This window comes from Trichosurus vulpecula, chromosome 2, assembly GCF_011100635.1.
Source record: "Trichosurus vulpecula isolate mTriVul1 chromosome 2, mTriVul1.pri, whole genome shotgun sequence".
NCBI lineage: Eukaryota > Metazoa > Chordata > Mammalia > Diprotodontia > Phalangeridae > Trichosurus > Trichosurus vulpecula.
Genome location: NC_050574.1, coordinates 12,144,107 through 12,266,391, shown reverse-complemented (window position 1 = coordinate 12,266,391; position 122,285 = coordinate 12,144,107). Strand labels below are relative to the sequence as shown.

The 122,285-nt window shown below is 39.3% G+C and overlaps 2 protein-coding genes across 4 annotated transcripts; one reads left to right on the top strand and one right to left on the bottom strand.

Moving 5' to 3' along the window:
- Positions 1–14,750: 14,750 nt before the first annotated feature.
- LOC118839279 (homeobox protein MSX-2-like) lies at positions 14,751–77,260 on the bottom strand. The gene is made up of 7 exons (XM_036746729.1): positions 77,177–77,260; positions 54,276–54,395; positions 53,740–53,871; positions 47,414–47,540; positions 46,175–46,270; positions 16,427–16,615; positions 14,751–15,433 (listed from the first exon to the last, which is right to left on the bottom strand). Exons 3-7 carry the CDS (start codon positions 53,770–53,772, stop codon positions 14,997–14,999), a joined length of 882 nt encoding a protein of 293 aa, XP_036602624.1. The 5' UTR covers positions 53,773–53,871; positions 54,276–54,395; positions 77,177–77,260; the 3' UTR covers positions 14,751–14,996.
- A 1,644-nt stretch (positions 77,261–78,904) lies between these two features.
- LOC118839277 (zinc finger protein 420-like) lies at positions 78,905–111,135 on the top strand. 3 transcript variants are annotated; one of them, XM_036746727.1, is made up of 7 exons: positions 79,561–80,612; positions 85,941–86,034; positions 98,400–98,580; positions 99,053–99,208; positions 100,694–100,820; positions 101,845–101,940; positions 107,091–111,135. In XM_036746727.1, exons 4-7 carry the CDS (start codon positions 99,176–99,178, stop codon positions 109,778–109,780), a joined length of 2,946 nt encoding a protein of 981 aa, XP_036602622.1. In that variant the 5' UTR covers positions 79,561–80,612; positions 85,941–86,034; positions 98,400–98,580; positions 99,053–99,175; the 3' UTR covers positions 109,781–111,135. The 3 variants fall into 3 exon arrangements, with proteins under 3 accessions (XP_036602623.1, XP_036602622.1, XP_036602621.1); XM_036746728.1 differs by lacking the exons at positions 79,561–80,612; positions 85,941–86,034 and adding an exon at positions 78,905–78,943 and having other exon boundaries at positions 98,405–98,580; XM_036746726.1 differs by lacking the exon at positions 79,561–80,612 and having other exon boundaries at positions 85,422–86,034.
- Positions 111,136–122,285: the final 11,150 nt, after the last annotated feature.

Sequence of the window (122,285 nt, the reverse complement as noted above, 5' to 3'; positions counted from 1 at the left end):
TTTTTTAAAATTTCAATACTTTCCTTAATTACAATTTATTAATCTCTCCTTGGACTTTCAGGATTTCCACTTTGGCATTTAATTGGAAATTTTAATGTTTGTTTTCTAGGGTTTTTTTTACTTGCACACCTAATTAATTGATCTGCTCTTTCTATCCTTTACTGATATTTACACTTGGAGATATAAATTTTCCTCTAAGTACTGCTTTGGCTCTATCCCATAAATTTTGATGCATTGTCTCATTGTAATTCTCTTTAACAAAATTATTTTTTTGTGATTTATTCTTTGAGCCATTCATTCTTTATTATTAGATAATTAGTTTCCAATTAATCTTTAATCTCTTTCTATAGCCCTTTATTGAATGTAATTTTTGTTACATTATGGCCTGAAAAGAATAGGGAAGAATAGGGAAGTTGGGAAGGAGATTAAGTAAGGGAGTGGAGCATTGACAGAAGGGCAAATTGTGGGAGAAAGTAGGCAGAAAAGTGGGCAGAAAGAAAACACTGGTGAGGAGGGGAAGGATAAAAGGAGAAGGAGGACAAACAAGAGGAAAAATAGGATGGAAGGAAATACATAGTTAGTAATCATAACTGTGGATGTGAATGGGATAAACTCTCCCATAAAATGGAAGTGGATAGCCAAATGGATTTAAAACAAGAATCCTGAATTGTTGTTTACAAGAAACACACTTAAAGCAAAGAGACACACACAGAGTAAAGGAAAGGGGCTGGAGCAGATTCTATTATGCTTCAGCTGAAGTAAAAAACAAAACAAAACAAGGGTAGTGATCATGATCTCAGATAAGACAAAAGCAAAAATAGATCTAATTAAAAGAGACAATGAAGGAAACTGCATCTTGCTAAAAGGTACTATAGATAATGAAGTAACATCAGTACTAAACATATGTACACCAAGTGGTATAGCACACAAATTCTTAAAAAATAACTTAAGTGAGTTATAGGAGGAAATAGACAGCAGAACTGTAGTAGTAGAGGACCCCCAACTGTCCCCTATCAAAACTTGATAAATCCAACTGAAAAATAAACAAGAAAGTGAAGAGGTGAATAGGATTTTATAATCTTTTGAGAAAACTGAATGGGAATAGAAAATAATATACCTTTTTTTCTCAGCAGCACATGGCACCTACACAAAAATTGACCATGCATTAGGGCATAAAAATTTCAAAATCAAATGTAGAAAGGCAGAAATAGTAAATGCATCCTTTTCAGATAATAATGCAATAAAAATTACATTCAAAAAAGTGCAGTGGAAAATAGATTAAAAATTATTTGGAAACTAAGTAATCTAATTCTAAAGAATAAATGGTTCAAAGAACAAATCATAGAAAACAATCAATAATTCATTAAAGAGAATGATAATGAGACAACATACCAAAATCTATGGTATGCAGCCAAATAAGTACTTAGGGAAAATTTTATTTCTCTAAATTCTTACATCAATAAAATAGAGAAAGAGCAGATCAGTGAATTAGGCATGCAACTAAAAAAGTACTCTAGAAAAAGAACAAATTAAAACTCCCCAATTGAGCACCAAATTGGAAATCCTGAAAACTGACCATATTAAAAACAAGACCAACAAAAATCATATAATTATCACAATAGATGCTGGAAAAGTTTTTGACAAACTGTAGCACCCACTCCTCTTAAAACCACTAGAGGGTATAGGAATGAATAGAGCATTCCTAAGCAGTGTCTATCTAAAACCATTAGCAAGCATTATCTGTAATAGGTGTGAGCTGGAAGCCTTCCCAGTACAACAGGGGGTGAAGCAAGGATGTCTATTAGCATCACTATTATTCAGTATTGTACTAGAAATATTAGCTATAGCAGGAAGAAGAAAAAGAGATTGAAGAAATTAGAATAGGCAATGAGGGAAGAAAACCATTGTATGATAGTATACTTAAAAAATCCTAGAGAATCAACTAAAAAACTACTTCAAATTATTGATGACCCATTTGTTATTATTAGATTATTTAGTTTCCAATTAATTTTAATGTCTTTCTATGGCTTTTGATTGAATGTATTTTTTTTGCATTATCATCTGGAGATACATTTAATATTTAATGTTTGTTTTTCTGCATTTGAGTGTGAGGTTTTCTATTGCCATTCAATTTTTTGCCCAGTCTATCATATCTAACTTTGGTGACAAAGAAGATCAAAGCATACAACCAGAAGAAGACAACAGAGTCAAAACCCCTACATTGAAAGCCTCCAAGAAAAATATGAATTGATCTCAGGCCATGGAAGAGCTCAAAAAGGATTTGGAAAATCAAGTAAGTAGAGGAAAAATTGGGAAGAGAGATGAGCATGATGCAAGATAATCATGAAAAATAAGTCAACAGCTTGCTAAAGGAAGGCCCCCCAAAATGCTGAAGAAAATAACACAAAAGAGGTCCAAAAAGCCAGTGAGAAGAAGAATGCCTCAAAAACCAGAACTGGCCAAATGAAAAGGAGGTCCAAAAGCTCTCTGAAGAAAATAATTCCTTAAAAATTAGAATGGAGGAAATGGAAGCTAATGACTTTATGAGAAATCAAAAAATTATAAAACAAAACCAAAAGAATGAAAAAATAGAAGACAATGTGAAATTTCTCTTTGGAAAAAAACCAACTGACCTGGAAAACAGATCCAGGAGAGATAATTTTAAAATTATTGGATTACTTGGAAGCCATGATCAAAAAAAGAGCCTAGACATCATCTTTCAAGAAAATACCAAAGAAAACTGCCCTGATATTCTAGAACCAGAGAGTAAAATAGAAATGGAAAGAAACTACTGATCACCTTCTGAAAGAGATACCTTTTAGTATCCTAGGAATACTCCTAGGAACATTGTAGCCAAATATCAGAGTTCCCAGGTCAAAGAGAAAATATTACAAGGAGCCAGAAAGAAACAATTCAAGTATTGTGGAAACACGATCAGGATAACACAAGATTTAGCAGCTTCTACACTTAGGGATTGGAGGGCTTTGAATATGATATTTCAGAGGTCAAAGGAGCTAGGATTAAAACCAAGAATCACCTACCCAACAAAACTGAGTATAATACTTCAAAGGAAAAAATACAATTTCAATGAAATAGAAGACTTCCAAGCATTCTTCTTGAAAAGACCAGAACTGAATATAAAATCTGACTTTCAAATGAAAGAATCCAGAGACAGGAAAGAGAAACCATAAGGGACTTATTAAAGTTGAACTGTTTATATTCCTACATGGAAAGATGATATTTGTAACTCATAAGACCTTTCTCAGGATTAGGGCAGTTGGAGAGAATACACACACACACACACACACACACACACACACATGCACATATGTATACATACATAAATATATACACCAAGGTGGGGGGGGCACAAGGTAACCTGAATATGAAGGGATGATATCTAAAAAATAAAATTAAGTGTTGAGAGGATTAATAATAATTTATATTTGAAGATCTTTCCCACCCATTAATAGGCCATGTGACCTGCTTTCATCATAGGAAGCCTAAGTCATATGTGGTAGGAAGAGCTTGCTGAGAGGGAAATGAAAGTGTGTCACAGGAAATGCTGAGAGAGCAGTTAGAACAGGGTAAGAGAACAGATGTGCCAGCTGTGCTGTGAGTATGTTTGTTGGTGGCAAGGCCTCAACAGGGGGGCAGATGGCTTTGAGATGAAGTGGTTCTTTGCTGTGATATTGCGTATTGAATTCTTTGCTGCTGTGATGGATTAGGCTTATTGGTTCTGGGATCTGGTACTCTGGTGTCTGAATAAATGGTTACTTCTATCTTCTATATGGAGAGTCTCTTATATTTTGTAATACAGAATCACATAGGCATATTGACAATTATTGTCTATATTGTGATTATTGCTTTGCTAATACATTTGGCAACTAGGAGGATGGGATTGCAAGGTGTAAGATCTTTGTTTCGAGGTAGAAGGGCTTTAGAGGAAGAAATGGTCATTCCAGGATGGGATGAGGTACCTTATTCCTCCCTAGCAAGGGAATGGGCTAGAGGCACAGGACTCTGTGAGGACTGGAAACAGAAGCTACAGAGGGGAGAAGCTAGAGGTTTGGAAAGATATTTGCAAGAAATTAAATTTAAGCCAAGGAGAGAATTGCCAACAGCATTCTCTAGACAAGGTTGGATTTTATTCACAGAGTATTGTATTATGTATGAAAGAATGGACAGATTGTTGAGAGAGAGAACTCAGACAGCTAACTCAAATGAGAATATTTCTTTACCACAGCAAGATGGGGGAATCTCAGGTGGCAAAAGAACAGATTATTGTTCAGGAATTGACTGATTTTGCTGTTCATTTGGCTAGAAGAAAGAGGAAGCCAAGAAGGTAAAAAGCGCATTTGAGTTGAGCCCAGGTTGAGTCTAGCTGCCAGTCTGGTTGCCATAGTGACAGGGGAAGAAAGTCAGGAGAGAACAATGCAGTATTAGGAGCTGAGACATGAAATGACACTTTCTGGCATGATGCTCTTGAGCCAGAGAATGATACAATATCAGACCAGGCTCCTCAGATAGAAGTACAGCCAATATAGTGAAGGAAGGAAGAAATCCAAGAAAATAATAGTTTTCAGAGAGGTTTTGGAAGATTTTACACAGCAGGAAATCACAGATATCTTGAGTAGGTTTACCCAAGGAATGGGAAAATCATTAATATCTTGGATTGTGAGAAGTGGTGATGAAGGGGCTACAGGAGTATCTGTGGATAGTGTGGGCTGTATGAAATTCATAAGCATTAGTCAGAATCCTTTTGTACAACAAGCTTTTATGGATTATCATCTGCAAGGGGGTAACAGGATGATTAGTCTGTTAGCTTTAGCAGCAACAGGATGTTACTGAGAATATCCCACTGATTCTATGCAGCCAAGTGCAGACAGGCCCTGGTATTCACATAGCAGCTATATAAGAAAGTTAAAGGAGAAGGTAATGAAGACTGCTATTATGATGGGAAATGATGCATACTATGATACTCCCTTGGGAGTCTCTTATAGAAATTTAATAGTTAAGATAGCTCCTTCTACTTATAAACACCTAATTCTGACTCTGCTAATTGGTGAAGTAGGGCACCCTCTTTTGGAGGTGCTAGATAAAATTGCACAATTAAGTGACTTAGGAGACTGGAGAAAATATGAATTTCCTAGAGAGAGAAGAGTGAATAGCCAGCAGATGCAAAGTCAAAATAGAGTGACAAGAAAAGAAATGTTAACTGCTCTATTGAGAGCAGGGATAGATTTTGGAATGATAGATGGTATTTGTGTTGCCAATGTGATTAAAGACCTTTCCTGCCCATTCAATAGGCCTCAGGTGGGGCCAGTTAAAGGAGGCCTGATTAAAGGTAGGCCTACACCTTTGTGATGCCAATCAGTGATCAAAGATCTTTCCCACACCATTTTGCTAAGTAGATGCTAAGCCTCAGGCCCACATCCTTTGGTGATTGGGCATGAAGAACTCAGGCCCTAAAAAGACTATATACACCCAGAAAGTAGCCACTGAGAACTGAGAATTTAGAATCCAGCCCAAGGAGGAGAAGTAAGAACTCCGAGGTAACAGAGCTACAGAAAAAGTGTAGAGCAGAGAGTGGAAACCAGGGAGCTTCAGAGACCAAAGAACTGAGTGAGGAGAGAACACAGGCAAGCAGACAGTTAGAATTTGTGAGTGTTTACAAGGAGGCCCCAGCAGGGGGGGAAGGTTACAGGATAACTTGGTTCCTTGCTATGATACTGTGTTATAATTTCCTTGTTGCTACATTGAGGTGGGCTTACTGGTTTTAGAATATAATTACTAGTATATCAAATTGGAATTATGGGTCTTGGGGTTTGATACTCTGGTGTGTAAATAAATGTTATACTTCTTCTGCCTCCTACCTAGAGAGTTTTTCATATTTTGTGATTCCAAACCATACAGGCATGTTCATGGTCATCCTCGAGGTCATGAATCTTGCCTTACTGATACAGTATTCCAACTAATGAGCTATACAAAACCTACAGAGAAAAGGGGCTTGATAGCAGACAGAATAGAGAATAACTGCCCCTACAAATCCTATGGATCTTGAACCCTTGTATGCAAAATGGCTGAGCTCCGGCTCGGATTAAAGGAACATACAGATGGGATTACAGACCCCATATTTATATGACTATATATTGGAAAAATGGATCAAATACTTTAATTAGGGCATTGATGGACACTGGGGCGGAGGCCATCTTGATATATGGAAATCCTGACAGATTTAAGCATGTAACTATTATTACCATCACAGGACTAGGAAGGGCTGAAATATCAGCCAGATTGGACAATTGCCTAAGAAAGAATATATTGTGGTCATTGTATCCATTCCTGAATACATCATTGTAATAGATATATTGAGAGGCATGAGTCTGAATTTACCTGAGGGAAGACACCAATTTGCAGTAAAGAAAATAGGAATTAATACAGTTTTAGTGGAAAAAGTAAAAATGGACCCAATCACTTTACCTGAACCTTCTAAAATGATTAATTTGAAGCAGTATCATGTGCCAGGTGGGCAAGATGAAATTGCTAGTACTATAAAGGAATACGTTGAAGCAGGAGTGTTAGTCCCTACAACCATTCCTTGGAACAACCCTGTCTGGCCAGTCCAAAAGCCAGATGTAACGTGGAAAATGAAATGGGATTATAGACAATTGAACAAAGTAACTCCTCTCTTGTATGCTACTGTTCCAGAAACCATTACTTTAATAGAAAGGATCCAGAAATGTGATGGAACTTGGTATGTAGTTATTGATTTAGCCAATGCTTTCTTTATGATCCCAATAGACTCTAAACAATGGGACCAGTTTGCTTTCACCTGGCAGGGCTGACAGTACACATTTACCCACTTGCGACAAGGATATCTGCATAGCCCGACCATTTGTCATAGGATTGTGGCTGAACATTTGGATGAATTAAAGTTCTCTGGTGTACAGCTTACCCACTACATAGATGATATTATGATACAGGGAAAAATGTAAAATAAGTAGAGAAGAGTTTAATATTTTTAATTGAGCATATGAAAAGCAAAGGATGGGAAATTAACCCTGCCAAGGTTCAAGGGCCAGCAGAAATTGTAAAATTTGGGGGAATACAATGGAATAAAGGATTGTGAGAAATTCTCCCACATGTTCCACAAAAGGTTCAAGATTTCCCTCTCCCTACCAATAAGGAAGAGGCCTAAAAGTTCATAGGACTGTTTGAATATTGGAGACCTCACATTTTGCATTTGGGACAGATTTTGAAACCCTTATATGAAGTTACCAGGAAAAAGTGTGAATTTGATTGGGGACTTGAACAGAGTAAAGCTTTTGAAAAAGCCACAGCTGCTGTACAATCAGCCCTAGAACTATGGCCTATGCAAAATGGCCCAAAAGAATTACAAGTGATTGTACAAGATGACTATGTGAGCTGGAGTTTATGGCAAAAACAACAAAGCTGAAATGTTCCCTTAGGATTTTGGTCTAGGAAACTTCCTTCATTTGGAGTTCAATTATACACCTTTTGAAAAGCAGTTGTTAGCTGCATATTGGGCTTTGGTAGAGACTGAACAACTGACTCTGGGCCATGAAGTAATATTAAGGTCTGGAATCCAGATTATGACCTTGGTAATGAGTACCCCAGCATCTCACAGAATTGGACATGCAGAAGAGGCTAGCATAATCAAATGGAAATGGTATATTCAAAACAGGTCAAAAACAGAGTAATACCAGTCATGGCAGCACATCTGAGAACCACTGCTGTGATCAATTTCAGGGGTCCAATTGCACAGTATAATGAACTCCCTATTTATTCATGTATCTCATAACTTGACATCTTTAAGCAAAGTATATCATTTATCTCATATATCTCATAACATTCTTAAGCAAAGCATATCATTTATCTCATATAATTCATAACATCCTTAAGCAAAGTATATCATTTAACATTCATATATCTCATATCACTTAGTATATCATATGGCACATAGCATATATCATTGCATTCAGTAGCATTTCTCAAAATACTTGTTTACACAAGTGGGGGTCCCGAGCTAAGGTCTTCCTTAGCACAACACATCCTTAAGGGATAGCAGAAAATATCACACTGCTCACCCCTAGGTCACAGTAAGAACAATCTCCTTAATCATTACCAAGCATTCAGGTAAAGTCCTCTTGCATCTTGACTCGAGGTTGACTTCCAAGTCCCATGGCTCTTCCTCTGTAGGCTGACCACTCCTGACTCTTGCCTGGATTCACACATAGGCAGTTCTCCATTCCTGCACCAGGTCTCAGTTCACGGGGACTGCTCCACTCCAAGCCCAATAGCAGGCTCCAGGGGTTCCGGCCCACAGCTTCTGTTTCTTGGAAGATGAAGCTTAACAGGGCAGCAACACACAGCCCCAACTCCACCATCTCAATTCACCTCCAAAGTCCAGATACTCTGTGTTAACAGCTCGGTTCACTTTAACAGCTTTCAAAAGGGGCTTAAACTAAGCCTCCTTCCCATGGGCAGGTCTATGCCCTACAGTTTCACTCACCTTCAAAGTTTAGAGGCTCCTTCAGCAAGTCTCTGCCATCAAAGGTCTCCTCTGCACTCTCAGAGGTCTCCTCTCTGCTCTAGAGGTCTCCTCCCAACTCTTTTAGGTCTCCTGACAGCTCTTTTAGGTTTCCTCTCAGCTCGACACTCACAGCTCATTTTTCTTCATCTCTTCTCTTCATTCTTCTCTCAATGCTGGCAGCTCTCTCTTGATGTCTTCTCTTCAGTGCCCTCTCGATGTCTCCTTCTCGCACACTCTGGGCTCTCCTTATATATACAGTTCTAGCCAGCATCTGATTGGGTAGAACTCGGGTCTCTGATTGGCTGAATTCATGCACATCTGACTGGCTAAAACTCGATGCACATTCAATCCAGCAAAAATCCCACTTTGCTTGCCATTACAAACAGGCAAAAGTGGAGTTTCTGCTCTACATGAATCTATAACAAATATAGACACTGAGGGAAATGATACACCCCCTGAATCAAGGCAACAGTTGGTACAGTCTTTGGTAAAGTGGAATGATAAATATGATGCACTAACTGAAGAACAGAAGAAATATGCGTGGTTTACTGATGAGACAGCAAAATATTTGGGCCATGAAAGACATTGGAAAGCAGTAGCCTATAACCCATGTGCTAAGCGAACTTTGGAAAGTACTGGAATAGGTGGAAGTAGTCAATATGCTGAACTTTATGGCAGTACATCAAACTATCAAAGCAGAACAAGGAGGACAGTGTCATATATATTCATGGGCGGTAGCTACATGAATGCCAATGTGGAAAAATCAGAATTGGGAAATTCATGGTAAACAAGTTTGGGGGAAAGAATTATGGGAAGATATATGGGACATGTCTTTGGTTACTAATTTGTCAGTTTTTCATGTAGACACTCACATGACCCTCACTATGCCAGAATGTGAGTACAATGCACATGCTGATCTACTAACAAAGATTGCTTCTGAACATATTGCCCCTATTCTGACAACTGATGATCTGGTACTAGCAAAATGAGTCCATCAAATGGCCAGCCATTTAATGGTCCAGGCCACACACTGGTGGGTAGAAGATCTCTTATTCATTGTTAAAGCAAGTAGCAGAGGAATATGTCAATTAGAAAAGGAACAAACTGTTCCTAGGGTAGTAGCTGGAGAAATAGCAAGGGGAAAAGTTCCAGCCCAAATGTGGCAGATACATTATATTGGACCACTACCCCAACATAAAGGATGTAAATTTATATATACTTCTGTTGACACCTATTCAGGTATACTAGTGGCTTGTCCTTATAAGACTGTGACTCAGAAAAACACCTGTAAAACTCTAGATATCATAAGTTTATATTATGGAACCCCAATGCAGATTCAGAGTGACAATGGGTCACATTTCAAAGGTAATGAGATGAAGAGATATTGTGTATTGAACAATATAGAGTGGATATAACATATTCCATATTATCCACAAGCATATGAGTTAGTTGAAAGAATGGATTATTGAAAGAACAGCTGAAGCGATTAAGTTCTAATAATTCATATCAACATTGTAAGGATAATTTGTTTACTGCTTTACATAATTTGAATAATAGACCATTAGGAGGAAGTACACCTCTGGCCAGAATAATGACCCCAAATCTGCAAATTAGAAAACAGCAGACATATAAGATCTCAAATATTGAGTATTAGACTGTGAGGTAAGATGTCCCACTACTGTATCCAGGAACAGCTGGTTTGGCAGGATATGATTTACATTGTGTAGAGGACTTTTGTTTGGATAGAAAAAGAATAAGAAAAATCTCTACTCGAATATGTATGAGAATCCCTAAATATCACTTTGGGACAGATATTACCTAAATCAGGATTAGCAGCTCAAGGAATACATGTATTGGCTGGAATGATAGATTCTAATTACAAGGAGAAATTATTGTGACATTCCAGAATTAGTAAGAACCCATACAGTTTTGTGAAAAGGATAGAATGGTTCAATTGATTTTTATTCCTTGTGAAACAATACCCCTTGTGAAAACTGACCCTCCTTCTGAAATAACTATCAGAGGCAATGAAGGGTTTGGCTCTACTAATAGAATAAAATTGGGAGCTAACGTATGAGTAAAACAGAAGCCAGATAATGTTCCAAAGGCTGCTGAAGTTATAGCACATGGAAAAGATAATACTGTACCTGTCATTTACCCAGGAGAAAATGATTATCAAATTGTATCCTTGACTCATGTATTCTATGATGAATGAGGCTATGATTGTTTCCTTTTGGATTTTTGTCTGTTTAATTTATTTGCTATATTTGTTTCCTGCAGCCTTAGTACCCTCTACCTGCAGATGCCTGATCACTTAAGCCAGATGTCACCCTCTGATGTATTTGGATGTCATCCCTAGACCTGTCTATGATTGTGATGTGTCACCCCTGGACCTGACAACCGTGATTTGTCATCCCTGCACCTGACAACTGTGATGTCATCCCTGGACCTGGGGTCAACCAAACTGTGGATCCCAGGTAAAGAACTGACCTCTTGACCTCTTGGGGCAGGGACAGCTCTACATCCAATTTCAGCAGAAAGAAGCTATGGAGAACAAGACTTTCACTCCTTACCCCAAGATTTTGAGCCCTATTCATTCAAGGGGGAATATTGTTTTATATGCTTATTTTGTGTATTGTAAAGTTCTGTTGACAACAGTTTTCCCTAAACTTCTATTGATTGCCCCATTGACTTATGTAATAGATAAGAAAGATCCTGGGGCTGAGTGTAATAACCATTTAGATTTGAAGATCTTTCTCACTCCTTAATAGGCCATGTGACCTGCATACCTGACAGGAAACTTAAGTCACATGTGATGGGGGGAAATTACTGAGAGGAAAATGCAAGTGTGTTATAGGAAATGCTGAGAGAGAGCAGTTACACTGAGGGAGAGAGCAGACATGCCAGCTGTGCTGTGTGTTTGTTGGTGGCAAGGCCCCAACAAGGGGGTGGATGGCTTTGAGATTGAGTGGTTCTCTGTTGTAATATTATGTATTGAATTTTTTGCTGGTGTGATGGATTGGGCTTATTGGTTCTGGGATCTGGTACTCTGGTGTATGAATAAATGGTTTACTTCTTCTCCCTTCTATATGGAGAGTTTCTTGAATTTTGTAATACAGAACCACATAGGCATATTGACAGTTGTCATCTATATTGTGATTATTCCCTTGCAAATACAGAGGAATGTACTGGGAGAAAGAGAAAGGGAAAGGTAGAATGTAGCAAATCATCTCACATAAGAGAGGCAAGAGCCTTTACAATGGAGGGGGAGGTGAGAGGGAGTAAGTGAACCTTACTCTCATTGGATTTGGCTTAAGGAGGGAATAACATACACACTCAATTAGGTATGGAAATCTACCTTATCCTACAGGAAAGCAGAGGGGAAGGGGATAAGAGAGGAGGAATAATAGAAGGGATAGCCGATTGGGAGAAGGAGTAATCAGAAGCAAACACTTGAGGAGAGACAGGTCAAAGGAGAGAATAGAATAAATGGAGGGTGAGACGGGATAGAGAGAAATATAGTTAGTCTTTCACAATATGACTATTATGGAAGTGTTTTACATGACTACACATGTATAGCCTATATTGAATTGCTTGCCTTCTCAATGAGGGTGGGTGGGGAGGGAGGATGGGAGAGAATGTGGAACTCAAAGCCTTAAAAAGGAATGTTAAAAAATTGTTTTTACATGCCACTGGGAAATAAGATATACAGGCAAAGGGATATAGAACTCTATCTTGCCCTACAGGAAAACAGAAGGGAAGGGGATAAGAGAAGGGGAGAGGGTGATGGAAGGGAGGGCAGACTGGAGGAAGAGGTAATCAGAATGTGTGCTGTCCTGGGGTGTGGGGAGGGGAGAGATGGGGAAAAAATTTGGAATTCAAAATCCTGTGGAAGTGAATGTTGAAAACAGAATAACTAAATTTTTTAAAAAGAGAAGGGCTCAGAAAAAATTTTTTTAAAAAAATATTTTATTCTGAACTTGAACAGCAAAAAAGAGCATTTCTACAAAGAAAAACACAAAAAAGAATTCTATATGAAACTGTGAATCTCCACTTGATTACTGCTTTCTTTCTTTAAAAAAAATGAACACACATATACATATATGTAATAAATTTTACATGTTACTTAAAAAAAGAGAAAATCAGATTTTCTGTTTAGCTCTGGTCTTTTCATCAGGAATACTTGAAAGTCCTCTATTTCATTTAATTTCCATTTGTTTTCCCCTAGAAGGATTATACTCAAGTTTGCTTGAGTATATCATATTCCAGGCCCTCTGATCCTTTAATGTAGAAACTGGTAACCCCTGTGTAATCCTGACTGTGGCTCCGAAATCTTTGAATTCTGTCTTTCTGGCTCCTTGAAATATTTTCTCTTTGGAATCTGAGTATAATGTTCCTGGGAGTTTTCATTTTGGGATCTTTCTAAGGAGATGATAGGTGGGATTCTTTCAATTTTTTTTCACCCTCTAGGATATCAAGGCAGTTTTCCATGATTATTTCTTTGAGGATGATATCCAGCATCTTTTTTTGATCCTGGCTTTCAGGTAGTCCAATAATTCCTAAATATTTCCTAGGTGTATTTTCCAAGTCAGTTGTTTTTCCAATGAGATATTTCATATTTTCTTCAATTGTTTCATTCTTTTGATTTTGATTTTTTTCTTGATGTCTTACGGTATCATTAGCTTCCACTTGACTAATTCTATTTTTAAGGAATTATTTTCTTCAGTGAGCTTTTATACCTCCTTTTGCATTTGGCCAATTTTACTTTTTAATGAGGTTTCTTTTTCCTCCAGTGATTTTTTTGTACCTCCAGTTCCATTTGACCAACTGTATTTTTTAAGGAGTTGTTTTCTTCAGTGAATTTTGTACATCTTCCATTTTTTATGATTCTTTTACCAAGTTGCTGATGCTTTTTTCATGATTTTCATGCATCACTCTCATTTATTTCCTCAATTTTCTTCCACCTCTCTTATTTGGTTTTTAAAATCCCCTTTGAGCTCTTCCAGGAGTTGTTTTTGGGTCTGAGACAAATTCACATTTTCCTTTGAGACTTTGCATGTATCTGTCTTGACAATGTTATCCTCTTTAGAATTTGTGTTTTTTATCTTCCCTGACACCATAGTAAAATTTCATTGTCAGGTAATTTTTGTGCTCATTTTTCCAGCCTATTAAAATTGGGCTCTGCTCTTGGGGTGGAGGGATCACTGTCCCAAGCTTCTTACACCAGGGATTTGGGGTCTTGCTGCTGGCCTGTTGCACTGGGAAACAGGGCCATAGGGCCTCATCACTGACCTGCACCAGGCCTTGCTAGCCTGGATACCACCTGCACTGGATTGTGCTCCCTTTTTACCCAAGTGAGATAGGCCTTTCCTGCTGATCTCCTACATTGTGTTGGGCTGAAAAATTGTTTCATTCCTTTCTTTTGTTGGTACTGCTGCTCTGGAATTACTTTTGAGGCATTATCTTATAGTTGTCTGAAGGTGAATTTAGAGAGTTCAGGCAAGTTCCTGCCTTACTCTGCCATTTTGGATCTGTGGACATCTATAGCATTTTAAAAATTAAACTTAGAATATTTTATTGACTGCTTTGTACAGAATAGGAAATTTTATTCCAGTCCATTGGAGGCCACTGTACAAAACTATGTACATTGTCTTTCCATAAACAATTTCCTTAATTCTGATATGCACACAATTTTTAAAAATACATCTTTTAAATATCTATAAGAGGAACTGCCAATCAGATTTCTGACCTCAAATGCAACTCATGTTAATCAAATAAGAAAAAGAAAATCAAAAAGCTTGATAGTTACAAAAGTCTGCTGATATGGACACTGCACTGTGGAGACTGGCAGAGATCTGAATTTACAGTCTTAAGACATCTTACTGACACAGATTTACAGTGAAGAGCAAAACTATGATGACTTCCACAGGCTGTGGCCAGGGCCCTTCCTTCCTTTGTATGAGTCGGGAAGAGGCCCTTAACTGCCTGGTTTTGACTGTGTTCACTCAGATTACTAACCAGCTTTTTATATCTTGGTTCTAGTTTTAGATTGTTTCAGAGGCTGAGGTAAAAAAAAAAAATCCAAGGATATCTCCATAAACTCCTCTGAGTAAGTCCAGGTCAGGAGTCTTCTTCCAGGAACCTAGAACCTTGGATCTAAAGCTTCCCCCCCCCCCCACCCTGATCCATTTCCCCAATATCTAGAGAGATGTCCACACCATACCCAGATAGGACTTTATTCAGCAGACTGATACCAGTCATGGTTTCAATCTCAAATAAGTCATACACAGAACTTTTACCTGTTATAGGGTTATTTCTCTTAGTCACAGATCAAGATATACTGCTTGACACACATCTCTAGCCCCTTCCCAGGCATCCAAATCTCAGGTTTAGGCCTAGGGCTTGTCTTAAGGATTCCGGGCTTGCTGAGGTTTTCAGGTTATATAAGAAGACTAGTGCTCCCTAGGACAGGGGCATAAGTGACTGGGGTTGTTAAAAGCCCTGGCACTGGCTGCAGGGTGCCCTGAGGAAAGGCGCTTGAGGGCCCACACAGAGCAAGTGAACCCTGCAGGTGGGCCCCCGATGGGAAGGGCAGGGCAAGAGAAACCAAAAGAGGCTTGTCTGTTTGCTTCATGTTTTCTAACTTGACTCCCTGCAATAGCTTGGTTTTTGCCCTTCGATTCTGAAACCAATTCTTGACCTGTGTCTCAGTGAGGCTCAGAGAGCTGGAGAACTCTGCTCGCTCGGTCATGGGCAGGTACTGTTTCTGCTGGAATTTCACTTCTAAGGCCAGTCGTTGTGCTGTTGTAAAGGGCACCCAAGGCTTTCTCCTTTTCTTCTGTTTTCGGAGGGGGCAGGGTGAGGGGCTGGGGGTCCCTGTGGGAGAGAGACAAACATACAGAAGCTACTTGGAATCCAATGACTCAGGCTTTAGATCTTCAGATTCTGGGTGACATAGTGCAACTCACAATTCTATCCTCAAGTTTCACTGTTATGACTCTCATTTAGCTGTAGCTGTCACTGGAAGACTTGGCAGGGGAGCAACGCAATTAGGGGCAAAAAGAGATGTCAAGTAGCCTAAGTGGCAAGAGAGAGGGATATGTGAGAAAGAGACAGAGAGACACAGAGAGAGAGACAGAGAGAGACAGAGACATGGAGACAGAGACAGAGAGATAGAGGTAGAGACAGAGAAACAGAGAGACAGACAGGGACACAGAGAGAGAGAAACAGACACAGAAAGACACAGAGACAGAGAGATACAGAGACACACAGAGAGAGGCAGAAACAGAGAAACAGAGAGAGACAGAGAGAGAGAAAGAGAGAGAGAGGTAGATACAGAGAAACAGAGAGATAAACAGGGACAGAGAGAGACAGAAACAGACACAGAAAGACACAGAGACAGAGAGATACAGAGACACACAGAGAGAGGCAGAAACAGAGAGAGGGAGAGAGAGAGAGACAGAGAGAGGCAGACACAAAGACAGAGAAACAGAAACAGAGAGAAAGAAAGAGACAGAGACAGACAGAGACAGAGAAACAGAGAGAGAGAGACTCATTGTCACTTTAAATCTGCATTGGGGTTCCATAATATAGACTTATGATATCTAGAGTTTAACAGGTGTTTTTCTGGGTTGCATTCTTATAAGGACAAGCCAGTAGTACACCTGAATAGGTGTCAACACAAATACATATAAATTTGCAATCTTTATCTTGGGGTAGGGGTCCAATCTATCTGCCAAATCTGGGCTAGAGTTTTTCCCCTTGCTATCTCTCCAGTTATTTCCAGAGGAACAGTTCATTCCTTTTCCAACTGACATACATAACATCCATCTGCTACTTGTCTTAACAATGAATGAGAAATACTAATACCTTGATCTTGTGCACACTGGTGTGTGGCCTGGACCCATAAATAGCTGGCCGTTTGATGGACCTGTTTTGTTAGTACTGGATCATTAGCTGGTGTCAGGGCAGGGACAATATGTTGAGTAGAAGTCTTTGCCAGTCCATCAGCATGTGCATTGTATTCACATTTTGGTGTGGTGAGGGCCATGTGAGCATCTACAGGAAAAACAGACAAATTAGTAACCAAAGACATGTCCCATGTATCTTCCCATAATTCTTTGCCCCAAAATTGTTTGCCACAAATTTCCCAATTTTGATTTTTCCACATAGGCATCCATGTAGCTAACCCACTGGCCACCAATCATGAATCAATGCATATATGACACTGTCCTTCTCCCTCTGTTTTGATAGCTTGAGGTACTGCCATAAGTTTAGCATATAGACTACTTCTACCCATCCCAGTAGTTTCCAAAGTCCTCCTAGTACAAGGATTATAGGCCACTGCTTTCCAGTGTCTTTTGTGGCCCAAATATTTTGCTCTCCCAAATCCATCATATCCCTCATTCCATTTACCAAGGACCGTACCAATTGTTGCTTTGGTTCAGGGAGTATATCGTTTCCTTCAGTATCTATGTTTGCCATAGATTCATATAGAGCAGAAACCCTACTTTTGCCTGTTTTAGATTTATTTTGAATATACCATTTCCATTTAATTATGCTAGCCTCTTCTGCATGTCCAATTCTGAGAGATGCTGGGGTACTCATTACCCAGGTCATAATCGGAATTCCAGGCCTTAATATTACTTCATGGCCCAGAGTCAGTTGTTCAGTCTCTACCAAAGCCCAATATGCAGCTAACAACTGCTTTTCAAAAGGGGTATACTGAACTCCAGATGAAGGGAGTTTCCTAGACCAAAATCCTAAGGGTACATTTCAGCTTGGTTGTTTTTGCCATAAACTCCAGTTTGCATATTCATCCTGCACAGTCACTTGTAATTCCACCCGGTCACTTTGCATAGGCCATAAATCTAGGGCCAATTGTATAGCAGCTGTGGCTTCTTCTAAAGCTTTACTCTGCTCAAGCACCCAATCAAATTCACATTTTTTCCTGGTAACTTTATAGAAGGGTTTCAAAATCTGTACTAGATGTGGAATGTAGTGCCTTCAATATCCAAATAGTCCTATAGACTTTTGGTCCTCTTTCTAATTGGTAGAGATAAGAAAATCCTGAATCTTTTGTTGGGCTTGCGGGAGAATCTCTTACAGCCCCTTATTCCATTGTATACCCAAAAATTTTATGGTTTGAGCTGGTCTTTGAATCCTTGCAGGGTTAATTTCCTACCCTTTGCTTTTCATATGCTCAATTAAAAGTGTCAAACTCTTCTCAACTTCTTTACATTTTTTTCCCTGTAGCATAATATCATCTATGTAGTAGGTAAGCTGTACACCAGGTAGCTCCAAGTCATCCAAATGTTCAGCCACAATCTTATGATAAATCATGGGGCTATGCAGATATACCTGTGGCAGGTGGGTAAAGGTATATTGTCTGCCCTGCCAAGTGAGAGCAAACTGGTCCCACTGTTTAGAATCTATTGAGATAGTAAAGAAAGCATTAGCTAAATCAATAACTGCATACCAAAGCCCATCATATTTCTGGATCCTTTCTATTAAGGTAATGGTGTCTGGAACAGTAGCATACAAGGGAGGAGTCACCTTATTCGACTGTCTATAATCCACCATCATTCTCCATGTCCCATCTGACTTTTGTACTGGCCAAGATTATTCTATCAAGTGTTGTGGGAACTAACTCTCCTGCCTCAACATATTCCTTTGTAGTGTTGGTAATTTCATCTTGCCCACCTGGTACATGATACTGCTTTAAAGTAATTACTTCAGAAGGTTCAGGTAAGGTGACTGTGTCCATTTTTATTTTTCCCACAAAAAATGTATTAATTTCTATCATCCTTACTGCAAATTGGTATCTCCCCTCAGGTAAATTTAGAGTCATACCTCTCAATATTCCAATGATGTATTCAGGAATTGGTACAATTACCAGAGTATATGCTTTCTTAGGCAATTGATCAATTTTCATCATGAGTTTGACTTGTCTGGCTGATATTTCAGCCCCTCCCAATCCTGTCATGGTAATAGGAGTTCCATGTTTAAAGTTATCAGGGTTTCCATATATAAGGGAGGCCTCTGCCCCAGTATCTACTATGCCCTAGTTACAGTATTTGATCCACTCTTCCAATATATGGTTAGATTAATATGGGATCTGTAATCCCATCTCTATATTTCTTTAATCTGATCTGGGGTTTGGCCTATTTCCTATTCTCCCCGAAGGTGTGACAAACTTGGATACAAGGATTCAGGAGAATCTGTAGGGGCAGGTCCTGCTTCCCTGTTCAGTCTAATATTAAGTATCTTTTCTCAGTATATCTTACATACCTCATTAGTTGGAATACCATCTATTCTTCCAAAAACCCTACTCTCAAAAGAGCAATAAACAATTCTTTCCTTATCAATCTATTTTGGCTTTGAATCCACTGGCTATTTACTCTTCTCTCTCAAGGAAATTTATCTTTTCCCCATTCCCCAAGTGCCTTTGATTGAGCCTTGCCTTTGTTTGTAGGAAGGTCCACACCCTTTTGCTAATTAATTAGGTCACAAGAGATGGAAAACCCTGGAGAGTTGTGAGGCCCTCAGGCCCTGAAAAAGGGTATATATACTCTGAGGTTAGCATTTTGTCTGGGGCTCACTCATTGGAACAGTGTTGATGTGGAGACTCTGGGTAGCCGTTAAGGAGACCCCTGGCTTTGAAAACCCAGATGTTGGTGCTTCTCTCTCTGGTAACTATGTATGTGTAGCTTTGGTCAGACAGCTAGAAGCCTGTCTGTTGATTTGTGTTATTTGCTCTGTTTATATTTTCTCTGTTTGTAATTTCTGTTTGTGTTTTCTCTGAAGTTCAGGGTGGTAGCTTTTCCCCCTGAACTAAGTGAATGATATATGTATGTTTAGTTAAAGTAAGATTGTTAGCCCCTTAAAGTTGCTTTCCTTAGAAAAGCAGATCAAAGAAACTGTGCTACTAGCCCTCCTGTGTGCTAGTGTTATTGGTCTTACACAGCCACAGTAGCAGCAAGTAGCATTGCTGTTGCAGAGATACACACAAAGCAAAAATGAAGAGCTGGAGAAGAATTTAACACAGTTCAGATGATATTGAAAAAAAAAGCAGGAATATCAATAAGCAATCAGGATCTGAAAGTTAAAGCTAAAATGGATTTAATTGAAAGAGATAATCAGGGAAACTACAATATGTTAAAAAATGTCATGGATAACTAAACCTACATAGCATCCAGATTTTTTAAGGAAAAGCTAAATGAATTACAGGTGAAAATAGTAAAACTGTAACAGTGGGATATTTCAACCTTTCCCTCTCAGAACTAGATTAACCTAATCAAAAAAATAAGTAAAAAAGAAGTCAAGAAGATGAACAAAATCCTAGATAAGCTAGATATGATAGCTCTCTGAAGAGAACTGAATATGAGTACAAAACTTTACCATATAGTAGGCTATAAAAACTTTACAGTTAAATGCAGAAATATTAAATGCATCTTTTTCAGATCATAATGAGATAAAAATTACATTTAGTAAAGGACCATGGAAACACAGATTAAAAATTAATTGGAGACTAAATAATCTAATCTTAAAGAATGAGTGGGTTAAAGAACAAGTCATAGAAACAAATTATTTTATTAAAGAGAATTATAATAATGAGACAACATATCAAAGTTTATGGGATGCAGCAAAAGTAGTAACCAGAGAAAAATGTATATCTCTAAATGCTTACATCAAAAAAACAGAGAAAGAGTAGATCAATGAAGTGAATATGCAATTTAAAACACTAGAAAAAGAACCAATTAAAAATCCCTAATTTAAATACCAAATTAGAAATCCTGAAAATTAAAGGTGAGATTAATAAAATTGAATGAAAGAAAACCATTGAATTAAGAAATAAAACTAGGAGTTGGTTTTATGGGGAAAAACAAATAAAATAAACCATTTGCTAGTATGATTTTTAAAAAAAGAAAACCAAATCACTAGTATCCAAAATGAAAAGGGTGAATATAGCACTAATGAAGATGAAATTAAAGCAATTATTAGAAGTTATTTTGCCCAATTATATGCCAATAAATTTAACTATTTATGTGAAATGGAAGAATACTTACAAAAACATCAACTGCCTAGAACAGACTAACAGAAGAGGAAGTAGAGTATCTAAATCAACCTGTTTTAGAAAAAGAAATTGAACAGGCCATAAATGAGCTTCCTAAGAAAAAACCATCAAGACCAGATGAAATTACAAGTGAATTCTATCAAACATTTAAAGACCAACTAATTCCAATATTAAATAAATTATTTGGAATAACAGGCAAAGGAGTCCTACCCAACTCCTTCAATGAAACAAATAGGGTACTGATGTCTAAAGCAGAGGGCAAAAACCAAACAAGAAAATTATAGACCAATTTCAGTAATGAATATAGTTGTAAAACTTCTAAATAATAAACTAGCAAGGAGACTACAGCAATATATCAGAAAGTTTATACTTTATGACCACTTGGGACTTATACTAGAAATGCAGGGCTGGTTCAACATTTATTAACATAATTGATGAAATCAATAAGTAACAAGTCACATGGTTATATTAATAGATGCAGAAGATGTTTTTTTGACAAAATACAACACTCATTCCTATTTTTTCTTTTTAACTTATGAAATAAAACAAGCATTTCTATAACACAGTATAATAAAAAGGGTGATTTTACATGAATCACTCATTCCTATTAAAAAGATTTGAAAGTGTATGTATAAATGGAGTTTTCCTTAAAATGATAAGAAGCATCTACCTAAAACCATGAGCAAGAATTATCCCTTAATGAGGATAAACTAGAAGCCTTCCAATAAGATCAGGAGTGAAATGAGGATGCCTGTTATTGCCAGAATTATTCCAAATTGTATTAGAAATACTAGACAACAGTGATGAGAGAAGGAGAAATCAAAGGAATCAGAATTGGCAACGAGGTAATAAACTACCTCTTTTGCAGACAATATGCTGGTATACTTGGAAAATCCTAGAGCTTCAACTAAAAAGCTAGCTTAAACAATAATATTAGCAAAGCAGCAGGACATAAAATAAACTCACATAAATAATCAGCATTTCTATACATCATTAACAAAGCCTTGCAAGAAAAGATAACTCACCAATTTAACTGACAATTCTACCCAAATTAATCTACTTATTCAGTGCTACACTAATTAAATTACAAAAAAAAAATGTATTGAACTAGAAAAAAATGACAAAAATTCATTTGGAAAATCTAAAGGTCAAGAATATCAAAGGAATTAACAAAAAAAAGTAAAGGTAAAAGGTCGAGCAGTGTCAGATCTTAAACTGTATTACAAAGCAGTAATTATCAAAACTATCACTGGATAAGAAATAGAAAGGTAGATCAGTGAAATTGAGTAGATATACAATATATGGTAGTAAATAATAATCTTGTGGTTGATAAATGTAAAGATTTAGGTTTTCAGGACAAGAATTCACTGGTAAAAATTGTTGGGAAAACTGAAAAAGCAGTCTGGCAGAAACTAGGCATACACTGGTATTCTTACACCATTTACCAAGATAAGATCAAAATGGATATATGACCTAGACATAAAGGGAGACATTATAAGTAAATTAGAAGAACATGGAACACATTACCTATCAGATTTATAGATAGGAAAAGAATTTATGAGTAAACAAGAGATAGGGAGCACTGTGCATTATAAAGTGAATAATTTTAATTACACTAAATTAAAAAAGTTTTGTACAAATAAAACCAATGTAGCTAAGCCTAGAAGGAAAGCAGAAAATTGGGGGAAAATTTATGCACAGTTTTTTAGATAAAGGCCTCATATCTCAAATACATAGGGAATTATAAGAACATGAGTCATTCCCCAGCTGATAAATGATCAAAGGATGTAAACAAGCAGCTTTTGGAGAAATAAATCAAAGCCAAATATAGTCATATGAAAAAATGCTCTAAATCATTTTTGATTACAGAAATGTAAATTAAAACAACTTTGAAACAGCACCTTCACACCTATCAGATTGGCTAAAATGATAAAAGGGTAAAATGACAAATGTTGGAGGGGATATGGAAAAAATGGGATGCTAATACACTGTTTATGGAACTGTGAACCAATTCAACCATTCCAGAGAACAATCCAGAATTACACCAAAAGTTATAAAACTGCGTATACCCTTTGACCCAGTAATACCACTATCAAGTCTGTTTCCCAAGGTGATCAGAGTAAAAGGAAAAGAATCTATATGTTCTAAAGTATTAATAGCAGCTTCCTTTGTGGTAGTGAAGAACTAGAAATTGAGAAGTCCATCAATCGGGAAATGGCTGAATAGGTTGTGGCATATGATTGTGATGGAATACTATTGTGTTGTAAGAAATTATTTTAGGCTAATTTTAGGAAAACATAGAAATGTGGTATGTGTGAAATTGATTATCGATTGATTAGTAGTTAAGAATTTTTTTAATCACAGCAATAACCATTAAAACTAATTTCTAAAGGCTTAGATTTAGAACTATTTTGTATAGGCCTCGGTAATATGATACTTGATAGGAAACTATGCATGTCACTTAAGAGAGGGCCTGCCACCTGAAGGAGATAAAGATGAATAAAGGATAATTCAGTCTTGTCCTATGATGCTTTTTCCTAGCACTGGGTTTCTGTAGTACAGGAAGAGTGTGGGGTTGGGGACTTTCCAAGGATGTTGACTAATTGTATCCCTGTTACCATGGGATCTGGAAGACCCCTTTTGCAAATCAGCATAGTTATGGATCAATCACAATTTTAGTTTAGTAGGCACCAGTTGACATTATATAATAGATTTGCATAACCAGACACTATAAAAGGATGCTCTGATTGTATGGGTGGGTCTCTGGCCAATGAGGAACCATTGACCTATATTATTGGGAATCAGGAGCCTTACCAACAAATAGATTCTGCTCAGACTTTCATGCCTCAGTTTTGCAGATTTGTCACAACATACGAAATAATGAAGAGTGAAATGAACAGAACCAAGAAAAATGGATACAGTAACAGCAACATTGTTTAAAAACTAAAGGTGAATGACTAAGCCATTCTGATTTACATGAATATTCAAATGAACTACAAAGGACCTATGAAGAAAGATATGCATATATCCACACACAAATATCTATATCTAGCTACATATACACACATATGCATACATACACACACACACACACACACACACACACACGGGTCAAATGTTGGCTTTCTCTAGTGCAGGGTGGGGAGAAAGTGAAACAGCTTGGAAATCAAATGTAACCATAATAAAATAAATATAAAAGAGAAAGGGATATAAGATGAATAACCTAAAAAAAGGCATCAATGAAACTTATACAAATCACTTACTTAAGTTCCTGGGCAAAGCATTCAATACAAAGGCAGTGAGTTTACAGACAATGGCTGTTTTAAGTTTAGTGTCTGATGGTCAATTCTCTTCAACTCTAACATGGAGAAGAAAATATACAAGGGGTAAGAATTCACACCTGGCTATTTATTCAAGTGGAGATTCCTTTTATTTTCCTAGGAAAAAACAGGCAAGATAGGAGAAGGAAACAAGGGTAAAACTTTGGTTAAGAAGGTGGGACCACGTGGTTAAGATAAGGAATCCACTTTTCAATGTTCCAATTAAAAAAAAAATCAGGTAAAATAAGATGTTAACCAAATAGTGGTATACGATTAAGAACTGGTTCTCTGAAAAGAAAAATGCATGCATAATACACTTTTAAGTGTAATCTACATTATTAACATTTTCTTAAGTCTAGGTGATCAACAAAAGAAAAATCAAGCCCTGGTTTGTTTCTTTTTTAAGGGTCCTCAGATCACATTGCTATGAATTTGGTCTTCCATGGTCAGATTAAGAGGTAAGGTTACACTTCCACCTTTATTCAAGACCTCAGAGAATGACTGGGAGAGGGAGTTGCTCAAGTCCTATTAACAAGCCACCTGAGATGGAGATGTGGATGGGAAAAGGTCTTTCTTCTTCCCTCACCTAACTTTGCTTTCTGGCTCACTGGGGCTGCATTCATGGCTCAGATATCGAAGTAGAAGGAATGGTTTAGATAGACAGGAATCTAGCCCCTCTGACTCATCTGTGCTTCATCAAAAGACTACAGGGTACTGAGTCCAGCAGGAAAGAGGAAAGGGATTTTTCTCTCCTGCCAAGACACTCACCTCCCTGTTTTCTCCCCATTGCTGACATTAACTGGTTCAGGAACTCAGAACAAAATCACCTGTAGCATCTGTAGGAACTACTTCTCCAAATCAGTCACAATTGACAGTGGACACAGCTTTTGCCAAGCATATCTCTCCAGGAGCTGGGAAGTTGGGGCCACACCTTTCTTTTGTCCTGAATGCAGCCAAGTCTCCTAGATCAGAGAATTCCCAGGTCTCAAATGTGCCTCCAAAAGCTGACTGACACTGGCAATCAGCTCAGCTCTGACCATCTGCAGAGTCATGAAGCAAGAGGTCTGTGTTCCATTCACCAGGTCACCAAGCTCTTCTGTGAGGAGGACTAGACTAGTCTCTGTGTGCCCTATTCCCAAGCCCAGCAGCATGGGCTCACTCATTTTTTCCTATAGAAGAGGCTGCTCACAATTAATTACAGGGTGAGTAAAATGGATCAGTGGAAAGCATCAAGACAACATGAGCGGGGCAGGTAGGTGGCGCAGTGAGTACAGCACTAGCCCTGGAGGAAGACCTGAGTTCAAATCCAGCCTCAGACACTTGACACACTTACTAGTTGTGTGACCTTGGGCAAGTCACTTAACCCCAACTGCCCTGCCTTCCCCCCTCCAAAAAAAAAAAAGACAGCATGAGCTTCTTACTAACACAGGCAGCCTTTCCTACAAACACATTAAACGTTTGGCCCCTCCCCTTGAACCACAAACAATGGGAGAAGCATCTTAATGCAGAGGCAGTGCCCTGGGAGTCATGTGATTAGGTTCTGAGTGCTCAGGACCTAAGTTGGAGTTGTTCCGTCATTTTCAGTTGTGCCTGACACTTAATGGCCCCATTTAAAGTTTTCTTGGCAAAGATACTGCAGTAGTTTGCCATTCCCTTCTCTAGCTTATTTTACGGATGAGACAAATATGGTTAAGTGACTCACCCAGGGTCACGTAGCAAGTATCTGAGGCTAGATTTGAATTCAGGAAGATGAATCCTCCTGGTTCCAGGCCTGATGCTATACCCACTATGGCACCAGATGCCCTTAAGCCAGAGTACTTAACTAACACACTGATCTTTTTTGTAACCTCACTATATATAGAAATGATGTGCCTGAACTGAAACAGCCAATCGGCAGAAAATAAATTGATGACCCACTATGTGCCAGACACTGTTCAAAGCCCTGGGATACCAAAAAGAGACAAAAGACAGTCTATTCCCTCAAGCAGCTTACTATCTAATGCAAGAGACAATAAGGGTACAACTATGTACAGACAAGGTATAAACAGGAGAAACAGGAATAAACTCAAAGTGGGAAGGCTCTAGAATTAAGAGGGATTGGAAAAGGTTTCCTGTAGAGTTTGGGATTTTAGTTGCAACTGTGATTAGTGGAATCTGAAATGACTAAGGAAACAAAGGTTTGAACTTCTGAGCATATTGATTTATTAAGCAATGCATGCCAATTACATAACAAATAGGGAAAGGCTTTCTCAGCCTAGCACTGGGTGCCAAATACAGGGGGAGATGGATTTTTTTGTGTGTTTTAAAAACAATTAATTTCTTTTTAAAAAAACAATTAATTAAAAGAAAACAATTAACAGATAACAACCCAGGATGTAGAATTAGGGTAATCCTATTTTTAACTGGAGAAAAGATTAGGGGCTTTCCAAGTTGTGGGGGGGAACAGGTGCAATTCTCTGAAATCACAAAAAGAATTGTCCTGTTCCCTGTAAAAAAAGAAACTGGGAGGTCTTTCTGGGCAAAGAAAACAACCTTTATTAAGAGAAACAAAGGTGGGGTCTACAATCAGCCCAGTTCGGTCTGAAACCCCTAATCTACAAGATTCACAATTATTTATAGATCTCTTGATTCTTGTATCATGCAAATGGGCTAGTTATGTTCTAAATGATCAATGCCCTTTTACTGAAGCAGGCCTTTGGCTCAAGCAGGGCCCTTTTACATCATAAGCTGAGGGTAGCTTAATAAATTTTAATGTAAATGTGATTATTACGATTACACACTTAACACACACTTTTATAAAGATTTAGTCACACTTAAAAGATAAACTAACAGAAGCATTCACCTGGGACTACACTTAGCTTTGGTTACACAGGTTTTTACCCAGGACTATATTTCTTATCCTATCAAAATAATTGTAACTGATAAATGATTAGCAAAGCAAAAACAGCACTAAAGGCATTGATCATTGATCTTTCCTGTTATACTCCCAAGTGTTTGTATTCAATCAAAGGAACAGGGAAACAGTAACCAATTGACCAGTATAGGGCCAGTTTTCAGATAAGACATATGGATTGTTTGAGATGTATAACTGTAGGAAAATACCTTACATCAATCTTTGGATCCAGTTGGACAGCAACTGGACAGCAAAAACTAGGTGTTTAGTTAAGAATCTCTAAGAAACAGTAAGGTGGTACAGCTTTCCAGCCTCACAGCCATGTAGGACTCTAGGTTCAAACAATGCAAATAAAGTTTTCTCATAATTCCCATAATTAAATAAAGAAATTGGATTAGACCCACAATTGAATAGAAAGGAAACTGAGCTAGATCTAGAATTGAATCACAAGATAGAGTCACTGTGGCTCACTCAATTCTCACAATTTCCTCCACTTTGATTCTTAGGGGAGGGGCCAGCCCTCTTCCTCATAAGCCAAATCTATAAGGTTTTTCATCTATTCATAATCAGAATTATGTAAGTCGAGCTATAAATCAAACCACTTAGAGCATTCACAATAGAATAATTTTGAGGGGAGACTTACACATCAACAAGGTAAGCAAGAAAGCTCAGCATAAACACCATGAAATGAAAGACCAATGCAATACAAGGATGATCATCACTCTTAAATAAGAACAAGTCTCCATGTATCCTCATAACTCACTCTCAATGTCCATTTAATCATTTCGTCTTGAGTCCCACATGTCCCATGTAGTCATCTGGTCCTTGGAAAGCTCTTCTCTTGGACATCCTAGAATAGCCATCACTTTCAGGACAGCTCTAAAAAGGGCCCAGCTTCTGTGGTTTCAAATCACTTGTAGAGATTCTTAGATAATTCTGCCAGTAATAAGACTTAATATGATTTAATACAATTGGTTCTCTCAACCCAAAACTTCAGAGAATTTTGGTTTTAACTGTTTTTATCTTTACCTCAACAATTTACCTGCTATGGAAAAAAAAATAATGAGGGTCTAACTTGTAAAATGAACCCTTTTGTCTTTTCAAATCATCAAATTCTTTAAAAATGGGAAATAATATTATTTTCTTTAAATCACCAATGCAATTTAACATGTAGAATTCCTAATCCAATTTTGAGAACTTATTACTAAAACACTCTTAAAATCCGAATTTCTATACTAGAAATATTTGGAAGCCAATCTTATACATACGCATATAGTTCTTACGGAAAACAGTCTAATCCCATTGCTTTCTCAAATTAATTATTTTATTTAATTAGAAAACTTTTACATGACATCTTTGACTTATTTTTCTAATTCCCTCTTCAGCAAAATATTATCCTTATAATTGGACAACAAATACAGAAAAAATTATTAGATTTTTTTTCATTGTTTGTTGTAGTTAGTCAGTCCTGTTTGACTCTTCTAGACCCCATTTAGAGTTTTCTTGGAAAAGATACTGGAGTGGTTTGCCATTTCCTTCTCCAAAACAGGGTTAAGCGACTTGCCCAGGGTCACACAACTAGTCTGTGTCTGAGGCCAGATTTGAACTCAGGAAAATGAGTCTTCCTGATTCCAGGCCAGGCATTCTATTCACTGCTGTTCCCTAAGATTTTTCATACTTGCATTGGCATCAATCCATTAATCAATAGATTTAGTATTATACTGATAAAACTTCTACTGCTCACCTTGCCAGATTATAGAAATTTTCTATGAAAGTAAAAGGACTGACATAGTTATAAAAATGTCAAGACTCATCCCTTTAAGGGCACAGACTAACCTGACATATACCAAAGTAGAGGGAAAAGACTCCCTCAGCTGTGTTTGATTCCAGGCATAGGTCATAGCTGACAGCCAGTCATGTAGTTACAGGGTCTCAAAAGCCAGACTCAAAATTAACCAGGTAGGGAAATTTCCTGTTTAGAAAGGAACTAGCAAAATGTGTAAGTCAAGAGGATCTTTTCTTAGGCCATGCCAAGGTCATCCCGTCAACTTTTCCCAGGGAAAGATATCCACCTGTAGCAGTTCTCATCAAAAGTTTGATGTTCTGTGTGAAAGTCTTTCCACATCGATTATATTCATAAGGTTTCTCTCCAGTGTGGATTCTCTAACGTATCAAAAGATTGGTGTTCTTTGTGAATGCCTTTCTACATTGATTTCATTCATAACTTCTCTGCAGTGTGGATTCTCTGATGTTGAGGAAGACTGAATTGATTTCTGAAAGTCTTTCCACGTTGATTTCATTCATAAGTTTTCTCTGCAGTGTGGACTCTCTGATGTGTAGAAAGACCAGAATTATATCTGAAAGTTTTTCCACATTGATTACATTTATAAGGTTTCTCTCCAGTGTGGATTCTGATTTTGATGAAGACTGAATGTCATTCAGAAAGCCTTTCCATGTTGATTACATTTGTGGAGTCTCTGATGTACAGAAAGAATGGAAATGTGGCTTAAAGTCTTTCCACAGTATTACATTTACAAGGTTTCCCTCCAGTGTGAATTCTCTGACATTGAAGAAAATTAGATTTCTTTTAGAAAGTCTTTCCACATTGATTACATTCAAAAGGTTTCCCTGCAGTTAAATATTACGGTGGTCAATGAGATTTGAGTTATGGCTTAAGGCCTTTCCACCTTTATTCCCTATTTAAACCATTTCTCCAGTATAACTTTTCTGATATCAAATAACATCTAAACTCAACCTGACAGTCAGTTTCTGTCGAATGCTTTGATACATTTGCACTGGGGAAGGCTTCTTATATAACTGAAGAAGCCAGTAAAGCATTTTTTATCTTCACTACACTGAAAAAAGTCATTCTCTGACATAATTTTCTTACATTGAATCAGGGCTAAAAACTGTCTGAAACTGGGGTAGAGCCAAGATGGTGGAGTAAAAGCAGGGACTTGCTTGAGCTCTCCCTCAAACCCCTCCAAATACCTGTAAAAATGACTCTAAACAAATTCTAGAGCTATTGAACTCACAAAATGACAGAGTGAAACAAATCTCCAGCCCAAGACAATCTGGAGGGCCTACAAGAAGGGTCTATTGCACCGGGCTGGGAGTGGAGCGCAGTCTAGCGTGGGCCATGCCAACAGACACTGGGCTGGAGCAGGCCTCAGGGGATTGAATCACTGGCAGCTGTGGCGGTTTCCAGACTTCTCAACCCACAAACACCAAAGATAAAGCAGAAGATCAGTGGGGAAGCTCTGTTGGACCTGGGTAAGTGAAGAACACAGTCTGGCCCCAGCCTCAGGGAAACGGAGGTGGTGGCAGCAGTGGTGGCAGCAGCTGCTTCTGGAGCTCCAGGCCCACAGATGGCGGGGGGATCAAGCAGCTGATCAGAATGGGGAATGCAGGGATCTCTTTGCTGGCACTGAGGCAGGATTCTCTTGTTTTGCCCTGCTTGGATCTGGGTCACAGTCCTGTATGGTGGTCCTGGGGTGATGAGGAGCACTAATGTGGCAGAGCTTGTGGCAACTGTGGAGAAGGAATCCTCCTCATAATTCCAAGGCAGAAAAGAGTGCTTGTGGTCACTCACAGACCAGACCAAAGGCCAGGAGAGGAGTAAACACCTCTCCTTTGATCATACGACCTTAGAAGAACTGAAAATTTACAGGTGCCTAGAAATATCTCTGACCACAGCTGGGCAAGGCCCCTGAACCTTGGGACAGAGCACTCTCCACTCTGGAAGCAGAATTCTACCTTGACAAAGAGCTCAAAAGTCAAGTAATTGGCTGGGAATATGAGCAAACAGCATAAAATAATCAGACTATAGAATCTTACTTTTGTGACAAAGAAGATCAAAACATACAACCAGAAGAAGACAACAAAGTCAAAGCTCCTACATCCAAAGCCTCCAAGAAAAATATGAATTGCTCTCAGGCCATGGAAGAGCTCAAAAAGGAGTTTGAAAAATCAAGTAAGAGATGTAGAGGAAAAATTGGGAAGTGAAATGAGAGTGATGCAAGAAAATCATGAAAAGCAAGTCAACAGCTTTGAAGAGCTTGATGACCTGGTAAATGGAACATAGACTTCTTGCTTCACGACTCTGCAGATGGTGGGAGGTGAGCTGATTGCCAGTGTCAGTCAGTTTTCTGAAGCACATTTGAGTCCTGGGAATTCTCTGATCTAGCAGACTTGGCTGCATTCAGGACAAAAGAAAGGCGTGGCCCCAACTTCCCAGCTCCTGGAGAGACATGCTTGGCAAAAGCTGTGTCCACAGTCAATTGTGACTGGTTTAGAGAAGTAGTTCCTACAGATGCTACAGGTGATTTTGTTCTGAGTTCCTGAACCAGTTTAATGTCAGCAATTTCTCCAAGGGTAGAAAACAGGGAGGTGAGTGTCTTGATAGGAGAGAAAAATCCCTTTCCTCTTTCCTGCTGGGCTCAGTATCCTGTAGTCTTTTGATGAAGCATCAGAGGGGCTAGATTCCTCTCTATCTAAACCATTCCTTCTACTTCGATATCTGAGCCATGAATACAGCCCCAGTGAGCCAGAAAGCAAAGTTAGGTGAGGGAAGAAGAAAGTTCTTCACCATCTATGACCTTTTCCCATCCACATCTCCATCTCAGGTGGCTTGTTAATAGGACTTGAGCAACTCCCTCTCCCAGTCATTCTCTGAGGTCTTGAATAAAGGTGGAAGTGTAACCTTACCTCTTAATCTGACCATGGAAGACCGAATTCATAGCAATGTGATCTAAGGACACTTTACAAAAAAAAAACAGCGCTTGATTTTTCTTTTGTTGATCACCTAGACTTAAGAAAATGATGGAGAAAATGTTAATAATGTAGATTACACTTAAGAACCGGTTCTTGATGGAATTGGGGGGGTGGAGCCAAGATGGCAGCTGGAAAGCAGGGGCTTGCAGGAGCTCCCCACCCAGGTCCCTCCAAAAACCTATAAAAAATGACTCTGAACAAATTCTAGAACTGCAGAACCCACAAAACAGCAGAGGGAAGCAGGGCTCCTGCCCAGGACAACCTGGATGGTTGCTGGGTGAGGTCTATTGCGCAGGGAGCTGGGAACAGAGGGCAGCAGAGCCCAGCGGGGCAGCAGCAGGACCAACCAGACCAGGAGCTGGGTGGAACAGGCCCTAGCGCCCCGAATCAGTGAGCTGTGGCAGTTACCAGACTTCTCAACCCATAAACACCAAAGACAACAGAAAAGGTTAGTGGGAAAAGCTGCGGGAGACAGAGTGGAAGAAGGTTCAGCCACTGCCCCAGGGGCAGCAGGGGTGGTACAGCTACAGAATTACAGCTGCAGTTGCTTCTGGCCCCAGGCCCACCTGGTGGGAGGAATTAAGTGGCAGATCAGAGCAGGAGTGCAGAGCCTGCTTAAGATCTGAGTCAGGTCCAGGCTGGTGGTTCTTGGGGAAGGAGGTCCAAAAGACCACTGAAGAAAATACTACCTTAAAAATTAGATTGGAGGGGGCGGAGCCAAGATGGTGGCTGGTAAGCACGGACTAGAGTGAGCTCCGTACCTGAGTCCCTCCAAAAACCTATAAAAATGGCTCTGAACCAATTCTAGAACGGCAGAACCCACAGAACAGCAGAGGGAAGCAGGGCTCCAGCCCAGGACAGCCTGGATGGTCTCTGGGTGAGGTCTATTCCACACGGAGCTGGGAGCTGGGAGCTGGGAATGGAGTGGAGCAGAGCCCAGCCTGAGCGGCGTGGACGATCCAGACCAGAAGCCGGGCGGAGGGGACCCTAGCGCCCTGAATATGTGAGCTGCGGCAGTTACCAGACCCCTCGACCCACAAACACCAAAGACTGCGGAGAAGGTTAGTGGGAAAAGCTGCGGGAGTAGAAGGAGTTCGCGGTTCGGCTTCCAGCCCCGGGGGCAGCGGAGGTGGGGCAGCTACAGCTGTTGTTACTTCTGGCTCCAGGCCCACCTGGTGGGAGGAATTAAGTGGCGGATCAGAGCAGGAGTGCAACAGCCTGCTGAAGATCTGAGCCCAGTCTGGACTGGGGGTCCTTGGGGAAGGAGGAGTGCGGCTCTGACAGAGCTGGCACCTCCCCCCCAAACGTAGAACATAGAACTCGTTAGTCTACAAGCAGTCATACCCCACTGAAAAACTCAAGGGTCAAGTTAGTTGGTTGGGAATATGGCCAGGCAGCGAAAACGCGCCCAGATTCAGTCTCAGACTTTGGATTCTTTCTTTGGTGACAAAGAAGACCAAAACATACAGCCTAAAGAAGACAACAAAGTCATAGAGCCTACAACAAAAGCCTCCAAGAAAAACATGAACTGGCCCCAGGCCATAGAAGAACTCAAAAAGGATTTGGAAAAGCAAGTTAGAGAAGTAGAGGGAAAATTGGGAAGAAAAATGAGAAGGATGCAAGAAAACCATGAAAAACAAGTCAATGACTTGCTAAAGGAGACCCAAAAAAATACTGAAAAATACCCTGAAGAAAACAACACCTTAAAAAACAGACTAACTCAAATGGCAAAAGAGCTCCAAAAAGCCAATGAGGAGAAGAATGCCTTGAAAGGCAGAATTAGCCAAATGGAAAAGGAGGTCCAAAAGACCACTGAAGAAAATACTACTTTAAAAATTAGATTGGAGCAAGTGGAAGCTAGTGACTTTATGAGAAATCAGGATATTATAAAACAGAACCAGAGGAATGAAAAAATGGAAGACAATGTGAAATATCTCCTTGGAAAAATCATTGACATGGAAAATAGATCCAGGAGAGATAATTTAAAAATTATTGGACTACCTGAAAGCCATGATCAAAAAAAGAGCCTAGATACCATCTTTCAGGAAATTATCAAGGAGAACTGCCCTGATATTCTAGAGCCACAGGGCAAAATAGAAATTGAAAGAATCCATCGATCGCCTCCTCAAATAAATCCCAAAAAGAAATCTCCTAGGAATATTGTTGCCAAATTCCAGAGCTCCCAGATCAAGGAGAAAATACTGCAAGCAGCCAGAAAGAAACAATTTGAGTATTGTGGAAACCCAATCAGAATAATCCAAGATCTGGCAGCTTCTACATTAAGAGATCGAAGGGCTTGGAATGCGATATTCCGGAGGTCAATGGAGCTAGGATTAAAACCTAGAATCACCTACCCAGCAAAACTGAGTATCATGTTCTAAGGCAAAATATGGATTTTCAATAAAATAGAGGACTTTCAAGCTTTCTCAGTGAAAAGACCAGAACTGAATAGAAAATTTGACTTTCAAACACAAGAATCAAGAGAAGCATGAAAAGGTAATCAAGAAACGGAAATTGCAAGGGACTTACTAAAGTTGAACTGTTTTGTTTACATTCCTACATGGAAAGATGATGTGTATGATTCATGAGACCTCAGTATTAGGGTAGTTGAAGGGAATATGCATATATATATGTGTATATATGTATATATATATATATATGTTTATGTATATATATATATATATATAAGTGAATATGTATGTATATATATATCTATGTGTATATGTATGTATGTGTATGTATGTGTATATATATATATGTGTGTGTTTATATATATATATATATATGTATATATATGTATAAGAGAGAGAGCAGACACAGGGTGAGTTGAAGATGAAGGGAAGCTATCTAAAAGAAATAAAATGAAATTAAGGGATGAGAGAGTAACATACTGAGAGAGGGAGATAGGGAGAGATAGAATGGGGTGGATTATCTCGCATAAAGGTGGCAAGAGGAAGCAGTTCTATGGGAGGAGGGGAGAGGGCAGGTGAGGGGGGAATGAGTGAACCTTGCTCTCATCAGATTTGGCCTGAGGGGGAATACCATACATACTCAGTTGGGTATCTTACCCCACAGGAAAGAAGAGGGAGGAAGATAAAAAAAATAAAAATAAAAGGCGTGGGGACAATGGAGGGGAGGGCAGATGGGGGTGGAGGTAATCAAAACAAACACTTTGGAAAGGGGACAGGGTCAAGGGAGAAAATTCAATAAAGCGGGATGGGTTGGGAAGGAGCAAAATGTAGTTAGCCTTTCACAACATGAGTATTGTGAAAGGGTTATACATAATAATACATGTGTGGCCTAGGTTGAATTGCTCAACTTCTTAGGGAGGGTGGGTGGGAAGGGAAGAGGGAAGAGAATTTGGAACTCAAAGTTTTAAAATCAGATGTTCAAAAACAAAAAAAGTTTTTGTATGCAACTAAAAAATAAGATACACAGGCAATGGGGTGTAGAAATTTATCTTGCCCTACAAGAAAGGAAGGGAAAAGGGGATGAGAGGGGAGGGGGGTAATAGAGGGGAGGGCTGACTGGGGAACAGGGCAACCAGAATATACGCCATCTTGGAGTGGGGGGGAGGGTAGAAATGGGGAGAAAATTTGTAATTCAAAATGTTGTGAAAATCAATGCTGAAAACCAAATATGTTAAATAAATAAATTGCATTAAAAAAAAAATTAGATTGGAGCAAGTGGAAGCTAGTGACTTTATGAGAAATCAAGACATTATAAAACAGAACCAATGGAATGAAAAAGTGGAAGACAATATGAAATATCTCATTGGAAAAACCACTGACCTGGAAAATAGATCCAGGAGAGATAATTTAAAAATTATTGGACTACCTGAAAGCCATGATCAAAAAAAGAGCCTAGATATCATCTTTCCAGAAATTATCAAGGAGAACTACCTTGATATTCTAGAGCCACAGGGTAAAATAGAAATTGAAAGAATCCACAGATGGCCTCCTCAAATAGATCCCAAAAAGAAAACTCCTAGGAATATTGTCACCAAATTCCAGAGCTCCAAGGTCAAGGAGAAAATATTGCAAGCATCCAGAAAGAAACAATTTGAGTATTGCGGAAACATAATCAGAATAACCTAAGATCTAGCAGCTTCTACATTAATGGATTGAAGGGCTTGGAATATGATATTCCACAGGTCAATAGAGCTAGGATTAAAACCAAGAATCACCTACCCAGCAAAACTGAGTATAATGCTCCAAGGCAAAATATGGACTTTCAATAAAATAGAGGATTTTCAAGCTTTCTCAGTGAAAAGACCAGAGCTAAATAGAAAATCTGACTTTCAAACACAAGAATCAAGAGAAGCATGAAAAGGTAAACAAGAAAGAGAAATCACAAGTTACTAAAGTTGAATGTTTTGTTTACATTCCTACATGGAAAGATGATGTGTATGATTCATGAGACCTCAGTATTAGGGTAGCTGAAGGGAATATGTATATATATGTGTGTGTATGTATACATAAATATATGTGTGTGTGTATGTGTATATATATATATATATATATATATATATATATATATATGTCTATATACATACAGACAGAGGGCACAGGGTGAGTTGAATATGAAGGGGTGATATCTAAAAAAATAAAATCAAATTAAGCGATGAGAGAGGAATATATTGAGAGAAGGAGAAAGGGAGAGATAGAATGGGGTAAATTATCTCACATAAAAGTGGCAAGAAAAAGCAGTTCTGTAGGAAGGGAAGAGGAGGCAGGTGAGGGGGAATGAGTGAATCTTGCTCTCATCAGATTTGACCTGAGGAGGGAATACCATACACACTCAGTTGGGTATCTTACCCCACAGGAAGGAAGGAGGAAGAAGATAAAAAAGGGGGAATGATAGAAGGGAGGTCAGATAGGGGAGGAGGTAATCAAAAACAAACTCTTTCGAAAAGGGACAGGGTTAAGGAAGAAAGTTCAATAAAGGGGAATAGGTTAGGAAGGAGCAAAATATAGTTAGTCTTTCACAACATGAGTATTGTGGAAGGGTTTTACATAATGATATGCATGTGGCCTATGTTGAATTGCTTGCCTTCTTAGGGAGGGTAGGTGGGGAGGGAAAAGGGGAGAGAATCTGGAACTCAAAGTTTTAAAAACAGATGTTCAAAAACAAAAAAAAAAAGTTTTTTCATGCGACTAGGAAATAAGAAACACAGGCAATGGGGTGTATAAATTTATCTTGCCCTACAAGAAAGGAAGGGAAAAGGAGATGGGAGGGGAGTGGGGTGACAGAAGGGATGGCTGACTGGGGAATGGGGCAACAAGAATATATGCCATCTTGCAGTGGGTGGGAGGGTAGAAATGGGGAGAAAATTTGTAATTCAAACTCTTGTGAAAATCAATGCTGAAAACTAACTATATTAAATAAATTTAATAAAATTAAAAAAAGAAAAAAAAAGAACCGGTTCTTAATCATATACCACTGTTTGGTTAACATCTTATCATACCTGGTTTTTTTTTAATTAGAACATTGAAAAGTAGATTCCTCATCTTAACCACGTGGTCCCACCTTCTTAACCAAAGTTTTACCCTTATTTCCTTCTCCTATCTTGCCTGTTTTTTCCTAGGAAAATAAAAGGAATCTCCACTTGAATAAATAGCCAGGTGTGAATTCTTACCTTCTGTATATTTTCTACTCCATGTTAAGAGTTGAAGAGAATTGCCCTTCAGACAGTAAACTTAAAACAGCCATTCTCTGTAAACTCACTGCCTTTGTATTGAATGCTTTGCCCAGGAACTTAAGTAAGTGATTTGCATAAGTTTCATTGATGCCTTTTTTTAGGTTATTCATCTTATATCCCTCTCTCTTTTAATATTTATTTTATTATGGTTACATTTGAGTTTCAAGCTGTTTGCTTTCTCTCTCCCCACCCTGCACTAGAGAAAGCCAAAAATATACTAAAGAAAATAAGTCCTCAAAAAATAGATTAACCCAAGTGGCAAATGAGTTCCAAAAAGTGAATGAGGAAAAGAATGCCTTAAAAAGCAGGATTGGTCAAATGGAAAAGGAGGTCCAAAAACTCACTGAAGAAAATAATTCCTTAAAAATCAGAATGGAGCAAATAGAAGCTAATGACTTTATGAGAAATTGAGAATTATGAAACAGAAACAAAAGAATGAAAAAATAGAAGACAATGTGAAATATTTCATTGGAAAAACTATTGACCTGGAAAATAGACCCATGAGAGATAATTTAAAAATTATTGGACTACCTGGAAGCCATGATCAAAAAAAGGGCCTAGACATCATCTTTCAAGAAATTATCAAGGAAAACTGCCCTGATATTCTAGAACCAGAGGGTAAAAGAGAAATTGAAAGAATCCAGCAATTGTCTCTTGAAAAAGATCCCAAAAGTAAAACTCCTAGAAATATTGTTGCCAAATTCCAGAGTTCTCAGGTCAAGGAGAAAATATTGCAAGCAGCCAGAAAGAAACAATTCGAGTATTGAGGAAACACAATCAGGATAACACAAGATCTAGCAACTTCTACATTAAGGGCTCTAAGGGCTTGGGATATGATATTCTGAAGGTCAAAGGTCAAAGGATCGAGGATCAAAACCAAGAATCACCTGCTCAGCAAAACTGAGTATAATCCTTCAGGGGAAAAAATGGATATTCAATGAAATAGAGCATTTCAAGCATTCTTGATGAAAAGACCAGAGCTGAACAGAAAATTTCAAATTCAAGAATCAAGAGAAATATGAAAAGGTAAACAGAAAAGAGACTTATAATAAGGGACTTATTAAAGTTGAACTGTTTACTTTCCAAATGGATGACATTTGTAACTTATAAGACCTTTCTCAGTATAACGGTAGTCAAAGTGAAAAATATTTGTATATATAGACAGAGGGCACAGGGTGAGATGAATATTAAGGGATGATATCTAAAAAATAAAATTAAGGGGTGAGAGGAATATACTGGGAGAAGGAGAAAGGGAGAGATAGAATAGGGTAAATTATCTCACATAAAAGAGGCAAGAAAAAGCTATTAACAATGGAAGGGGAGAAGGGAGAGGTGAAAGGGAATGAATCAACCTTACTCTCATCAGATTTGGCTTAAGGAAGGAATAACATACACACTCCATTGGGTATCTTGCCCTACAGGAAAGTAGGGGGAAGGGGATAAGGTGGGGATGATAGAAGGGAGGGCAGATTGGGGGAGGAGGTAGTCAGAAGCAAACACTTTTGAAAAGGGACAGGGTCAAAGGAAAAAATAGAATACATGGTGGGGGGGGCAGGATAAGATGGAGAGAAATATAGTCTTTCACAATATGACGAATACGGAAATATTTTGCATAACTACACATGTATAACCTATACTGAATTGCTTGCCTTTTCAATGAGGGTGGATGGAGAGGGAAGAAGGGAGAGAATCTGGAACTCAAAGTTTTAAAAACAAATGTTAAAAACTGTTTTTACATGCAGCTGTGAAATAAGATATACAGGCAATGAGGTATAGAAATCAATCTTGCCCTACAAGAAAGAGGAAGAGGGATGGGGGTGGGTAATAAATGGGAGGGCAGACTGGGGGACAGGATAATCAGAATGCATGCCATATTGGGGTAGGGGGTAGGGGAGAGAGAGGAGAAAATTTGGAACTCAAAATCTTGGGGAAATGAATGCTGAAAACCAAAAATTAATTAATTAATTTTTTAAGAAATAAAGAAAATTGTCTGAAACCCTTTCGATCTTTATCAAATTCACAGTGACTATTCTGATTTTTCACTGTCTTGATATCTGAGTCCCAGATTTCTTTCAAATCAAAGTCACAGGGGCCATTACTCATAAATCTTTGCTAGTGAGATTTTTTTCATAGAAATGCTCAGCTTCAAAGTAGTCTCATTCATTGCACACCTACTCTCTGTATCTCAAGGAAACACACACACACACACACACACATAGAGAGAGAAATAAATCCTCTTCCATTGAAACTAAACTGACTTATAATTCTATTTCACAAGGCAAAAAGAAATTTTCAAACTTAATGGGCAGAACCAATCAATTGAAAATGCCATTAACTCACATCTGCAGGATGACTTAATTTATGAAGAGCTTCACAAAAAATGACATTTGGATGCTCACAACAAACCTGTGATACAGGTACGGTTCTTGTTACACTTTACAACTGAAGCCCTGAGCTCAGAATAGCCGAGTGACAAGACCAACAACCCTGCAGGAGACACTAGGACTCAGATCCCGGAACTGAATGTACTCTTTCCCCAGCGCTAGATGGCCTTATCCATTTCACTTCTAATTTTTCATTCAAATGACTTTTATTGAGCTCAAGTAAGACTTCTGCTTTTCTACATGGATCAGTTTTGATGCACTATCACTTGGTCATCCTTTGCAAATTTCACATGCTAAGCTGAGAAATGGGTTTAAACTTTTCACCTGTCATATATTAGTTTTCAGAGTTATGCTCAACTTTTCTAACATTCTATTCAGATCCACTGATATGCCATATGCTGCACATACACTAAAAATTGAAATTATTCCATCATCTACCATATCTTTGACCAGAATGTAATTTTCTTGTTGATCCTTTTTAACCTTATTTTTTTTCAGTTTCCATGTCTAAGATCAAAACATATCTGCAAACCCTACTTTTTTCTCTTCACCAGATGCTTAAGTTCTGTTATGACCCATGACTTTAAGCTATTATTTATTTTTGAAATTTAAAAATTTAAATCTAATATTTTAATTAATTCCATAATACATTAATAATTAATTTAATTAATAAAATAATTTTTAAAATAAATAAATTTTTATTATTATTATTGCATTTATTTAGCATTTTAAGGTTTGCAAAATTCTTTACAAATATTATCTCATTTTATCCCCACCTACAAGGGAGGTGCTATCACTATCCCCACTTTACAGATGAGGAAACTGAGTCAGGTTTGGATTAAATGACTTGACTAAGGCCATAAAGTTAATAAGCATCTGAAGCCAAGCTTCCTACTGCAGCTCAGTGCTGTATCTATTACACCCCTCCATTTGGTATCTGAAACCCTTTACGACCTATACTTGACCTCACCTGAGGCAAAGATGGGGAAGTGACTTACCTAGGGTCACACAGCAGACTGGATTTGAACTCAAGTCTTCCTGACCCCAGACCCACACTCTATCCACTGCACTACCCAGCTGTCCTGAAAAGACCTTAGCCTGAAAGGGCCAGGGTCTCTCAAAGCATCCTGGGCCATCTCCAGTCATCCTGGTGATTACCAGGCCACTGGACACAGATGGCTCTGGAAGACAAAGTGAGGCTGGGGACCTTGCACAGCCCTCCCTCACTCAAATCATAGTCAACTGCAAGTCATGTCATCATTCCCTTATGTCATGGTCCTCTTCAAGAACAAAGGACAAACATAACAACAACAATAACCGGACCTACCTTTTTAGCCTTTTATACATTAATACCCTTTACTCACTCTATAGTCCAGCCAAAGCAGCTTTCTTCCTTGATTTATTTACTTTTGGGGGGAGGCAATTGGGGGTAAGTGACTTGCCCAGGGTCACATAGCTATTAAGTGTCTGAGGTCAGACCTGGGCTCGGGTCCTCCTGACTCCAGTGCTCTGTCCCCTGTTCCACCCAGCTGTCCTGCTTCCATTTCTGTGCTTCTCAGAATCCCTAGTTTGTTTCAAAGGCCCTCTGATTCCTTCAGATTTATTAAGGATTTTTTCAAACCTCTTTTGCTTTTGACTGATTCAATCAAAATGTCTAGACTTTCTGTGATTCCACGAATCAGATTTGGGGTGCCCTTACCAGACTATTTATAAAGGATATGCATGTACTACTGTACTTATATACATCAATATAATAAAATGAAACATTAAATCCAGCCTCAGACACTTCCTAGATGTGTGACCTTGGGCCTCCACCTAACCTTTGTCTGCCTCGGTTTCCGTAACTTTGTAAAGCATTATATTTGTAAAGCATTTAGCATCTAAATAAATGCTAGCTGTTAAAAGAAGTAGTATATATTGTATACATTATATAACATACACAAATGAACATTTAAAAGGATAAAATAAACAATCTTTTTAGCAATATTTTAGTGAGAAAAATGTGACTAAAGAAGCTTCATTATTTTAGAAAAAATCTCTGTTATGTTCTGGGAGAGAGAATGGATAAATTTCCCTAAATAAAAGAGTCCTTTTAATAAACAAAATGAAAAAAATTCATGCATTTCACACATTCAAAAATATTATGTCTCATTCTATATCTTCAGGCCATCTTCCTTCTTACAGGAAGCAGACAGCAGAATTCACTATTAGTACTATTATTCACTGTTAGCACTTCCCATTTAGTGGTTCATGAACACATTGAGGGTTCATGACTATGGTCTAAAATACTGAAGCTAAATATTGTTTAATGGCACCTTAAGCAGTAAGTAATTGCACAATTTTCCTACAAGTATATTTTTTTTCTGAGATAATAAGCATATGTATGTTGGAAACAATAGGTTTCTCTATGCAGTGATTCCAAACCACAATGATCAGGCATACAATGATTTTGGTGTTCATGCAGTGATTACATCAAACTCTGATTCCTTCTGAATAAATAAAACATATTCTGTCCTCAACCCTTTATCAAATTGTTTCCAAACTGCTAGAAAAGTTTCACATGCAAGTGTAAATCGATTCCCAGTAGATGGTCACAGTAAGCACATACCAACATTTGCTTTCTGTAATATTCTGCCCCAGAGTAGTTACCTCGTTCCAGGGTTACTTTGTAATTGCATCTCATTAATGCAGTAGTCATCAGATCAAGATCTTACAAAATGTGTATGTTCTTGGAGTGCAGATAGCAGGTTCTTTGGAAAATGTGCTCACTAATTATGGGCATGGCAAGACATCTTGAAACCATCAGTGACCATCACAACCATTCTACAAAAGACCTAATATCAACTTTCATTGCAGTGTTAAGGCTAATTTTCGATTTGAAGTAATCTTCTGCTTGGGTTACTATTCCTCTATTGGGCAGATTTTCAAAGAATCTGGATGGAAAACATAGGTAAGTCATTCTGTAGGGTTTCTGTGAGGATATTGACATTTGTGCCAGTGGTAGAAAGAAGAAACTCAAGTCTGATGATTTCTTTCCTTACAAACCTTGCTTAATATAAAAGCATTTCTTGAAAAAATGCAAAGCAAAAAAAATGCAAAGGAAAATAGGCAATTGAACATCAAAGGCATTTAACATTTAATAAGCTATTTGTCATTAGCAAATAAGTGATTCATTTTGGTGACTGGTTTGTGGGCTAAAAATTAAAAAATGAATTTCCATCCCTCACAAGGGAGGTTTTAAAGTTCTACCAATTTCCACCTCATCCATATAAGAGTAAGCATTTTTCACCCTGGTAGCCACCCTCCCCTTCTTTCTTCCCTCCTTCTGTGTTTCCCACCCCCCCACTGTCTTACATTAAACTCCTTAGAGGCAGGACTGTCTCCTCTTTTGATTTACTGTATCCCCAGTACTTAGCATAGTGTCAACACTCATAGTAAGTGCTTAAGAAATGTTTATAAGATTGTGTTATTGAATTGAGTCGTTTGCCTCAGAATATTCATTCCTAAAGGACCCACATGTACAAAAATATTTATAGAAGCTCTTTTGTGGTGGCCAAGAACTAGAAATGGAGGGGATGCCAATCAACTGGGGAATGGCTAAATAAATTGTGGTATATGAATGTAATGGAATACTATTGTGCTATAAGAAATGAGGAGTATATGGACTTCAAAATAACCTGGAAAGACTTACATGATCTGATGCTGAGTGAGGGGAGCAGAACCAGGAGAACATTATACATGATTACAGACACATGGTATCTGTGATGACTAACTTTGATAGACTTGGGTCTTCTCAGCAATACAAGGGTCTGAGTGTGTTGGCAACCAAAAATGGGCTCCTTAGCACTTAGTCAACAAGTGCCCTTGACTAGTTTGGCTTTTTCCCCTGAACTGAATGCTGTTTGTATGTTGGATTGGAGTAAGCTTGTTGGCCCCTTCACCTTGCTTCCCTTGCTTAAGCAGATTGAAAGAACCTGTGCTTTCCCAGTCAACCCCTTCACCTTGCTTAAGCAGATCGAAAGAACCTGTGCTTTCCCTGGCGTACCTTACACCCCCCGCAGAAGCCGGATGGTTAAAAACAGCTTCCATTGGAGCCAGAAGCTGCTACAGCTACAGCTACAGCCACAGCCGAAGCTGAAGCAGGAGCTGCCAGTAGCAGAGCTGACCTATGAGAGGATTGAGGAGTGCTGAACAAGGACTTGAGGCCAGTGGGTAATCTTTTTACCATAGAAGTGAAGCATGTATATGATTTTGCTTTATACCATCATGCTTCTCTGTGGCCTCCTGGTTACTCTTGTGAGGCAGACTTATTGGGCCTGGAAACTTTTGATCAAAATATCAAAATGGGGATGCTGGTTCATGGGTTGGTTACTGTGGAGCCTAAATATATGCTTTGATTCTTCTGCCTCTTATCTTGAGAATTTCTTATATCCGGCGGTTGCGAACCTTTCAGACATATATATGATCCTCTTTGAAATTATAAACTCTGCCCTCCTAATACACTGAGACAGCTCCAAAAGAAGACTCATGATGGAAAATGCCATCAACTTCCAGAGAAAGAACCATGGAGTCTGAATACTGAGCAGAGCAAAGCAGACCATTTTCTCTTTTTGTTTTGTTTTGCTTTGTTTTTGTTTTTTTCATTCTCATGGTTCCTCCCATTTGGTTTAATTCTTCTTTGCAACATGACTAATGTGAAAATATGTGTAATAGGAGTATATATGTAGAGCCTTTATCGGATTGCATGCAGTATTGGGGAGGGGGGAGGAGAGGGTGGGGGAGAAAATTTAAACCTTATGGAAGTGAATGTTGAAAAATAAACTTAAAAAATAAATTTTAAAAAAAGAATATTCATTCTTTCTTTCCACTATTTTTCAATCTCTCCCTATCTATTTGTTCCTTCCCTACTGTCACAAATAAAATCAGATCTCCCTGACACTCAAAAAAAAAAAAGCCTCACTTGTTCCATTCATCCCCACTAGATACTGTCCTGTATCTTTCTTCCTTTTCACTGCTAAATACCTAGAGATGGCCATTTACAACTGGTGTCTCCAACTCCTTTCCTTTTCCTGTCTTTGAAATCCTCTGCAGTCTCCTTTTTTGACTAAATTCTCCAAATGGCTAAGTCCAATGGCCTTTTCTCCATCCTCTGCCACTAGTATTGATTTTTCCCACTTCAACTCATATTACTTGGTATCTCTTCTGCAGTTGTAGTGTTCTATTTTTTATCAGTTGGGATTTTGGTGCATATGTTATCACCTCTGCTAGATTTTAAGTTTCTTTACAACTGTGACTATATCTTATTTATCTTTGTATCTTCTGTACTGTCAATACCCACCTTTTTCTGGATCTTCTCTTTTCTCTAGGTTTTAGGAACACTGCTCTCTCCTGCTTCTCCTCCTCCCATGTCCAAAACTAAACTCCTTATGTTTCCACCAGCCCTCCCATCTTCTTACTTGATTCTTGCTATCAGGGCACCACCCTCCCAAGCATCCAGCCTCACAACCCAGGAAGCCCTCACTCATCATCTGTCACACACTCACAACCCACATTTCAATCTCTTGGGAAGTCCTACTTTTGGACCCTTTCTCTCTACACTGCTCTTTTCTTGGTTCAAGCCTGTATAATCTCCAACCTGTGGTGCTGCAAAAGCTTGCTGGTGGGTTTCACTGCCTTAGTTCTCCTTCAGTCTACTTAATCCTCCATGCAGCATCAAATTCACTTTCCAAAATAAAGCACACTTTTGACCATGTTACTACCTATTCAATAAACTCCAGTGGTTCCCTATCACTAGGATTGAGTACAAAATCCTCTAGCTGCTAAAACTCTTCATCTTCTTCCCCTCCCTTTCTTTGGCTGCCCCTTGTGCCCAGAATGCCCACCCTGACTTCCCTGAAGTCACACCTTGACACCCACCCTCTACAATAAGCTTTTTCCAGTTTTCTTCATCTTCATTCCTTCCCCTTCTTGATTAGCTCTAATTTACCCCGAATACAGCAGATCTCCACATACTGTTTGCCTGTTTTCTTCCCCATTAGATTGTGAATTCCCTGAGATTGGGGACTGTCCCTTTCCTCTCTTTGTATCTATGGCACTTAGCACATAGTGGGTACTTAATAGATTCTAGTGAATTTGAAGGAGGGTTAGGAAAGAGCAAACATGGGACAGCCTCGGCTTTTTTTGGATATTTTCAGATTTCCACACCCCAAAGTTCTAAACGATGACTTACAGGATTAGAGATTTATCAGTAGAAGAGAAGTGAAAGGCCACGTGTCCAACTTCCTAATTTCACAGATGGGAAAACTGAGTCTCAGAGGTTCAGTGACTTTCCCTAGATCATACTGCTCAAAAGCACTGAAAAAAAGATTCCAAGTCAGGTTTTTCTGCCCCCAAGCCTAGCATTAACCTCACTACAGCACACGTGTTTTTGGTGACAATAGTCCTCATAGATCTGCTTTCACCTTACTCACCTGGACAGTAGTTCCTTGAATCTTTTGGATTAAAGATCCACGATGCTAGCCTTTCCTCAACGTAGGAGATCAAATCTTTTGTGAGAAGTGGAATTCCTTGGCAGGAGAAATAAGGAAAAGATGAGGATGGAGAGAAACTTAGACTTTACTCCTCTTTAGGGAAGGGGGACATGGAAGGAAGGACCCTAGGAGGGTTCCCGGGATTCCTCAGGGATGGTTGACATGGTGTTTATTGTTGGAAGTTTGGGGGTTAGGAGGAGATCATGCAGCCAGTCTGGAACTAGAGAATTCTGTCTTTGCCTCTTCCACAGAAAGATGGTCATATTCCATAGCTTCCATTATTTAGGACAGCGGTGGGGAACTTGCGGCCTCGAGGCCACATGTGGCCTTCTAGGTCCTCAGGTGTGGCCTTTTGACTGAGTCCAAGTTTTACAGAACAAATCCTTTTGTTAAGGGGATTTGTTCCCTGAAGAGCCAGCTGGTAGTTCAGTGGTGAGAACTCTGGGCCTGGATTCAGGAAGAATTAAGTCCAATTCCAGCTTCAGACAATTGGTAGTTGTGTGCCCCTGGGAGAGTCACTTAATCTCTGTTTGTCTTAGTTTCCTCAATTGTAACATGGGGATAATAATAGCACCAGACTCAAAGGGAATTATGATGATCAGATGAGATAAAATTAGTAAAGTGCTTGGCACAGTGCCTAACACATAAGTAGGTGTATGTAAATTTATATCCCTTTCCTGTCTTGGAAAGGCAGGAGTAGGAGTAATAAGCTACAAATTTATGTTTGTTAACAAGAAGAGCTTTTTAAAGACTAGCCCTATCCCGAAGATGGAGGGCTTGCCTTGTTAGGTAAGGGGTTCCCTTCATTGCACATCTGCAAGGAAAAGATGAATGAGCAATTTTCGGAGATTTTGCTAACAAAACTCATGTTTAAGAAGGCGCTAGGCTAGATAACGTTGAGATTAGTTCCAAGTCTGAGATTTTATAACACTTTCATTTTGTACCTGAAAACAACAAAAAATAAGAATGATACAGTTTCAGGAGGAACAAAAGAAAGTCCCAGCTTCCTAGCACAAGATGCAAAGACTTTCTATTAGGAAAACCAGGGAGCAGGAGGACCTGTGGAGAGACCAGCATCGTTGCCTTTCTAATACTGATAAATGCTCAAACCCTATACACTAGGGAAGTAAGAAAGACATTCCTTTCAGATTCAGAGTTGCCAGGGGAAGCTATGCTTACCCACGGAAAGCAGGTTCTGGGAGTTTTCCAGCATCACCTCCTTGTACAGCTTTCTCTGAGAATGGTCCAAGAGGCACCACTCCTCCTGGGTGAAGACTACAGCCACATCCTTGTACGTCAGTGATTCCTAACCATCAAATTCACAAGAATTAGAGCTGAAAGAGACTGAAGAATTCATCCAGTCCAACCTCATCAATGTACGGGAGGAAACTGAAGCACAGAGAAGGGATTTCCTAAAGGTTATACCATTTATGAGTGTTAGGGGCAACGCTTAAAACTATAATCATTAAAAGCCCAACTGTATTGAGAAAATTGAAAAAAAAATGAGAAAAGCAATTTCTATTTGCAGTTGGAATAAAGTTGACAAATATCTTACTCTGAAATGTTTCTCCCTATGGAATCAGGGGAAAAGTATGTGTTCTATCAGTGAGGCATAAGAATCTATAGGGAAAAAAGAATGAAGGTGGTGTGAAATTTCTTTCTTATGAGAACTCTCATAGTGGCATGTTAGAAAAATTCTATGGAGAGTTTGTGAGAATCCAGCAAGTACTGTGTATTCTGGGCGGTAAAGACATTACCTGTGACCACTAAAGAGAGAGCAAAGAAAAAGAAGTAATCTAGTTAACTTCCTAGAAGTCTGAAAGCCTTATCTACGTGAAAACATGAAGAGGATTCTTAAGAGATATTAATCACAATCCGGACTGTTCTGAGTAGTATGAGCCTGTTATCAGCCATATGAAGAAGAGTTATTTATGATTATATTGAGGGCTTGAGGTGACAATAGATAAGATTTGTCATAGTCAAAACATTTTATGTTTATAATTTTTCTTACTTTTTATGGGCATATATTCACTAATTTTCATATTCTCTTATATATTAATAAGATGGGGACAGGAGGGTTCCTTCATTTATTAAAAATGAAATATTTCATTATCTGGGGATGAAAATCGAGCTAATTCATGAGAAAGACATCACCAGTGTATAAGAAATTAGTAATCTGGGGCAGCTAGGTGGTGCAGTGAGTAGAGCACCAGCCCTGGAGTCAGGAGGATCTGAGTTCAAATCCAGCCTCAGCCACTTAACCTACTAGCTGTGTGACCTTGGGCAAGTCACTTAACCCCAATTGCCCTGCCTTCCCCCCTCCAAAAAAAAATTTAAAAATTAAAGAAATTAGTAATCTAAAAACACCACTAAAAGTCTAAGACACTGAAGAGTGTCTTAGTCAGCATGATGAGTTAAGAGGTAGACCAATGGATGAAATACAAGAGGTTGGCCAGATGTGAAAATGCATTGATACTTGAGAGGTATTATGTACTTTGCTCACCTGCTACATGTAGAACACGTTTCGCCAGTGCATTATTTGATGCTCTCTCATTTCGTTATCTGCCATTTCCATTAGTCCTATGGTTCACTTTTTCAGAGGTTCTATTATTTAGGAACAATTCTCAATCTTGTGGATAATAGCAATCTTTTCACTTTCATCATTTTGGTTTCTTCTGTAACATACCCACTTTATGGTTTCTTGAAATCCATATTTCTCTTATAACTTCTTTCTTATTTCTAAATTATTTAACTTCTGAGCAATTAAGACATTAATGGTCTTTTCCCACTTTTTTAGGTTCCCAAGAATTTACAAACCTTTCCTTTTCTCTAGGGCTTCTTGAGTTACTATTCTTCATTACTTGGTATTTATGCACAGGATGGGCTCTCACTAGAGGAAGGCAGTACTTTTATTGATTGCTAATTCATGTCCAATTGTTTCTCTAACTCACAACAGAAGCTATTGCAAACTTCTTCTTTTTCAAACCTTCCACATACATCCTTCATTACTATGAAGTGAGGCCATGAATTCCAAGCGTCTGTTTAAGGAGAGAATGCAGCTCACACATCTCCTCAATTGTCACCTGATGTCACTACCTTTGGACTTCTCTGAAGGCCATCTCCACCATTCTCCAGGACGCTTACTGTTAGGACAGCATCCTCCTGGGACATCTTAGCAGCTTCAGTACTCCACCTCCTCACTACTTTCCGCCACTCTGATTAGAGGTGGGGCCATGAACACCAAACCTTCATTGGAGCAGAGGGCTGAGCTCAGACATTTCATCTCTCACATTTCTCACCCAGGTGCATTTACTTTAGGACTTCTGCCTGTTGTTTCACCATGCCCCAGTGTGCACTGGGTTCTCCCCCTTGCCCTTGTGGGCTTCTTTTTCTGTGTTGTCTTCCCCTTTGAGATTGTAAACTCCATGAGGTCAGGGACTGTCTTTGTTGGTATTTGAATCCTCAGTCCTTAGGACAATGCCTGACATATTGTAAACACTAAATCAATGTTTATGGACTAAGGACCACCAAAACACTCTCATCTGAATATCCTGCCTCTTATTTTAATTTAAAAATTGAGGCCATTCAATGTGAGTCACCTCTGATCACAAAGTCCTTTCAGACATCTCAAACTGCATGTCCAGTCGCTATCTTAAATTCAACATGCTCAAAATGTAATTTATCACCTTGTTCCCAAAAGCTCCCCTACTCTCCTATCTTCCCTATGGCTGTTAAGGGCATCAATATCCTCCTAGTCCCTGGAGCTAACAACCTAGGCATCATCTTTGTCTCCTATCTCTCATCCCCCTTATCCAATATGCTGCCAATACCTCTTCATTTCACTTTCGCAACATCTCTCAAAAAACCTCCTTCTGATGATGCAGCCATCTTGGTGGAGACCCTCATCACTTCATCTTTGGACTTTAGCAATAGTTTGCTGGTGGGTTGGCTGGCCTCAAGATTCTCCCCAATGCACCCCCCATTTAGGCAACAAGGTGACTTTCCCTGTATCACAGGTTCAAACATGTGATTCCCCGACTCAATAAATGTCAAAGGCTCCTTATCACCTCCAGGATTAAACACAAAATCTTGCACTCCAAACCCTTTATGACCTAGAAATCACCTGCTTTTACAATCTTCTTATACCTTAATTCCCACCACCTTTTCTATGATCCAATGATACTGCCTTCCTTGGCTTTCCACAAAGAAGACATTCCATCTCTACACACTTCCTCTGGCTGTCCAAATGACTGGAATCTCTCCATCCTGGCTTCCTTCAAGTCTCAACTAACATTCCACCTTCCCAACCCCTCTTAATTTTAGTGCCTTCCTTCTTTTAATTGTAGACTATTTATCCTGTCTATGGCTTGCTTGTACATATTTGTTTGCTTGTTGTCTTGCTTATTACATTGTGAGTTCTTTGAGGACAGAAACTGTTATTTGACTCTTTTTGTATCCACAGCACCAAGCTCAGCTTGGTACACAGCAGGCATTTAATAAATGTTAATTGCCTGAATGCTTGCATTCTCTTCATCTCAGAACCTATTCATGTCATCTCCCAGTGACTTCTTTTCTCCAGTCTCCAACAAAGTGCCCGGCCTTCATTTTGCCAAGGAAAACTCTCTCTACATGGATCTTGGCACTCTCAATCATCTCAACCCTTCTCTCAAATTTTCAGTTTCTCTGTCAGCTGGTTCCTTTCCTACTGACTTTAAACCTTAGTGACTCTCCCATCCTTAAAGAAACCTTTAAGAAATCCTAACCACTCCTTCAATTATTATTCCATCTCACCTCCTTTTCTTAGCCAAACTCTGGTCATTTCTCAGTGTTAATTCTTATTGACCTCCCTGCTTTATTCAACATAGTTAAGATCCTCATTCATCTGGGTGGTGTTCTCTCCAGCTTTATCTCCTACCTGTCTGTCCATACTTTTTCAGTCTCTCCAGATGACCCATCAAGCACATCACAACCCTAAACTGTGCATATAGTCCTAGCCTGGGTCCTGGGCTCTGGGTTCATCTCACTCTATTCTATTGGAATCTCTTCACTTCTCCTCTCTATGCCCATGACTCCCACATCTCTACAGCCAGCCTCAATATCTCCATTGTGCTTCTGTACCATTACTGATTTTTTACCTTTAGGAAATTTCCAATTTAATGTTTCAAAGACAACTTAAATAAACTCAACATGTCTAATCAAGGACTCCTAATTTTCCAACTCTATAGCTTCCCCCTCTAGCAAACTTCCCTCTTTCTATAGAAGACAACACCATTTTTCCAGTCTCTCAGGTTCAGAAAGTTGCCATTATCATGGAATCCTTTCTGTCTCCTACCTACACATACAATCAACTGTCTCAAATCTGAGCCCTCCCCTCCACTCACACAGCAACCACCTTCATTCAGACCCCCGTCACCCCTCCCCCAGACTGGAAGACTGTGCTCTTGGATGGACCTGACTCAAGGTAGACCTGAGGAATTCAGATTCTAGATGAGACCATCAGACCCTCCCAGGTCAATCAATAGTTAACCACAGATCTGCTGGGCCAGAGCAGGAAAGGGATATTCAACAATAACCAGCATGGAAGAGGAGAACTGGTTTGGCTCAGTGGAGCTCCCAACAGGCTCTACCATGTTAGCCAAGCATCTGGGCACATCTGGAGCTCCTTGTGGCTGTGAGTCTCAGGAGACCAGGAAGTAAAATCAACAGCCAGAGCTTTCGTTCCCTGAGCCAACCCAGACAGGAGGATGATGTCAATGCCTGTTTAAGGGAAAACTATCCTACTTTAGAAGGTAAGTGGATTGAGCCAGGCTGGGACTAGAGTCAGGAAGATCTGAGTTCAAATTTGATCTCAGGAACTTACTAGCTGTGTGATCCTAATTAAGTCACTTAAGCACTGCTTGCCTCAGTTTCCTCAACTGTGAAATAAAAGTAGTAAGAGCATCTACCCTCACAGAGTTGTGAAGAATGTCCAAAAAAGGATTTTTGGGAAATATAAGTGACCAAATGTCTTCTGTTATTAAAATCCTTAAAGCCTGCCTCTTTGATAGATACCTAGTGTCTCCTTCAGGACCTCCCTTAACCCAGGCTACTAAAGAACTGACAGGACTTGGAAAAATTCCAGGAATTCACCCTTTTTTTGCAAATCTAGTCAAAGGCAGCAAGCAGTAACTTAACAATGCTCATTAACTGACTGATAAAGAAATAGTTTTTTGGGTCAGATTCAAACTACTCAGGGAAAGTTTAAGAATCCTCTTTTCTTTTTAAAACAAGGTCCCATTTCTCTATCTTTCTCACCCTCAGTGCCCTAGTAGATCTTACCCAAAACTAATTTGTACAATCTCTGGGTCAAGTAGCCTAGGCAGAAACTAAATTTGTATTTGTGTGTATGTGTGTGTGTAATCAGTGAAAATGAAGTAACTGCCTGTCCGTTCCCTTCTCATGGCGTGTGTACCTCCCTGGCTAGATCCTGCACTGCCTTAGCTGACTACGGTCAGCCAGGACCCTGAAAAATCTTGCAAGGTGATCAAAGAAGATGATATTTAATAGACGTTGGAGTACAGAAGGTACCATCTAACTAGGCCCAACCACTTTCCCATCTGCTTACACCCCATCTCCTCTTACCCTGGCCTCCTGACTGATACTTGGTTAAGACCCTCCATGCCCTGAGTCTGTGCTTTCTGCAGACTGTCTCTCATGCTTCTCCCTCCTCACCTCCACCTCCAAGCTTCCTTCATGTCTCAGCTCAAATCTCATCTTCTAAATCTCATCAGCTTTTCCTGGTCCCTGAAACTGCTGGCTCCTTCCCCTCCCCCCTACACTGTCTATAGCTGTTACAGACACAACTGCTTACAGGTTGTCTCTCACATTAGACTGTGAGCTCCTTGAACGCAGGGACAGATTTCTCCTTCCTTTGTATCCACACTAGGTCTGAACAGTGCCTGGCACCGAGGAGCCATGTTCTAAACACTTATTGACCTGACCCAAGAAATGGCAAACAGGAAGATTCAGAGACACCTGGGAAGACTTGTGTGAACTGAGGCAGAGTGAGTGGACCTGGGGGACTATTTCTGCTCTGACCTCAACATTGCAAAGGAAAATGGCTGGGGAAGACATCAGGGCTCTGCTCTGTTCAGAAAGATATGTATGTGTGTATGGGGGGTGGTGGGGTGGTGGGGTAGGAGTAATACAAAAAAGAGAACAAAGAAGTTTATTAGTTTTCTTGGACAGTCGGGTATGATGAGGGAGAATTTAACAATCAAAACCAAGAGGGCAGCAAGTTGGCGGGGGGGGGGGGGGGGGGGGGGGGGGGGGGGGGTGGGGTGGGGTGGAAAGTTACTGCTAGAGATGGAAAAGAGTTAATGAAACAGTTGAAAACACAGAAGAGGGCAGGGCAGTGTTGTAATTACTATATTCTATTTTCATATGTATTTTTTTAGGGATTGGCAGCTTCATAGACAATCTTCCAAATCTGATGTTGGTCAAGCCCGTGGCTGCACCACACTCACCTGCCAGGGGGGTCTCTGGGGTCCAGGGGCCATTCCCTCAGGGTCCCTGCTTGGGCCAGGTCTTGGTCCTCTTCAAGCCAAGCAGGGGAGGGGGAGCTGTCTTTCCACTCACTCCTGGGGCAGGAGGCTGGCCTACAAGGATTCAGAGGGTGAGATCCCTCAGGGGTTCAAAGCCCCAGGCACTGCCCTGGGGGAGGAGGGCAGCGGGTGGACACAACAACCACTTCCCACCGTCTTACTCCTTCTCTTCTATCCCCTCCCCTTTCCCACCATCCCACAGACACCCAGGAGGCAGGAAGGGGCTTCTCATCCCAGATAGAGGAAACCAGTCAGTGTCCATGACTCCTGAGTCTGAGCTCTCCCTCCCATGGAGGCTCTAGGCAAGGTCTGGAGGTTGGGCTACAGGACCCATTGGTAAGGCAGGGGATGGTGCCCCAGGGCACTGGAGATGTGATGGGGAGCCTGGACAGGAAGCAGGGGCCAGGAGCCAAGCCTTGGAGGGAAGCGTGCTCCTGGTATTGCTGGAGAACACTCACCAAGAGGTCAGATGGGAAGGATGAGGCCCAATGGAAAGGGCAGCAAGCAAAAGCAGGGTGCTAGGCAGGGTCCAGGCTCAGACCTCCTGGGCTCTTTCACATGCACAGCAGTTTTGCTTCCTGGAAAAAGGTGACCTCAGTTCCAAGGGTTCAGGCTTCCAAGTAATCTGCTCAGGGAGGCTCCTCCCAGGCCCCAGAGCCCCACCCTGCCCCACCCCTGAGTCTCCTGCAGCCTGGTAAGCAATGATACTTGGGGCCGCAACCTAAGGAACCTGCCTGCCTCTTGGGCAGAAGCCCTGCCCTCCATCCCCAGTCTTCTCACTGGCACTCACGCTCCCCTCAGGGCTCAAAATCTCCCCGACTGGCTGCTCACCCCAGGGAGCTCCACCTCCCCATTCCCCAGCATCTGTCTTCCTGCCTCCCTACCCCAGTCCTGGGACTCAGGACCTCCTCCTCTGAGGAGGATCTCCTGGTCTTTCCCCAGCTCTTTGGTGCTACACTCATCTTCTTCTTCCTCCTCATGAGGGTATCTAGGCCCTGTGTCCCTCCTGGTTCTCCCATCCACTCCTCTCAGGCAGAAAATGGAATTAGTTATCTTCTCTGCTTTAGAAACATCTACTTTCTTTTCTTTTTAATATCTTATTTTTTCCCCAATTACATGTAAAGACAATTTTAACATTGTTTTTCTCAAATTTTGACTTCCAGATTCTCTTCCAACTTCCTTCCCCTCCCCTCATTGAGAAAGCAAGCAATTGACACACATTATATATGTGTAGTCATGTAAAATACATTTCCGTGTAAGTCATGCTATAAAAGAAAACACAGACAACCTCCCCGCCCCGACCCCCAATAATGAAAATAAAGAAAAAGTATCTTTGATCTGCATTCAGACTCCATCAGTTCTTTCTCTGGGGATGGATAGCATTTTTCACCATATGTCCTTCAGAATTGTCTTAGATCACTGTATTGCTGAGAATGGCTAAGTTATTCACAGTAGACACAATATTGCTATTACTGTGTACAGTATTCTCCTGTTTCTGCCCATTTCACTTTGCACCATTTCTTGTGAGTCGTTCCAGGTTTTTCTGAGAGCATCCTCCTCATCATTTCTTCTAGCACAATAGTATTTCATCACAATCATATATAACAACTTGTTCAGCCATTCCCCAATTGGTGGACATCTCCTCAATTCCTAATTCTTTGCTGCTATAAATATTTTTGTACATTTTTTGTTTTTTTATCTCTTTGGGATACAGACATAGTAGTGGTATGGCTGGGTCAAAGGGTATGAGCCATGATATAGCCCTTTTGGCATAGTTCCAAATTGCTCTATAGAATGGTTGAATCAGTATACAACTTCACCAACAATACATTAGTAGTTTAATTTTCCCCCATCCCCTCCAACATTTATCATTCTTCCTTTTCTGTCTTATTAGCTGAACTGATAGCTATATGGTCATAGCTCAGAGTTGTTTTAATTTGCATTTCTCTAATCAAAATTGATTTCAAGCATTTTTTCATATGACTATAGTTTTGTTTACTTTGTCTGAAAACTGCCTGTTCATATCCTTTGACCACTTATCAATTGAGGAATGGCTCTTATTTTTATAAATTTGACTCAGTTTTCCATATATTGAGAGATGAAGTCTTTATCAGAGAAACTTGCTGTAAAATTTTTTTTCACAGTAATGATTACTAAACATGTATTTCCCTCCATCCTATTTTCCCCATTTGTTCTATTCCCTCCCTCCCTCCCTCCCTCTCTCTCTCTCTCTCTCTCTCTCTCTCTCTCTCTCTCTCTCTCTCTCTCCCTTTTCACCCTGTCCATTCTCAAAAGTGTTTTGCTTCTGACTTTTACCTCTCCCAATCTACTTGCCTTTCTATCAACCCTCCACCCCTCTCTTGTCCCTTCTGCTCCCATTTCCTGTTGGTAATAGAGATTTCTATACCCACCTGAGTGTGTATGTCATTTCTTCTTTGAGCTAATTCTGATGAGAGTAAGGTTCAAGTGCTCCCCTCCCCCTATTCCCCACATCTTCCCCTCCACTGTAAAATCTTTCTTTGTCCTCTTTTATGTCATATACTTTACCCCATTCTACCTCTCCCTTTCCCCTTCTCCTGGTGCATTCTCCTTTCTTATCTCTTAATTTTATGTTTTAGAAAATCATCCCATCATGTTCAACTCACACCTATGCCCTCTGTCTGTGTATACTCCTTCTAACTGCCCTAGTATTGAGAGTTTTTAGGAGTTACAAGTATCATTTTCCCGTGTATGAATATAAACAGTTTAACCTTGTGAAATCCCTTGATTTCTCTTTCCTGTTTACCTTTTTGTGTTTCTTTTGAGTCTTGTATTTGAAAGTCGAATTTTCTATTCAGCTCTGTTTTTTCATCAGGAATGTCTGAAAGTCCTAAGTTTCATTAAATATCTATGTTTCCCCTGAAGGATGATATTCAGTTTTGCTGGGTAGGTGATTTTTGGTTGTCATCCTAGCTCTTTTGCCCTCCGGAATATCATATTCCAGGCTCTCTGATCCTTTACTGCAGAAACTGCTAAATCTTGTGCTCTTCTGACTGTGGCTCCATATTTGAATTGTTTCTTTTTGCTTGCTTGCAATATTTTTTCCATGACCTGAGAGCTCTGGCATTTGGCTATAACATTCCTAAGAGTTTTCATTTTGGGATCTCTTTCCAGGAGGTGATTGGTGGACTCTTTTATTTCTATTAAACTCTCTGGTTCTAGAACATCAGGCAGTTTTCCTCAATAATTTCTTGAAAGACAATAACTAGGCTCTTTTTCTGATCACGGCTTTCAGAGAATCCAATAATTCTTAAATTATCTCCCTTGAATCTATTTTCTCAGTAATTTGTTTTTCTTTTGAAATATTTCACATTTTCTTCTTTTTTTCATTCTCTTGACTTTGTTTTATTGTTTCTTGATGTCTCACAGAGTCACTGACTTCCACTTGCATGATTCTAATGTTTAAGGAATTATTTTCTTCAGTTAGCATTCATACCTTCTTTTCCATTTGGCCAATTCTACTTTTTAAGGAATTCTCTTCATTGGATTTTTGTGTGTTTTTTACCCTTTGGTCTATTTTGTTTTTTAAAATGTTGTTTTCTTCAGTATTTTTGAGGGGCCTCCTTTACAAAGCTTTTGATTCTTTTTTCATGATTTTCTTGTACCACTCTCATTTCTCTTCCCAATTTCCCACCCCGCCCCCCACCTCTCTCACTTGATTTTTAAAATCCGTTCTGAACTCTTCCATGGCATGGGACCAATTCACATCTTTCTTTGAGGTTTTGGATGTCGGAATTTTGACTTTGTTGTCTTCTGAGTTTGTATGTTGATCTTCCTTGCTAGCACAGTAACTTTCTAGTCAGGATCTTATTCTGCTGTTTGTTCATTTTCCAGCCTATTTCTTGACTTTTAACTCTATGCTAAAGTAAGGCTTTGTTTCCAGGGTGAAGTGTGCATTGTCCTAGGCTTCAGGTTTTTTGTGCAGATGTTTTCAAAGATAATTCTGGGGACCTGTAAGTTTTTGGGTCTTCCAGAGTGGTATGATCTGGGGAGAGGCATGTTTACTGCTCTCCTGTATTGTGCACTGGTCTGTGAGCAACCACAAGCACTCTTTTCCACCCTGGAACCGTGACTAGCATTCTTGCTCCAATGCAGCTGCAAGGTAGGACTGGGCCTGGGCCTGAGACCCAGGACTGCAACCTAGATCCAAGTCAGGGAAATGCAGCAGAGTCCTGTCCCTGGTGCCAGCAAAGGGACCCCTGTAATTTCCTTCTGACCAGTTATCAGATTCCCTTCCCATTTGTGGGCTGAGCAGTCTGAAAGCTATTGCTGCCACCACTGCTTCAGTTGCTCCCAAGGCCTGCTCCTGGTTTTCTGGAGCCCAGTCTGCACTGACATGGCCTGCCCTGCACTGGATTGAACTCCACTCTCACCCTAGCACAACAGACCTTTCCTGCCAACCTTCCAAGTTGCCTTGGGCTGGAAAATTGCTTCACTCCATCCTTTTTTGGGTTCTGCTGCTCTAGAATTTGTTTTGGGGAATTGTTTACAGGTGTTTGGAGGGATCTGGGGGGAGAGCTCAGGTGAATCCCTGCCTTTTCCCTGAGATCTTGGCTCTCCCTTGAAATAACTACTTTTGAAAACCACAACTACTAATATATGACAGTTGGGCGATGTTAATGCAAAAGATGTAATTTTGCTTTGAGGAGCTAAAGGAGGAAAGAGATTGGGGAAGGGGTATGACATAAAGAGTAGCATTTGGGGCATCTGGGTTGGCCTAGAGGTCTCCACATCAAGAGAGCAGGGTCTCTACGTGACAGCTAGAGAGTTTGTAGCAGGAGACAGGCCATGAAGGTGGCTTCAAAGACTACATCGTGTTCTTCAAGGGCTAGTCAATTAGAGGACAAGGACACCACCTAACATCGCTGACTTTCTGGCTCAATTTTACCTCAGATCTGCAACCCCAACAATAGGTTTTCAGGACACAGTGATCTGAGCTCCCAGGGCTGCTCCTTAACCAGCTAAGAAGGCTGCTAGGAGGAGTCATCCATTGTAGAGTTTACCTAGAAAAGGCTGACCACTGAGCAAGAAGAAGAGGTGGCAGAGGCCTTAGTGGGGTCAGCCCTCTGGCCCCAGAATCTTTCTTTTCCTCCACTCATACCTCAGACCCCTGCCTTCCTTTCTGCCCCTAGCCCTGGCATTCCATGGCCACAGGACTGACTCTCCTTATAACCCTGGCCTCTTCCTAGGCTGCCCACCTCTCTCCCAGAGCTCACCTTCCATCTGGGTCACAACCCACCAGGCTAGTTACCCCCGACAGCTCCTATTGTCTCCCAGCTCTGTCACCTCCCTCCCTCCCTAGTCCTGCTCTGGGACACAGATCCAAGAACTACAAGTGAACTGGACTAATTGAAAGTAGTAGTAACTATATTTTGAGATGTCAGCAGTAAATGGTCCTTGGGAAAATTGAGATTCTGTATGATATACTCTGAAACTGTAAATCTTGATTGGTTTGAGTTTGTCCTAAGTAAATAATAATATGGTTTCACTTCAAGCCAGATGTTGTGTTATACGATTGCGCTCGAATACTACTATGCTATAAGAAATGATGAGCTCAATTATCTTAGAAAAACATAGAAAGACTTGCATGAAATAAGTGAAGAATGAAATGAGCAGGATCAAGAGAACATTCTATACAGTAACAGCAATATTGTTTTAAGAACCACTTTAAGCAAATAAGTTATTTTGACTATTATAAATACCCAAATTAACTATAAAGGGCATATGAAGAAAGATGCTATCTGTATCCAAAGAAAGATCTGACAAATAGATGTATATATAGAATAATTTTACATATATATGTGTGTGTGTATGTATATGTATACATATACATGCATATTCATATAGTATACTATATTGTATATACTACATATAGCATATATAGTACATACTATAATGTGTATATTTATATATACTATATACATATAGTGTTGCTGAGTCGAAGGGCATAGGTAGTTTAACAACTCTTTGGGCATAATTCCGGATAGCTCTTCAAAATGAATGGATCAGTTTACAATTCTTCCAACAATGAATCAGTATGTCAATTTTTCCACATCCCCTCCAATGTTTGTTGCTTTCCTCTTCAATCATTTTCACCTGTCCGATAGGTGTAAAATGATATCATTGTTTGAATTGGCATCTAAATTAATAATGACTTAGCATTTTTTCATATGACTGTAAATTGTTTTGATTTTTTCATTGGAAAACTGCCTGTTCACATCCTTTGACCATTTATCAATTGGGGAACGACTCATATTCATACTGATTTTGCAAAATTCTTTATATATTTGAGACATGACCTTTATCTGATAAGCTGTCTATAAAATTTTTTTTCCTATTTTCTGCTTTCCTTCTGATCTTAACTGCATTTGTTTTATTTGTACAAAACCTTTTTAATTTAATGTAATTAAAATGATCCCCATTTTACACCTACCCTTGCTCTCTATCTCTTATTTATTCATAAATTGTTCACTTATCCATAACTCTGATAAGTGATAAGTTTCGTGTTCTTCTAATTTTCTTGTAAAAGCTCTCTTTATACCTAGGTCATGTATCCATTTTGACCTTATCTTGGTAAATGGTGTCAGATGTTGGTCTATGCTCAGTTTCTGCCATATTGCTTTCCAGTTTTCCCAGCAACTTTTACCAAATAATGAATTCTTATTCCAAAATCTTAAGTCTTTACACATGTCAGATACAAGGTTATTATGTTTATTTGCTGCTGTAAATTGTAGGTCTACTCTATTCCACTGATGTACCTTTTTATTTCTTTGCCAGTACTAAAATGTGCTTTTTATTCTACATCATGTATCTATTTACCTTTTACTCAGGAGACAGGTAGCACAGACCTTTATAAATCCTCTGGTATAGCAGCTAATCATTACAATAATCAGAGTTGTGATGTTTTTCAAAGTTGTTGGCCTTTTTGTTGTTGTTCAGCTGTTCCAGTCATGTCCGACTCTTCACGAGCCCATTTGGGATTGTTTTTGGAAAAGATACTGGAATGGTTTGGCATTTCCTTCTGCAGATGAGCAAACTGAGGCAAACAAGCTTAAGAGACTGGCCCAGGGTCACACAGCTGGTAAGTGTCTGAGGCCAGATTCAAACTCACAAAGGTGTGTCCTCCCGTTTCCAGGCCCAGCACTCTAACGGCTTCACCACCTACAACGTTGTTATTGTACTCAGTGCCCACTGAATTAGTTCATCGCAGCTCTTCCTATTACAGCCCTTCAATGAAACGGCATATTTTTAAAGGCATATTGATGTTACATTCAATTCATACACAAAAATTTGCCATTGCCCTATTGCAGAGCATCACATCCTAGTTTGCAGCTCTTTGCCATAGCAAAAGGAGTTGTTATAAATAAATTTGTCCACTTTGGTCCTTTTCCTCTTTCATTTATTTAAGGGAATATGTCTTCAAGTGGTATCACCGAGTCAAAGGCTATAAACAATTTAGTGGGCTTTTTGGTTTCCACAGCTTCACCAATAGCTTATTTGCCCACAGCCCTTCCAACACTAGTTATTTTCATTTTTTCTCATCATTGTCATTTGCCTGAGTGCAAGGTGGAACCTGACTGTTGACTTCATTGAATTCATCTAATTATTAATGACTTGGAATGTTTTTCTTAGGCTTGTTTTTTTCTAATTTAAACTTGGTTCTTAAATTAACTTGTATTTTCTGTCCCTATAACCTGCCCTCCTATAGCTGAGAAGGAAAACAAATATATAAAACTCATAACACATATGCTGCCAAACAAGATAAATCCGCTCTGATATTTGTGATTCTCATTTCCTTATCACTTTCACCGTTCTGGGAATCTAATTATAAGTGATCTGAATTACTGATTATGACAAGGCACTTTTTAAATCTGGTTTTTGATCACTTGCATTCCCTCCTTTAAAATTGCCTCTTTGTAGCTTTTGACCATATGCCTATTGTATCCCTTCTTCATCTACCTGACTGTAATCTGTATCCATTCTTTATATATCTTGGATATGAGACCTTTATCAGGTAAACTTGCTACAAATTAATTGCTTCTCTTTAAAATTTAGATGTATTGATTTAGACGCATTTTTTAGTGTGATGAAAATTGCCCTTTTGATTGAAAATTGCCCTATCTGTGCCTTGTTTGGAGATGAACTTTTCCACTATCCATACCTTTAAATTGATCTTCCCCATGGCTCCTCTAATTCGGTAGCCCCTTTTCTCTAAGGGGCTAACTTGAGTATCTGATGACTTATGTATGACTATATGTGTCTTCTGCCAGACTACTTTCCAGTGTTTCTAGCATTTTATAGTGATTATTCAGTCCTGGCCCCATAGATGAGGCCTTTGGATTGATGTGACACAAGGTTACTATTATCCTTATCTTTTGTCTATTACACCCCTGATCTGTTCAGTTTCTCAATATCTTTATTTTTAAGTGGAACAAAATAATTTGGATGACTCTTGCTTTGTGCTATAGTTTCAGATTTGGTCCGGCTAGGCCTCCTTCTTTGGATAGGACCATAGGAGCCACTGAGAAAGGAGCCTTCCCATTTTAAAGATAAGAAAACTAAGGCAGAGAGAGGCTGTTCCTTACCCAGGGTTATGGAGCTAGGGAGCATCCGAGGTAGTCTTGCTGATTCTAAACTCAGTGCTTATCTGTTACAACTAATGCCTTCCTCGTCACTGTTTTGAATTTCAATTTGAATAAAAAAATTGAATAAAAAGTGACTAAACTGTCCACTATTTTTGACTCTGATTTTACTAGGAGATGTACAAGGTAGAGTAGAAGAAGATTTAGAAGACAGAGATAGAAGATAGATTTTTTTTTATAAGAAAAAGCACAGAAAAGTCACAGGTGCCCAATTTTTGTTTTGCTTCTGTTTCCTCTGCAATGGAAAATTACCTTTGAACTGAAAATAATAGAATAAAAATGTCTGTAGGAGAAGATACCCAAGAAAGTTCATATAGATTGGGAGAGGTACCCTAGAAACGGAGAAAGGAAATATGCCAAATATATCTCAAAATTAGCATTTCCATTGTGATGTAATTCTTGCAAAGAGCTTTACAAATATTGTCTCATTTGACACTTACATCAACTCTGGGTGGTAGATGAGCAAACTCAGACAGGTGTAGGTTAAGTGACTTGCCCAGGGTCACATGGCTAGTAAATAACTGTTAGAGACTCATTTTGAACGCAGTACTTGTGGCTCCAGGCACTCTGCCATCTAGCTGCTTAAAGAAGGCATTACTGAAGTAAATGTCCAACAGATACCAAAATATTAGGCCAGGACTTTTTATGCTAGCAAAGAACAGGATCTTCCTTTTATTTTAATTTAAATTTTCTTTTTTCAGTTCATGAAAATCTGCCTCTTCTTCCCCCCAACCCTGAAGTTTCTACACAATGGAAAAGAGAGAAAAACAAATCTCTTGTAACAAATAAGTATAGTGAAGCAAACCAAATTTCTCCATTGGCCATGTCCAAATGTAATGTTTCGATTTTAACTATAAATCCATGACCTGTCTCCAAGGAGCAGGGCAACATGTTTCATCGTGAGTCCTCTGGAATCATTTCTTCCTTTTCAAGATGTCCATGAAATAACTATTCATTCCAGAAACTTTCCAGGAATCAAAGTAAAACTCACTGGCTTATATTCCATTATTTTCTTTTTATTTTGAAAATTGGCATATTTCCTTTCTCCATTTCTAGGGTACCTCTCCCAATCTATATGAACTTTCTTGGGTATCACCTCCCACAGGCATTTTTATCCTATTATTTTCAGTTCAAAGGTATTTTTCCATTGCAGAGGAAACAGAAGCAAAACAAAAATTGGGCACCTGTGACTTTTCTGTGTTTTTTCTTATCAAAAAAAAAATCTATCTTCTATCTCTGTCTTCTAAATCTTCTTCTACTCTACCTCAATACTCCTACTTCATTAAAAACTAAAAGCTCTGGGGGTGCAGCCGAGATGGCAGAGAAAAGGAAAGACTCACCTGAAGTCTCCCTCAAATCCATCCAAATATCTGTAAATAATGACTCTAAATAAATTCTAGAGTGGCAGAACCCACAAAAAGGCAGAGTGAAACAATTTTCCAGACCAAGACAACTTAGAAAGTTGGCAAGAAAGGTCTATTACACCAGAGTGAAAGTGGAATGCACTCTAGCGCAGGCCTCACTAGAGCAGGCTGGGCCCCAGCAAACCAGCAGCAGCACTTGGGGGCCACTGAATTAATGGTGGCAGTGGTGGTTTCTAGACTTCTCAGGCCACAAACAGTAAGGGGGCCGGACGACTGGTCAGAAGGAGATTCACAGGGTTCCCTTTGCCGGTACTGGGGGCAGGAGTCTGTTGCATTGCCTATACTTGGATCTGGTTTGCAGTCCTAGGTCTCAGTCCCAGGGCAAGGAGGAGCACTAACACACCAGAGCTTGTGGCCACAGGGGAGCAAGGACCCTGGTCACAGTTCCAAGGTGGAAAAAAGTGCTTGTGATTACTCACAGACCAGTGCACAGTACAGGAGATTGGCAAACACACCTCTCCCTAGATCATGCCATCTTGGAAGAGCTTAACACTTACAGGTACCCAGAATTATCTCTGAAAACAGCTGCACAAAAAAAACCTGAATCTTGAGATGGTGTCTCCTCCATTCTGGAAGCAGAGCCCCACTTTAGCATGGAGATAAAAGTCAAGAAATAGGCTGGAAAATGAGCAAACAGCAGAAAAAGATCCTGACCATAGAAAGGTATTACATTGACAGGGATGATCAAAACACAAACTCAGAACACAAAAAAAGTCAAAACTCCTACATCCAAAGCCTCAAAGAAAAGTACAAATTGGCCCTAGGTCATGGAAGAGTTCAGAAAGGATTTTAAAAATCAAGTAAGAGAAGAAGTGGAAAAATTGGGAAGAGAAATAAGACTGATGCAAGAAAATCATGAAGAAAGTCTGAAGTTCTAGAACAAAAAGGTAAAACAGAAATAGAAAGAATCCACCAATCACCATCTGAAAGAGTCCTAGGATGAAAACTTACAGCAATATCATTGCCAGGTTTTAAAATACCCAGGTTAAAGAGAAAATATTGCAAGCAACAAGGGGGAAAGACCAATTTAAATACTGTGGAAAACAATCAGGATTTCACAGGAGCTAGCAGTTTCTACACTAACAGACCATAGGTCTTGGAACATTATATTTCAAAGAGGAAAGGAACTGGAGTTGCATCCAAAAATAACTTGTCCAGCAAAGTTGAGTATAATCCTGAATGGAAAAAGGACATTTGATGAACTGAAAGACTTTCAGGTATTTGTAACAAAAAGACCAGAAAATATGATATAAAAGCTGCAGAAGAAATAAAAGGAAATCATTAAAGACTAATTACAAGGTAATGATTAAGTAAAACTGTTTACTTATGATTTATGAAAATGTTATTAATATCAGTAATTATTAGTTATTATTAGTACTAGTATTCTTACAACTGTTACCCTTACTAAGGCAATTTGAATGAAAGGCTGTGGCTCAGCTGTGTATGCTGAGGTGATTCTGAAAAACAAAACTGGGTAGGAAAAGACTAAAAGGAAAAATAATCTCATGAAAATGGAATGAAAATGGGAAACGGAAGAACTAATAGAAAGAAAGCAGGTGCGGGTGGAGGGCTGGTAATATTGAAACCTAACTCTCATCTAGGTTGCAGAAGAAACAATGAGTACATCTGAAGGGGTTTAGAAGTCTTCTGAACTTCTAGAGAGGTGAGAAAAAACTGGGGGGGTGGGGGGAGGGACTTTAAAAGGGTATATAGACTAAGATTAGGAGGGTGGGGTGAATAGATAAGGGAGGAACTTTTAGAGGGGTGGCTAAAATAAGGAATAAGAGGGGAAGGGGAGAAGATAAGGAAACAGGGATAAGGTGAAAATAGAGGCTGAGAAGGAAAATAGTGAGTAAAGACGAGATGGAGAGAAATTCACAAATAGTAATTACATCACTGAATATGAATTAGAAAAAAAATAATAAAATTCATTTGGAAGAACAAAAAGTCAAGAATAGCAAAGGAAATAATGAAAAAAAAGTATAAAGGAATGAGGTTTAGTAGTGCCACATCTCAAACAGTATTATACGGCAGTAATTATCAAAACTACCTGGTACTGGCTAAGAAATAGAAAGGCAGATCAATAGAATAGAGTAGATATGCAATAAAGCAGCAAATAAACATACTAATCTTGCATTTGCCAAGTGTAAAGACTTAAGATTTTGGGATAAGAATTCATTATTTGGTAAAAAAAAAAATTGGGAAAACTGGAAAGCAGTTATGGCAGAAACTGGCCATAAACCAATATCTGACACCATTTACCAAGATAAGGTCAAAATGGATACATGACCTAAACACAAAGAGAGATTTTACAAGAAAATGAAAAGGACACAGAACATATTACTTATATATTATAGGAAAAGGCAAACAATTTATGAGTAAACAAGAGACAGAGAGCAAGTTAGGTATGGAATGGATAATTTCCATTACATTAAATTAAAAAGTTATTGTACAAATAAGACAAATGTAGCTAAGATTAGAAGGAAAGCAAAAAATTGGGAAAATTTTCTATAGACCGTTTATCAAATAAATAGTCTCATATCTAAAATACGTAAAGAACTTTGTGAAATCTATAAGTATGAGTCATTCCCCAACTGATAAATGGTCAAAGGATATGAACAGGCAGTTTTCCAATGAAGAAATCAAAACAATTTATAGTCATATGAAAAAAATGCTCTGAGTCATTATTGATTAAAGAAATGCAAATTCAAACAATCTTGAGATATCATTTGAAACCTATTGGATTGGCTAAAATGATGGAAGGGAAAAGTGACAAATGTGGGAAGGGATGTGGAAAAATTGGGACACTAATTCGTTGTTGGTGGAATTGTGAACTGATCCAACCATTTTGGAGCACAATCTGGAATTATGCCCAAAGAGTTATTAAACTACCTGTGCCCTTTGACCCAGCAATACCACTACTAGGTTTACAACTATAGTAAGAGCAATGTTGTATGATGATCTACTGTGAATAACTTATCTATTCTCAGCAATACAACGATCCAAGACAATTCTGAAGGACTTATGATGAAAAATGCTATCCACCTCCAGAGAAAGGGCTGGAAGGGCTTGAATGCATCTTGAAGATAATTTTTTCTTAACTTATTTATTTTTCTTGGTTTTTTGTCTGTTTTCTTTCACAGCATGACTCATATGGAAATGTGTTTTGCATGACTACACATGAGCGCTTTGATTAGATGAGATAATTTTCTCTAACTTTCCTTTCATCCTCCCTCTTTCATGTATATTTCTCTTTCAGTCTCTATCCACTCTTTTAAAGATCATCCAGACATAACAGAACCACTCCCAAGCCTTTGTGAGAAATGATTATTTCTTTCTTGTATTTAATAACCAATTATTGTATTAGGAACAAGATTTTTCCCCTTTTCTACTTCCTTACCCAGAAATCAACCACTGTGGGAAATCTTTCTGAAAGATTTACCCAGCCAGGATGGCTGAGATCTAATTAGAAACAGTAAAAGAAATTCTAAATTTAGGCTAATGGGTGTATTCCTGCTCATTGGGTTTACTCTGACAGGTCTGGGAAAATGTGGATCCTCCCTTTTGTCAGACAGATGGTATGGAAATTGATGTCTCTTTGACCAAGATTTGGGTGATCAAAGTCACATATCTCAAAGGTTCTCATTGCAATATAGCCCACCCTCTCACTGTAATATTTATTTTTTCATTGTTAACCAATCAGAGTTTATTGCCATCCTCAGGAATACCTGCTCTTTCAAAGGCATAGAAACTGTGAGCCCATTGCCAGGAGGGGTCTTTGGTCTAATAGAGATATAGCTAAATGACCAGCCTTTATTAAAATGTTAATAAAATGATTAAATTACCCCAAAATTACGACTTTCGAACTTTTTTAAATGCCACAATTTTAATAATTAGATTCCCTTTATGATCCTTGATGATTATAAGCTTCAGAGGGAACACATATAACATATCCCCATATGAGATTAACAGCTTTAATCTTCATTTACTTCTTTTGTTGATTGTTTGTATTTACATTTTTATGTTTCCTTTCATTTCTGTCTCTAATCCCAGTCTTGAATGTCAGTGTTTCTATTCACTACTTTTCATGCATAATTCTTGGAAGTCCTCTATTTCACTAAAATCTATTTTCTCCCATATGATAATACTCAGTCTCACTGAGTAAATTATTCTTGGCTTTCAGTCTATAGTGCTTGCCTTATGGAATATCATATTTAAAGTTCTCTGCTCCTTTACAATGGCTGCTAAATTGTGGGTGTGCCTGACTGTGGTTTCTCAATACTTGAATTCTTTCATTCTAGCTACTTGCAGTATTTTTTTCTTTGGCCAGGAAGCTCTGGAATTTGGCTATGATGTTCCTGGGAGTTTCCATTTTGGAGTGTCTTTTAGGAGGTAACTGATGGATTCTTTTTATTTTCATTTCTACTCTGCTTATAAGAGATCTCTGCAGTGTTCTTTCTTTTAAGATTTCTTAAAATATGTCTAGGCTCTTTTTTTGTTATTGATTTCTGGAAGTCTAATGCTTCTTATTTTTTTTCTCCTTAATCTGTTTTCCAGGTTGTTGTTTTTTTTCCTATGAAATGCCATGTAGTTTCTTTTCTTTTTTAGTCTTTTGATTTTGTTCTAATATTTCTTGTTGTGTCAAGGAATCATGAGTACATTCTAATTTTCAGGGAATTTGTTACTTGGATATGTTTTCCAGCATTTGCATGATTTTATTAGTAACCTCATTTTTCACTTTTTTATTGGCAAACATTCATATTTGCAATTATGCACAGAAGAGAAAAAGATGAGAAATGCGATGTGGGTAAGTTTTTGTAAATTTGCCTTTACAATGCTCCCATACTCCAACACCCTTAAGAATCTCAAACAACAAAGGAAACAGTCATTACTGATGGATTATTTCAAGCTGATCTGTCCTTTGCCAGTAGAGAGGTTTACAGCAGTATAGTATAAAGTCCAACTCCCTTATACCACCATCTGACAAAGTGGAAGGTAAGAGTCAGGCCAAAAAATGGTTTCCTTTTAAAAATTTTGTTTGCTATACAGTGCTTATGTTATTATAGATTTTGTGGGCTATGAAAAGTGAATATTTTCTGAACTCACTTTTTTTCAACTGAAATGTTAGCACAAAAGTACACAATTCTAGGGAATTACTAGCAAGAAAAAAATGTTTTACATGTTACCAATTTTATTTAGTGTGCTGCATTTTATGGGTTATTTCATAGTAACTCTGCTAGGAAAAGTACATATTATCAGAATTAATGTTTTGTTATGAAGAATTTGCGGCAGAAAAGTATTTTCACCAATCACTAATGAAAGATTACAATTTTTGGTGATCACAGGGACCTAACCCCCTAGTTCCCATAGATTCAATAAATCAACATTCACATTTTTGGCTTTTGCACTGTTTTCTAGGAACATTACCCCTGTGAAAGTTGAGGATTGACTATATTTTCCAAGTTTTCCTCTAGCACTCTCATTTAATTGATGAAAACATTTTTGAACTTTAAGAAAACCCAAACTCTTGCTTCATCTCTTCTAGGTATTCTAGTTAAATTTGTGCCTGAGTTATTTTTCTCTGAGGCTTTGTCTGTAGCTGTTTTAGAGTCAAGCTCTTCTTCTGGTTCTGTGTCAGTAGCATCCCTATCACTATGCTCCTTTTATGATGGGATTCTTTTGTTTGTTTGTTTGTTTGTTTATTCATTCTTTTTAGCTTACTTTCTGACTTTGGACTTGATATTAAAGCTGAGTTCTGTGCATTTCTAGAGGGAAGGTCTCAGCTAGTCCTGCTGCTGCTTTCTTGGGGGCTATTTACTGTTGTATTATTCCCGGATATCAGGGTCACATCAGGCTGGGTACCCACAAGTATTAAGTGTTTCCCCAAGTGGTCTGATCTGGTGAAAAAAATCTAATTGTTGTCCCCCTAGTCTGAGCTGTGCTAATTCCTGAACTGGATTTGTGCCTGAGCAGCAGTAGAATGCTTCTGGATGTTACTATTATGAGCCAGCTAGAAAGCATTCTCCTTCAGAGTGACAGAATAGTAGGCTCCCCTTTGGTCTGGGAGTTCTTTCTCAATTATTTCTCTTCCAGTTTCAGATTGGGTTAAAGTTTTAATTTAGATACCGCTCTGCTCCTGAAATCAATCATAAATTGCCACTGATTGCTTTTGGATTGGTTCTTCTCAGCCCAGCGCCAAAAGGGGCTCTGTACCTCAGAATGTCACTCATGATTACAAGTCTCCTTCTCAGTCCACGCTGGATCTGTGACCTGGAAGCAGACATTGTTGTTTAGTATTTTAGTTATATCCAACTCTTTGTGACCCTGTGGACCATGACGTGCCAATACTGTTCTTGCGGTATTCTTGGCAAAGATACTCTAATGCCTTGCCATTTCCTTCTCTCTTAAAGGCAAACAGAAGTTAAGTGACTTGCCCACAGTCGGACAGATAGTAAGTATCTAAAGCTAGATTTGAACTCAGGTCTTCCTTTCTCCAGTCCCAGCATTCTATCCACTGAGCCACACAGCTAATAGGGGTGACAAATCTGCCAGTTGGCACCTCTTCCCATGTGCTGCCCCAGTGTGGTTCTGGATCTCTTCTTGTCCAGGTATTCAGCCTCTTCCTGCTCCACATGGAGGGCACTTGGCCAGACCTAGTGTCCATAGACTTCTACATCTGTCTCCCTATGCTGACCTGGGGAGGGAAACTGACTCGCTATGTCTTTTCCTTAGATTTGCACATCAGAGTTTGATCTGGTGTGTTTTTTAGATCTGATTGGAGAAGGTTTTTTGGGAGATTGAGCTTGGGGAAAGGGAGTTTACTGTATTACTTCTTGCTACTCTGGCTCCACCTCTTACTAATGACTTTTTCATGCTATCAGTGATTATTATGCCATTTACTTTGTGCCCTGCTCTTAGGCTTTTAATCCTTCTCTTTTATCCAATACAGAAATTTAAAAACATCTTTGCCTCAGGCACTTACTAGCTATGTGGTTACTTAATCTCTATCAGTCTTAGTTTTCTCACCTGTAAAATGGGGATACTCTTAACACCTACCTCCCAGGGTTGTGGTGAGGATAAGAGAATAAGATGAGATTTGTAAAGTGCATTGTGACAGAGAAAGAGAGAGACAGAGAGACAGAGAGACATTAGTGGTAACGCTGTGAATGAGAACAGGTTAGGAATGAAGATCCTCAGGTCATTATTTCCATCCACAGGAGTAGCAGCATTAGAGGAGGCTACTAGAAATCCATCACCTGAAATTAAGAAACCTGCCCTGGCCACAAGTAAACCCATTTCCTTCCTCCACACTGAGATGGATCTCTTAGCATAATTGGCCTTACAAAATCGTATGGTTCTAGATCTTATCACAGCATTACAAGGAGGGGCCTGTGCTATAATCAATCAGTCCTGTTCCTATATTAAACTGTCAGGGGAAACTGTCATGAACCTTCATGAAATTCAACAGGTTATAGCAGAGCTGCAACTGTCTGAACCAAATGACCGTTGGTGGAATTCTTCCTCCTGGTTCATTTGGTTACCGGCTAATGGGTTATTAGCCACCATAATTAAGTTCTTTTTGTTTTAGGTATGATTTTAATTTTTGACGTATGTATTAACTGTTACTCTAAACTGTGTGAAAGAGTGACATCTAGCGGTCTTCTCTTTGGTATGCAATCCTGATTCTGATAATGAAGCTGTGATAAACTTTATAGATTTGGCTTATAGATAATTGATTCATGGGGGAGTGGTCTGACCTCTCCCTGATTAATCAAAGTCGGGAACTGATGATATAAAGTGAAGAGCAGTTACAAAATGGAGTTGGTTTGGTGTAGGAATCAATAGAATCAATTAGATTCATAAGAACACTGATTCTATTTTGTGCTGATATATGTATTATCCTCCTTCTTGTAATTTTTCTGCAAATCATCCACGACAAACTAAATGGTAGAAGTTATCTATTGTTTCAGAAATGCATGTGGATGCAATTAATCAGCACCTCTCAATTTTGGGAAAAGAAAGACCCCAAAACCTATTCATTCTACTCCCAACTCATCCAAAACTTACTCTTGCTCCCTCCCAACTTGGAAATCCCCTAATCTTTTCTCCAATTAGAAATCAAATTACTCAATTTTGTATCCTATGCTGCATCCTGCTAATTGTTTTCTTTTAATTAATTGGTTTTATTTGATTAATTTTTTTAAGTACATAAAAATCTGTCTCCCTCTGTATTCAGGGTCTTTGCACTGACTAGAGAATTCATTAACCCATTTTTATGCCTATTTTGCTTAAAAATTGTATAGGTTGGATTGTTCTACAAATTATTATATTATATAGTATAATATGGTTATTATATTGTATATTATTTCAAATAAATTATATATTATTATACATTATAAGTAATTACATATTACTATAAATTGTGACATAAAAAGATTGAGAGACAGTTTCTGGGTAATTAATCATTTTATCAATCATGCTAGCAAATAAGGGGTCAGTGACTCTCTCCAATGCCAAAGAGGAATAATGGTGGCCTCTCTATACTTATATGCCTTCGGATGAGTGGGTGTTACCGATAACTGACAATCAGGTCTGATTGATTAACAATTGGTTGGTTGTTGTCCTTCATGACATCACTATGTTAGAGTCAAGTGCATGCAGCTGTGGCTGACCAGACCAATACGAACTCAGAATGCTCTACCACAAGTGGGGCACAAATAGTCCATGTGAACATTTGGGGTGGATTCTCTAACTTTGTGCATCTTGAGTTTCTTTTGAGTTACTTCAATTCTGTTTTGCTCAGTGATTTCTCTGATGAGGGCACACCAAATGGGCAGTCCTGTGCCAGTGTCTCCCATATCACACAATCAATTCCAAAGTTCTTAAGAGAGACCTTGACAGTGTCCTTGTATCACTTTTTCTGACCATCATGTGAGCACTTGCCCTGTGTGAGTTCTCCATAAAATGGTCTTTTTGACAAGCGTATGTTTGGCATTTGAACAATGTGGCCAGCCCATCAGAGTTGCACTCTCTGCAGTAGACTTTGAATGCTTGGCAGTTTTATTTGACAAATGACCTCAGTGTCTGGTACCTTATCCTGCCAGGTCATCTTTAGAATCTTTCTAAGTCAATTCTAATGGAAGCGATTCAGTTTCCTGGCATGGTGCTAGCAGACTGTCCAGGTTTCACAGGCGTATAACACAGCACAATGGCTCTGCAGACCTTCAGTTTGGTAGTTATAAGCATTAAGTAATTATGAGTAGAAATATCAGCGACAACTTTTGAGAAACTTTTTACTTGAAAACAAATCCACCTATTACGTTGACATTATTATGGTTATTACGTATGTATGGAAAATGTGATGGATTTTTAGCAAATATGTGATTATTTTTGTGGTATATTTAAGATACTTTTGTTTTATAAAAATGGCAATAAACCCCTGATTTCAACTAAAATCATAAAGTTAATACAATTATTTGTATGGTTTTATGAAAAGAGTAGAGGAATACAGTTTTTTTGTAAAGACAAGAAGGGTAGGGAGGACATCTACATGAAGATTGGAGCACCAGGCCCAGGAAATAGTGTCAGGTGGGCAGGGCGCAGGGAGCTAAAGAGAGATGTAAAGGCAAATATCAACAAAAGAAATTTAAAACGATCCCTGTCTCTCCTCCATGGCAGTGGTAATTGGGGACATTAGACTCAGTCTTTTCTAGCTAGGGGCACTTAAGAAGCTGGAGATTCTAAGAGGCAGACATTCCCAAGGTCACATAAATTGAAGAGCAGAGGTTCATATTCAAGCTGTAGAAATTCTAAATCCAGGCTCTAAAACTCCTTCTGACATTATGGTAGAGGCTCAAAGCCTCTGGTGGGCAGTAACTTCAGGGGGGCACAAACTTTACCTAGGCCTATAAATACCTTAAAGCACCTCAGCCAAGAGGATGGGAGTTGAGGGCTTCACAGCTTCTGGAAAGAGCATATGGAAATATCAGATTGCATGCTGTCTTGGGGAGAGGGAGGCAAGGGAGGGGGAAACTGTGGAACTCAAAAATCTTAGTGAATGCTGAAAACTAAAACTAAATTAATTTTTTTTAAAAAGAGTGTATCTGAGGAAGGGGTTTCATAGATGGGAGTGAGGTACAGCCGCTATCTCTCCACTGTCCCCTGAACGAACACACTCTCTCTAAAAAACAACCTTTTATCTTCTTCCCGGCCCCAGGAGTGAGAAGAGCTCTAAATTCAGTCAGAAAGCCACTGTTTCCACATCAGACTCTGCCCTTAACCACTAGTTTGTCTAGTAGGTCATTTAATCTTCTCATCTGTAATCAGGAGGTGGCATGGTGGGCTTTAAAGAGTATAGTCAGAGTAGATAATCTTTCAAGGCACGGTGGATAGAGGGCAGGGACCTGAAGTCAGCAAGACTCATCTTCCTGAGTTCAAATCTGGCCTCAGACACTTCCTAGCTGTGTGACCCTGTGCAAGTCATTTCACCCTGTTGGCCTCAGTTTCCTCATCTGTAAAATGAGCTTGGAGAAGGAAATGGCAAACCACTCCAGTATCTTTGCCAAGAAAACCCCAGTCACGGGGCCATGGAGAGTCAGCACAACTAGACAACAAATCTTTAACATTCCTCCCAGTCTCTGATAGTCTGTGATTACTTTGACCTTGTTGTCTCAGTTTCTCTATCTGTAAAAACAAGGGCTCTATGACCTTTAAAATAAAGGCAAGGCAGAGAATTATAGTGGAAAGAAGCAGGCGTTCAGACCCCTGCTGCCCCTTATTATCTGTTGGAGTATGGGCAAGTCACTTGGACCTCAGTTATGTGCGAATGAGCGGCCGGGACTAAACGACCTCTTCAATCCCATGGGGCTCTACAGTTAGGATTCCTGGTCCCTGCCATCGACAGCATTCCAAGATCCTTGGACCCTTCCCTTCTTCACAGCCTGGCCCTGGGTAGGGAGCTACCTGAATTCCAGGTGTTCTGGCTCCTTACCCCTCCCCTTCCAGGCCTTTGGCTCTGGCTCCTTGGAGAAGGAGAGCCCCAGTTTCCCTCTCCATAGTATAGGAGATAAGGTTCCAGAGAATCCCTTCTGGCTCCATAGCCCCTAACACACTTTCCTTCTCCCTAGCTCCCAGCAGGCTGAATTGACCAGGTAAGCCTGTTTCATCTGCTGTATAGGTAAATCAATCAATAAATATTTATTAAGCAGCAGCACTGCAGTAAACTTGGCATTTGGCTAAGTCAGGTTGAAGGTAACTGACAGGTCTCTGTTTACCCCTAGGCACGAGAAGACTGCTGAATGGTAGGATGAGAGCAATTTTTTCCCAGGGCCATGAAGCAGGTGCTGTGGATCACTCAGTGCTTAGGTCATCCACCGCATCCTGGACTCTCACCCAAGATCTTCCTGACTTTGTCTGGCCACAGAACTTTGATGACTCTGGAAGATAGTGAGGCTGACGACTTTGGGCAGTTCTGCCTCATTTAAATACAATTCACCCCCAGATGTCACTGGCCCTCTTCAAAAATGAAGGATGAATGTTGCATCACGTACCAAGCACTACTACGCTAAGTGCTGGGGGACACAAATAGAGGGGGAAAAAACCAAAACTCCAGCCCCTACCCTCGAGGAGGTTACATTGTAAAGGGGAAGAAATATGCAAAGAAATACAAAGCAGCAGCATATAGGATAAACAGGAAATAATTAACAGAGGGAAGGCACTGGAATGAAGGGGGATTGAGAATGGTTTCTGGTAAAAGATGCTATAGACCATCGAGTATGTGGGGGTCCTGGAAAATTTGGTAACAAGATTTCTGAATGCACAATGATGAAAAATTAATTCAAAATCAGATGCGTGATGAATCCTAGGTGTTGATGGCAGCGCTTTCCCATATTGCATCACCCAACTTCACTGCAGCCTTGGTTCTGAACACATAACATCCTGAGGTTGCACTGCCCCTGCCATCACAAAATGCAATGCTGCCAGAAACACCTCGGCTCGGATTCGAGACTATTGTATATTATGAATTGCAGTGTTTTTGCTGTACATACAAAATAGTTAAATTAATTTTGGCTTGGGATTAGGACAGAATTTCTAACAATTTCTAAAATGGCCCTAAACATCCTCCTGCCATTTTGCACTATGTATTTATGCAAAGCGGTGTTCTCAGCATTGAGGATTATAAAATCAAAATATCAATCAACTCTGAAAAAACGCTTGAGGTGCTCTATGTCCTGCAGTATCAAATATTCCAAGATTTAATTATTTATGTAACAATAAACAAGCACATTAGTATGCAAATTTACTTCAATTTTTAATAAATGGTAAAATTATTTGTATAACAAGGAGTTGTTTTAAAATAAATTTCTTTATGATTAGAACTAAATGTTTGATTTGTATGCTTACTTTATATACTTATATACTGGGTTGTATAAAAATGTCTCTGCCGGAAATGGGTCGGGAGTGGAAAAAAGTTTAAGAATCCCCAGTCTAGACCCCAAAGACGTTGCAGTGCAGACCTTCCCCACGTCCTTCCTCTAACTGGTTCCCTACTCTTCAATCTCCCGCCAACTAGTCTCCCCGGGGCGGACCCGGGGCTCAGCTGACCAGCCACCTGCCTCGATCAGGGCGGGGCTCCGCTGGAGAACAGACGCCCCGCCCCACGGCCTTGTGCGTCCTTCCTCCTCCCCTCGCCGCCTCGCCCCTCCCAAGCGTGGACTACAAGCCCCAGAGTGCCCCGCGGCGGGCTCCTCCCCTCCCCCGGCTCTCGGTGCCGGTGCTCGGTTGGCTGCCCTAGGCAGGAAGCGCGGATTTGAGGAGGAGGGGGCCGAGGCGGTGAGTGAGGCGGGGCCGGGGGGGTGGGGGCGGCACCTTGGCTGGGCGCACCCCGAGGCGGCCGTGACAGGAGCGGCTCAAAGCGCCGTGAAAAAGCCCCTTCGGTCCCTCGGACGCCCGTGGGGCTGCCCGGGGGCGCGACCCCTTTCTGAGGCCCCGGCCTGGCCCGATCCTGGGGGTGGGTGTCCGGCCTCTGCCCGTCACTGCCCGAGGGCCCTGGAGCCGGACCCCAGTCTGAGCTTCGGTGTGGGCGGAGCGGGGTGGGGGGCCGCCTCCGGGCCCTTGCTGCTGAACGGGAGCTCCTCGGACCGCCCTCGCCCCTTGCACGTCCCCGCGAAGACCAGAGCCAGGCACTGTGCGGCCGGGTGTGCAAAGGACAGCCCGGCCCGGGAGGATTGGGGGGCGGCCCGGAGGGATTCTTACCAGGAGCTGGGCCGGGCCGTGGGTTCCGAGGATCCGGGTGCGGCTCGGAAGGTGCCCGGGACGAGCCCTTGTGGCCGCAGGCACAGTAAGTCACACTGGCTCCGGATGGGGGAAGCGGTTAGAACTTTTTCCTCCCTGTGGGGCCCCTCCCGCCGACTCTCATTGGCGGGGTCACGGACGCCCCCGACGCCTGCCCTGGGTTGACTCGGACCCCCTCCTGCTGCATGCAGCGCCAGTCCTAGGAGGGCGCCCACCCCGGGGAGGGAAAATTAATATGCATGCGCCTTATTAAGCATGCCTGGTAGACAAGCTCTCTGACCTTTGTCCCAGTACGCTTTCTGAAAACCTCTGCCACTTCTTGGAACTCCCTTCCCCCGACCCGCTTCCTCTCTGTTACCCAGTCCCCTAATATGGGAACGGCCGTCCCTATTTCTCACCCAAGGTGACTTCCTTTGAGGTATCCTTCCATGCCTTGTGGGTCCCACTAACGAGCGCTATCTGATTCGCTTCTGTCACCTACTGTTTGTTTGCTGCCCCAGGCCTGGGGAAGTCCGGGGCCAGCTTCCTCACACAGACTCCCAGTAGGGCGCCTCGTGTCTGCACGGTATGTCGCGAAATCGGAGAGAAGGCACCCCAGCTTATGGCTTGAGTCCACCTTCGGGGAACCCATCGTGGAAAAGGGAATCCTGTGCTTTGGGCTCCTCGGACCCCGCTACAGTATGGTATGGGGAGGGCTAGGGATTGAGCTCCTCCCCCACTCCCCTGCAGCCCCCCATCTTCCTGCCTTTAATATTTGACTCATCAACACAGCTAGTTGGAAAGTCTTTCTGCTTTTCTGTCACAGCTCAGTGGTGATGGTAGAGCAACCGTCTCACTTATCCTGAACTAGAGCTCTGGATGCACAAAAATTTAGTATAAACTGAAAAGTTGCCCGGAAGATGAGGAGGGCTTGGGAGAAATTGAAATTCTGTGAATGTAAAGCCTCATGAGACCAGTTTCTGGACACAGCAATGAAAAAGTGGTAGGAGTACAAGGCAGTGTGGTTCAGTGGGAAGAACGCTGGTTGATTGGAGTCCCAAGACGCGGTTCAAATCCTGCTTCCGATGCTTTCCTCAGGGTGTGAAAATGAAGCCTGGGAGGTCTTTTCCGACTTTAATGCTGTATTCTTCCCCCCCCCTTTAGTCCACCATTCTTCTGTATATCTTGTCAGGCATCACTCTGGATGAATTCAGAACTCCCTATTAGTTTCCGAATAAAATAGATTTGACCGCAGCTTTCCTTCCAGGCTTATCTCCTAGTACCGTGCATCATATACTCCACATTCAAGCCGACCCCTTCTGAATTCTCCGCTCTTAGTGCCTTTGCTCAGCTCACAGCTTCTCAGCTTTCCTTCTATTCTGTCTCTGCTTGCTGAAATCACTTTTTTTTCCCCCAAAGTTGACCCAGGTGCCCTGTCTTGGTGAAACTTTCCCTAATTTCCCTCGAAGTGATCTCTAGGTGCCTTTCACTTGGTGGACACTTAATAGATGTTTCTGGAATTGTATTGTGATTCCATTGGACTTGGGCCAAGAGGCAGCCATTTTTAAGGTGGTGGTGGTGTTCAGTCCTGACCCCATTTGGGGTTTTCTTGGCAAAGGTACTGGAGTGATTTGCCATTTCCCTCTCCATCTCATTTTACAGATAAGGAACTGAGGCAAATAGAGTCAAGTGACTTGCCCAGGATCACGCAGCTAGTAGGTGTCTGAGGCTGGATTTGAACTCATGAAGGTGAGTTTTCCTGATTCCATGCCCAGTGCTCTCTCCATTGTGCCACCTACCAAAGTTAATTGTCTGGGGCATCTAGGTGGTGCAGTGGATAAAGCCCTCAAAAAAAAAAAGGAAATTTAATTGTCTTTATCTCATTATGAAAGTTATCAGTAAAAGCTGGCTCCATCTTGAAGCCATTGCCAATCTCCATTGATTATCCTTCTAACACTTTGCTATCTTGATGTGCTTTTTAAATAAGCTCCTTTAGTTATTTGTCTTGAGTTTTGCCTGGTCAATCAGCGTGAAAGGCTGAACAAAGAATTTTCTTTTCAACAATTCTTCCACTTGAATATTCTCATTTGGAAATGTCTCAGTAGTCTCAAGCTTGGTTTCCGAGACTTCTTTTGGAGGGGGATGGGCTGGTCAGTTTTGCTGATTAGAGCTCTCAGGTCCATGGATGCTGAAGAAGCCACCAGGACACCAAGCTGAGCAGCAGGTATGACTAGTGGATGGAGTATCTGTGGTTCTAAGAAGCATGTGCAGTGGCCACACCCCAGTAAACCATCTCATCAGATAGGACAAACCAGATTGAGGGTAACCAGTAGGCCTTAAACCCGTCAGTGAGTTAGGGGGTATCTACCCCAAGCATGTGAAGAGTTCTTCTGGAAGAATGGGCAGATGAGAACATTTTATTCCAACTGCCATGAAGGCAGATGAAGCAGGTGCTGTGGACCACTTAGAGCTAGCGAGAGCTTAAAGATGCCAAGGTCAACCATTGCATCCTGGGCCATCCCCAGTCATCTTGAGTTTTGTCTTGCCACCGGACTTTGATGACTCTGAAGAGGTATCTCCTGAGACATATCTCTGCAGGGTCCATGGTGCTTCCCCTCTCTCCAAAAGGAAGATGAGATCTGGTTTGGCACCTCTGGGAGACCAGGTTCCAGCAGTTCTTCAGCGTCACCTCCCTGAACAAGAGAGCAGGGTTCAGTTGTCTCTCCTCCTCCCTGGTGAATTCCACAGCCACATCCTTGAAGGTCACTGACTCCCGAGCATGAGTTGTGAGGATGGCTCTCGCAGAATCAGCAGAGCCCTCCACTACTGTCCCTTTCCTGTCAGCCTTCCTACACCTTACCACCCATCCTACTCTTCAGTCTGGTGATGTTGGTCTTCATGCTGTTGATTTCAGAAGCCCTTGGGGTAGGTATTCAGACCTGTAGTTTGGATTAATATTATTTTATTAAAGGGGTATTTATTAACAGATGTGTTGTTAATGTATTTAAAAGCTGACCTTGAATCGCCAGTGAAAACAACTGAAGTTTATGTCCTTATTTAACAGCCTTATTCCCTGCCTACAGCATTCGAGGTTCTCTGCTGTGTTGGAGATACCAATGATAGTCCTCACACTCGGGGAGCTTACTGTCTAATTGTGGGGGCAGATAAGGCAGATACACAAAAATATCATGGAATATATACTATTTGCTAAAAACCATGATAAGTACAAAGTCCTAAGTGTTTAGGAGAATTAGAAAGAACTTGTTTCCTTTAATGTTCTTTTTTTGAGCCTGTGAAGTTGCAAACTGCAATAAGACCTTAAATGAGTGCAAACCATGATGTGATCGCCAAGAGCGGATATCATTGGAGTCAGATTCAACAGAATTAATGCCCACTTCCTAATCTGTGGAAGGCTGAGGTAAAGCATTTTATTACATTCATATGGTAGGATTTCTTTTTAAAGTTTAGTACTGTTTAGCTTGCTTCCACAGAATTATTTGAGTGTTGAGTTCAGCCACAACTCACTAAGAGCAATATATTCTTACAAGTTAATTGAATAAGCAAAAATACAGGCCTCTTTGGGGGTGGATCCAGGCAGAGAAAGTAGCCAGGTAATATGACTAAAGGCAAAAGTCATTTTTCTTCTGGGGTGGGCTCACATGATCCGAAGGTCTCTCTTCAGCAGTCAGTTGTATCATCAGATGACCTATTTGACGTATAATCCACTGGCAATTTGTGATGGTCATTCCTTTCAACTCAGCAAGTATATATTAAGCTCCTACTGTGTTCAGGGGCATTGTGCTAGTCTTTGGGCAAGATGTAAATAAGATCGTTCCTGGCCTTAATAGCAGTTATGTACTAGTAGGAGCACTGAGCCTAGAGTCAGGAAGACTCATCTTTTTGAGTTCAAATCTGGCCTCAGATTTAACCAGCTGTGTGACCCTGGGCAAGTCACTTATCTCTGCCTCAGTTTCCTTATCTGGAAAATGACCTGGAGAAGGAAATGGCAAACCACTCCAGTGTCTTTGCCAAGAAAACCCTGAATGGGGTCACAAAGAGTTGAACTCCACAGCCCTTGGTGGTGAAATAGTTTGTTACAGCGAGGTGGTGCAGTGAGTAGAGCACTAGCCCTGGAGTCAGGAGGACCTGAGTTCAAATTCAGCCCCAGACACTTGACACACTTACTAGCTGTGTGACCTTGGGCAAGTCACTTAACCCCAATCGCCCTGTCTTCTCCCTTCCAAAAAAAAAGAAAAAAAATTTGCAAATTCTTTTCAACCTTCCATGTATAAAGCTAGTGACATTGTCATCATAATAGCTTATTCTGCAACCACTTTATTATGTGCTCAGCTGATCCCTCATAACAATGCTCTGAGATAGATAGGGCAAGTAGTAGTATACCTACAGATGAGGAAACTGAGGCCCACAGACATTGAGCGACTTACCCAAAGTCACTTAGGTAGTAGTAAGTGACAGAGCTAAGAACCTATATATCTGAAATGGAATTAACGAAATTTAAATATTGCCACCCTTTAAATTGAATTCATGTTTTCCTCCTGTGTACTTCTAGGCTTGTCTCACGGAGATTGGTTATATTTCCTTTTCCTACGTCCTAATAATCTCAGTTGTTTTCACATTTAATATTATGCGGGTGTTCTATGTTGTATCTAGTTCCTTGTATATAGTAGGTGCTTAATAAATGTTTATTGAATTGTTCAATCCTTGAGCTGTGGCTCAGTGAAAAGAGACTGAGTAGTGAAGATAGAGTAGCCCCATAGTGAGCCTGCTGATTTCTTATTTTGGGCCAAAATGTGTCAGTGATGACACTTTGCAGACCAGCCCGTCCTTTCTCTGGAGGGAGGATTATTAGCCTTCTAGAAATTGTCTCCAGGCTGATGCCTGTTGGGTTATTGCCTGGGTCCCTGAAGTTCAGAGTGAGCCCTGAAAACTTCTCTATAATTACACATCAGGCAGCCGGCAGGCTCTGCTGTATTAGATGTATGAGTTTGGAAAATCCACTTAACCTTTTTAAGCCACTTTTACATATCCATAAAATGGGGATAAGATTTGTACCATCTACCTTACAATATCATTGTAAAAATCAAACGAAGGAACAGAAGTGAAGTACTCTGTTAAGCCACTGGATGCATTATAAGTTTTTTTTTAAATCCCTGGTGGAAGTTTTAAGAAGAGTATGGTAGTTAAAGCTATCATAGTTAGAACTGAAGCATAATGTATTCAGGAACTCTCAGTTTGAACTGAGATTGAAGTTAAGAGGATGGAAGCCCACAAATTTGAGAAATTAAATTATTCTTGTTACCAATTCAGAATTTTCCTTTATAACTAAAATAACTAATGTGGTCGCATGTGGGTGACTGATCCCAAAATTCACTTGTGCCCCATTAGTATTTTCTCATGGTCTTTTTTTTGTGAGGGGGGAAGGCTGGGCAATTGGGGTTAAGCAACTTGCCCAAGGTCACACAGCTAGTAAGTGTATCCAGTGTCTAAGGCTGGATTTGAACTCAGGTCCTCCTGACTCCAGGGCCCATGCTGTACTCACTGTGCCACCTAGCTGCCGCATTTTCTCATAATCTTAATTGGAGTGGCAGCATGGTATGGTTCAAAGAGAATTCCTCTCTGCTCTTGGAGGACAGGGACAGTTTCACATTTTTGCCTTTGCCCAGCACCTCCACACACAGTCTGGGACATAATAGTTACTTAATAAATGCTTTTTGGTGCTAATTTGTTGATAAGTTGCAAAGCAGGTATCAATTTGCATTGGCAGAAAGTATTCCCTGTGCCAATGAGATGGTAAATCCAGTCTCCAAACTTTAAATTTATTTATAAATATTTAAATTTATTGATGCTTTTCATTTTGGCTCAACAGATGCTTCCAAACAAACCACGTTACAATGTACACTCCCAGCCCCTAAACAGTTTATTGATTGTTAGTGGAAAGAAGGGACGTGACCTCTAACTTTTTGGAGGACTAGAAAAGTGCCATTGTTTTGAGGAATATGGAGCGGGTATCATTGGAGTCAGATTCACAGGAAGAGAGAAGCTGAAAGGGAAACTTTGTCTATAGCTGGAGGCAGAAGATCTGGTTTCATTGCCTTAATTCTGCCATTCCTAAGACCTTGGGAACATCACTTGAACATTTATTTTTCTAATCTGCAAAATGGGAATAATAAAATTTGTATGACCAATGTGAAGGGGTTAATAATATAAGGGACCTCCTTAAAGCGCTATGAAATGTGAGCTCCAGCTTGTTATTATTCCCATATTCTTCAGCTCTCAGAGATCGTCGTTAAACTTTCTAGGCAGGAGTCCTTAACATGTGGTCCAGGAATTTGCTTTTAAAAATATTTGATAACTGCACTTCGTTGTAATTTGTTTCCTTTTCAATCCTATGTATTTTATTCATTTAAAAGTATTCTGAGAAAGGGTCCATGCCACAAAAAAAGTTTTAAGAATCCCTGACTTAGAACTGGGAAAACCAATAAATGGATCAGAGCAAATGAAAAAAGGCAGAAGATACTGATGGAGCAGCTGAAAAAATCATTGCATGTGGGTGCAGGAGGGACGAGTGGTCACTGAGTCCAGATCTCTGCCTCAAACTCCCAAAGTTCTTAAAACGTGATTACACTCCTGCCCTGCACTGGAAGCAATTCGAGGAGACATTTCACAAGGAAACCAATTGTAAAATGGCTCCTGGAGGACTCTAATGCTCAAGTCATTTCCAAGAGGAGCTCAAATCTTGCTGACCTTTTGTCATTTTAAATAGTTTGGCATGAACATTTCTTAACATTAGGGGTCACTTTTTTTTATTTTCAAAGATTACTTTGAATTCCTTCCTGATATTTAAGGAAATTATCTGTTCATTGCACATTGCTTTAGAGAATCCTGTTAGCTTTATTCCTTCCCCCCCTACCATGGCTTTGCTTGAATTTCAGTAAAGCCTTTGATAACATTGTATTATCCGTACTTTGTGCTGATAACTTTGTATGTGAAATTCCTTTACTGCTTCCCTTCCTTCAGTGAGAGCTGAGGTGGCATGATGGAAAGAGGCTACATATAGAGTTCTCAGTCCTCACCTTCTGGGTGAAAAACAGATCACTGGAGCTTCGCTGGCCTCAGTTTCCTCATCTCTCAAATCAGGGTGTTGGACCCTAGATAATTCCTGAGGTGTCTTCCACTTTAAAATCGAAGATCCAACTCTAAAAATGGAAACCTTTGGTATAGAGTGGTTCAGGTCAAAGATAAACATCTTAACGGTACTATTAGCAAGAGAATGAATGAACGACAGAACGTGGAGCTGGTGAACTCCCTCCACTTCATTCTCAGCTTTTGAGAGCAGTAGATAATACAGTTGGTGGGAAACTTGGGTCTTCTTGACTATAGACCCAGTGTTCTATCTGCTGTGCCACCAGCTATATTTTGATTTATAAAAAATACAGTGAAAATACAAATTTATGAAGGGGATAATGGCAAGAGAATTTTACAAGTTTTCTTGGTAAGAGGTGAAAATTAATTTTTTGTTCTTAGCCCACAAACCAGTCAACAAAATGAATTACTAACTACTGTATAAAAGATGTATTTTTCTATTGTCTAATGACATGTAGAGGCAGCTGAGCGTTGCAGGGGATGGAATTTGGGCCTGAAGTCTTCCTAAGTTCAAATCCAGTCTTAGACACTTAATAGCTATGTGACACTGGTTAATTTATTTAACCTTGTTTGCCTCAGTTTCCTTATCTGTAAAATGAGCTGGAGAAAGAAATGTTAAAGTACTGTAGTATCTTTGCCAAGAAAACTTCAAATGGAGTCATGAAGAGTTGGACACCACCGAAACCACTGAATAACAACCACCACAATGACATGTAGTATATTAAATGGTAAATGTGCTTGAAGTTCAATTGCATATTGTCTTTTTTTTTAAACAGCATTTATGTGTAAAATAATGTAAGGAAAAAAATCTCTTCAAACATAACTTTTTTTTTTCTACCACTGGCACACAGGTTAGATTCCCATAGAAACTCTACGGAATGATTGACCCAGGTTGTTAACTAGGTTCTTGAAAATCCAGATAGAAGAATATTAACATTAGTAGAATATAAGTTAAAAGTCAGAAAACAGTTTTAAACAATAGTGAGAGACCACATAAGGTCTGTTTTTATAGAATGTTTGTGATGGTCCATGATATTTTCAAAATGGCTTGTAAATGGAACGTTTAACTCTGATGGTTTTCAGAGAGCCTACCATCTGTGCTACAAGACTGCAAACATTTCTGACATCTTGATCTGGTGATTAAAGTTTGGTAATTACATTGATCTTTCCAAAATCCCTGTGAGTTTGGTACTTATCCCTATTTTACAGTGGAGGAAACAGAGGCAAACGGGTTAAGTGACTTATGCAGGGACATACAACTACTAAGTGTCTGGATTTGAACTCAAATCTTGCTGACTCCATGCCCAGGGTTCTCATTACTGCATTACAGTTGGCTCTAATTTCCAGATAATGGAAGCTATGGAATGTGCCCATCCTTCCATGAAAGATGCAGAGACAGAATTTTAGAATTCCAAATTGGCTACATGATCTGCTCCCTGCCCCCAAGTTCCACATGAGCCATCTTTGAGGAATCCTGGGAACCCTCCTGTGGTCCTTCTTGTGTGGCCCCTTTCCCTAAAGAGAAGTACTCATACTCCAACTTTCTGTCTCTCCTCATCCCCTCCTTATTCCCCATGCCCAGGAATCCCAGGTCTCAGAGAAGATTTGATCTCCAATTTTGAGAGAGGGAGGATACTGTGGATATTGGAGCCAAAGGCTGCAGAATTCCTGTCTAGGTGAGTGAGATGAAAGCAAGTGAATGAGGACTTATCACTAGAAGTACTGATGTGCTGTTAGAGCAGGGAGTGTTAAATTTGGGGGCAAGAAAACCTGAATTGGAATTCTTTTTGAGACACTTCAGCAGTGTGATCCTAGGCAAGTCACTGAATCCCTGTGCCTCAATTTCCCCATCTCTGAAATGAGGGCATTGGACTCCACGGATTTCACTTCCCTTTTTGTGACAAATCCATGATCCTATAAGAAGTCATTGTTTAGAACTTTGCGTATGAAACTCTCTGGAAAGCATTCCCAAAGGACTCATGCTGTCCCATATGAGATTTTTCCTAGACTTTCTTCAAGACAGTAGTCATCAGGCACCTACTCTGTGTCATATGTGCCGTAGATAACAAAGAAAGGCAAGGGACAATCCCTGCTCTCAGAGAGTGAGTTCACAGTCTAGTGAGAACGACAATATGCCAAAAACTATCCAGCATAAATTACAGCTAATTAAGAGAGGGAAGACTCTAAGATTAAGGAGGACTGGAAAAAGTTTCTTTTTAGCAAAAAAACAACACAGTAATAAACATTTGACTTGGGCATCAAATATTCTTAGCACCTGTACCCAAATGTCTGCCATTTCTACCCCTTTCCCCTCCTTTTCCCAATGTTTCCCAGAAGCATTAGCTCCAGTTCCCAATTAACATCTAAGTGTCCTGAACACCTTGGGAGAGGGATGCCAGCATAGGGTAAACCTGCTACACTGTCAAGGCTTGGTTGTGCTGACCCCTATCAAGCTTCAGTTGGGGCTCTGCTGTCTCCTTCTGGAACTCGAGTCACTGATCAGCCCTGATAACCCCAGCACAAATGCTTTTTTTTCCCCTTGTCTCGTTTGTCTTCTCTATGTCAGCTTCCCCTGTGAGACTCCCTAGATTGTTAAATGGTGTGTGCAGGAAGTGTACCTTCACGATCACAGTCCACACTGGGTGTCATGGCCATGCCACATAAAGAAACCAGTGTTAGAAAGACATTCAAAGAAGGTCTCAGCCCTCAGCCTTGTGGGAACATGGAGTCCAGGTATAAACAAATGGCCCTCTTCCATGAGCATTAAAGGCTCACACGGAATTAGACCCTGGGAGGAAGGAATCATAAGATTATAGGGTAAATTAGATCCAGTACTAGAAGAGGCCTTCGAAGTCATCTAGTTCAATACCCTCATTTTACAACTGAAGAAATGGAAGCACAAGAGAAGTCAGGTGATACAGCCAAGGTTATACTGGCAGTGAGCGGCAGAGGTAGAATTGGAATTGGGATCCTGTTCAGCATTCTTTTTAAGGCACCCTGAGGCTTCTGAAGAACTCCTTTTTATGCTTCTCTTGAGTCTTGTGTTTGAATGTCAGATTTTCTATCTAGCTCTGGTATTTTCTTCAGGAATGCTTGAAAGTCCTCTATTTTGAGTCTGTCTGTCTCAGGATATACTACATGAACATAATCATAAAACATTTTTGTACAAATAAAGTCAGATTTAAATAATTGGGGAAATAGCAATTATTGATGGGTGGATAGAGCCAATATAATAAGAATGACAATAAGAACAAAAGTCATTCCCCAACTGATAAATGGTCAAAAGATATTAATAGATAGTTTTCCAACAAAGAAATCAAAACGATTTATCATCATATGAAAAAATGCACTAAATCATTATTGTTTAGCAAAAGGCAAAACAACCTTGATATATTTTATGCCTATCAGGTTAGCTAAAATGATAGAAGGGGAAAACAAAAAATGTTGGAGGAGATACGGAAAAAATAGGACACTAATTCATTTTTGGTGGAGATGTGAACTGATCCAACCACTTTGAAGAGCAATGTGGAATTATGTCCAAAGGATTATTAAACTGCCTATCTTTTGACCCAGCAGTACCACTACTAGGTCTGTTTCCAAAGATGATTGGGAAAAAGGGAAAGAACCTACATGTTGTAAAATATTTATGGTAGCTCTTTTTGTGGTAAAGAACTGGAAATTGAGGGGATTCCAGTCAATTGGGGAATGGTTGAATAAGTTGTATATGATTGTAATAATGCTATTGTGCTGTAAGAAATTATGAGCTCAGTGATCTTAGAAAAACATGGAGACTTGCACGAAATAATGGAGAGAAATGAGCAGAAGCAAGAGAACAGTGTGTACAGCAACAGCAATACTTTAAGAACAACTTTGAGAAAATAAGTTATTTTGACTTATAAATACCCAAATTAACTACAAAGGACATATGAAGAAGACACTATTTGCATCCAGAGAAAGAACTGATAAATATTTGTATAGAATGATTTTACACACATATACATAATATGTATGTATGTATTTTATACATATATATATATATATATATTTGTGTGTGTATATAATGTGTGCATTTGTGTTTAATGGTAGCTATCTCTAGGGCAAGAGTGGGAGAGAGGAAAGAAAAAGAAATTTACATGGTAACTTTATTATGTATTTAAAAGGAATAGCAAGTTGTATATGATAGATGTACAGTTTCATTTGTAATTTTTTAAAAGAATACTATGTTATGGAAATGCTTGTTTTATTCCATAATTTTTTTGGAGAGGGCCAGCTCTGAGATAGTCCAGTCTGGGATAAGATACAGGCCAGAGGCCTGTTCTTGCCCTTGGGCTGATAACTCGGCACGTGGGCTCTCCATCCCTCCCTTGGCATACATGTGCTGCTCAGGATGAAGGCTCTTCAAGCCTCCTTGGTACACACGTGCACTCTCCAAAACCCCCACGTCACACATGTGCTAAATACCACCTGTGGGCTATTAACACAATATTGTTTACAGCAAAAGGGGAACTAAGCAGGAGGAAGTCATGCATTATGCCAATGCCTTGCATGTGGATTTGTTGATTCTGTTTGCCTAAAAGGTGTATAAGCCCTGTCCCTCAGTTAAATAAATGGAGCTGTTCTTTACTCTTCTGCCTGGCCCGTGTTTTGTGTTTTTCTTTTCACTCTCCATGGCATTCAGCCATCTCCAGCCATTTTGGAACAACAGCAATTTTTAAATAAAATAAAAAATGTAAAATAATATATCTTTAAAGGAAAAAAAACAACTTTTTTTTTTTAAATGCAATTTATTTATTTAACATATTTGGTTTTCAGCATTGATTTTCACAACAGTTTGAATTACAAATTTTCTCCCCATTTCTGCCCTCCCCCCCCACTCCAAGATGGCGTATATTCTGGTTGCCCTGTTCCCCAGTCAGCCCTCCCCTCTATCACCCCCCTCCCCTCTCATCCCCTTTTCCTTTCCTTTCTTGTAGGGCAAGATAAATTTCTACGCCCCATTGCCTGTATATCTTATTTTTTAGTTGCATACAAAAACTTTTTTTGTTTTTGAACATCTGATTTTAAAACTTTGAGTTCCAAATTCCCTTCCCTCTTCCCTTCCCACCCACCCTCCCTAAGAAGTTGAGCAATTCAACCTAGGCCACACATGTATTATTATGTATAACCCTTCCACAATACTCATGTTGTGAAAGGCTAACTACATTTTGCTCCTTCCCAACCCATCCCGCTTTATTGAATTTTCTCCCTTGACCCTGTCCCCTTTCCAAAGTGTTTGTTTTGATTACCTCCACCCCCATCTGCCCTCCACTCCATCATCCCCCCGCCTTTTATTTTTTTTTTTTTTATCTTCCTCCCTCTTCTTTCCTGCGGGGTAAGATACCCAACTGAGTATGTATGGTATTCCCCCTCAGGCCAAATCTGATGAGAGCAAGGTTCACTCATTCCCCCCTCACCTGCCCTCTCCCCTCCTCCCATAGAACTGCTTCCTCTTGCCACCTTTGAGGTGTCATCTTACACCTATCAAATTGGCTAAAATGATAGGGACAATGAGAAAAGAACCTTATGTTTTAAAGTATTTATGGTAGTTCTCTTTGTGTTGGCAAAGAACTGGAAATTGAGGGAATGCCCATTAATTGGGAAATGGGTAAGTTGTGTTATATAATTGTGATGGAATACTACTGTTCTATGAGAGCTGATGAGCAGGTTGATTTTAGAAAAACATGGAAAGATTTGCATGAAATAATGAAGAGTGAAATGAGCAGAAACAAGACAACATTATATACAGTAACAACAATATTGTTAAAGAATAAACTGTGAATAACCAAGCTATTCTGAGTTTTAAAAATATTCAAAACAACTATAAAGGACCTATGGAAATGCTATCCACCTTCAGAAAATTAATAAATAGAAGTATGGTTTTACATATATATGTACAAAATATATACATAATGTGTGTGTGTGTGTGTGTGTGTGTAAATTGGTGGTCTTTTCTAGTGTGGGGTGGGGAGAGAGGGAGAGAGCTTGAGACTTAAAGCAAAAAAATTAAAAATGTTTTTAAAGCTCTCTGTTTCATTAAATATCCCTTTTTCCCCCTTGAAAGATCATACTCAGTTTTGCTGGGTAAGTTATTCTTGGTTGTAATCCTAGCTTCTTTGCCTTCTGGAATAAATTCCAAACCCTCTGTTCTTTTAACATAGCAGCTGCTAAATCTTGTGTGACACTAACTGTGGCTCTTCATGGGAGACTGGAGCAAAGGAGGAAAAGGAGATCTCTTGGCAAATGTCCAATATCTCTGTGAAACATAAGGCCAAGTTCTCAGCTGAGAGATGGTATAGGGGAGCAAACCAAAGAGGAAAGTTGGGGAGGGATTGGGAAAAGCCGCTATGGTGAGTAGAATAATGAGTCAGATAGGGAGATGTGATGGCCCAGGTGAACTTAGGTAACCTAAATTTGTAGTGGACCCAGCCAAGCAGGTTTCATGATTTTCTTGTCTCCATTCAGCAGCATATGAATAGGAATGAAGGCTACTGCCTTACTTGGAAGTCATTATCCAAAGCTGAGGCTTGCATATGTAATCAACCCAATTTCCCTTTTCTGATCTCTGTGGCCCAATATTTGTCTCCATTGTCAGAAAATCCTTAGTCCCATTCATTTAGTTGACCATTAATCCAAACCATTAACTATTAGATTCTCAGATTGGCAAACATGATTGGATAGTTAATACAAGAGTTCTTTATCTTTTCCTTTTGACCTATGGGAGGGCAAGTCAGAGGGACAATATTCGTTATTTTAAATTAATGAACAATTCTTAACAATATCACTGCTACTGTATACAGTATTATGGTTCTCACTTTGCATCAGTTTATATGTCTTCTTAGGGTTTTCTCAAACCATCTTCTTTTTTACATCACAATATGCCATCATAATTGTACCACAACTTTTTCAGCCATTCTCTAACTGATGGAAATTTCCTCAGGTTCTAATTTTTTCAACCACAGAAAGATGCTATAAATATTTTTGTACATGTGGATCCATCTCCTCCTTCTTGGTATTTTTAGGATACAGACCTAGTAGCAGAAGTTTTGGGTCAAAGGATACACACAGTTTTATTGTCCTTTGGGAACTGTTCCAAATTGTCCTCCAGAATGGTTAGATCATTTCACAACTCCACCAAACCTAGTTCTTGACTATCAAATAGAGAAAATTAAAAATATGAAACTGTTAAAGATAGTATTACAACCAGTCATCTGGGACTAGGGTGGATGAAAGACAAGGTGGGGTGAGGAGTCGGGATCATGCCATGTAAAAATTATAGTTTACTAATGTTGATACCATTCCCTTTGCCCACCTCCTTTTTGTTTTGGAAGATTGAGGCAGGAGCAAAGAGGATATCATGGAGAAAATATAATTCCCATAGCTAAGTGTGCATGAGATGAATTCATCTATAGAGCAGGGGAAGAATGGATTAGGAAGAGCAACCTGACTTTATCCTTCAAACAGGAACATATTTATTGTCCTAGAGGAAAAATATATTTGTATCAGAATTGGGCATTTATTTGCTGCTTAAAGTGTCATTAAGGAATTTTTAGCTTAAACCATTGTCAAGAACCCCTGATGTGTCCATGAGCCACCTAATGGGAAGTGCTGCTAAAGGACTGATAGTGAATTATGCTGTCTACTTCCAGAAAGAAGGATGAAAAACTCAGCATAGAAGGAGGCATCCTATTTTTGAAGGTGGGAAATGTGTGGATTTCTAAAATTGTGTTTGTTATAAGGACTTTGGTTTTTCTTTTATTTAGGGAGCATAGACATTCAAAAATAGATTTAAAAAATAAAGAATAATAACCTTTAAAGGTCATGGGCCATAGTAGAATCTACTACGCCTTGGGCAAATACAGATAAACAGGGTGGGCAGTTATGATGTGATATCAGACATGGCAGTTGAAAAATAAGATTAAAAGGGATTACCAGGGAAATTACATGTCCAAAGATGTTCAGGCGTGTCTGATTCCACGTAACCCCAGGGAGTTTTCTTGGCAAAGATACTGGAGTGGTTTACCATTTCCTTCTCTACTGTGTCCCAATTTTAAAGATGAGGAACTAAGGCAGATAGGGTTAAGTGACTTGCCCAAGGGTTACACAGCTGGTGTCTGAGGTCAAATTTGAACTCAGTGCTTCCTGATTCCACACTTGGCACTCTATCCACTACACCATATACCTACCCATGAATACAGCAGACAATGAAATATATGACTGTTTAGTATACATGCAAGAAATGGCATATATGTGGATCTGAGTAGGATATATGAAAAGAGGGCTGTAACACTGAAAATTGCTACATGACAACTGAAAATAATCAATCTGTTTCTGAGCTTAACATATGAATTTTACAAAGAATGATCAATGACCATCAAAATCAATCAACAGAAAAAAGAATCTTACCCAAACATAACAAAATATAAAAAAAGAATAGTCAACAAAAGGTATTTGAATGCAGGATTAAAAGTGAAGTGGAACAAGGCCACCTAGGGCTGGTAAACAAGCAGTCTCAGTCCCAGGGTTTGAGTTCTAGTCCCACCTGTAGGGATGTTGGTCATATTACTTGGCTTATGGCTCATGGCTTATTGTAAAGTATGATGAGAATCCTGCTCTCTGTGTGTCACAGGCTTGTTGTGAGGATCCAGTGTTACTGTTTGTGAAGATTTTTGTAAATTAAATCATCCTCCAGATGTGAGCTAATGAATTTTCAGATTACTGATTCTGGGTTTGAGAGCTCCATTTTGACCTGAGAAATAGAATGTAAATCAGTTTACTTTCTGTCATTGGAGGGAAGAGGATTTACTTATATGTAAGTGTGAACAGTGTGTCTGTATATATGTTTTGTTCATTTTTTCTTCAGTTGCAGAGACCAAGTTTAAGTGAATGAGACTACTACAAAGCTAAGCATTTCTGTTGAAGAATCTCACTAGCAAAGATTCATGAGTGATGGTCCCTGTGACCTCAATTTGAGAGAAATCTGTGACTGGTATCAAGCGAGAGAAAAATCAACATAGCCCTGTGAATTTAATAAAGCTAGAAAGAATTTCAGGTGGCATTCAGTCCTAATTCACTGTAAAAAAATGATCTCAGGGAATGACTGTTCAGTATGCTGAATATAGGGAATGCTTTACTGAAAAGGTTGGCCTTATTCAGTCTTATGAAAAGCCTCCTGATATTCAAATATATCAGAGTAATCAGCTTGAGATCAGACATCATTAGACATTTGAAAAATTATACTGAAGAAATGCTTTATATATGTAATTAATATGAGAGGGTCTTCAGCCAGAATTCAAAACTCCTTGTCCATCAGAAAATTCACCATGGAAAGAAATCTTATGAATGTAATTAATGAGGAATGGCCTTAATCCATCATTCATCTCTTAGCATCCTAGATTTCATACTGGAATGAAAATATATGCATGGCATCAGTGTGAGAAGGCTTTTGGTTGAAATCCAGATCTTATTAGATATCAGAAGACTGGTCTTAGAGAGAAGCTCCATAAAAAGAATGAATGTGCAAGGCTTTCCCTTGCAGATCATTTTTTTTAACCCATCAGAGAATTGACATTGGAGAGAAACTTTTATGAATGTAATCGGTATAGAAGGATTTTCTCTGAGAGCGGCTGTATTGCTCTTCATTACAAAATCTGAACTGGAGAGAAACCTTATATATGTAATCAATGTGTAATCTTGCAGCCTTGCTGTACATCAGAGAATCCACACTGGAGAGAAACCTTATGGGTGTTATCAATGTGGAAAAACTTTCACACAAAACTTCAAACATTAAATATCAGAGAATCCACACTGGAAAGAAACCTTATGAATGTGATTGGTGTGGAAAGGCTTTCACACAGAACTCTGAACTTGTTTGACATCAGATAATACATATATCTGGAGATATATGTTATGGATTTCATTAATTTCAAAAGGCTTTCAGATGTACCTACTTACTTGCTGCTCATCTGAGAATCCACACTGGAGAGAAACCTTATGAATGTCATCAATGTGAAAAGACTTTCAAATGCAGTTTCAGTTTGCTGGATATCAGAGAAACCTTATATATGTAATCAGTGTGCTAAAGCCTTCAAGTAACAGTCATCCCTTATTTCCCATCAGAGAATTCTTACTAGATAGAAATTTTATCACTCTAATGATTGAGGAAAGCCAGTCAAATGGAGCATAGAACTTAATCCAACATCAGAAAATTCATTCTGGGGAGATGCCTTGTATGGATTCAATGGGGGAGGCGTTCAGTCAGAGGTCATCTTTTGCTTTACCACAGAGGATTTATAATGGAGAGCAGCCTTAGGATTTTGTTTAATGGGAAAATGCCTTTCTCTGGAAGAGGGAAATCACTAGACATCAGAATATTCATATAGGAAAGAAAGTTTATAAAAGCAATGATTATGTAGAGCTCATAGCTCTGCTTTGGAGAAATCATGCTGGATATAAAACCAATGGATATTAGTAATGAGGGAAGTCCTCTTGCTACAGTATAGACTTAGACATCCCAAATTTCATAATGTGCATAAAGCCCTATAAAATGTCATGAATTTTTCTCTGAAATCCTAATGTTTTTAATTTCTCCTCAGTGATGTTTCATAGTGTTTATAAATTAACTTCAGCCATTCCCCAGTTGATTGGTACACAATATTTTCTGTTCTTTGGTGGCACAAAAAATCCTGGTATAATATTTTTGTTATGTATTTATTTTTGTAATGATTTCTTTAAGCAGCTAGATTCTGCTGGATAGAGTTCCATGCCTGGAACCATAAGACCTGAGTTCAAATTCAGTCTCTAACATTTACTAGCTTTGTGACCCTGGGCAAGTCACTTAACCTATTCCTGCCTGATTTTCCCTTTCTGTAGAATGGGGATAGTAATAGCACCTGATTCACAGGGCTAATAAGAGGAACAAATGAGATAATACTTGTTAAGAAGTTGGCAAACATTACATGACAATGGAAATGCTAGCTAGTAATAATAATTTTCATCATAATTGTCATCTTTATTATGTAACTCCTTGGATCAGAAGTCTCATAGTAGAGTTAGTAGGCTAAAATGGGTGGACAGTTTAGTGATTTTTCATTCAACTGATATTCAGAACAGTGTAGAGAAAGGCACTAGTAGTAACAAATAGTGCCCTCAGTTTAGAATCAGGAAGATGAGTAAATCCTGCTTCAGATGCTCTCTAGCTCTGTGACTCATCACTAAAGTGAGGTTGGACTTGCTGACTTTTGTGGTCCCATCCAATATGTGTTCTCATCAAAATGAATTCCTATATCTCTTTCTACAGCCTCTTATAATATTTCAGAAGGAGGCCTAGCAGGACCAAATCTGAAACTACAGCACAAAGCAAGAGTCATCCAAATTATTTTGACTACTTAAAAGTAAACTTGAGAAACTGAATGGATAAGATGCATGATATTCTAAGGAAAATGAATATAGTAACCCTTGTGTTCAGTAAATCCAGTGAACCCAACTATGGAGCCAGGATTTACAATGACTACAAAGTACAAAGAAAAATGGAAAGCAGTCTGGCATAAACTACAAATGGATACATGACTTAGAAAAGATCCCATCAAACATATTAGAGGAATCATAGAGAAAATACAGTTTTGGATAGAGGACGAGTTCCTCACCAGAAAGAACAGAGAGCATCACAGAAAATAAAACGGCCAGTTTTCATCATGTTAAAAAACAAACAGGGGCAGGTAGGCGGTGCAGTGAGTAGAGCACTGGCCCTAGAGTCAGGAGGACCTGAGTTCAAATCCGGCCTTGGACACTTGACACACTTACTAGCCGTGTGACCTTAGGCAAGTCACTTAACCCCAAATCCCCCTCCAAAAACAACAGTAACAACAGAAAACAAACAAAATAATGCATCTAAAATGTTAAGAGAAGCAATCAACTTGGGAAAAGATTTGAAGCAAATTTCCCTGATAAAGGTTTCATATTCAAGGCATATAAAGAATAGATACAGATTATATAGAAGCATATGAAATATAGACAGAATAGGCATATAATAAACAGGCAATTTTTAAAGGAAGAAATGCAAATTAATAACCATATGAAAATGTGGTTCATGTTTGTAATTTCTAATCCAAATCAATAATAATTGGAAAGATCCTGTCTCAGGCTGGTAAAGGTGATAAGATAAGAATCACAACTACTGGAGGGAATTAATTTTTCTTGATTGGATATTTGGTACAAGTGTTTTGTGTCATTATTACCTGTGAGAGATTAGGGCCGAGGGACAGAAATTGTTCATTAATTTTAAAATGAAATTTAAGTTAAAATGTTGTGAATCAATAATATTTAGATAGATGCAATTGAATAAACTCATGTTCTACCTCACACACTTGCGGTAGGCAAAGATGAACTCAAAACGTCCAATGTTGGGGCAACTGTGGGAAAATGGGCACATTAATTTACAGCTGCAAAGCTGAAAAAATTGCTAGTTGTGTACACCCTTTGATTCACTGGGGACATTTCCCCATAAATCAAAGAAGAGAAGAACCTAAGTGTCTGAATACATAACAGCTTTATTTGTTATGACAAAGAACTGGAAACTACAGTAGCGCAATGGCTGAATAAATTTTGACAAAAGAATGGAATGGAACACAGAATGTCACAAATATGTCACAAGCCAGGCAATTTAAGTGAAATCTGGGAAGAGCTATATAAACTAAATAATGTGTAGTGAGTAAGATCAGGGGACTGATTGATAACAATAATGATATTGTAAAGGCCACACTTTAACTGATGCTGTAACTATGATTATTGTAATGACTACTATTGCAGGAGAATTATCAAGATCTGAACTACCTGCCTCCTGAGTGAGAGATGATGGATAAAAGATAGAGAATAAAGTGCATTTTGGGATATGGACAGTGTAGGAATTTATGCGGCCTCTGAGTTTCCCCATCATCTCTGTCAAACCAGTCTTGATGTTTCCAAGTGTTTTGATCCAGTTACAGTACTGTACACCGACTCTCTGAAAGCTGCCCACTCCTTTTCTTCTTCACTGTTGCCAACTGTGTGTTGGCTCAATTTTCCCTCCAAGTTAGCAACAAACTGTTCCCACTCAGAGAAGTGCTCTAATCTGTTGACATTAATTCTTCTGGTAGTCATTTTGCCTTGGGGGCGCTGCTTTTGCTGAATGCGAATATTTAGCTTGGAAAAGATAAGTCTATGATCAGTCCAGCATTCTGCACCACACATTGCCTTCATCACTCTCACATCCTGTCTCTTCTCCTTACAATCACATAGTTCATTAAATGCCAATGTTTGCTGTGAGGGTGCATCCATGAAGTTTTATTGCGTTTAGGTAAATGGAAGACAGTGTTGGTGATGAAGGTCATGAGACACACAAGTCTTCAGGAGTAAGTGACCATTGCTGTTGCTGTTTCCAATTCCATTCCTCCCTAGGACGCCCTGCCAAGTCTGGTAGTCTGAGCCTGCTCTAGCATTAAAGTCACCCAGAATTATAAGCTTGTCCTCTTTTGGCACATTGATGATATGGATCTCCAGGTCTCCATAAAATTTTTCTTTGACCTCATCAGGGTTCGTCATGGTGGTGTGACATTTTCCTGCAAGTGGCGATCATGTTGTCCTGAAGCTGTCATGCACTCCTTTTGGCAGGCATACAAGCTTGTTGACTCCTAGATGGCTTCCCCAAAACTGTCATGGGTGAATTATAATAACTGACAAGACAGAGTTTGGGGAATGCAATTTTGTAGTAAAGCATGCATAATAAACTGAGTTCAGGGCTCCTCAGCAATCTGTTGTGTACAGATTTTTATACATTAAAAGAATAAGCAGGATACAAAACAATGCAGGATTAGATAATCTTTTTTTATTGGAGAATAGATTTGAGACTTTGCAAGTTGGGAGGGGGAGAGTGGGCGGGTGGAATATCCCCCAAATCAGGTGATTTATGGGAATAAGTCTCAAAATGGAAGTTGTTCACAAAATGGAGTCAGTTCGGTTCTCTCACCAGAGCAGATTAGCTGGAAGCCTTGAAGCTGAAATCACTGCCTTCTCTTGGAGCTGAGATCACCCTTCCTCCTGGAAACCAGATGTGCATTTGAAAAGCCCAAGTAGGTTTGAACCCAGATCCTGCTCCTGTGTCTGCTGAATGCCTTTTCCACTGGGCCTCATCTTCCCAGTCTGACCTCTTGGTGAGTGTTTACAGGGATATTAGAAACATGCCTCCTTCCTGACCTAGCTCCTGGGCCAGCTCTCAGCCCTGGCTTCTTGTCTAGGCTTTCCATGATATCTCAAATGCTCTTGGGCACCAGCTGCTGCTTTAACACTGGATCACATTTGCCTTACCTTTGGAACTCACCCATAAGCTCAGTGGGATGGAGAGCTCTGATTTAAAAGTCATTGAGACTGGTTGATTTCATCCCATCTGGGATTCCAAACCCCTTCCTGCCTTTCAGGTTTCTTTATAGGAAGATAAGTGAGAGCATTGGGATAGAAGAGAAGAAATAAGAGAAAGTGAAAGGTAGTCTTTGAGTTTAGATCATCCTTGTTTACAAGTCTTATTCTACCTGTTGTCCTTCTTTTCTGGTTGGAGTCTCTACCCTGAGGACAATTCCAGGAACTTTGTAACTCCTTTGGCACCTCACCCTCTGTAAATCCTTGTAGGCCAGCCTCCTGCCTAGGAGGTGAAGGGAAAGGTGTCTCCCCCTCTGAGATCCTTCTTGCTGTACTGCTCAGCCTGAAGAGGACTAAGACCTGAACCAAGCAAAAAGCCTGGAACCAGAGGGAATGGCTCCTGGACCCCAAAGACACCCATGGCAGGTGAGTGCAGTGCAACCACAGACTTGACCAGGGGTGGGGAACCTGCAGCCTTGAAGCCATATGTGGCCCTTTAGGTTCTCAAGTACAGCCCTTTGACTGAATCCAAACTTCACAAAACAAATCCCCTGTGCTGTTTGCCTCGAGGCTACAGGTTCCCCACCCCTGGATTTGACTAACATCAGCAAACATGGTTGCTTCCATAGAAATAGGAGATTGTCTATGAAATTGCTAATCTTTCCTACCTAATAATGGTTTCTTTAAAAAAAAAAGTACATATGAAATTGAATACAGTACTAACAACACTGCCCTGCTCTCTTCTATTGTGAACATTTTCGTTAGCTCTTTTCCATCTCTAGCAATAATTTTCCACTCAATTTGCTGCCTTCCTGTCTTTGATTTTTAAGTTCTCCCCCATTATACATAATTGAGAATTGTTCCTAAGTAATAGAACTTCTGAAAAAGTGAATCCTAACACTAATGGACATGGCTGAGAGGGCATCAAGTAAAAATGCATTGGCCAAACACGTGTTATACATGTAACAGGTTGGAAAAAATAGATGACCCGTCTTATATTTCAAGTCATTTTCACATCTGGCCAACCTCTTGTATCCTTCGGTCTGCCTCTTAACTGATTGTCCTGACTTGTTTTCCATTGTCCTAGAATTTTAGTGTTATATTTAGATAACTTATTTCTCATAAACTGGCAATGTCTTCCTCATGAATTGGCTCAATCTCCAACCCCAGGTAATAACATATTAATTTATAATAAATAAAGGAATGGTTCTTTCCCCATCATAATTACTCTTGTATTTCTATATGATGAAATATGAAAATTAATGAATATATGCCATTAACAGGTGAAAGCAATCATAAAGCAAAGACATAAGGTATTTTGTTTGTGACAAATCTTATCCATTCTCAGTCGCGTACTACTCAAACCAAATGGTTATTACTATCTTTTAAGAATCCTCTTTATGTTTTCTTATAGATAAGGGGCTATTTCAGATTTTTAGAAAATTAACTACATTATTCCTTTTTCTTTGCTCTCTATTAATCACAAGTGGCATCGTTTTCCCCAGAATACACAGTACTTGCCAATTTCTCACAAAATCTTTATAGAATTTTTTTTAACATCATTCTGAGAGCTCTGATGAGGGAGGAATTTCACATCATCTCTCTCTTCCATGGGTCCTCATACCATATTTCTAGAACACATATTTTTCTCTCTCATTTTATGGGGAGAAGCATTTCATAATAAGATGTTTGTCAGCTTTATTCCAACTCCAAATATAAAATGCTTTTCTTAGTATTACGTTGGGCTGTTAATGACTATGCTTTTAAATGTTGACACTGACACTTATAAATCATGTGACTGTTAGGAAATTCCTTCTCTGTGCTTCAGTTTCCTCCTGTACATTGATGAGGATTGGACTGGATGAATTCTTCAGTCTCTTTCAGCTCTAACTTGTGAATTTTGATGGCTAGGAGTCACTGACATTCAAGGATGTGGCTGTGGTCTTCACCCAGGAGGAGTGGTGCCTCTTGGACAATTCTCAGAAAAAGCTGTACGAGGAGGTGATGCTGGAAAACTCCCAGAACCTGCTCTTCGTGGGTAAACACAACTTTCCCTGGGAATTCTGAATCTGAAGGAGTGTCTTCCTTCTCTAGCATGTAAGGTCTGAGTGTTTATCACTCATTAGAAAGGCAGAATTGGTGATCTCTCAACAGGGTGCTCCTGCTGCCTGGTTTTCCTGACAAAATGTGGTTGCATTGTGATAGCAAGCTGTGACTTTCCTTTGTTGCTCCTGAAGCTGTCTCTTTCCTATTTTAAGTAACTTCAAGTTGCCAAACAAATAAGGCTTATACTCTCCCAGACTTGGAACTCATCTCAGAGATCACCTAGCCTAGTCTCCACGTGGAAATGATTTTTGTCTGTAAAAACTGTTCATGCAATTTTTCCTTGAAGAAGGGCAGTGAAGTGAAGCGCCTCCCCAACAAGAAAACCCCTTGCTCCTGGGGATGGGCCTAGTGTTTAAAAAGCTCTACTTGCTGACAAGCCTGAATTTTTAGCTCTTTTCCGCTTCCAGTCTTGCCTTTCATATAGCAAACTTATCTTTTTGCTTCCTTCATTCTTCCCCGAAATTCCAGCCCAGATGGTGGGAAAGAAAGAGAAAGGAATAAGCATTTATATAAACTTACTCTATGCTAAGTACTTTATAAATTTTATCTCATCTGGTCCTCACAATACCCTGTGATTTGGGTGCTATTATTAACCCCATCTTTTACGTGAGGAAACTAAGACAGAGGCTAAGGGACTTGCCCAGGGGCCCCCGGCTACTAAATGTTTGAGGCTAGATTGGAACTCAAGTTTTCCTGACTCCAGGACCAGGGCTCTCACCACTGAACTACTAGCTGGGTAGTCTGCAGTGTGTCCATCCTTCTGTGAAGGAGGCAGGCAAAGAGAGTATTTTATAGTTCCAAATTAGCTGCATTGTCTTCTCCCTGCGCTCCATGCCCATCCTTGATGAGTCCCAGTAACCACCCTGTAGTCCTTGCTTATACTTCCCTTATCCGTAAAGAGGTGTAAAGTATAAGTGTCTCTCCATCCTCATCCTTCCTTTATTCCCCATGCCAAGGAATTCCAGTTCTCAGAGAAGATTTGATCTCCCAGTTTGAAGAAAGAGAACCATCATGGATCCTGGATCAAAAAGGCTCAAGGAATTCCTGTCCAGGTGAGTGAGATTGAAGCCAGACTATGGGGGCGTTACCATCAGAAGCATCTGTGTTGTAGTGAAAGGAATGCTGGTCTTGGAGGTAAGAAGACCTGACTTGGAATTCTTGTTTAGATGCTTTTTAGCTATTTAATATGGGGAACGTTACTGAACCTCTAAGCCTCAGTTTCCTCATCTGTGAAATTAGGAGGTTGAACCCCATGGCCTTTTACTTCCCTTCTAGTGATGAATCTGTGATCCTCTAAGACATCACTGTTTAGAACTTTGCAATATGGAAATCTTATGAAAGCATTATAGGCTGAAGCTCTCCCATTTGAGTTCTTTCCTAGACCTTCAAGTGAGCAAGCATTTATTAAGCACCTACTATGTGCCAGACACTGTTCTAAGTGCCATAGATAGAAAGAAAGGCAAGGGACAACCCCTGTTCTCAGAGAGTTCACAGTTTAGTGGGGAAGACAACATGCAAACAATTATGTGGAGACCTGCTATAGCCAGGAACAGTTAGAGGTAATCAAGAGAGGAAAGGCATGAAGATTAAGATGGACTAGGAAAGACTTCTTGTAGAAGGCAGGTTGTTAGGTGAGACTTCAGGGAAGCCAGCGTGAGCATTCTGGGCATAATGGACAGGCAGGGAAAACACAGGGAGTCAGAAGATGGAGGATGCTATTTAAGGAAGAGAAAGGAGTCCTGTATCACTGGATACAGGAGGAACAGTAAGGTGAAAGAAGACTAGGGAGGTAGGGGAGGGGAAGATGATGAAAGATGTTAGCAACCAGAGCATTTTGTATTTGATCCTGGTGATAGGGAGCCACTGGAGCTTACTGAGGAGGTAGTGCCATGGTCAGAAGTGTGCTTTATATAGGAAGATGGATTTAACAGTTCTGTGGAGGAGTGAGTGGACTAGAGAGAGAAATGAGACAGTGATAACAAGCAGAAAGTCCCTGCACTACCTCAGCTATAGGTTACACAGGCCTGAACCAAGAAAGTGGCAATGTTGGGAGAGATGGGGTCTATGAGGGAGAGGGTACAAAAATAGAATGAAGAGGACTTTCCAAAATATTGAAATGGGGGTTGTGAGTGTGTGACAGATGATGAGAAGTGTATGACACCTAGGTTGTGAAGTTGGATGCTTGGGAGCATGGTGCCCTCAATAGCAATAAGCAAGTGAGAAGATGGGAAAGTTGGTGGAAAGATGAGTTTAGTTTTGAATATGGAAGAAGAACCAGGAAAGAGTAGTGGCTCTAAAGCCTAGAGAAGAGAGGATCCAGGAAAAGGGGGCTGATTAACAGTGTCAGAGGTGGCAGAAAAGTCAAGAAAGATGAGGATTGAGAAAAGCCATTGGATTTGGCCATTTGGAGATGGCCAAACAGAGGACTGTTTTAGTTGAACAAGGAAGTTGAAGGCCAGACTACAGAGAGTTTCAAAGAGAGTAAAGGGAAAGGCGTTGGAGACACCAATCATAGATGGCCATCTCTAGTATTTAGCAGTGAAAGGGGAGAAAAATATAGGGCAATATCTAGTGGGGATGAATGGACCAAGTGAGACTTCTTCGAGTATCCAGGAGACCTGGTTTTATTTGTGGCAGTAGAGGTGATAGCAGACAAGGATTGAAAATTAGTGGAAAAAAATGGGAATGAAAGAAGAGGGAATAGTCTGAGGCAAAAGACCCAATCTAGTAATACAGTCTAATTAACTTTTATTGAGAACTTATTATGTTCAGGGCACTCTGCTAAGTGCTAGGGATACGATTAATCAAAAAAATCACCCTTGATACAAACACACACACAGCATTATGATGAAGGGATGGCATTCTGTAATAGAGTTTGGAACTCTGCCCCCAGTCTCACAAACCTGGATGTCCTTTGACCCAGTGATAGCCACTAGTAGAGCTGTATACTAAAGGGATTAAAAAAAAGAGGAAAAAGATGCATAGACACAACACCAATTATAGCTGCTATTTTTTTCTTGTTGTAAAAAACTGAAAACTAAAATGTGTCCATATATTAGGAAATGACTAAATAGATAACAATCTAAGAATATAATAGAAGGTTGTCGGACCTTAAGAAATGATAAAAGGCATAGTTTCAGAGAAACTGGGAAGAATTGTCAGAACAGATAAAGAGGTAAGTGAACAGAACCAGTAGGATAATTTATACTGTAGCTACATTGATCAGTGCATGAACAATCATGATTCCTGAGCAGTGGTTCCCAAAATCTTTGGTTCTTAAAACTTCTTTCAAGAATAAGTGTGCTGTACAACTCCGCAGTAATTTAAACTACCACTCATATTATACATATTAATTAATGTGTTTAATTTCTACAGTAGTGACCTGGACAACTTTTGTCATACTTTCTTTACAATGTATTCTTATAAAATATGAAATTTTATTCTTAAATTATGAAAACAAAACATAAATAAGTATAAAATAATTATGAAATTTTAACATGGGCCTTTCTGCAAGATTTATTTTTATAACTACAACAAATCTTCCTGCTTATTAGCTGTAAGACTTCAATTTAAATTTATTTTAGATTTTGTTGAATATAAAAAGCATTATTTTCTTCAAATAAGTTATAACTTAGAAGTTATTAAATATAATGGGAATATATGAAATTCATTTCAAAGTTGGACTTTTTTTCTTTGAACAAAGTTTTGCAACATTTGCTTCAATTGCCACCAAACTCAGTTTTCAATGTGGTTCTGCATCCACTTGATTTAATAATGACAAAAATGAGAATAATAAACAGCATTTATATAGTGCCTGTGATGTGCCAGACACTGGGCTAAGTGCTTTGTGGACATTATCTCATTTGATCCTCAAAACGCCGTCGTGCAGATGCTGTTATTATGCTTATTATACTGTAAGGAAACAGACAAGAAGAGACTAAGTGACTTGCCCAAGGTCACAGTACTAGTAAGTACCTGAGAAGGGATTTGACTCAGGTCTTCCTGATTGCTAGGCTCTGCTCTCTTCCCCTCTGTATTTTGTTTTATAACCAGAATGTGCTGAAAATGCTCACTCACACATGGGTGAGGTAGAAAATTGTAGGAGGATTTTACTAACTCTCTTGCTGAGGGATGGAAATTTGTTTTTTATTTTTAGCCCACAAACCAGTGACCAAAAAGAATCTCTCTATATATAAAATCAACTTTTCTTATATTCTATTCAGATCCATAGATATTGTGCCAGGTGCTACACACATGTTATATATAGTTGATATATAAAAATTTTAGTTTTTGATTTGCTAATTATAAGTAGCATATTAAAGATAAATTTCATTTATAAAGTTCATTTGCCTATATTGTTTTTTTAACAATGCTTTTCTATAATAAAGAAAGAATTCTTCAGAAATAAGTTTCTTCTTTCTACCACTGGCACACTGTCTACACCCTCAACAGAAACCCTACAGAATGACTGGCCTATGTTGCCAACCAGATCCTTTGAAAATCTGCTCAATAGAAGAATAGTAACACAAGCAGAAAATAAGTTCAAATCAAAAACTAGTGAGAAGCAATTTAATGTCTTTGTTTGGAGAATTGTTGTGATGGTCCCTGCTGGTTTCAACATGTCTTACAATGTCCATGCCTAGTTAGCATGTTTCTTAAAGAACCTGTCATCTGCACTGCGAGAATGCAAACATTTGTAACATCTTAGTCTGATGATTACATCATTGATGAGATGCAAATTACAAGGTAACCCTGGAATGAGGGAACTACTGTGGTGCAGTGCATTACAGAAAGCAAATGTGGGTATGTGCATACCTTTGACCATCTACTGGAAACTGACTTCCACTTGAATGTCAAACCTTTCTGGGAGTTTGGAAACAATTTGATGAAGGGTTGGGGAACAGAACATTTTTCCTTAGGAGTCAGTTTGATGTAATCACTGCATGAACATCAAAATTGTTGTATGTCTGATTATAACGATTTGGGATCCCTGTATAAAGAAATATATGCTTCAAACATGCATAAACTTATTATCCTAGGAAGAAAATTACTTGTAACAAAATTGTGCAATTACTTACTGTTTAAGGTGCCATTAAAGAATTTTTAGCTCAGATTCCCTTAGACCATAGTCATAAACCCCTAACGTGTTCATGAACCAGTAAATGGAATCTGCTGCTAGAGGATTAAGAGTGAATCATGTTGTCCATGTCCTGAAAGAAGGATGATGGTCTGAAGAGACAGAATGAGACATAACATTTTTGAAATGTGGGAAGTTCATGGATTTCTTTTTATCGTGTTTATTACAAGGACTCTGTTTTTTCTTTTATATTTAGGGAACACAGGCATTCAAAGATAAAAATTTTAAAATGAATGAATAATATCTATCTTTTAAAAATCATGAGACATAAAAAAATCTGATCCCACTGTTGGATATTAAAATTTTTAAAAAGGGTTGGCAGTTACATATATCCAAATGAAAAAATATGATTAAAAAGGATTACCAGTAGAATTGCATTATGCTCAAAGACATGATAGATAATGAAATAATATCATTTTTTTAGTAAGTGTGCAGCACATGGCACAATATCTGTGGATCTGAATAGAATATAAGAAAAGTTGAATATAAAACATTGAAAACTAATACATAACAGATGAAAGGTATAAACCTATTTCTCAGCTCATCACAAGAAATTTACAAAAAATGACCAAGTTATAGTGCATCAAAATTGGTCAATATAGAAAAGCAGAAAGCTTAGATAAACAATACATAAAAAGAATAATCAACAAAAGGCATTTGAATGAAGGATTAGAAGTAAAATAGAGAAAAGCCATCTCATGCTTGGGAAAGAATAATGTTCAGTTGAAGGGTTTGAGTTCTAGTCTCTCCTTCACAGATGTTGGTCCTGTGACTTTGCTATTCTGAGTTGATGATTTGAATTGTAAAGTATAATGAGACTCCCACCCTACCTATGACACAGGTTTCTTATAAGCATCCACCATTATTGTTTGTGAAGCTCTTTTTAAATTTAATCATCCTCTAGATATGAGCTAGTGCCATTCTTAATTGATTTATTCTGCCCATTAAGTTTCAAAACTCATCTTTTTGACTTGGGAGATAGACTATAAGTTAGTTCCCTTTCAGTGGAGAGAAGAGGATTTATTTATATGCCTGTGTATCTCTTTGTATGTTTGTTTCCTTCAGGTGCAAAGACCAGGTTTGAAATGACTAACACTACTGAAAAGCTGAGGATTTCTGTGGAAGAGTCTCCCAAGCAAAGATTCATGAGTGATGCTCCCTGTGACTTCAGTTTGGGAAAAGTCTGTGACTCAAATATCGAGATAGAGAAAAATCAAAATACTCACTGTGAATTTGATAAAGATGTAAAGGGTTTCAGACAATACTCGGTCCTAATTCAGTTTCAGAAAATGACTTCAGAAAATGATTTTTCTCTGCATAGTGAAAATAGGGAATATGGAACTGAAAAAGCTGGGCTTATTCAATCATATGAGAAGCCTCTGGAAGTACAAAAATATCAAGGTAATCAAGGGGAAATAGCCAACAGCTTGAGTTCAGACCTCATCAGACAAAAGAAATGTCATACTGGAAAAATGCTTTATTTTTGTAATAAATGTGGGAAGGCCTTTAGCCAGAACTCAAAGCTTATTGACCATCATAAAATTCATACTCCAGGAAAACCTTATGAATGTAATCACTGTGGAAAGGCATTCATACAGAATGCCAAACTGGCTCAACATCAGAAAATCCACACTGGAGAGAAACCTTATGAACATCGTCAGTGTGGAAAGACTTTCAGAAAGAGAACTATTCTTGGTGAACATCAGAAAATTCATACTAGAGAGAAACCTTATGATTATAATCAAAATGGAAAGACTTTACAGCACAGCTCCAATCTTGCTGTACATCAGAAAAACCACACTTCAGAGAAATCTCATGAATGTCATAAATGTGATAAAGCTTTTGGTGAACGCTCTTCCCTAATTGCACATCAGAGAATCCACACGGGAGAGAAATCTTATGAATGTAATCATTGTGGAAAGGCTTTCCGACGCAGCTCCAGTCTTGCTATACATCAGAAAAACCACACTGGAGAGAAACCTTATGAGTGTCATAAATGTGGTAAAGCTTTTAGTGAACACTCTTCCCTTATTGCACATCAGAAAATCCACACTGGAGAGAAACCTTATGAATGTAATCCATGTGGAAAGGCTTTTCTATGTAGCTCCAGTCTTGCTGTGCATCAGAAAAACCACACTGGAGAGAAAACTCACAAGTGTCATGAATGTGGTAAAGCTTTTGGTGAACACTCTTCCCTTACTGCACATCAGAGAATCCACACCGGAGAGAAACCTTATGAATGTAATCAATGTGGAAAGGCTTTCACACAGAATTCCCATCTTTCCAAACATCAGAGAATCCACACTGGTGAGAAACCTTATGAATGTCATCAGTGTGGTAAGGCTTTCAGACATAGTTCCAGCCTTCCTCTTCATCAGAGAATCCACACTGGAGAAAAACCTTATGAATGTAATCAATGTGGAAAGGCTTTCACACAAAACTCTATGCTTGTTGTACATCAGAGAATCCATACTGGAGAAAAACCTTATGAATGTAATCAATGTGGGAAAACTTTCCGACAGAACTCCAGTCTTGTTGTACACCAGAGAATCCACACTGGAGAGAAACCTTATGAATGTAATCACTGTGGAAAGGCTTTCAAAGAGAACTCTAAACTTGCTGTACATCAGAGAATCCACACTGGAGAGAAACCTTATGAATGTAATCACTGTGGAAAGACTTTCCGATGCAGCTCCAGTCTTTCTGTACATCAGAAAAACCACACTGGAGAGAAACCTCATGAGTGTCGTGAATGTGGTAAAGCTTTTGGTGAACACTCTTCTCTTATTGCACATCAGAGAATCCACACTGGAGAGAAACCTTATGAATGTAATCAATGTGGAAAGGCTTTTACACAGAATTCTCATCTTTCTAAACATCAGAGAATCCACACTGGTGAGAAACCTTATGAATGTCATCAGTGTGGTAAGGCTTTCAGACATAGTTCCAGCCTTCCTCTTCATCAGAGAATCCACACTGGAGAGAAACCTTATGAATGTAATCAATGTGGAAAGGCTTTCACACGGAACTCCAGTCTTGCTGTACATCAGAGAATCCACACAGGAGAGAAACCTTACGAATGTAGTCAATGTGGAAAAGCTTTCAAACAGAACTCCAAACTTGCTCTACATCAGAGAATCCACACTGGAGAGAAACCTTATGAATGTAATCAATGTGGAAAGGCTTTCAAAGAGAACTCCAGTCTTGCTGTACATCAGAGAATTCATACTGGAGAGAAACCTTATAAATGTAATCAGTGTGGAAAGGCTTTCCCATATAGGGCCCTTCTTGCTTACCATCTGAAAATTCACACTGGAGAGAAACCTTATGAATGTCATCAATGTGGAAAGACTTTCACAAATAAGTCCAGTCTTGCTATACATCTAAGAATCCACACCGGAGAGAAACCTTATGAATGTCATCATTGTGGAAAGACTTTCACAAATAGGTCCAGTCTTGCAATACATCAGAGAATCCACACTGGTGAGAAACCTTATGAATGTCATCAGTGTGGAAAAGCTTTCACCCAGAATGCCAATCTTTTGAAACATCAGAGAATCCACACTGGAGAGAAACCTTATGAATGTCATCAGTGTGGAAAGGCTTTCACACACAAGTCCAAACTTGCTTGCCATCAGAGAATCCATACTGGAGAGAAACCTTATGAATGTCATCAGTGTGGAAAAGCTTTCACACAGAACTCCCATCTTTCCAAACATCAGAGAATCCACACTAGTGTGAAGAGTGAAATCTGAAATAAGTGAGGAAACAAAAATTTGAGTTTCGGAGCATATTGGTTTATTAAGCAATGCATGCCATTTGCATAACAAATCAGGACCAAACATCCTCAACATAGCACTGAATCTCAAATACCAGAGGAGAGAGATTTTTTATGCATTGAAAGAAAACATTTAATGGGAAAAAAACAGGATATAAGATTAGGCAGTATGATTTCCAATTGGAGGAAAATTAGAGACTTTCCAAGTTGGGAAGATGTCGAGCAAGTTTTGTGAATGGCAAGGGAGAGCAAGCAGGTAGATTTTTCTAGATATGAAACAGAATGTCACTCCATCCCTATGATTAGCAAGCAGGTAGAATTTACAAGAAAATGAAATTTAAGTCTCAAAATAGAGTCAGTTTGGTTCACATGATTCCCACGATTCTCTCACTGAAGAGACACCATATGAATGTTATCAATGTGGAAAGGCTTCACATGGAATTCCAGTCATGCCATTCATCAGAGAAGCCACACTGGAGAGAAATTTCATGATTGTAATCAATATGGAAAGGATTTTACACAGAATTTGCACATCAGAAAATCCACACTGGAGAGAAAGCTTATGAATGTCATCAATGTGGAAAGAGATTGACACAGAATTCTAGTCTTGCTATGCATCAGAGAAGCTACACTAGATAGAAACCTTATGAATGCAATCAGTGTTGACAAAACTTTCAGAGAGAGGGTGTCTCTTAGTCAACATCAGTGAATCTACATTGTAGAGAAACCTTAGGAATGTAACCAATGTGGAAGGTCTTTCAGACACAACTCTAGTCTTCCTCTTCATCAGAGAACCCACACGGGAAAGAAACCTTATGAATGTAACCAGTGTGATAAAGCCTTCGAGTAAAAGTCATCCATTATTTTTTATCAGAGAATTCCTATTGGATAGAAATTTTACCACTATAATGAATGAGGAAAGGCATAGAGTACAGAGCTTGTTCAACATTAGAAAATTTATTTGGGGAAGATACCCTATATGGACATAGTGGGAGAAGGATTTCAACCAGAGATCATCTCTTACTTTGTATAACAGATTCATAGTGGAGAGAAATTGCTCAATAGAGCAATTGATTTTCTCTAGAAGAAGGAGATCTCTAGAAATCAGAATATTCATACTGGAAAGGAGGCTTATAAAAGCAATGCCTTTTGTCATTGTCAAGGCTTTTATGTAGAGCCCATGCTTGATTATACAAGAAATCATGCTGGAGCTAAAACTTAAAGATCTGAGTAATGAAGGAAGGCCTCGTGCTGCAGTATAGACTTTGTTACACATCTCAAACTTCATACTGTTCCTAAAGCCCTATAAATATAGTGAATTTTTCTTTGAAATCCTAATATTTGTCCTTACTTCTCAATATTATTTCATTGTATTCATATACCATAATTTCTTTAGCCTAATTGATTAGTATTCACTTTGTTTCCTATTCTTTGGTGGCACTTAATGTCCTGGTATAAATATTTTGCTATCCTTTTGGATATTTATTTTTTTAATATTTTATTTAAGTAGCTAGATGCCACAGTTGATAGTGTGCTGCCCATGGAGCCACAAGACCTGAGTTTAAGTGTCTAACACTCATTAGCTTTGTTACCCTGCACAAGTCATTTAACCTATTCCTGCTTGATTTTTTCCCATTTTCAAAGTGAGGATAATAGCAACTACATCCTAGGGTTGATATGCAGAACAAATGAAAAAATACTTGTAAATAACTTTGCAAGTATAAAATTACAATGGAAAAGTTAGCTGTTATTTATTTCATGGGCTATAAGTCTCATAGTAGACTTAGGGTAAAATATGTAGACAGTTTAGTCACTTTTCATTCAGATTGATATTCAGAACAGTGTAGAGGAAGGCACTAATTGTACCAGATAGGGTACTAGGTTTTGAATCAGGAAAATAGTTCAAAACCTGCCTCAGATGCTCTCTTTGCATTTCTGGGGGAGTAATGACCTAAAAAGCTTGAGAAATGGATTAGCTCAAGTATATAATATATGAAAGAGTATAGTAACCATGGGTTAAATAAACAGACCCCAGCTATGGGGCCAGGACTTCCTCATCACTACAAAATGCTGGAAAGTTGGAAAGCAATCTAGCAGAAACTAGGTATAAACCAACATCTCACACTATGCCAAGATTAATTCCAAAGCATACATGACATAGGTATAAAAGTCCCTTCAAACACATTGGAAGAACCACAAAGAGTACATATGTTTCAGTTATGTATAGGGGATGAGTTCACCCAAAAAGGGACAGAGGATCGCAGAAAATAAATTAAATCACATTAAAAAAAAAAAACAATGAATCTACAATGTAAATGGAATAACTACCCGGGGAAAACCTTTCCAGTAAATTTCCCTCATAAAGGCTTCATGTCCAAGGTATATCAAGAAGAGATACTGGTTATATACAGTTATATAAAGAATGGATACAAAGGGATCAAGCCAAGGTGGAGGTGTAAAGGCAGGGGCTCTCCTGAGTGCTCAATAATTCACTCCAAATAATGTTAAAGTAATGGCTCAAAAAATATTCTGGAGCGACAAAACCAAAAAGGAAAGGGTGAAACAATTTTCCAGCCAAAGACAACTTAGAAGGTTGGTAAGAAAAGTCTTCCTTACTAGGGTGTAAGGCTATGTGCAGGCCATACACAGCAAGCAATAGCAGGCCTTAGGAGAAATTGAATCAGTGGTGGCAATGGTGGCTTTTGGAGCTCTCAGCCTACAGATGTGAAGGGTTTAGACATTTGGTCAAAAGGAAATTACAGGGAAGCATTTGCTGTCCCTTGAGATGGCCTCTTGCATTGCCCATATGTGGGTCTGGGCCACAGTCCTGGGTCTCAGAGTAAGTCCCAGAGTAAGGAGGAACACTACCAGGTGTGGGGTCCCTGGTCAGTTTTAGAGCAGAAAAGAGTGCTTGTGATCACTCACAGACCAGAGCACAGACCAAAAGAGCAGTGACCACCCCTCTCCTTACATCATACCAATTTGGAAGAATTGAAAACTTACAGACCCCTAGAACTAGCTGAAAACAGCAGCATGAAAAACCTGAAGCTTAGGACAGTGCTCCCCCCACCCACCCACCCCTGGGAGCAGAGCCCAAATTTAGCACAAAGTAAAAAGTCAAGAAATAGACTAGAACCTATATCAGATTGCTTGCTGTGTTGGGGAGGAGAGGGAGGGAGGGAGAAAAATTTGGAACTCAAAATCTTATAAAAATGCATGCTGAAAGTTATCTACATGTAATTGAGGGGGAAATAGTATAGTGGGAAAGAAGAGACTGGAAAAAATGAGCAAACAACAAAAAACACTTCACCATAGGAAGTTACTGTGGTGACAGGGAAGGTCAAAACAGCTACATCTAAAGCCTCAAAGAAAAATGTTAATTGGAAAAGAGCCAGCGGCTTAATGAAGGTGTGCACACATGCACACAGACATACACACACCCCTCTGAAGAAAATAATGCCTTAAAAATAGAATAGGCCAAAAGGTAAAATAGGTACAAAAATCTACTGAGAACTACCTAAAAAGAAGAATTGATAAAGTGGAAAAGGAAGTACAAAAGTTCACTGAAGAAAATCCTTAAAATTTAGAATTGGGCACATGGAAGCTAATGACTTCTTGAGACATCAAGAAAGATAAAAGAAAATCAAAAGAATGAAAAAATTGTGAAGTATCTCACTGGGAAAACAGCTGACCTAGAAAATAGATTAGGGAGAAAGAATTTAAGAATTGTTACAGTATCTGAAAGCCATGATTCCCCCCCCCCCCCCCCCCCAAAAAAGAACCTTCTTTCGTCTTTCAAGAAATTATCAAGGAAAACTGTCCTAATATTCTAGAAGCAGTGGGTAAAATAGAAATTGAAAGAATCCACTGATCACCTCATGAAAGAGATCACAACATGAAAATTCCCAGGGATGTTGTAACAACAATGTTGCTAACAGCTATTGTGGGGGTGAAAGACCAACAACACCAGCACAGAGAAGGGCTGCTAGCACAGGTCTCTTGATCTGCTTTTCTAAGGAAAGCAACTTTAATGGGTTAACAAACTTACTTTAATCAAACATACATATACCATTCATTTAGTTCAGGGGGAAAATCCAGCACCCTGAATTTCAGAGCAAATACAAACAAAAATTACAATCATACATAAACAGAGAAAACACACAGAGAAATCAACAGACAGGGCTCTATCTCTCTGACGAGGGAATTACATAGTTACCAGAGAGAGAGAGGCACCAACATCTGGGTTTTCAAAGCTGGGGAGGGGGCTCCAACAGCTACCCAGAGTCTCATCTGGCCAAATTACCAACAATCTTCCAATGAGTGTGCCCCCAAAGGCAAAACACCAACCTCAAATCTTATATACACATCTTAGGGTCAAAGGGCATCACAACCATGCTACTCAAATTCATGTGAACTAGGCCTTCCCTAGGTCATCAAAAATTCCTTAGTGCTGAGAAGCACTCAAACATAAGACAACAAAAAGTCCACTTTGCTTGTCATTACATTTGAAAGGCAAGACTCATCAAAGGTACTGGATTATCTCAGCATTCCAAAAGAGAAAACAGTAAAAAAAAAAAAAAAATCCCTCCTTAATTACCATAACAGATGTTAATAGCCAAATTCCAGAACCCCCAGATCAAGAAGAAAATATTGCAAGCAGTCAGAAAGAGACAATTCAAATGTGGCGGAGCCACATTCAGGATAACAAGATTTGGTGGGTACTGCATTAAAGGATCAGAGGACTTGGAATTCTGAAGAGCAAAGAGGGTAGAATTACAATCATGAATCCCCTACCCAGCAAAATTAGGTATAATCCTTCAGGGAGGAAATGGATATTTAATGAAACAGGACTTTTAAGGATTCCTGATGAAAAGACCAGAGCTGAATAAAAAATTTGACTTCAAATACAAGGCTCAAGCCTAAGATGGTAACAGGAAAGAGAAGTTATAAGGGACTCAGTAAAGTTAAGCTGTTTTTATTCCTACATGGGAAGATGATACTCGTAACTCCTAAAACCTTAGGGTAGTTATAAAGATTGTACATAGACAGAGGGTATGGTATAAGTTAAATTGACTATGATAAGATGATATCCAAAACAATTTTAACAAGGGGGTGAGAAAAAGGAATGCACTGAAAGAAGGGGAAAGGGACAAGCAGAATGTGATAAATCATCTTGCATAAAAGAGGCACAAAAGAGATTTTACAGTGGATGAAAAAATGGGGGGGGGGGATAGCGGGCAATGCTTGAACCTTACACTCATCTGAATTGTCTCAAAGAGGAAATGATATATACACTCAGGTGGGTATAGAAATTTATCATACTCTATTGGGAAGCAGGAGGAGGGAGGACAAGAGAAGGCTTGAGGGAGACTTCAGAGGTAGAACACGTTTGAGGAGGGATTGGGTGAAAGACAGAAGGATAAGGATGAAGGAAAATACACAGTAATCATAACTGAATATGAATGGGATGAACTCTCCCAAAAAAAAGGAACATGTAGCAGGATGGATTAAAAACAAGGATCCAACAATATATTGTTTACAAGAAACACACAAAGCAGAGAGACACACAGAGTAAAGGTAAGGGGCTGGTGCAGAATCTATTATACTTCAGCTGACATAAAAAAAATAAGGCAGGGGTAGCAATCATGATCTCAGACAAAGTAAAAGCAAAAATGGACCTAATTAAAGGAGATAAGTGGAGGAAACTAGATTTTGCTAAGGGGTACCATAGACAATGAATTAATATCAATACTAAAATGAAGCACCAAATTGTATAGCACCCAAATTCTTAACACAAAAGTTAGATGAGTTAAAGGAGGGAACTATACTAGTGGGGGACCTCAACTTTCCCTTTTCATAACTAGATAAATCTAACTACTTCCTCCCCTCAGTCTGCCCTCCTTTCTGTAAGTCTCCTCCCCTCTTCTATTCCCCCTCTCCTCCTACTTCCCTACAGGGTAAGACAGATTTCTATGCCCAATTGAGCATGTATGCTGTTCATTCTTTGGGCCAATTCATGTGAGAGTGAGACTGAAGTGCTGTCCACTTTTCCATCTTGTCCTCCACAGTAACAGGTCTTTGGTGTCCCTTCATGTGAGATCTTTTACCCCATACTACTCTTCCTTCTCTCTTCCAGTGCAATCCTTTCTCACCCCTTAACTTTTTTAAAATATCCCATCAAAATCAACTTATACTTGCACCCTCTGTGTATGTATATTCCTCCTAACTTCCCTAATAGTTATACAGTTCTTAAGAGTTACAAGCATCATCTTTCCATGTAGGGAGGTAAATAGTTTAACCTTATTGAATCCCATGTTTTCTCTTTCCTATTTACCTTTTTATGCTTCTCTTGAGTCTTGTAATTGAAAATCAAAATTTTTGTTCAGCTCTGGTATTTATGTGAGGATACTTGAAAGTCCTCTTTTTCATTGAATGTCCATTTTTTCCCCCTGGAGGCTTAGGTTCAGTTTCTCCAGGTAAGTGATTCTTGGTTGTAATCCTAGCCTCCTTTGCCTTATCATATCCCAAGCCTTCTGGTCATGTAATGTAGAAGCTGTCAAATCGTGTGTTAAAGGATCAGAGGGCTCAGAATAAAATATTCTGGAAGGCAAAGGAGGTTCTGTTTTGATTTTCCCTGTCACCATTGTAGCTTTCTGTGGTCACATTCTTTTTTTGTTTGTTTGTTTTTAGCTCATCCTTCCAGCATATTTTGTCTTTTAAAGTTGAGTTTTGTTCCTGGGGTGAAGGGGGTACTATTCCAGGTTTCTTACGCTGGGGTGCCTTGGCTGCTCTCCTGCTGCTGCTCTTGAGGCCTCACAGCTGGCCCACTGTGCCACTGACCTCCTCTGGGGCTCAGGGCCTCCCACTGGTTTGCTGGGGTGTGGCCTGCTGCTGGCTTGCCAAGACATTGCCTGCATTGAACTGTGTTCCCGATTTTACCTGAGTGGTACAGGCCTTTCCTGTTGATCTTCTAAGCTGTCATGTTAGAAACTTGTTTCACTCATTTTTTCATTGGTTCTGCCACCCAGAATTTTTTTGATGCACTATTTTATAATTTGGAGGTGAATTTGGGAGAGTTCATGTGAGTTCCTCCACCATTTTGTCTCTGCCCAGAACCAGATAAATCTAACAAAAAAACAGAGAAGAAAGAAGATAATAGGATATAGAAAAAGAAATAGAATTTTATAAAAGTTAAATATGATAGACATCTGGAGAAAATTGAATAGGAATAGAAAGGATTATAACTTTCTCCCAATGTTATATGACACCTACACAAAAACTGACCATGTATTATAACATATAAACCTCACAATCAAATGCAGAAAAGCAGAAATATCCAATGCTTTTTGTTAGATCATAATACAATAAAAAATTACGTTCACTAAAGGGCTATAGAAATAGCGATTAAAAATTAATTAGAAACTAAATAGTCTAATCCTAAAGAATAAGTGGGTCAAAAAACAAATCATAGAAAAAATTCCATTAGGGAATGACAACAATGAGACAACATATCAAAATGTATAAGATGCAGCTAAAGTGGTTCTTAGGAGAAAATTCTAATTTCTAAATGCTTACATCAATAAAACAGAAAAAGAGGGGGCAGAGTGAAGATGGCGGCATGAAAATAGGGACTTGCTTGAGCTCTCCCCCAAATCCTTCCCAACACCTCTAAAAAATGACTAAACAAATTCTAGAGCTACAGACCTCATGAAATGACAGAGTGAAACAGGTCTACAGCCCAAGACAGCCTGAATGGTCACTGGGAAGAGCCTGTTGCACCATGCTGGGAGCGGAGCACAGCCCTGCATGAGCCACACCAGGACAGACTAGACTGGAGCAGACCAGATGGAGCAGGCCTCAGGGCCCTGAATTACTGATCTGTGGTTGATTACAGACTTCTCAACCCACAACCACCAAAGACAACTTAGTAGGTCAGTGGGAAAACTCTGTTGGACCTGGGTCAGAAAAGGGTGCAGTCCAGCCCGGCCTGGGGAGGCGGAGGTGGCTGCAGCAGTGGTGGCAACAGCAGCAGTGGTAATAGCAGCAGCAGCTTCTGGAGCTCTAGGCCCACAGATGGTGGGGGGAATGAAGTGGCTGATCAGAGCTGGAGTGCAAGGATCTCTTTGCTGGCACTGAGGCAGGATTCTCTTGCTTTGCCCTGCTTGGCTCTGGGTCCCAGTCCTGACTGGCAGTCCTTGGGGGAAGAGGAGCACTGGTGTGGCAGAGCCTGTGGTGGCTATGGAGAGGGAGTCCTCCTGGGAGTTACATGGCAGAAAGGAGCGCTTGCACTCACAGACCAGAGCACAAGCCAGGAGAAGAGTATCATACCACCTCAGAACAGAAGTAGCTCTGAAAACAGCAGTGCAAAACCCCTGAAGCTTGGTACAGAGCACTCTCCACTCTGGAAGCAGTCATACCCTGACAAAGAGCTCAAAAGTCAAGTAATTGGCTGGGGAAATGAGCAGACAGCATAAAAGGACTCAGACTATAGAATCTTACTTTGGTGACAAAGAAGATCAAAACATACAGCCAGGAGAAGTCAGCAAAGTCAAAGATCCTACATTAAAAGCCTCCAAGAAAATATGAATTGAATTTAAAAAATAAAAAAATAATTTTTAAAAAAAATATGAATTGGTCTCAGGCCATTGAAGAGCTCAAAAAGGATTTGGAAAATCAAGTAAGAGAAGTTGAGGAAAAATTGGGAAGAGAAATGAGTGATGCAAGAAAATCATGAAAAACAAGTTAACAGCTTCCTAAAGGAGACCCAAAAAAATACTGAAGAAAATAACACCTTAAAAATAGACAAACCCAAATGGCAAAAGAGCTCCAAAAAAAAATGAGGAGAAGAATACCTTAAAAAACAGAATTAGCCAAATGGAAAAGGAGATCCAAAAGATCACTGAAGAAAATAATGCCTTAAAAATTAGAATGGAGCAAGTGGAAGCTAATGACTTCACGAGAAATCAAGAAATTATAAAACAGAACCAAAAGAATAAAAAAAGGAAGACAATGTGAAATATCCCATTAGAAAAACCACTGACTTGAATATTGAAAACTTAAAAATTATTGGACTACATGAAAGCCATGATCAAAAAAAGAGCCTAGACATCATCTTTCAAGAAGTTATCAAGGAAAACTGCCCTGATATTCTAGAACCAGAGGGTAAAATAGGAATTGAAAGAATTCACTGATCACCTCTTGCAAAAGATCCCAAAAGGAAAACTCCTAGGAATCTTGTAGCCAAATTCCAGAGTTCCCAGGTAAAGGAGAAAATACTGCAAGCAGTCAGGAAAAAAAAATTCGAGTATTGTGGAAACACAATCAGGATAACAAAAGATGTAGCAGCTTCTACTTTAAGGGAGCAAAGGGCTTTGAATATGATATTTCAGAGGTCAATGGAGCTAGGATTAAAACCAAGAATCACCTACCCAGCAAAACTGAGTATAATACTTCAGGGCAAAATATGGATTTTCAATGAAATAGAGGATTTTCAAGCATTCTCGATGTAAAGACCAGAGCTGAATAGAAAATGTGACTTTCAAATACAAGAATCAAGAGAAGCATGAAAAGGTAAACAGGACAGAGAAATCATAAGGGACTTACTATTCCTACATAGTAACTCATGAGACCTTTTTTCAGTATTAGGGTAGTTGGAGAGAATATACATATATATAGACAGGGGGCACAGGGTGAATTGAATATGAAGGGATAATATCTAAAAAAAATTAAGGGGTGAGAGAGGAATATATTGGGAGGAGAAAGGGAGAGATAGAATGGGATAAATTATCTCACATAAAAGTGGCAAGAAAATGCTGTTATAATGAAAGGGAAGAGGGGGTAGGTGAAAGAGAATGGGTGAACCTTGTTCTCATCAGATTTGGCTTAAGGAGGGAATAACATACACACACAATTGGGTATCTTACCCTACAGGAAAGTAGGGGGGAAGGGGATAAGAAGGAGGGGGATGATAGAAGGGAGGACAGATTGGGGGAGGAGATAGTCAAAAGCAAACACTTTTCAAAAGGGACAGGGTCAAAGGAAAAAATTGAATAAAGGGGGACAGGATAGGATGGAGGGAAATATAGTCTTTCACAACATGACTATTATGGAAATGTTTTGCGTAACAACACATGTACAATCTATACTGAATTGCTTGCCTTCTCAAGGAGGGTGGGTGGGGAGGGAAGAAGGGAGAGAATTTGGAATTCAAAGTTTTAAAAACAAATGTTAAAAAATTATTTTTACCTGCAACTGGGAAATAAGATATACAGGCAATGGGGTATAGAAATTTATTTTGCCCTACAAGAAAGAAAGGGGAAAGGGAATAAGGGTGGGGGAGTAGGGTGATAGAAGGGAGGGTAGACTGGGGAAAGGGGCAATCAGAATACATGCCATCTTGGGTTGGGGAGGAGGGTAGAGATGGGGAGAAAATTTGTAACTTGAAATCTTGTGGAAATGAATATTGAAAACTAAAAATAAATTTTAAGAAAATAAAAAAACAGAAAAAGAGCAGATCAATTAGGCATGTAACTAAAAGAAGAGGAAAGTTAAAAATCATCAATTAAACATAAATTTGGAAATACTGAAAATCAAAGGATAGTGTAACAAAATTAAAAGAAAACCATAGCAAAACTTGGAACTAGTTATATTAAAAATAAATAAAATAGGTAAACCATTGGTTAATTTAGTTTTTAAAAAGAAGAAAACTAAATTGCTGGTATAAAAAATTAATAAGTATGAATTCACCACCAATGAAGATGAAATTAAAGCAATTACTAAGAACTATTTTTCCCAATTATTTGCCAACAAAGCTAATAATTTAATTGAAATAGATGAATATTTACCAAAAAAATGACCAAATTAACAGAAGAGGAAATAGAATACTTAATATTTAACCTATCTTTAAAAAAAATTGAATAAGCCATCAATGATCTCCCTAAGAAAAAATCCCGAGGACCAAATGGATTCACAAGTGAATTCTACCAAATATTTAAAGAACAATCAACTCTAATGCTATATGAAATATTGGGAAAAATAAGCAAAGGAGTCCCACCAAATTTCTTCTATGATACAAATATGGTGCTGATACCTAACCCAGAAAGAGCAAAACTATAGTCCAATTTCCTTAATGAACATTGATGTCAATATTTAATTTTTTAAAATTCTTTTTTAGTTTAAAAAAAAAACTTTTTCCCCCCCACATATTCTCAATGGCACTTCAAAATCTTATCTTGCTGGATTTAACACAAATACTCTTAAGTCAATCAATGGTTCAACACACTTTAATCCCTGATGAAAGGTGGTCTATTTCTGCTACTTAGATCTATACTGTGGGGAAAAAAAGAAAAGATAATTCTTTCGGATTATAAAGTGTTAGTTAAGTGATATATAATTTGGAGGGTTAGGTTGTTAGAGGGGTTTTTTTTTAGTTTTCTTTTCAATCTGAGATCTATTTTTTTATGTTAGCAGAGTATGTCATTATTTCACTAAAGTTCATACATATTTACCACTTGAACACTTGAATAATGAGTTATTTTATAATAAGTGTTCTAATTTTTATCAAGTTTGTTTTCTTTAGTAACCAGACTGAGGAATCATGTTTTTTAGGAGCTCTGTCATCTGTTTCTGTAGTGAGCTCATGAAACACAATCTTTCTAGTAGTAGGGTCTATACTGGGAGCAGTGCCCACTGCCCCTAGCGTGATGGCCCTGCAATTGCTGGTAGTGTGCATTTTGCACATGCTGGGACAGCCCAGATCAAGCCACATGCTGAGATGGGTGAGCCTGGTAATGGTGCATGTCAAAGTACTGAGGAGCCAGCTGAAAGGAATGCTGCATGAGGGCATTGTCTTGCCTATGCTGAGGCACAAACAGGGAACGAGAGGATGCCAATGTTTTAAATAAAATACTAGCAAGGAGATTACAATAATATATCACAAAGGATGCAGAACTGGTTCAATATTAGGAAAATTATCAACATAATTACCTCAATAGATGCAGAATAAGCTTTTGACAAAATATAAAATCCATTCCTTTAAAAAATACTGGAAAACAAAGGAATAAACATAGCTTTCCATAAAATAATAAATAGTATCTATCTAAAATAATTAACAAGCATTATCTATAATGGGGATAAACTAGAAAGCCTTCCCAAGAAGATAAGGAGTGAAGCAAACATGCCCATTATCACCACTAATATTCAATATTGTGCTAGAAATGTTAGCTATAGCTATAAAAGAAGAAAAAGAAATTGAAGGAATTAGAATGGGCAATGAAGAAACCAAACTACCACTCTTTATAGATATGATGGTATACTTGGAGAATCCTAGAGAATCAACTAAGAAACTAGTTGAAATAATAACTTCAGGAAAGTTGCAGACTATAAGACAAACACACAAATCAATAGCATTTCTATATATTACCAGCAAAGTCCAGCAGCAAGAGATGGAAAGGGAAATTCCATTTAAAATAACTGTAGGCAAT

Excerpts from the sequence above, each read along its gene's own strand:
- LOC118839279 (XM_036746729.1), bottom strand. The coding sequence starts at position 53,772 with ATGGCCCCTGGACCCCAGAGACCCCCCTGGCAG. Across the intron at positions 46,271-47,413 it reads CCAGAACCTGCTTTCCGTGG|GAATTCCACTTCTCACAAAA; the intron begins GTAAGCATAGCT and ends TCTCCTGCCAAG. Across the intron at positions 16,616-46,174 it reads TTCAAGGAACTACTGTCCAG|ATGCTCACATGGCCCTCACC; the intron begins GTGAGTAAGGTG and ends TTTTTCCTGTAG.
- LOC118839277 (XM_036746728.1), top strand. The coding sequence starts at position 99,176 with ATGGCTCCTGGACCCCAAAGACACCCATGGCAG. Across the intron at positions 100,821-101,844 it reads CCAGAACCTGCTCTTCGTGG|GAATTCCAGTTCTCAGAGAA; the intron begins GTAAACACAACT and ends CCCCATGCCAAG. Across the intron at positions 101,941-107,090 it reads CTCAAGGAATTCCTGTCCAG|GTGCAAAGACCAGGTTTGAA; the intron begins GTGAGTGAGATT and ends TGTTTCCTTCAG.